Source organism: Ovis canadensis, chromosome 9 (assembly GCF_042477335.2).
Source record: "Ovis canadensis isolate MfBH-ARS-UI-01 breed Bighorn chromosome 9, ARS-UI_OviCan_v2, whole genome shotgun sequence".
NCBI classification, from domain to species: domain Eukaryota; kingdom Metazoa; phylum Chordata; class Mammalia; order Artiodactyla; family Bovidae; genus Ovis; species Ovis canadensis.
The window spans coordinates 96,530,109-96,664,880 of record NC_091253.1 but is presented as its reverse complement, the minus strand read 5'-3'; the positions used below and the strand labels follow the sequence as shown (position 1 = coordinate 96,664,880).

Below are 134,772 nucleotides of genomic sequence, written 5' to 3'. Positions count from 1 at the left end.
GGTAGGAAAAGTTTCTACCCATCCCGAGAACGTATATGCCATGACCAGCAGGTAACGGTAGTTTCGGTGAGGTTTCATTTCAGTGAAGTCCGCTTCCAGGTTCAAAGGGTAGTGTGCCTTTCAGCTGAATCCCCGGAGGTTTCCGTCTGTGCCAAGAGGTAGCATTGACCTGTGAGCAGGAGGTGCAGTTCTGAGATTCTGTGCTGCATAGGGAAGGGAGGCGGGGAACCAAGAAATATTTTCAAATTAGCTCTTCCAGTTTATCATGGCCTAGGTGGGTCACATGGTGTGTTTGGTTTACAGAGTGGGTGCCAGCTCCTCCGGTGCCAATAATTTGCCACTTGGCAACTCCGACCATCCCTTTTCAGTCTCAATGGCCCCTTCTGCATTGGCTAGTTGGTTTTGGGCTTCAGCATATTTTGGAGAGTCTGGTGTTAGCTCAGGCAGCTCTGCCAATATGAGAGCTCTAATAGGGGCTTCACATGTCACCCCCAAGCCCTCAGCTGCTGGTTTAGTGGTCTTATCTGCCAGTCTGTTTCCCCGAGCCTGGGAGGCATCTTCTTTTTTATGTCCTCGGCAGTGTATGACTGTTACCCTTCCTGATTCCCAGACAGCATCTAATAGGGTCAGCATTTCTTCCTTATTTTTAATATCTTTTTCACTAACTGTCAAAAAGCCTCTCTCCTTATACAGAGCCCTGTGTACTTGTAGTGTGGCAAAAGCATACCTGGAGTCTGTGTAAACGTTTGTCTTCTTACCTTTTGACAGCTGGAGGGCCCGGATTAGAGCGTATAGTTCAGCCCATTGAGCAGACCAGTGTGATGGCAGAGAGCTAGCCTCAACGATGGTTTCTTCCATGACTACTGCATATCCCAACAGTCATGGTCTTTGTTTCACCAGGCTGGTGCCATTGGTGTCCAGGACCCAATCTGGGTCCGGGATAGGCAGGTCTCTCAAGAAAAGTCTGCTAGCATAAACTTCTTCTAGGATTTCCTTGCAGTCATGTGAAGGCGCACCTTCACCCACAGGAAGGAGAGTGGCTGGATTCAGAGCCTGACAAGGCTCAACAGTAACGGGGTAATAGTCCCTGGTACTGAGTAATCCAGGATGTCAACAGCCGTTTATGGGGGTCCCCTCGCAGGAGAGTGTTGACCTCATGTGGGACTTTTATGATCAAATCTTGGCCCAAAGTCAGCTTGGTTGCCTCCCGGACCAATAAGACAACTGCAGCAACTGCCCATAAGCATCCCAGCCACCCAGTGGCAACATTGTCCAGCCGTTTCAGGAGATAAGCCACTGGTCTGTCCCATGCCCCCATAGTCTGGGTCAACGCTCCCATAGCCACCTTTGTCCTTTTCAGTCACGTGAAGAGTAAACGGCTTATCAAGGTCTGGCAGGCCCAAGGTGAGTGCTGATGTAGTTGTGTCGGGTTTGAGTTCTGTTACCACTGGGACTTGTTGTTTTGCAAGCCTAGGGGGGTTGTCTTCTGCCTAGACCTCAGGGAATTGTTGAGTTATCTCTGTCTCTCTCTCTCTCTCTCTCTACTGTTTAGCCAGTCTAGTTTCCCTTCCAGGAGATGGTGCAACCTCCATTCATCTTGAGGGGTTACTGAGAAGGAGAGTAAATAGGTGGTTGAGCCCACTCAAAGAGTGAGTCTTTCGTGGGGGGTGGGGGGAAGGTCACTTGTGCCCCCAATTAAGACAGTAAGTATCTTCCCAACAAAGGTACTGGGCATTTAGGGGTGTATAAAAATTCATGAGTCACCTGATGCCCATCTGACATTTTCGGGGCAGGCTTGAGGAACAAAGGCTGCATTTATCAGCATCTGAGACCCAGCGGCCTCTGGATCTATTGGCGTAGAAAGTCTATAGGCCTCGCATAGTCATAGAACTCAGAGGGTGATTCAGTTTCCCTTTGAATCACTTCGGAGGGTTTTGCCATACTCATAGGTTTCCGGCCCCGCTCTTGGGGCCTTGTAAAATAGCCGGGATATCTCTCCAGGTGGCCCCTCCCTCCCTCCGTGTTACAGTCCCAATTGGGCCTCTCATCAGGGGTGGCTGGTTCTGCCCACCACCGCGGGTTTGCAGTACCCTCAGGTGCCGTTTCTGTTCACCATTTTCTGGCCTCAGTTAGGACGCTGTGTTGAAAAAGGAGACTAGTAGTTAGTTGGATTATGTCATCCCATGTAGGGCAGTGCGTTGGAAAAATAGTCTCTATTAGCCTAATCATGGATTGTGGCTTCCCCAAGTATAGTGGAGTGTGACTCTGCTAGTTTAATATATCCGTGGAGAAAAATGGCTGGTAATAATGGGGCTTCCCTGGTGGCTTAGAGGTTAAAGCACCTGCCTCCAATGCGAGAGACCCAGGTTTGATCCCTGGGTCGGGAAGATCCCCTGGAGAAGGAAATGGTAAGCCACGCCAGTATTCTTGCCTGGAAAATCCCATGGACGGAAAAGCCTGGTAGGCTACAGTCCATGGGGTCGCAAAGAGTTGGACATGACTGAGCGACTTCACTTCACTTCACTTCAATAATAGGCTACAGGGGGCTGATGGTAGTGCCCACATGCGTCCTGAAACAGAGGCTGTTGTAGCTCTCTGAGGGGCATCTGTAGTGGGGTTCTTTCCCCCTGCTCCTTGGTGGAACGCTGCCTCTGTCTAATTCCTGTGTTTTCTTCCCCCTTTTCATCAGTACTTACGGGAGAGGTGGATACAATCTAGGAGGTCCAGCTGAGGTGGAATCCTGGGGGCGTTGACCAGAGGTCTCCATCGCTGGGATCAGAGCCTACTGAAACGGCTCTATGATCTCCAGGCGAGCTGGCAGCAGAGCAGCAGCTGCTGCAGGAGCTTCACTTGGCCCTGGATCGGGCAGTAAGGTGGCCTCTGGTCCTGATGGGGCACTGGGCGGTGGGCATGTCATCATCCAGTATGGGGGAGGGGGCAAGTCATCCTCGTCCAAATCCTGTAGAACTTCTTTTTTATCATCTTTCAATTTTCATGCCATTAATATTTTTCTCTTTCCCTTCTGGTTACAGAAGCTCGTCCAAGGAGGAGGGTCTTGAGCTAAGCCTAGCCATGAGCCCATATACGGATATGGATCCAGGTGTCCCAGCTCTATACGGATATGGATCCAGGTGTCCCAGCCCTCCTGTGACTACCGTATAGACTGCTTCCAGTATTTTTAAGTTCATGGTGTCCTCTGGTGGCCACCCTACTTCCACGGGGGGGCATTTGACCTCACAGAGTGTGTGGAGGTGGTTAGGCATCATCTTCACCCCATAGCCTCCTCCAAGTCTCTTCCTTAAATTTTAATCATGCACTCCAATGCAGTTGCCTTAGATTAATTTTCTCCCATCTTTCTTACCTTCTTGGACCTTCTTCTACTTTTCCTTTTCGTTCTGTCTACGAAGCTCTTGGTACCCTATGTACTTCTGATATTTCCACTCAATGAAAGGAGTGGAAATATAATTTCCACTTAAATTGCCATTCCACCTCCTTCCTAATTGGGCTAAGAAGAGCCTTACCTCCCAGATCCCAGAGGGAGAAGGGGGACTGGCGTGTCTTCACCTGCCAGTTGGCATGGCCGAACCAGAACACCACATGGCCCAAGACTGTTTCTTCCTTGACCTTTAAAGTCCATCTGCCTTAGTGGGCTTTATCAGGTGCAGATGAAAACACAGCTGTGTTAAATATCCCACGTCCCAGGCCGTCTCCAGAAAAGCCAATTCGTGCTCACTTATGTACCCCCCTTCTTCTAGCCTGACAATTCCGAGGGGGTCAAGAATTTCACAGCAGATGGGACACCTCCTTGGGGAGGGCAGAATACGAGCGCACAAAGACCAAGTTTCTTCTTCTAACAATCCCCTGGCAATTGCTTGGTAATAATTTTCCCCACAAAGGCGTGGACACCACCTCCTATGACCTTCTCACATTTCCTTCGTAAGCCCTAACACACTCATCGACCTGTGTACCAAGCAATCGCCGCCGGCCTATTCCAGGCTCCTGTGGGTCCTGCTCCTTCTAGTCCCTCCCAGGGAGGTGATCAGGCCCCCTCTTCTACCCTGCCAGGTGGGTTCCTCCTCACCTGAGCGCTCAGTTCCCCTGCTGCCATCCACCACCTGCTAACGTGAAAGGTCCGGGCGTTAAGAAACAGAATCCTTCCAGAAGGGCGAGGCGCCTTACCCCCTCTAGAAGATTCAAGCCACAAGGCCTTGGAGTAGTCCCAAATGGGACTTGTCTCCTCAAAGTGAGGAGTTTCCTGGCCAACGCAGCAAATTTTGTAGCCACGCATTCTGGGAAACAAACTCACTCAGAAGGACAACGCAGATGGTGGAGTGCAGTTTATTACCCAAGGCAGAGTCTCCTCTTAGCCGAGGACTCTGACCAGTTTTTGTGAAAACTTTACACAAAGGAACAAAGAAAAAGAAAGATACCATCAAAGTTAACCTGTGATTCATATGCCTTAAGCCTAGGTAGCTAACAGTGGACGATTATCCATAGGCCTGTGGTCATACCCCAATAAGCATAATAGAATTTATGATTCTATTCAGTTACACAGATAATTAGGATATTCTTTTAGGCGACTAGGAGAGTCTAGGTACGAGCCCTGGGGCTTTCCTTCTGGGGGGTCTGGTTTTCCAGTTGGTGTGTCTTTCCATAGATGGTGGGCATAGAGCTCAAAGTCCACAGTCTGGCCCAAGATGGAGTCCTGCTTTCAAGACGGAGCCTGTTCTGTCTGTTTCCTCCTGCATTGGCAGCCAGATTACTTACCACTGCTCCACCTGGGCAGCACTGTCATCTAATCAGGAGTTAAATACTGGGGAGTCTATCCATCCTGTCCAGTTCTACTTGTACCATGCTGGTACAAGCTCTTTTCTTAATACTCCTCGCGTGCCTGCTAAGTTGCTTCAGTCATGTCCAACTCTTTGCAACTCTATGGACTGTAGCCCTCCAGGTGAAAGGTTATTGCTGAGCCACGAAAGACTCCTGGATTCTTGGCCTCCGGAGGAGAACAACTCAAACCGGGGCCAGAGACGAGGCTTGACTGTGCAGGGCTTTTGCGTAATAAAGTTATACTGAAGTATAAAAGAGACAGAAAAGCTCTGACATAGGCATCAGAAGGGGGCAGAAAGAGTGCCCCCCTGCTAGTCTTTAGCCAGATGTTACATAGCTATTGCTGCTGCTGCTAAGTCACTTCAGTCGTGTCTGACTCTGTGAGACCCCAGAGATGGCAGCCCACCAGGCTCCTGCGTCCCTGGGATTCTCCAGGCAAGAACACTGGAGTGGGTTGCCAATTCCTTCTCCAATGCGTGAAAGTGAAAAGTGAAAATGAAGTCACTCAGTCATGTCTGACTTCTAGCGACCCCATAGACTGCAGCCTACCAGGCTCCTCCATCCATGGGATTTGCCAGGCAAGAGTACTGGAGTGGAGTGCCTAGCAGTTGGCTAATTAGAGAAAGGAAACGTGTCAAAACTCAGAGCATGGCACCAGACCCCTCACCCACAACATGCATTTTGAGATAACATTGGCATCCGGTGAGTCATCCCAGGCCATAACACGATTGACATAAATCTTGAAGATAGGCAGATTTCCATACAAATATATAGTTTCATTAACATAGATTAAGAGAACAATGTATAGCATACTGGTTTGTCAAGTTGGTTCTGAGCCTTTAGGCGAACCTACTTGAAGACAGAGTCTAGGGTAAATGCATAGTACATTAATATAGCCTAAAACAAACATTTCCATAAGAAAAATACATTGGTTAGTTCCAGGTTTGAGAAAAGTTAAGTTCAGGTAGAACCAGGTGTCATTATGACAATACAGAATTTTAAGAGAAACTCTTTTTAAATGTGTATGGACTTGAGTATGGGTAAACTCCAGGAGTTGGTGATGGACAGGGAGGCTGCGTGTGCTGCGGTTCATGGGGTCGCAAAGAGTTGGACACGACTGAGCGACTAAACTGAACTGAACTGAGAGAAGGGGGAAAATATAACACTATTTCGTTTCCTCCTGCCGCTTAAGAGAAATTAAAAATGTCTGACACTTGCAGCCTATTTCCTCCGTTTGGAGACTCCCAGCCTTTCTTCCTAACTCTCTCACAGGCTCTTCTATCCATAGGTGTCTCCAAGCAAGAATACTGGAGTGGCTTACCATGCCCACCTCCAGGAGATCTTCCTGACTCTGGGATAGAAACCACATCTCTTGCGTCTTTTGCATTGGCAGGGCTTTTTTTTTTTTTTTAACACTAGTGATAATTTACAGTGGTTGACGTCGAGTTTGTGGTCTCTGAAGGAGAAAATTTCACTCTGGAGGCAAAGACACAGTCTCAGTCTTTTGTGCAGCAAAGTTTCATTAAAGTGAAAAGACAGAAAACTCCTCCAGCAAAAGGCCCTGGAAGTGGCTAGGGCATTATATACTTTTCAACTGGCTGCAGAGAATAGATAAAAAGAACACTTCAAGACTACAAATTCCACTGGACCCTTTCCCAAGCCACACATCCTGAAATAACTTCAGTACAAGATTAGCTAGAAGGAACATGTTCTATGCAACATGATTTTGGGGGAGATATATTGTTGCAGAGGAACAGGCTCCCAAGCAAGATTTTTTACAATTATAATCATTAATATAGTGTCTAAGAAAATCATTTCCTTGAATAAGACTGTCATCATTAGCTCCTAAAGAAAAGCCAGTTCTTGGGCAAGATACATTTTTGCACAAGGCTTAAGGAAAGCTTGAGTGAGAAATTTCACCTACTCCTTAAAGGCCCCTGGACTGCCTAAGTTTTAACTCTCTCACTAGGACCACTTGGGAAGCTCCCTTAATACTCTAGTAGTTGCCTAAGCTACTTTACCAGCAAAAAAACTGCCACTTACATTATACTTAAGGTAAAGTATTTAATGTTTCCCCCTAATATCAAGAATGAAATAAGGACATATTTGCTGATACCACTTGTTTTAAATGTGGCTTTGGATGCTCTAACCAACACAGCAAAAGGGGAAAAGAAAAGGCATATGAATTGGGAAGGAAGAAATGACAGTCATTATTCACAAATGGCACACTCATGTATATTGAAAACCTAAAAGAACTGGAAAGTATGTTTAATAAGGTCACTGAACACAATGTCTAAAAAATTCAGTTGCATACCTTTATTCCAGAAAATAAATAGAAAATGACATTTAAATAGATAATTATGATAGCACCAACAGTCATCAAATACCTCATAAGAAACCAATCAAAAGATGATACAAAACATTACTGACTACAAAAAAATTACTGACAAATTAAAATAAGTCCTAAATAAATGCCAGTTAATATACCATGTTCATGGATTGCTAACGTTAAGTAGTTAGAATAGGAAAATGGAGTCCAGAATGGTGGTGGCTAAAAGACAAGGAAGGGAAAAGCCCGCAAAAATAGAACAAAGGAAGGTCCGAGGACTGGAGTGAGGACCTCAGGTACAACAAACAACACTTCAGGCTAGCCCAGTTTACATAGGGCAGGCCCAGGGGAAGGAGGGGCAACATATAAAAAGAGGAGCCAAAGGGCCTGGGGTCTCTCTCTCCCGCGTGCGCATGCTCTCTCTCTCTCTCCTCTTCGTGTCTTTTGGGTCGGCATGCCCTCACGCCTATATTTTCCTTTTATTTTCTAAATAAAACTGAGCAGTAACACAGAGCTGTAACACTGATCTGTCTGAGAGCTATAACACGGTCTATCTGAGAGCTGTGACATGCCAAGGGCATTAACGTCCATTGCTTCAAGTTTTTGTTGTGATGGGACAGAACCAAGGAAATTACACACTCCCCTGACACTAAGATGCCATTTCTCCCCAAGCTGATCTTTAGATTCAGTGAAATTTAATACAATGTCCCAGGTAATTTTTGAGTGGAAATCAAAAAGCAGTTTCTAAAATCTATATGGAAATTCAAAGGCTGAAATTCAATAGCCAAGGAAATTTTGAAGAAGAATAAAGCTGGAGTACTTACAACTAGCAACTATCAAGATGTATTATAAAGTTGTAGTTACTGTCAACTGTAGTGCTGGAGAAAAAGACTCTTGAGAGTCCCTTGGATGCCAAGGAGATCAAACCAGTCAATCCTAAGGGAAAGCAGCCCTGATCCTGAAGCGCCAATACTTTGGCCATCTGATGCAAAGAGCCAACTCACTGGAAAAGACCCTGATACTCAGAAAGATTGAGGGTAGGAATAGAACATGGCAACAGAGGATGAGATGGATGGATGGCATTGCTGACTCAATGGACATGAGTTTGTGCAAACTCCAGGAGATGGTGAAGGACAGGAAAGGCTGGAGGGCTGCAGTCCATGGGGTTACCAAAAAGTCGGACATGACTCAGTGACTGAACAACAACAACTGAGGACCATCTATGTGAGGATTTTCTTCTTCATCCCAATTCCTGCTGTCATTCTCAAGCAATTGTAAGAAACACCTGGACAATGTGCCAGCTAGGCTCACATTTCTTTGACTTTCAACTCCTGTTACTTTCATTTCTGTTTCATTTCTGTTTCACACATGCTACCTGTTTGATGGTCACAGTTTACATCACCAGAACCTTAATATCTTCCTTTCTGACTGGAACTTATTCCTACTACACCTGCTGTTTGGCTTCTTCTGGATATCCAGCCACTTGAGTCCTCCACTTTATGCAGATTATCAGCATCCTTCTATCCTCATCGTGTGCAGAATAGACATCAGGATCTGTAGCTTGAACGACTTTTATTTTAGCTCATCTCTCAGGGCTAAGACTAGCTCTCAGAATAAATTTTATTTTCAGAGCTTTCAGCTCTCATTTTTAGCTCTATAGCTCACTTTTCTATGAGCCCAACCAACCCTTCAGTCATGAGTGTTATGACTACCTTCTATACTGAGGCTTCTGGATAAAATCTGCCTATCTTTGAAAATATAAAATGAATGCAAGCTCATAAATTCTAGTATCAGTTGAACTACAGAGCACTATTCATCAACGTAATTTCCTCTTAAAAAAAAATCATTCTCTATAAAACGAACGAGTTATTCCACACCTTTGCCAATCTCCTTGGATCTAGTCATCTCCAAACTTCCTTCTAAGAACACAGCATCATATCTTACTGGGGAAATTGATACAAGGACTTCCTTTCAATTTCTGACCCTACTCTACATCTATCCATATCATAAGACACATTTCTTTTCTTTTAAAATCTATACCTATACCTCACTTTTGTCTTCTTTTAAAAAGTTTTGGCTGTGCTGTGTGGCATGTAGAATCTTAGTTTCCTAACCAGGGATCAAACCCATACCCCCTGCATTGAAAGGGTAGAGTCTTAAGCACTGGACCACTAAGGAAGTTCCTTATTCTAGCCTTCTTATATTTGGTTTCATGGTATGATTTGACATTTCGGTTTGGAATCAAATCCTACATTTGTTCTCAAGCCCATCTCCTCTCATTCCCACTAAGGTTTTGCTTTATGAATTACCTCTTTCTCCAATCTATCTTCAATTTCTTTCTTTGTTTCCTTCACCTTACCTTAAGTATTTAAGAGACCATCTTGTCTTCTCCAAATATTCCATTAATCTGCCATTATTTTCTAACTAGTGTTAAGCTAGAGCATAGGTTTAATAGAGCTAGGATTTAACTGTCTCCAGATCACAGACTAACAAAGATAGCCCAGTCTCCTCTGACATATAATAGGGTTTAAATAATAACTATCTTGAGGTATTACTGTTAGCATTAAATGAGATACCATACTATGTATGGTAGGTGTTGAACAAATATTAGTTTCCTTTTTTTTTTTTCCATCCTTTCTAGTTCCTAAGTGTAGGGGCTGTGTCTAAATCATTTTTGTGTCTCTACTGTATAAATCACTTTTATATATCTAATTACCTTATCTAGACCATATCTAATTCCTGAAAATGAGGCAATGAGGGGAGGAACAAACTCTTAAAATTATCTTATTTTAATTTTATTTAGAATTAAGTTCAGTTCAGTTCAATCGCTCAGTAGTGTCCAACTCTTTGTGTCCCATGGACTGCAACATGCCAGGCTTCCCTGTCCATCACCAACTCCCAGAGCTTGCTCAAACTCATGTGCATTGAGTCGGTGATGCCATCCAACCATCTCATCCTCTGTCGTCCCCTTCTCCTCCTGCTCCCAATCCCTCCCAGCATCAGAGTCTTTTCCATTGAGTCTATTCTTCATGTCAGGTGGAAAACGTATTGGAGTTTCAGCTTCAGCATCAGTCCTTCCAATGAACACCCAGGACTGATCTTTAGAATGGACTGGCTGAATCTCCTTGCAGTCCAAGGGACTCTCAAGAGTCTTCTCCAACACCACAGTTCAAAAGCATCAATTCTTCGGTGCTCAGCTTTCTTCACAGTCCAACTCTCACATCCATGCATGACTACTGGAAAAATCATAGCCTTGACTAGATAGACCTTTGTTGGCAAAGTAATATCTCTGCTTTTCAATACACTATCTAGGTTGGTCATAACTTCCCTTCCAAGGAGTAAGCGTCTTTTAATTTCATGGCTGCAGTCACCATCTGCAGTGATTTCGGAGCCCAGAAACATAAAATCTGACACTGTTTCCACTGATTCCCCATCTATTTCCCATGACGTAATGGAACCGGATGCCATGATCTTCGTTTTCTGAATGTTGAGCTTTAAGCCAACTTTTTCACTCTCTACTTTCACTTTCATCAAGAGGCTCTTTAATTCCTCTTCACTTTCTGCCATAAGGGTGGTGTCATCTGCATATCTGAGGTTATCGATATTTCTCCCGGCAGTCTTGATTCCAGCTTGTGTTTCTTCCAGTCCAGCGTTTCTCATGATGTACTCTGCATAGAAGTTAAACAAGCAGGGTGACAATATACAGCCTTGACGTACTCCTTTTCCTATTTGGAACCAGTCTGTTGTTCCATGTCCAGTTCTAACTGTTGCTTCCTGACCTGCATACAGATTTCTCAAGAGGCAGGTCAGATGGTCTGGTATTCCCATTTCTTTCAGAATTTTCCACAGTTCATTGTGATCCACACAGTCAAAGGCTTTGGCATAGTCAAGAAAGCAGAAATAGATGTTTTTCTGGAACTCTCTTGCTTTTTCCATGATCCAGCAGATGTTGGCAATTTGATCTCTGGTTCCTCTGCCTTTTCTAAAAGCAGCTTGAACATCTGGAAGTTCATGGTTCATGTATTACTGAAGCCTGGCTTGGAGAATTTTGAGCATTACTTTACTAGCATGTGAGATGAGTACAATTGTGTGGTAGTTTGAGCATTCTTTGGCATTGCCTTTCTTTGGGATTGGAATGAAAACTGACCTTTTCCAGTCCTGTGGCCACTGCTGAGTATTCCAAATTTGCTGGCATATTGAGTGCAGCACTTTCACAGCATCATCTTTCAGGATTTGAAAGAGCTCAACTGGAATGCCATCACCTCCACTAGCTTTGTTCATAGTGATGCTTTCTAAGGCCCACTTGACTTCACATTCCAGGATGTCTGGCTCTAGGTGAGTGATCACACCATCGAGATTATCTGGGTCATGAAGCTCTCTTTTGTACAGTTCTTCTGTGTATTCTTGCCACCTGTTCTTAATATCTTCTGCTTCTGTTAGGTCCATACCATTCTGTCCTTTATCGAGCCCATCTTTGCATGAATGTTCCCTTGGTATCTCTAATTTTCTTGAAGTGATCTCTAGCCTTTCCCATTCTGTTGTTTTCCTCTATTTCTTTGCATTGATCACTGAGGAAGGCTTTCTTATCTCTCCTTGCTATTCTTTGGAACTCTGCATTCAGATGCTTATATTTTTTCTTTTCTCCTTTGCTTTTCACCTCTCTTCTTTTCACAGCTATTTGTAAGGCCTCCCCAGACAGCCATTGTGCTTTTTTGCGTTTCTTTTCCATGGGGATGGTCTTGATCTCTATCTCCTGTACAATGTCACGAACCTCTGTCCATAGTTTATCAGGCATTCTGTCTATCAGATCCAGTCCCTTAAATATATTTCTCACTTTCACTGTATAATCATAAAGGATTTGATTTAGGTCATACCTGCATGGTGTAGTGGTTTTCCCTACTTTCTTCAATTTAAGTCTGAATTTGGCAATAAGGAGTTCATGGTCTGAGCCACAGTCAGCTCCTGGTCTTGTTTTGGCTGACTGTATAGAGCTTCTCCATCTTTGCCTGCAAAGAATATAATCAATCTGATTTTGGTGTTGACCATCTGGTGATATCCATGTATAGAGTTTTCTCTTGTGTTGTGGAAGAGAGTGTTTGTTATGACCAGTGTGTTCTCTTGACAAAACTCTATTAGTCTTTGCCCTGCTTTCTTCCACATTCCAAGGCCAAATTTGCCTGTTACTCCAGGTGTTTCTTGACTTCCTACTTTTGCATTCCAGCCTTCTATAATGAAAAGGACATCTTGTTTGGGTGTTAATTCTGAAAGGTCTTGTAGGTCTTCATAGAACCATTCAACTTCAGCTTCTTCAGCGGTACTGGTTGGAGCATAGGCTTGGATTACTGTGATATTGAATAGTTTGCCTTGGAAACGAACAGAGATCATTCTGTCATTTTTGAGATTGCATCCAAGTACTGCATTTTGGACTCTTTTGTTGACCATGATGGCTACTCCATTTCTAAGGGATTCCTGCCCACAGTAGTAGATATAATGGTCATCTGAGTTAAATTTACCCATTCCAGTCCATTTTAGTTCGCCGATTCCTAGAATGTTGACGTTCACTCTTGCCATCTCCTGTTAGACCACTTCCAATTTGCCTGACAAATTGGACCAATTCATGGACCTGACATTCCAGGTTCCTATGCAGTATTGCTCTTTACAGCATCGGATCTTGCTTCTATCACCAGTCACATCCACAGCTGGGTATTGTTTTTGCTTTGGCTCTATCCCTTCATTCTTTCTGGAGTTATTTCTCTACTGATCTCCAGTAGCATATTGGGCACCTACCAACCCAGGGACTTCCCCTTTCAGTATACTATCATTTTGCCTTTTCATACTGTTCATGGGGTTCTCAAAGCAAGAATACTGAAGTGGTTGCCATTCTCTTCTCCAGTGAACCACATTCTGTAACCGTTTCTATTGTTTCCCCATCTCTTTGCCAAATGCTATGAACGTAGTTTTCTAAATGTTAAGCTTTAAGCCAACTCTTTCACTCTCCACTTTCACTTACATCAAGAGGCTTACTAACTTACAAATTAGTGAGTTTAATATTGTGATATCTGATTCATGACTAAGTTTAGAAAATGAAGCTAGATCTGTCCCTGTGTCTGTTTGGATATATGTATGCCTCAGTATGTGTCTTTGTCTTTGGATAATGTTACTGGGGGTTGATTTGTAAATGAGCTTTAATCTAATTGGCCTAAAAAAAAGTAAGCACTTACAAATGAAACAATTATAAATACAAGAGAAATTAAGCAATTATGAATTACTGAAGTCATAATTAATGATTTTCAGGTTCACATGAACTGGGAAGTGTTCAGTATTAAATTATACCTGGTATTAATGTTTGTTGATCTAATTATTATAGGCATGTCTAAGAGTCATTAATATTAAGCATAATATTTTCATTCTGCCTAGGTTTAATATAAGCTAAATAAAATCTTGTTGTATCTGTTACAAATTTGTCAGCAAGGAAACTTTCGATGTGAAGAAATGTTTAAGGAAAGAAAATGTAAATGAGATGAGAGTTTTTAGATAAACTCTGTTAAGAATAATTATGTTTTAGCTTCTGCGGCCTTAGTGGTTGGGGTATAGACTTGATTTACTGTGATATTGAATGGTTTGCCTTAGAAATGAACTGAGACCATTCCTTCCTTTTTGAAATTGCAACCAAGTTGCCCCTTCTCGCCTCATTAAAGGTGATCTGTTCTTGTAAAGTGCCGGTCTGGTTCTTTTTTCCGAACCTCGCCTTCTCTAACTCCCTTACCCTACCACCACAGTCCATGGGGATGCCGAAGAGGCAGAGAGGGCTCAGCAGCTAAACTACACGTGTGTCCATGTCATGCATGTCTGCAATCTCCAGACTTTTCTGGCACAGTAAGTCGTGCACTCAGAGGGACAGATGAACCTCCATTAAAGACCGTATGAAAATAACAACAACAATGGGGAAAACAAAGGTAATTAGAGCACGAAAAAGCACAGGAGAGGCCTGGGCTCTGACCCGGGGGGGCGGGGAGCCCCAGCCGCCTAGGCGGGTCGGCTCCCGGGGCAGTCCAGTCCTGCCAACTTGGGGCTCTCTGACCCGCCTCCCTTCGCGCGCGCATTTCCGGCCAGACCTGGGGAGGCCAGACATGGCGGTGCTAAGTCCGCTTCTCTTTTCTTGGGGCCGCGGTCCCCGGCGGGTAAGGCAGCTCCGAAAGTGTTGGGGGCCCTGCGTGTCTCCTGCAAGTGCCCCGTCCAGGGGGCGCGCGGAGCGCAGACCCGGCGTCCCCGGCGCGGGGAGGAGCGCCGTGGGCCCCCCGGTCCCCGAGCGGGGAGCGAGGGGCGGGGGTCCTGCAGACGCCGGGTCGGGGCGGGGGGGCTGCGGCTTCCCCGGACTGGGATGAAGCGGGGCGGTCACGTCCAAGCTGCCCTTGGGAGAAGCCCTGGGGTATCTTTGTGCCCCTGTGGAGGGGCACGTTGAGCGCCTGCGTGGTTCTCACAAGTTGCACATTCTTGTGAGTTTCCAGTGAAAGTCGGGCTTCCCTGTGGATCAGCTGGTGAAGAATCTGCCTGCAATGCGGGAGACCTGGTTTGGATCCCTAGCTTGGGAAGATCCCCTGGAGAAGGGAAAGGCTACCCACTCCAGTATTCTGGCCTGGAGAATTCCATGGACTGTATAGTCCATGAGGTCGCAAAGAGTCCAAGTTGTATGTAAATAGAGAGAATAACCCTGCACACACCTGCCGGCCTGGTGACGAGGGGGAGAGGGAAGGGTGGGGAGCGGGGCCTAGAGGAAACGCTGGCCTTAGCTGGAGTCCTTTTTTTAAACGAAGAAATTCGTTCACCTGTTTGTTGTTCAAAGATTAATACCAACCTGGCGCGCGTGAGTGCTGAGTCAAGTCAATTCTGAACCTGTCTCTTTCAATTCTGGTTTCAAGAGGGAGAAGGTTTAAGAAGGACTACTCATGCCCAATTATTCTCTCAAAATTTTCTGGTCAGATAAACGATTTGTAGGGGGACAGGGTGACTGAAGGGGCAAAAGAAGCCTGGAGTTAAACTAAGACATCTTCCCTCCTGGGGGGAAGTGAAGCATCAGGACTGGGGAAGAAGATGTTCCCACTCACAGTGGGAGAAGTGTACAATCTTAAGGAGTATCGTTTTGGGGTTTTACATTTAAACTAGGACCTGAAGGATCAATGGAAGTTAGCCAGCGGGAAGAGTAACAGTAAGAAAGTTCTAGGCAGCAGAGTGACCTTAGTGAAGGCCCAGACTAGAGTTATAGGTCCCAAATAAGGAGGTGGGTTGTGAGAGACAGACTGGGGAGGCCAGTGAGCCCCAGGAAGGAGTCAGAGCTTTGTCCTGAAGGCCTGAGAGCAGGGTGAGAATGGAGGCAACTTGGGCAAGACTCTCTCTGGATAAGAGACCATGGTGGCCTCAAGCGGGGAATGGCCGTATGTGAGAGGCTTGAAGTCTGGTGATATTCAAGTGGTAAATGGAGAGTCCTTGCTGCTTGGTCCATGGTAGGAGGTGAGAAAGGAAGACGGGACCAGGCTGAGGAGGCAAATGGCACCATCAGAAGTGGAAGCAGGAAAGTAATGCCATCAGGTGGGACTTGAGATAGGGATCCGAGAGTGTAAGTAAAAGTGACAGGGGTCTGAGCTAAGGGCAGTTTTTGTAGCTATTTAGGACTAAAATGAACTCAGTGGATTGGGTGCGTGGTGTGAGATGAAGTCCTGCTTTCTATCGTTGGCCTCTGAGCTAAGGAAAATGTTCCTCTCTGAGAGGATTTACAAGAGGGAGCCAGAGAGAAGAGAGGCGGTAAATGATGTATCTTGAAAATGTTAAATGACCTCTCAGTTCATTTCAGTTCCTCAGTGGTGTTTGACTCTTTACGACCCCATGAACCACAGCACGCCAGGCCTCCCTGTCCATCACCAACTCCTGGAGTTCAGCCAAACCCATGTCCATTGAGTTGGTGATGCCATCCAACCATCTTATCTTCTGTCATCCCCTTCTCCTCCCACCCTCAATCTTTCCCATCATCAGGGTCTTTTCAAATGAGTTAGTGCTTTGTATCAGGTGGCCAGAATATTAGAGTTTCAGCTTCAACATCTGTCCTTCCAATGAACACCCAGGACTGATCTCTTTTAGGATGGACTGGTTGGATCTCCTTGCAGTCCAAGGGACTCTCAAGAGTCTTCTCCAACACCAGTTCAACATCATCAATTCTTTGGCGCTCAGCTTTCTTTATAGTCCACATCCATATATGACCACTGGAAAAGCCATAGCCTTGACTAGACGGACCTTTGTTGGCAAAGTAATATCTCTGCTTTTTAATATGCTGTCTAGTTTGATCATAACTTTCCTTCCAAGGAGAAGCGTCTTTTAATTTCATGGCTGCAATCACCATCTGCAGTGATTTTGGAGCCTAAAAAAGTAAAGTCTGCCACTGTTTCCACTGTTTCCCCATCTATTTCCCATGAACTGATGGGACCGGATGCCATGGTCTTATTTTTCTGAATGTTGAGCTTTAAGCCAACTTTTTCACTCTCCTCTTTCACGTTCATGAAGAGGCTCTTTAGTTCTTCTTCACTTTCTGCCCTAAGGCTGGCCTCTAGGACTTTTAAACTGGCATACAGGTGATTTGACTAAGTTGTAGAGGTGGTGGGGAGAACGATAAGTCTGTCGGGAGTGTTACCGAAGACCTTAGCCTTTGAATGGTGCATGTTGAGTGTTGGTGGAGATCCATTTGTATAAAGATAGGGAGGTGGACACAGTTGGTATTTGGGGAACCCTGAATATTTTGTTTATCTGAGTATAAATTTTAAGGAGGGGAAAGCAAAGGGATCTAGGCTGGATAGATGGAGAAGAGCCAGATCATGATGACTTGCTGTGCTGGGTGAAGCTAAGGAATCTGAACTTTCTGCAGGGAATCCCTGAAGGAGGTCAAAGAGAGAAGTGCTACAGGCAGGTTTGCAGTACTCTGGAGAGCAGTATTGCAGATGTGCTGGGATAAAGGGAGACTGGAGGACAGAGACCACGTAAGAGACGATGTAGCTCAGACCCGCAGTATTTGTGAATGGTGGAAGATGGGAGTCTTTGAAGTCGGACAGTAGGCAGAGAGGAAAGATACTGACTAGGCAGGTAGAATACGGGCAATTTGGACAGGGATGGAATATATTAGGTGCCCATATTAGAAGGCATTTCATTAATGCTTGGCAACCCTTAGTGTTTTGTTTTTTTTCTTTTAGTTGTATTTATTTGTTTATGGCTGCACTGGATCTTCATTGCTGAATGCAGGCTTTCTCTAGTTGCAGAGAGCAGGGGCTACTCCTTGTTAAGGTGCTCAGGCTTCTCCTTGCAGTGGCTTCTCTTGTTACAGAGGACCAGTTCTAGGGTGCATGGCGGCCAGTAGCTGCGGCACATGGACTCAGGAGTCGTGGCTCCTGGGCTCCAGAGCCCAGGCTCAATAGTCGTGGCACATGGGTTTAGCTGCTCCCTGGCATGTGGGCTCTTCCTGGGCCAGGGATCGAAGCTGTGTCTCCTGCATTGGCAGGCAGACTCTTTACCACTGAGCCACCAGGGAAACCCAGCCCTTAGTTTGTAAAGAAAATTCCAGGTGGAAAATAATTGCAAACTTAACTGTCCTATATTCTCTTCCTAAAATGATAACTTACTTTGACAGTAGAAATGCCTGGGTAAGTTAAGTAAGTTAAGAGTAAGGGGACAACTGTACTGTGATCCCTTCCAGAATGGGAAAACTCCCATGCTATCTTGCATCGAAAGCTGTGATAGAACTGTAGGCTTTCACAATTTGTGAAATGATGTTGCCATTCACCTTTAGCCCTGATTTATTTTACTTATGCTTTAAAATTATATTTTTAACTCCAGATTAGATATCTCCAGCTAAATATTCCACAGGCATTCCAGGTGAAACATTTCTGATACAGAACTGATTATTTTCAATTCTCCAACTTGAGTCTTCTCAGATCAACCGAGTCATTTAGGTACTGCTATTTATACTATTTAAACTCTGTCATCCTCAGCTCTCCCCTTCTTGCTTACCATTTCCAGTTGGCTGGCTTCTGAGTTCAGGCTAACCAGCGTGTTAAACGTGTGGAAAGTATTGTCTTGCCTTGATTTCTGCTGTCCTCATTATTTCTCACCCAGACTAATGACTTTTGTCTGACTCATCTCCATTTCCTTCTAGTCCACCGTTAAATCTTATTCTTTCTAAAACACAAAAGCAATGCACAAAGTAGCTTCATACAGAGATGAACGTGAGAGAAGTGGAAAAGTTTCGGTCCACCAAATAGCCTTGATTAAAGAGAGAGACCGCTTTGTCTTCTTTTAGTGATATAGGTCAAGGTGTGCTGAGGTTGGACTTTAAGGCAAGAGGAAATAGTAATTCACTGCATCTTCTTTTTCTGGGGCCTTCTCACCCGCAAGTAATTTTATTTGCCAGCTTCACACTCCTTCTATGGTGGCGTTCAGTCAAGGTCATCATCATCTCTTGCCTGGCCTGCTACAAAACATTATACCTACTCTCCCTGCTTTCAATTTTGCCTGCTACCTTTTCTTCTCAATTTAGTAACCAGAACAAGTCTCTACAAACCTAAGGCAGATCATGACAGTCCTGTGCTCAAAACTTTGGAGAGTTTCCCACACAACTTGAGTAAGAATGTCAGTCCATGTCATGGCTGACTCAGCCTTTGTGATCCCGGCCTCTATGCCTCACTGACTTCGCCTCCGTCCTTCTTTCTGCTTCCTCCGTCTTCTTCAGCCATGCTGGCCCTCTGACTCTTCATGTGCTCGGTAGGCTTCCTTCTCAGGGGCTTTGCCTTTAGCTTTTCCTCTGCCTGAAAGAACCACATGACTCATCCCCTCACTCCCCTTGGGTCTTTGTTCAGATGTCACCTCAGTGAGACCTTTGCTGACCACTCTATTTAAAATAGCAACACTCTACCCATATTCTATGCCTTATTTTCCCTCACAGCAACACATTAGCTTTTACTGTACTATATATTTCACTTAATTCATCTGCCCTCATCCCAAAGATAATCTCTCTGTGGGTGGAATATCGTACCTGTTTTGCTCACCACTATATTGCCATTGGTTGGAAGAGTGTCTTGGGCATAGCGTATGCTCGGTAAAAACTTGCTAAAAATAAAATGAGTTAATAGTATACCTAATTATAATATCATATTTGTCTCTAGTACTTTTTCACAGAAGCAAATTCCCAAATCAAAAAAAAATCTCTCAAGCACAGGGTTTCTATTTCTTGGTTCAAAAGTTAGTCATATTAGTTTTGGCTAATGTGATAGGGACCAAGAGGAGATGACTTGAATGAGAGGCAAGCAGGAGTGAAAACTCCACTTGAAAATTTCAAATTGCCTATTAATTTATCTCTTTGATTTCATCTTCCTTGATTGCATAGTTTTGGTGAAGCATCTATTTAGTCTACATCTAATTGCATACAGATAAGAACTGTAATAAAAATTAGCAAGTACACCCTGTAACACAGAGCAACTATTTTTTCAAAGACTGATGTTCATTGCTATGAAACGTATCATCACTCAAAAATGTAATTTTTGTTTCGTTACTGGTAACAACCACATAATTCAGCCTAGCCATAGAAGCTTGGAGTCAGCTAACTTTCTTTTATATTTGCTTAGCCTTACCTTCATGTTGCTGTGGCAATGAGATCTGTGTTCTGCAGAAGCTTAGAATATCAGAGTCCTCTGTGCAGTGCCTGGTTTAAGTGAAGGAGCAGGTAGAGGTGCTCAGGCAAACCACACAGGTGTGGAGTTTGAGTTTAATAAAGCCTGTGGCAAGAATCGGAGAAGGCGATGGCACCCCACTCCAGTACTCTTGCCTGGAAAATCCCATGGACTGGGGAGCCTGGTAGGCTGCAGTCCATGGGGTCACAAAGAGTCGGACATGACTGAGCGACTTCACTTTCACTTTTCACTTTCATGCACTAGAGAAGGAAATGGCAACCCACTCCAGCGTTCTTGCCTGGAGAATCCCAGGGATGGGGGAGCCTGCTAGGCTGCCGTCTATGGGGTCACACAGAGTTGAGCACGACTGAAGTGACTTAGCAGCAGCAGCAGTGGCAAGAATGGAATGGGTAGAATTTGGGCTCTTCAATTTTGTTAAAGTTTGTAGTATACTGACACTATTGGCATTAGCAGGTGAGATGATCTTTTTATTCTGCAGGGAATAATGTCCTGTCTGCTCCTTATATTCCCAGACACTATGAACCATGTCAGTTATGCGGAAGTGACAGTAGGGTCTGGGCACTGAGAAGAATCCATGCATGTCACAAACTTATGCCTTCTAGCAACTGGATAAAATAAATTGCAAAGTAGTTATCGCAGGCTTACTCTGTTCATGCGCTATATGAATTCCTTTAGAAATGCAAAAGTGTGAACTTTTCAAAGTTTCTTGAAAAATAAGATTGTTTGGTCTTCACCAAATTGACATTTAAAGAATTATTTGTTTTTAATTGCAGGATAATGGCTCTACTGTATTGTGTTGGTTTCTGCCATACATCAACATGAATCTATTTTATGATATGAGTGTTGCTGCACCTGCTTTCTTTTGATTTCTGTTTGCATGAAATATCTTTTTCTAGCCCTTTGCTTTCAGTCTGTATTTGTGCTTAGGTCTAATGTGGATCTCTTGTAGATAGCATATATAGGGGTCTTGCTTTTTGTATCCATTTAGCCAGTCTGTGTCTTTTGGTTGGAGCATTTAGTCCATTTACATTTAAGATAATTATTGTTATGTCTGTGCTCCCCTGGTGAATGAGCAGTAAAGAATCTGCCTGCAGAGCAAAAGATGCAGGAGACATGGGTTTGGTCCCTGGGTCAGGAGGATCCCCTGTAGGAGGGCATGGGGTACCCACTCCAGTATTCTTGCCTGGAGAATCCCACAGATAGAGAAGCCTGGCAGGCTACAGTCCACAGGGTTGCAAAGAGTCAGACATGACTGAAGTGACTGGGCATGCACGTCCATGATCCTATTACCACTTACTGTATTGTGTTATTTGTTTTTGTAGACTTTTTCTTTCTCTTGTATTTCCTGTCTAGAAAAGTTCCTTGAGCAGTTGTTGTTAATGTTGGTTTGGTGGTGCTGTATTTTCTTAACTTTGGCTTGGCTGTAAAGCTTTTGCTTTCTCCTTCAAATCTGAATGAGATCTTTGCTAAAAAGAGTAGTCTTGGTTGTGGGGTTTTTTCCCTTTTATCACTTTAAGTATAGCCTCCCATTCCCTTCTAGCCCGCGGAGTTTCTGTTGAAAAATCAACTGTTAGCCTTAGGAGGATCCCCTTGTAAGTTATTTGTTGCTTCTCCCTTGCTGCTTTTAATACTTGTTCTTTGTATTTAATTTTCGTTAGTTCGATTAATATGTGTCTTGGGTTTAACCTGTATGGACTGCCTGGGCTTCCTGGTCTTGGTAGGCTAGTTCCTTTCCAATGTTAGGGAAGTTTTCAACTCTAATCTAAATATTTTTTTCATGCCTTTTCTTTTCTTTCTTCTTCTTCTTCTTCTTCTGGGACCCCTATAACTCGAATGTTGGTCCACTTAATGTTGTCCCAGATATCTCTGAGATTTCTTTGTTTCTTTTTATTCTTTTCCCTTTATTCTGCTTCGCTTCACCTATTTTTACCATTCTGCTTTCTGGGTCACTTGTCTGTTCTTCTGCCTCTGACTGTTATTCCGCTGTTGGTTCCTGCTAGTATATTTTTCATCTCAGTTATTGTGTTGTTCATTGCTGATTGTCTACTCTTTAATTTTTCTAGGTCCTCGTTAACTTTTTGTTGTATCTGCTTGATCCATGCCTCCAGTCTATTTATCTGTGCTTTCATTTTATTTCCAAGATTTTGGATCATCTTTACTTTCGTTGCTCTGAATTCTTTTTCAGGTAAGCTGTTTATTTCCTCCTCATTTGGCCTCATTTTTCTGGTTTTTTTTTTTTTTTTTTTACCATGGCCCTTAAATCTGCTGCATGTCTCTCTGTCATTTTATTTAACTTACTGAGTTTGGAGTCTCCTTTCTGCCTGGTGGTAGGTCATAGTTCATCTCAATTGTGAAGTCTGCCCCTCATGGGTGGAGTTGGACCAGTGCCTTGTGAAAGTCTGTTGGCTGGGGGAATGTGTGTCTGTGTTCTGGTGCATGGAGCTGGATCTTGTCTCTCTGAAGGGTAGTGCCATTTCCAGTCATGTGTTTTTGGGTGTCTGTGCCTTGGTGAGGCTTTGGGCAGCCTTTCTGCTAATGAACAAAGTTGTGTTCCTGTTTTGCTAAAGTGCTGGCATGACACTGGAACTTGCTGGCTTTTCGGTGGGCTTGGTCTTAGTGTTGAGATGGGAGGCCTTTGGGAGAGCTCTCATCAATTAATGTTCCATGAAGCTGGGAGTTCTCTGGTGGTCCCAAGTCCTAGACTCGGGTCTCCCACCTAGGGGGCTCAGGCTTGACCCCTAACGGTAGCAGCAAGACTTCATAGGCCATGCAGCACAAAAGACAAAGTGAAAAAGTGAAAGTGAAATTGCTCAGTCGTGTCCGACTCTTTGTGACCCCATGGACTACAGCCTACCAGGTTCCACCGTCCGTGGGATTTTCCAGGCAAGAATACTGGAGTGCACTGTCATTTCCTTCTCCAGACAAAGACAAAATTCCAAGACTAATGGTGAAAGCAACACTCAGTAGCCAATAAAACCCAAAGAAACTCACACACACTTATAAAAAGAAGAGAGAAAACAGAGAAAAGGATAAAAACTAGAGTCAAAACAGAAGAGAGCAATCAAGCCAATAAACAAGCCCCTAAGTGAAAATGTATAGTAAAAACATGACTAGCAAAAATGCAAAATGAAAGCATGGGGGAAAATGCAATATAACTACATAGTACCCTAAAAACAGGGAAAAACTGAAATGAATTTTTAAAAAAATAAGATGTTTTAAAACTGGAAAAAGTAGGTTGAAAAGTGAAAGTTAAGGGAATAGTAAAGAAAGGACAACATAAGAACATATGAGAAAAAAGAGAAAAATATAGAGACAGTGGCAGTATGAAGAATATCCTTGTGATTCCTCCATTTTCCTCTCCACGCAGTTTTCTTCAGTCTATCTCCCTGCTCAGAAAGTCATCCAATATTTGTAGCAAGGCCTCTGGACCTGTTGTGGGCAGTGTTGAGTCAACTCAGACTCAGGTGTTACCTTACTCCACCTTTTGTGTGCATGCATGCTAATCAAGGTAAACTGGATGTGGTCAAATAGGAGATGGCAAGAGTGAACATCAGTATTTTAGGAATCAGTGAACAAAATGGACAGGAATGGGAGAATTTAATTCAGGTGACCATTATATCTACTACTATGGGCAAGAATCTTGGAATGGAGTAGCCATCATAGTCAACAAAAGAGTTCAAAATGCAGTACTTGAATGCAATCTCAAAAATGACAGAATGATCTCAGTTTGTTTCCAAGGCAAACCATTCAACATCACAGTAATCCAAGTCTATGCCCCAACCACTAATGCTGAAGAAGCTGAAGTTGAATGGTTCTTTGAAGACCTACAAGATCTCCTAGAACTAACACCAAAAAAAAAAAAAAAAAGTCCTTTTCATCATAGGGGACTGGGATACAAAAGTAGAAAAAGATAGAAAAAAGTAAAGAGATACCTGGAGTAACAGGCAAGTTTGGCCTTGGAGTACAAAATGAAGCAGGGCATAGGCTAACAGAGTTTTGCCAAGAAAACACACTTGTCATAGTAAACACGCTTTTCCAACGACACAAGAGAAGACTCTTCACATAGACATCACCAGATGGTCAATACCGAAATCAGGTTGATTATATTCTTTATAGCCAAAATGGAGAAGCTCTATAGAGTCAGCAAAACAAGACCTGGAGCTGACTGTGGCTCAGATCATCAGCTCCTTATTGTAAAATTCAGACTCAATTTGAAGAAAGTAGGGAAAGCCATTAGGACATTCAAATTGCTTATGATTATACAGTGGAGGTGACGAATAGATTCAGGGGACTAGATCTGGTAGACAGAGTGGCTGAAGAACTATGGACAGAGGTTTGTAACATTGTACAGGAGGTGATGACCAAAACCATCCCCAAGAAAAAGAAATGCAAGAGGGCAAAGTGGTTGTCTGAGGAGGCCTTAACAAATAGCTGAGAAAAAAAGAGAAGCGAGAGGCAAAGGAGAAAGGGGAATATATATCGAAGTGAATGCAGAGTTCCAGAGAATAACAAGGAGAGATAAGAAGTCCTTCAAGGCTTTGTCAACATGAAACTAAAGGGAATATAATGACCAGCTTGGAAGATGGCCAGATCTGCAAATTTTTCTTTATCATTTATACACATTTTCAAATTTTATACTTCAGTAACTTTTCCCCCCTGGTTTAAAAATCAAATCATATTAATATTTATTGAATAAAATTTGAAATTACTCAAAATCAACCAACCTAACAAAAGGAACAAAGAATCTTCTATTATCCCTTCACCTAGTCATACATAATGACTGTGAAAGGTAATGAATGAAGTCAGATCTTAGATTTGAATCTTTACGACTTTCATTATTTGCCTCTAAAGGTTAGTTACTTGACCTACCTGTGTCCTTCAGTTTTCTCATCTATAAAATTGGAGTAACAGTGTTGTTATTGTTTTTGGCCCCTAAGTGGTCTCCAACTCTTTGTGACCCCATGGACTGCAGCATGCCAAGCTTCTCTGTCCTCAATTATCCCTTGAAATTTGCTCAAATTCATGGCCATTGAGTTGGTGATGCTATCTAACCATCTCATCCTCGGTTGCCCACATCTCCTTTTGCCTTCAGTCCTTCCCAGGATCAACATCTTTTCCAATCTCTGTACATCAGGTGGCCAAAGTATTGGACCTTCAGCTTAAGTATCAGTCCTTCCAACAAATATTCATGGTTGATCTCCTTTAGGATTGACGAATTTGATCTCCTTGCAGTCCAAGAGATTCTCAAGAGCCTTCTCTAGGACCACAATTCAAAAACATCAGTTCTTTGACTCTCAGCTTTCTTTATGGTCCAACTGTCACATTCATACATGACTACTGGAAAAACCGTAGCTTTGACTATATGAACCTTTGTCAGCAAAGTAATGTCTCTGCTTTTTAATACACTGTCTAGGTTTGGCATAACTTCCATTCTAAGGAGCAAGTGTCTTTTCATTTCATGGCTGCAGTCACTATCTCTGGTGATTTTGGAGCCCAAGAAAATAAAATCTGTCATTGCGTCCACTTTTTCTCCTTGTATTTGCTGTGAAGTGGTGGGACTGGATGCCATGATCTTAGTTTTTTGAATGTTGAGTTTCAAGCCAGCTTTTTCACTCTCCTCTCTCACCCTTATCAAGAGGCTCTTTAGTTCCTCTTTTTAGAGTGTTATGGTCTGCATATCTCAGATTGTTGTTATTTCTCCTGGAGATCTTGATTGCAGCTTGTGATTCATCCAGCCTGGCATTTCTCATGATGTACTCTGCATAGATTTAAATAAGTAGAGTGACAATATACAGCCTTGTCATACTCCTTTCTGCATTGAACCAGCAGAGAACTCCATGAACCAGTCAGTTGTTTCATGCCCAGTTCTAACTATAGCTTCTTGACCCGCATACAGTTTTCTCATGGGTTAGGTAAGATAGTTGGTATTCCCATCTCTTTAAGAATTTTCTACAGTTTGTTGTGATCCAGTCCGTCCTTTGGCATAGTCAATGAAGCAGAAGTAGATGTTTTTCTGGAATTCCCTTGCTTTCTCCATAATCCAGCAAATATTGTCAATTTGATCTCTGGTTCTTCTGCCTTTCTAAACCAGCTTGTACATCTGGAAGTTCTTGGTTCACGTACTGCTGACGCCTAGCTTGAAGGATTTTGACCTTAACCTTACTAACATGTGAAATTGTACAATAGTTTGAACATTCTTTGGCATTGCCCTTCTTTGGGATTGCAGTGAGAACTGACCTTTTCCAGCTGTGTGGCTACTGCTGAGTTTTCCAAGTTCGCTGACATACTGAATGCAGCACTGTAACTGCATCACCTTTTAGGATAAGGCCGACTTGACTTCACATTCTAGGAGGTATGGCTCTAGGTGAATGACCACACCATCATAGTTATCTGGGTCATTAAGACCTTTTTAGTATAATTCTTTTTTCTGTATTCTTTACACTTCTTAATCTCTTCTGCTTCTGTTAGGTCCCTGCTGTTTCTGTCCTTTATCATGATCATCCATGAAATGTACCTTTGATATCTGCAATTTTCTTGAAGAGATCTCTAGTCTTTCCCATTCTATTGGAACAATACAGTTTACCTTATAGGGTTGTAGAAAGTCCTAAGTAGACCTGGCACTTGGCAAATATCGAATCCACTACTTACTGTTATTTCCTTCTAGTCATTTTTCTAAGCATGTATTTTTATTTATAGTTCAGGACATCCTGTGTATTTTCTCTCTCTCTTTTTTTTACATCATATTATAAGCATTTTCTTGTTCAATTTCTACTTGTGAATAGCCTTATCCTAAGCTATTGACTACATTTCTATTTCCTTACAGTAAATTTCTAGATATCTTAAGGCAAATAATGACAGCCCATTTACTGTATAAGAATGCTCTAGTGGGAAATTATGTATTCTGAAGTTTTAATCTTACAGCCATGACCTGATGGGGAATATCAGATACCCGAATAGTATGATCATTAAACTCAGTAGGATCTCAGTGAATATAGAGAGATAACATGCAAGGTTTTATGATCTTGGTTTTGCAACTTGGGCAACATATTTAACTCCTCTGGGCCCCTCCTGTACAATGGGGTAAAATTAATACCTATTTCATGGGGTGGTGACAATTAGTTTTTAATCCTGATACGTGGTAAACACTTAATGAATATTGTTAGCTCTTTATTTGTTACTGTGTTTAACACTTAAAAGTTTGTTTTCATAATTAAAAATGAGAGAATGGCAGTGTTTTAGATAAGTAATATGAAGGTAAGCAGTAAAGTACAAGATAGGCAGTCCAAATACTTTTTTAGTTGAAAATGGTTTTATTGTTTCCCCCATTTTAATTATAACATTTAATTATTTTTCCCCCGTTCTAAATTTATTATTCAAAGACAACATGAGAAGAGGCATTTGATTTGATAAACCTTATAAAGGACTTTTATAATGTTCTTAAGTGAGTCAAAAGATGGAATGTGATTTTCTTCCAAGTTGTTCTTGTTAAAAGACAAACATGCTTTAAGCTTTTTTAAAGTTAAATTTAAGCTAAACACAGAAACTAACAATGCCAGCATTTATAGAGTGTTTTCTATGTGCTATCCAATTTTCTAAGTTTATTGTTTATATTGTCTCATGAAACCCTTATAATGACCTGTGAGGAAGGTTCTGTCATTATTTCCAACTGCAGAAGAAATTGAGGCAAATAGAGATTAAAGAACTTACTGAAGATTATATGACTAGGGAGAAAGTTCTCTCCTGTGTAGTTTAGCTCCAAAGCCCATGCTTTAAACCATTCTACTGTGTTACTTAACATTCCAACAGAAAAAGTATAAAAATTGATTAAATATAGTGCTAACCTGTTTACAGTGTTTGTGTGAATCCAAGAATTTGACTAATATTAAAGAATAAGTTTAAAAACTCATATCTTTTATGGGGATACAAGTATGCATATTTCAATTCATTTTTCTTCTATTAGTTTTTCAGTTATGGAACAAAAATATTATATCAAAACAATGAAGCTTTGCAGTCTAAATTCTTTCCACCTTTTCCAAAAGTGATGCTACCACCCAATAGTTTTCAAGGAAAAGTAGCATTTATTACCGGGGGAGGCACTGGCCTTGGAAAAGGAATGACAACTTATCTGTCCAGCCTGGGTGCACAGTGTGTGATAGCCAGCCGGTAAGTGAGTCTTAGTACGTTGCCTGGCAAGAGTCTATTGATGGAATAAGTCTGTGCTACAACGTTGAAAACACTTTTTTGCCAGATTTGTTTGATTTGCATCTTAATCTCTATGAAATAGTCTTTAGATTATTTAAAAATAATAATAATAACTTTTCCTTGGAAAAAGTCAGTTATTATTTGTGATGATAGAAGTAATGATTGATGATGGAACTGATAATATACTTAAATTCAATAACATACACAAATTCAGTAACAAAATTTTTTCTGTGTATGAAGTAATAAAGTACTATATTGAGGCTCCTTTGTTTTCAGTATCAGTGATTATAATTACTGATTCAGTAGATAGTTAACCTTGCACCAGGATAATGGATAGAATGCTTCCATTTCCTATAAGATGGGCAAATATTTCAAAACATCTATTGTGATGAATATAGGAAGGGGGAGGCCTTGTGGAAAGAATTTACTTAGGCAAGTCCTGGTATCTTATAGCTATTCAAGTTAGAGGTTTAGAGACTGGCCAAAAAATCTATCCCTTCTTTCAGTTTGGAATACTGTAAAATTTTTAGATAGGATAAGTAATAGTCTGAATGATAAGTCACTATGTAATTTATAAGGGCCCAAAGGACTTTCTTTCAGATGTTTCTTTTAATGCAAATTGGCCAGAACATTTTTTTTACGTTGCAAATGTTTTCAAGTGTGTTAATATATTATTTTCTTTGTAATGCTAGGTGATTTACATTGCTTTTGTGTGTGTGTGTTTTTCTGAAGAGTGTAAGATTCTGAATACATCTAGATTGTCCAAACCCATCAATTTGGTATAAAATCTGGTAACACAGATTTTATATATAACATAGATTTTTAAAAAATAGTTTAACCTAAGCTGACATCATTCCAGGAATGTATTTTCCTTCTAAAGCATGCCTGGGCAAGCAAACACATAGAAAAGAATATAATTAAGGAAATAATTTAAAATTTAACTGGCTTAAAAGTAATTCTATCAATTAATGTCAGATATATGAAAATTGCTTAAATTTAACTTCTGGAAAATAAATGCACTCAAACTAACTTGTTTATAGATTCAGCTTTTCTATTGTCCTCAAAATACATGTTTTTAAGCTGTAAATTCTTTTTTAATGTATGAAATTAAAAAGAAAATTATAACATGAAATTATTTCAGAACTCATGCAAAGTACCATGTGTTTATTTCTAGAAAAATTGATGTTTTGAAAGCAACTGCAGAGCAGATATCTTCTCAAACTGGAAATAAGGTACATTAAAAAGTTATTTAAATCAGATTTAGGAATTATAACATGCTTAAGTAAGTAACTCATGCTTATGGATTAAGAAGTCTGAAAAAATGTAAAATTCTTTTTTTCTTTTTGTTGTTTTGCAGGTCCATGCAATTCAGTGTGATGTGAGGGACCCTGACATGGTACAAAACGCTGTGTCAGAAACGATCAAAGTCTTTGGACATCCTGATGTAAGTGTGATGGTGATGAGGCGACAGTATGAGGTGTTTGATGTTGATAGCACCTACCAAGGTGTATTAATGAAATAAAATATTGATGCTGAGCAAGTGCTGTGTTAAGAAGCCCCTGTTTTCCTTTGCTAGCAAAAAGCCAGCTCTTTTTGCCAGGGAGTAGAGTAGGTAGACTGCTATACTATTTCCTTTCAGGAATACTTTAAAAATACATTTATAATCATATAGAACAAACTTTATTTCACTTTATTTAATAAGAATAAATAAATAAGAGTAAGCTATCCAAGAGCACAATATTTAGTTTAAATGATTCATGCTCTTTGCTTTTCTTTATAATTTTGGATTATCTCTGTCCATGGAGGAAAATAATACAAACAAGGAAACCTACAAAATAGCTCCAGATTTCTCCTTGTAAGACTTGAGATATACATGGATGTTTTGCTTTTGTTTGGTTCACATATTGGAAAGAAGCCATTTCTCCAGTAGTCTCAAAGATAGCACTTTTCTATGTTAAAGATATTTTTGGACAAATCAATATCTACTGTAGAACTAAGGGAATTTTTATTGTTATTGAAGAAGCAGGTCATCAACCAAGAATTTCATTAGCTAAATTAAGCCAAAATGATACCAGAAATTAAAGGCACTTTAATTGAGATTCCTTGAAATAAATAATCACATCCTAGACATGCTTAATTGATATGTATATTTTTAGTAATGGACTCTACCCTAATTTTGAGACAGGGATTAGAATTCCAAAATTTGGTAAACAATAATAGGAAATTTTCGAAGGCTCACAGAAGGTAAAACTGAACCAAATCTCATGGTATTGGTTCATAACAGACTATGAACTTTAGTTTTACTATATTATTTGGATAAGTTTCAGAAATAAAAGCCTTTTAGGAAAAATATTCTTCCTCATCTAAGTTTCTATAACTTGCCTTATTCACTTATTAGATTGTGATAAACAATGCAGCAGGGAATTTTATTTCTCCCTCCGAAAGACTGTCTCCTAATGCTTGGAAGACAATAACTGACATAGTTCTGAACGGCACAGCCTTTGTGACTCTAGCAATTGGGAAGGAACTAATCAAAGCACAGAAAGGTATGTGTATTTATTCTTCACATATTAATTGGCTCCCTACTGTGTACAGGTTCTGTGCTAAGCCCTGGGATACTCAGTGATGCAATGTCTGTACTTGTATAGTCAGTTCAATTCAGTTCAGTCGCTCAGTCGTGTCCAACTCTTTGCGACCCCATGAACCACAGCACGCCAGGCCTCCCTGTTCATCACCAACTCTCAGCCTCACGTTCATCAAGTCAGTGATGCCATCCAGTCATCTCATCCTCGGTCATCCCCTTCTCCTCCTGCCTCCAATCCCTCCCAGCATCAGGGTCTTTTCCAGTGAGTCAGTTCTTCGCCTCAGGTAGCCAGAGTATTGGAATTTCAGCTTCAGCATCAGTCCTTCCAATGAACGTTCAGGACTGATTTCCTTTAGGATGAACTGGTTGGATCTCCTTGCAGTCCAAGGGACTCTCAGGAGCCTTCTCCAACACCACAGTTCAAAAGCATCAATTCTTTGGCGCTCAGCTTTCTTTATAGTCCACCTCTCACATCCATACATGACTACAGGAAAAACCAGTATGTCTAGAATCAGTGTACAGTTATTCACTTAACGCTTACTGATGACTTTTGTGTACCATACCCTGTGCTGCATGCCCAAATGACAGAGGTGAATAAGACACTGTCCCTGATCAGGCTGTGGTTGGGACTTGAAGGGTGCAGGTATTTTCTCAGAGAGGTGATAGAGTATTCTGAACCAGAACAAGGAGAAATTATCCTTGTGTTACTTGAAGGATGTCCTTTGGGGCTTGAGGGGAGTGGCATGGAGCTGATCAGTTTCCTTCCGTTGGTTCAAAGCTTTTGTCTCATTAACTTCAATTTCTTCTTCTGTACAGTGTGGATAATTCTCAAATCAGCTTGAGAAAGGATATAGGAACAGACAGAAGGATTCTAGAGGGGCATTAGCTTTTTTTCTACACATGTGCTAACAATTTCCATCTTTTCCCCATTCTCTTATTGAAGTTGAAGTCCTATGTTTCAATTTCTGTTATAGCAAAGTGAATATGATTGAGATAGGGAATTTGCTTTTTTTAAAAAAGTTTTTAAGAGGGATGAATGAGTGGGGAGACAGAGAAGAGTTGCCTCCCTGTCCATCCCCAGCTCCTGGAGTTCACTCAGACTCATGTCCATCGAGTCAGTGATGCCATCCAACCATCTCATTCTCTGTCACCCCATTCTCCTCCTGCCTTCAATCTTTCCCAGCTTTGGAGTCTTTTCCAATGAGTCAACTCTTTCCATGTGGGCTGACTTCTCTCTCTTCTCTCTCCCAGGATCCTTGTATCTCTTCTGTATCTCTTCTTACTGTATCCTTTTTCAAGTGTATTTGAGAATTATCCACACTGTGTCTGGTTTTCTCTCTTCATACCTCTTACTCATTTCTCTGTTGCTCTCCATATGTCTGTCTCACTCTCACTCTCTATCAACTCTTCTCTTTTGTTTCCCTGTTTATTTCTTCATCTTGGTCTCTCTCATCACTTGGTATTTCCCTGTCTTGTCTGTTTTATTTCATCCCCTGCCCGTCTTTGTTATTCTTGATTTCTATCTGACTCTCCTTCCTTTTCTCATTATTGTCTTCTTTGTAATATAGACTTTGATCTATTTTTACTCATCACATTGGATTAAAATTAAAATTCTATGGACTTCATTAAAATTATATTAGCTCAGGCTTCTTAAAAGATGGAGCCAGTTTTTTTCTGCCAAAATTCCTGTCAGTTATAGATGCTGTAACCTGACAGTTTTCAGTTCAGTTCAGTTCAGTCGCTCAATCGTGTCCTACTCTTTGTGACCCCATGGACTGCAGCACGCCAGGCCTCCCTGTCCATCACCAACTCCTGGAGTTCACTCAAACTCATGTCCATCGAGTCAATGATACCATCCAACCATCTCATCCTCTGTCACCCCATTCTCCTCCTGCCTTCAATCTTTCCCAGCTTTGGAGTCTTTTCCAATGAGTCAACTCTTTGCATGAGGTGGCCAAAGTATTGGAGTTTCAGCTTCAGCTTCAGTCCTTCCGATGAACATCCAGGACTGATCTCCTTTAGGATGGATTGGTTGGATCTCCTTGTAGTCCAAGGGACTCTCAAGAGTCTTCTCCAGCACCACAGTTCAAAAGCATCAATTCTTCTGCACTCAGCTTTCTTTACAGTCCAACTCTCACATCCATACTTGACTACTGGAAGAACCATAGCCTTGACTAGATGGACCTTTGTTGGCAAAGTAATGTCTGCTTTTTTTTTTTTTAACTCTATTTTACTTTACAATACTGTATTGGTTTTGCCATACATCACCATGAATCCGCCATGGGTGTACACGTGTTCCCAATCCTGCTGTCTAGGTTGGTCATAACTTTCCTTCCAAGGAGTAAGCATCTTTTAATTTCATGGCTGCAGTCACCATCTGCAGTGATTTTGGAGCCCAAAATAATAAAGTCTGACACTGTTTCCCCATCTATTTGCCATGAAGTGATGGGACCGGTCCGTCTAGTCAAGGCTATGGTTTTTCCAGTGGTCAAGTATGTATGTGAGAGTTGAACTATAAAGGAAGCTGAGTGCCAAAGGATTGATGCTTTTGAACCGTGGTGTTGGAGAAGACTCTTGAGAGTCCCTTGGACTGCAAGGAGATTCAACCGGTCTATCCTAAAGGAGATCAGCCCTGGGTGTTCTTTGGAAGGAATGATGCTGAAGCTGAAACTCCAGTACTTTGACCACCTCATGCGAAGAGCTGACTCATTGGAAAAGACTCTGATGCTGGGAGGGATTGGGGGCAGGAGGAGAAGGGTACGACAGAGGACGAGATGGCTGGATGGCATCACTGACTCGATGGATGTGAGTCTGAGTGAACTCCGGGAGTTGGTGATGGAGAGGGAGGCCTGGAGTGCTGCATGGGGTTGCAAAGAGTCAGTCAGACATGACTGAGCAACTGAACTGAGCTGAACAGATGGGACTGGATGCCATGATCTTAGTTTTCTGAATGTTGAGCTTTAAGCCAACTTTTTCACTCTCCTCTTTCACTTTCATCAAGAAGCTCTTTAGTTCTTCTTCACTTTCTGCCATAAGGGTGGTGTTATCTGCATATCTGAGGTTATTGGTATTTCTCCTGGCAATCTTGATTCCAGCTTGTGCTTGTTCCAGCCCAGCGTTTCTCATGATGTACTCTGCATAGAAGTTAAATAAGCAGGGTGACAATATACAGCCTTGACGTACTCCTTTTCCTATTTGGAACCAGTCTGTTGTTCCATTTTGTTCTACCTTTTTATTGTTGATTTGTAGAGATTTTTCATAGACTCTGAGCTGAGTGCTTTGTGAGATATAGTGTGTATTTAGAATATCTCCTCCTAGTCTGCTGTCGTTCAGTCACTGAATTGTGTCTGACACTTTGCAACCCCATTAACTGCAGAATGCCAGGCTTCCCTGTCCTTCACTATCTCCTGGAGTTTGCTCAAAGTCATGTCCATTGAGTCAGTGATACCATCCAACCATCTCATCCTCTGTCACCCCCTTCTGCTTTTGCCCTCAATCTTTCTCTGCATCAGGGTCTTTTCCAATGAGTCACTCTTCACATTAGGTGACCAAAGTACTGGAGCTTCAGCTTCAGCATCAGTCCTTCCAATGAATATTCAAGGTTGATCTCCTTTAGGATTGATTGGTTTGATCTCCTTGCAGTCCAAGGGACTCTCAAGAGTCTTCTCCAACACCACAGTTCAAAAACATCAGTTCTGTGGCTCTCAGCCTTCTTTATAGTCCAACTCTTATATTTGTACATGACTCCTGGAAAAACCATAGCTTTGACAATAGGGACCTTTGTTGGCAAAGTAGTGTCTCTGCTTTTTAATATGCTGTCTAGGTTTTTTAATAGCTTTTATTCCAAGCAGCAAGCATCTTTTAATTTTGTTGCTGCAGTCACTGTCCATGGTGATTTTGAAGCTCAAGAAAATAAAATCTTTCACTGTTTCCAATTTTCCCCCATCTATTTGCCATGATGTGAGGGGACCAGATGCCATGGTCTTCATTTTTTAAAAGTTGAGTTTTTAAGCCAGCTTTATCACTCTCCTGTTTCACCTTCATGAAGAAACACTTTAGTTCCTCTTCACTTTCTACCATTAAAGTGGTATCATCTGCTTATCTGAGGTTGTTGCTATTTGGCCCAGCAATCTTGATTCCAGCTTGTGAGTATACAGCCCAGCATTTGGCATGATGAACCCAGCATATAGGTGAAATAAGCAGGGTGACAATATATGGTCTTGATGTACTCCTTTCTCAATTTCAAGCCAGTCCATTGTTCCATGTCTTGTTCTAACTGCTGCTTCTGGCCCCACATACAGGTTTCTCAGGAGACAGTTAAGATGGTCTGGTATTCCTATCTCTTTCAGAATTTTCCAGTTTGTCATGATCCACAGTCAAAGGTGTTAGCATAGTCAGTGAAGCAGAAGTAGATGTTTTTTGGAATTTTCTGGCTTTTTCTATGATCCAAAGGATCATAGACCCTTTCTAGGTAATAACAGAAGTAACAATAAAGGAGTAGGTTATCTGGTCTCTAGCTGCTGCTGCTGCTGCTAAGTTGCTTCAGTCATGTCTGACTCTGTGTGACACCATAGACAGCAGCCTACCAGGCTCCCCCATCCCTGGGATTCTCCAGGCAAGAACACTGGAGTGGGTTGCCATTTCCTTCTCCAATACATGAAAGTGAAAAGTGAAAGTGAAGTCGCTCAGTCGTGTCCAACTCTTAGCGACTTCATGGACTGCAGCCTACCAGGCTCCTCCATCCACGGGATTGTCCAGGCAAGAGTACTGGAGTGGGATGCCATTGCCTTCTCTGTTTGGTCTCTAGAGGTTGTAGTTTTTATCAAATATAGTACATTTGCAGTCTTTATTTCTCCAAATGATTTTTCTGTTCCTTTATTCTGGGACTTCAATTATATATATGTTAACATGCTAGATACTTCCACAGCTTATTGATATTCTGCCTTTTTTCCCCCCTCAATTTTTATCCCTTCTTTGTCCTTTATTTTCCATGCTTGATATTTGTGATGTCTTCAAGAGTGTGGATCTTTTCTTCTGCAACTAAGACCATTTATTTGATTTTTCATTTCAGATGTTTTTTAGCATTAGAAGTTCTATTTGGTTCTACTTTTATATTTCTAATTATACTCATGTTTTCCTTGAAATATTTTAGAATACTTACAATATCTTTTTTCTTCCATCTTTTGTTTTTATAAACAAAGATGATATTTTTAGTGATAAAAGGTACAATTCATAAAGGAGATAGACATCATAAACCATTACACACCTAACAACAGAGAAACAAAGATACATAAAGCAAAGATGAGAAGAAATGTAAGGGAAAAGGAAAAAATATATAATCATAGTGAGACATATTAATATTTTTCTAAGAATATTTTTTCAGTTGCAGAAAAAATAAGAATAGATGTGTCTTGAATGATGTCATTAATAATTTAAATATAATAGTTTTATATTTATGTTAATCTTATATCCTACAGAGCTATATTTAAAATTTTGTAACTCATTTGTTATTTGGTTTCCATAAGACATTTAGAAAAACTGACAAAAAGGTAAACATTACTAAATTTCAAGAAGTAGAATTCTTTTCTTGTGTGATTCAGTTATACATATACACATATATTATTTTAGAAATTATTTTCCATTACAGGTTATAATAAGATATTGACTTTGTTCCCTGTGCTACATAGTAAACCTTTGTTGCTTGTTGCATATCTATTTTTAAAGTTAGAAATCTAGCGTTCTATTCATACTAAGTCAATCAGGTGAAATCAAAATGTCATAAATTTTTTAGTTAGGCAAAAATTGATAAATCTTCAAATATATATATTATCCATAGTATTTATATGTGAAAGTGAAAAGTCACTCAGTTGTGTCTGACTCTGCTACCCCATGGACTATATAATCCGTGGAGTTCTCCAGGCCAGAATACTGGAGTGGGTAGCCTTTCCCTTCTCCAGGGGATCTTCCCGACCCAGGAATTGAACCAGGGTCTCCTGCATTGCAGGTGGATTCTTTACCAACTGAGCTATCAGGGAAGCCCTATATTATTTATATATATGTATACAAAAGATTTTCTACTATGCTTGTTAAAGGCTTGAGAAAGAACATTAGAAAAAAAAAGAGAAGGTGGAGAAACTGGAAAACATCAACTAAATGAAATGGGAGCACCGAATGTAAAATAGAAAATGTGAATCAAGCCGGATGAAAGTAAAAGATCCTCATAGAGTCCAGTTGTTTTTAAACATGGCTGCTCATTAGCAACATATCTGAAACTCTGACCTATAAAAAACAAGTAACACCTGGACATCTGTATTTTTCAAAGAATTCCAAGGTACTACTGATATGCATCTGGATTTTTAAAAATGATTACAGGTTTTTCTATTAAATGCTACTTTTGGTGATACAGATTTCTATTTTCTGTTGACCAGTCATGATACCACCGTACTAAGTGAGTAATGGTTACAGAGTCACAGTAGTAAAAGATGTTGATCAGTTTTCACAATCAATAGCCAGACGAAAAATGAAAGATAATTACTGTTGCAAGCCATAATGGGAACATGATTAACCTAACAATATAAAATAATTACATACAATTTGGGGGATCAAGCCGAGTGATGTGGTAAGTGGAAGTGCATACATGCACATGTTTTCATCTGCTCAGCCAGTCTGTGTCTTTTGGTTGACACATTTAATCCATTTACATTTAAGTTAATTATCAATATATATGATCCTATTACTGTTTTCTTGTTTTGGGTTTATTTTCTATAAGTAGATATTTTCTTTCTCTTGTTTTCTGCCTAGACAAGTTCCTTTAGCATTTGTTGTAAAGTTGGTTTGGTGATGCTGAGTTCTCTTAACTTTTGCTTTTCTGGAAAGCTTCTGATTTCTCCGTCAAACCCAAAGGAAAGTTTTGCTTGGTAGAGTATTCCTGATTGTAGTTGCTTCCCTTTCATCAGTTTAAATATATCATGCCACTCTCTTCTGATTTACAGGTTTAGTTAAGAAATCAGCTGATAGCCTAATGGGAGTTCCCTTGTAAGTTACTTGTCATTTCCCCCTTGTTGCTTTTAACATTTTATCTCTGTCTTTAATTTTTGTCAGTTTGATTACTATGTGTCTTGGTGTGTTTCTCCTGGGGTTTATCCTGCCTGGGATTTTCTGTGCTTCCTGGACTTGGTTGACTGTTTCTTTTCCCATGTTAGAGAAGTTTTCAGCTATTAGCTCTTCAAATATTTTCTTAGATCCTTTTTCTCTCTCGTCTTCTGGGACTCCTGTAATGCAAATGTTGATGTGTTTAATGTTGTCCTAAAGGTCTCTTTTTTTGGTCTTGAAGATCTTTTTTGTACAGTTCTTCTGTGTATTCTTGCCACCTCTTCTTAATATCTTCTGCTTCTGTTAGGTCCATACCATTTCTGTCCTTTTTTGAGCCCATCTTTGCATGAAGTATTCCCATGGTATCTGTTAGGTCCATACCATTTCTGTCCTTTTTTGAGCCCATCTTTGCCTGAAATGTTCCCTTGAAGAGATCTCTAGTCTTTCCCATTCTGTTGTTTTCCTCTATTTCTTTGCATTGATTGCTGAGGAAGGCTTTCTTATCATGCTATTCTTTGGAACTCTGCATTCAGATGCTTATATCTTTCCTTTTCTCCATCTTCAAGACCAAGATAATCACGATGGTGTGATCACTCACCTAAAGCCAAACATCCTGGGATGTGAAGTCAAGTGGGCCTTGGAAAGCATCACTATGAACAAAGCTAGTGGAGGTGATGGCATTCCAGTTGAACTATTTCAAATCCTGAAAGATGATGCTGTGAAAGTGCTGCATTCAACATGCCAGCAAATTTGGAAAACTCAGCAGTGGCCACAGGACTGGAAAAGGTCAGTTTTCATTCCAATCCCAAAGAAAGGCAATGCCAAATAATGCTCAAACTACCACACATTTGCACTCATCTCACATGCTAGTAAAGTAATGCTCAAATTCTCCAAGCCAGGCTTCAGCACTACATGAACCATGAACTTCCAGATGTTCAAGCTGGTTTTAGAAAAGGCAGAGGAACCAGAGATCAAATTACCAACATCTGCTGCATCATCAAAAAAGCAAGAGAGTTCCAGAAAAAACATCTATTTCTGCTTTATTGCCTATGCCAAAGCCTTTGACTGTGTGGATCACAATAAGCTGTGGAAAATTCTGAAAGAGATGGGAACACCAGACCACCTGACCTTCCTCTTGAGAAACCTATATGCAGGTCAGGAAGCAACAGTTAGAACTGGACATGGAGCAACAGACTGGTTCCAAATAGGAAAAGGAGTATGTCAAGGCTGTATACTGTCACCCTGCTTATTTAACTTCTATGCAGAGTACATCCTGAGAAACGCTGGGCTGGAAGAAACACAAGCTAGAATCAAGATTGCCGGGAGAAATATCAATAACCTCAGATATGCAGATGACACCACCCTTATGGCAGAAAGTGAAGAGGAACTAAAAAGCCTCTTGATGAAGGTGAAAGAGGACAGTGAAAAAGTTGGCTTAAAACTCAACATTCAGAAAACGAAGATCATGGCATCTGGTCCCATCACTTCATGGGAAATAGATGGGGAATCAGTGGAAACAGTGTCCTACTTTATTATTTTGGGCTCCAAAATCACTGCAGATGGTGAATGCAGCCATGAAATTAAAAGATGCTTACTCCTTGGAAGAAAAGTTAGACCAACCTAGATAGCATATTCAAAAGCAGAGACATTACTTTGCCAACAAAGGTCCGCCCAGTCAAGGCTATGGTTTTTCCAGTGGTCATGTATGGATGTGAGAGTTGGACTGTGAAGAGGGCTGAGCGCCGAAGAATTGATGCTTTTGAACTGTGGTGTTGGAGAAGACTCTTGAGAATCCCTTGGACTGCCAGGAGATCCAACCAGTCCATTCTGAAGGAGATCAGCCCTGGAATTTCTTTGGAAGGAATGATGCTAAAGCTGAAACTCCAGTACTTTGACTACCTCATGCGAAGAGTTGACTCATTGGAAAAGATTCTGGTGCTGGGAGGGGTTGGGGGCAGGAGGAGAAGGGGACGACAGAGGATGAGATGGCTGGATGGCATCACCGACTCGATGGACATGAATTTGCGTGAACTCCGGGAGATGGTGATGGACAGGGAGGCCTGGCGTGCTGCGACTCATGGGGTTGCAAAGAGTCAGACACGACTGAGTGTCTGAACTGAACTTTTGGGTCTATGGGCTCTTGGTCTGGTTACTGGTGAGCTTCAAGAGGGTTTACGTCAAGGGGGACCTTCTGAGGCTGCCGCTGCCTCTCCCCCGCCTCCTGTAGAGAGCTTCTGCTGGCCCACACCTACACAGGAGACCCGCCGACACTAGTGGGTAGTTTTGCTTCAGTCTCCTGTGGTTGGGGGTGTGGGGGTTACTGCTGCTTTCCTCTGAGTCTTGGTTGACACAAGATTTTGTTTGTGACCTTCAAGACTGGAGGCTCCATTTCTCCCAGTCCTGTGGAAGTCTTGTCATCAGATCCCACTGGCCTTCAAGGTCAGATTCCCTGGGGATTCCCAGTCCCTTTGTTGGACCCCCAGGTTGGAAGCCTGACATGGGGTTTAGAACCGTCACTACAGTGGGAGAACTTCTTTGGTATTATTTTTCTCCAGTTTCTGGGTTGCCCATCCAGTGGGATTGTGATTTGATTTTATCATGATTGTGCCCCTCCTACCATCTCCCTGCAGCTTCTTCTTTGTCCAAAGACAAAGAAGATACTTTGGAGTATCTTTCTCTGGTGGGTTCCGTTGTTCTTCTGTTGGTGGTTGTGCAATAGCTAGTTGTGATTATGGTGGTCTCGCAGGAGGAGATGAGCGCACATACTTCTATTCTGACGTCTTGAACAGAAGTCTTTTCTATTATCTTTTTTAAAAAATTGTGAAGGATAGTTGATTTAAAATATTATGTTAGCTTCAGGTGTATAACATAGTGATTCAATGTTTATATGGGTTATACTCCATTTAAAGTTACTACAAAATAGTGGCTGTGTTTTCCTGTGCATTACAGTGTATCCTCATCGCTTATTTTATACACAGCAGTTTGTGTCTCAATCCTGTATTCCTGTCTCACCACTCCCTTCTTTTTTTGCCTCACTGGTGACCACTAGTTTGGTCTCTATATCCATGGGCCTGCTTCTGTTTTAGATTTATTTTAGATTTTGGAGAGGGAAATGGCAACCCACTCTAGGATTCTTGCCTGGAAAATTCCATGGACAGGGGAGCCTGGTGGGTGTCAGTCCATGGGGTTGCAGAGAATCAGACATGACTGAGCACAGAGTACGGTACATTTTAGATTTTAGGTTCCAAATATATGCGATAACCTATAGCGTTTGCCTTTCTCTGACTTATTTCCTTAAGCACGATACTCTTTTGGACCATTTTGTTGCAAATGTCACAATTTCATCTTTTTTATGGCTGAGTGATATTCCATTGTGTATGTATAAATCGCATTTTCTTTATTCATTCATCTGTTGATGGATGCTTAAGATTGCATCCATATCTTGGCAATTGTAAATAATGCCACTATGAACATTGGGGTGCTGGTATCTTTTCTAATTAGTATATTTCTTTTCTTCATTCATTTCTTTCCAGCAATGGAATTACTGGATCGTGTGGTAAGTCTACTTTTAATTTTTGAGGACTCCATACTGTTTTCAATAATGGCTGCCCCAATTTACAGTTCCATCAACAACATATTAGGATTTCCTTTTCTCTACATCCTCGCCAACATTTGTTATTTGTAGACTTTTGGTGATAGCCATTCTTACAGGTGTGAGGTGATATCTCATTGTGATTTTGATTTATATCAAGCTGGAATCAAGATTGCCGGAAGAAATATCAATAACCTCAGATAAGCAGATGACACCACCCTTATGGCAGAAAGTGAAGAGGAGCTAAAAAGCCTCTTGATGAAAGTGAAAGAGGAAAGCGAAAAAGTTGGCTTAAAGCTCAACATTCAGAAAATGAAGATCATGGCATCTGGTCCCATCACTTCATGGGAAATTGCTGGGGTCCAGCCCCGGTGGATCCAGGGTGATTCAAAGGGGGAGACAGATAGGCGAGGAAAACTTATTTATTTAGAGATATAAGATTAGATTAGGAAGAAATAGTATAGTAGGGAATTTAGGTGGAGAAAAAATGCTGAATAACTTGGTTTATGGGGAAAACCAATAAAACCTCAAGACAAGAGGTTTGCCCCATCTATGTTAGACCACCAGTGTCCACTTGAATATCGAAGGGTGCCCCACCTTAGGCTCCCTTTTGCGTGGATCTTAGCAGCCAGGGCAAGTAAGTAGACGTGGTGAGCCTCCGCGCTCCAGATGGGAATTCAGCCGAGAAAGGGGAGAAAAGAACAACTTGGGGAAGCCCAGCATCGGTGCAAGACTCCAAAAACTATTTTTCAAAATCAGCTTATATACCCCAAGTTGTACATAAAGAAATAATGGAATATGCAGAGTTATGCAGGGGCAGCAGTCCTGACCCTAATTGAGACCAGGCTTTCTGTTTGCATACCCTCCCGTACACAAAAAGTCTCAGGTGGTTTACATTATCTTCTGGCCAAGAGGCCTGTTAACATTTTTATGGCTCTCTTCCTGGATAATTGTTTATCAACCAGAAAACTCCTTTTCCCTAGAAGTGTTTTTTCTTTACTCTGCATCACCTTCAAAGTAATAAATAAAGTTACATTCCTGTAGAACAAAGGTGCAGTGGGTTATAACAAAGAAAGTACTTAACTCAAAGATCTAATGTTGCTAATACCAGGTCTACTGCCTGTTTTTCTATATATCAACTATCTCTACAAATAAAAGATATGAAAATTTGGCAGCAGTATTGGCTCAACAAATGAAACCTTTAATCAGTCCTATTCTAATGATTTTGACTCCTCGGAAGCCCCTACATTCCTAGGATGTTTTAAGCTTCCTGTGCCTCCCGCGGTCAGAGGCCTCAAACAATCACATGCGCAGCTGTATGAGTCCGGCAGGCAGGCTAGAAAGCCATCAGAGCTCTAATTTTTTCCAGAAAAAGGTGGTGGGGGCTCAGCCCCCTGTTAATGACAGAAGAGTAGGTGGAAAGCATAACACAGTAAAGCAGGCAGACTGTGGTCTTGGGGGTGTGGATGCTCAGGGGGAACCCCAGAAGCCTGATCACGTCCTTGCATTTTGTCAGGCTTCCTTCTGCATGACCTTGTCACAGGCAGGATTCCTTACCCTGGCCCCAGGCAGGAAATAGATGGGGAAACAGTGGAAACAGTGTCAGATTTTATTTTTGGGGGCTCCAAAATCACTGCAGATGGTGACTGCAGCCATGAAATTAAAAGACGCTTACTCCTTGGAAGGAAAGTTATGACCAACCTAGGTAGTATATTCAAAAGTAGAGACATTACTTTGCCAACTAAGCTCCATCTCATCAAGGCTATGGTTTTTCCAGTAGTCATGAATGGATGTGAGAGTTGGACTATGAAGAAGGCTGAGCACTGAAGAATTGATGCTTTTGAACTGTGGTGTTGGAGAAGACTCTTGAGAGTCCCTTGGACTGCAAGGAGATCCAACCAGTCCATTCTGAAGGAGATCAGCCCTGGGATTTCTTTGGAAGGAATGATGCTAAAGCTGAAACTCCAGTACTTTGGCCACCTCATGAGAAGAGTTGACTCACTGAAAAAGACTCTGATGTTGGGAGGGATTGGGGGCAGGAGGAGAAGGGGACGACAGAGGATGAGATGGCTGGATGGCACCACGGACTCGATGAACGTGAGTCTGAGTGAACTCTGGGAGTTGGTAATGGACAGGGAAGCCTGGTGTGCTGCGATTCATGGGGTCGCAAAGAGTCGGACACGACTGAGCGACTAAACTGAACTGAACTGATGATTAGTAATGTTGAGCATTTTTCTTATGCTTGCTGGACGTATATCTTCTTTGGAAACAGATTATTCAGGCCTTTTGCTCATTCTTTAATTGAGCTGTTTGGTTTATTTAATATTGTGTTGTATGTGTTATTTATATATTTTGGTTATTAGCCCCTTATTGCTTATCTTATTTGTCAGTATTTTTTCCCATTTAGTAGGCTTTTTTTTTTTCATTTTGTTCATGGTTTTCTCTGTTGTATAAAAGCTTTTAAGTTAAATTATGTCCCATTTGCTAATTTTTGCCTTTATTCTTTTGTCTAAGGAAACAGATCTACAAAAATATTGCTATGATTTATGTCAGAGAGTGTTCTGCCTTATTCTCTTCTAGGACTGTTATAGTTTTAGGTCTTACATTTAGGCCTTTAATTCATTTTTGGTTTATTTTTGTATACAATATGAGGATATGTTCTAATCTTTTTTTGCATGTAGCTGTCCAGTGTACAATATCATCTGAAAGGTCTTCATCTGCTGATTCTGTCTTTTGTGTCATTTCTGAGAGACTTTCTATTATCTGATTTTTTTCCTGGTTGTTTCTGTGTCTTTTCATGAGTAGTAATTTTTGGTTGCCTGCTATAAATTTTATGTCATTGAGGTGTGTGCATGTGTGTGTATGTATGTGGTATGTCCCCATATGTGTATGCATTTTCATTTCCTTTTGAATTAAAAGCTTGTGGATCAGGTCCATTAGTTCAGGTTCACTTTTAGGCTTTATTTGGGTGAGTCTAGAGTGGACTTTACTTTGGGCTAATTAAATCCTCCTACTTTGGCCACCTGATATGAAGAGGCAACTCATTGGAAAAGATCCTGATGGTGGGAAGAACTGCAGGCAGGAGAAGGGGGCAACAGAGAATGAGATGGTTGGATGGTGTCACTGCCTCAATGGACATGAATTTGAGCAGACTCTAGGAGTTGGTAAAGGACAGGGAAGCCTGGGGTGCTGTAGTCCATGGGGTTGCAAAGAATTGGACACAACTTAGCAGCTGAACAACAAACACCCTCTTACTGATGCACAGCCCTTCTGAACTTTCCACTGAAAGCCCCGATACTCAACAAGCCTACCTGAACAAACTTATCTCCCAGCCCTATGTGTACTATGGGAATTGTTCAGCTTATGACTCCCAGGAAGCTACTCTTTGCCTGGCTTTATGGACTCTTATTCCTAACAAGTACATTTTGGTGTCTGACCAGACTCAAAGATAGACTATGCAGATTTATGAGGCTCTATCTTTACAAACTTTTCTCTTTGACATAAATCTCCTCACAAATTCAAACTTCCTTATTCTCCCCAAATCCCATCTGTCTCCTAAACACAGTGATAATGCTATATTTTACTGTTTTCCCACTCCTTATGCCACAGTCTGGAGAAGGCAGTGGCACCTCACTCCAGTACTCTTGCCTGGCTAATCCCATGGATGGAGGAGCCTGGTGGGCTGCAGTCCATGGGGTCAGGAAGAGTTGGACACAACTAAGAGACTTCACTTTCACTTTTCACTTTCATGCACTGGAGAAGGAAATGACAACCCACTCCAGTGTTCTTGCCTGGAGGATCCCAGGGACAGGGGAGCCTGGTGGGCTGCTGTCTATGGGGTCGCACAGAGTCGGACACGACTGAAGCGACTTAGCAGCAGCAGCATGCCAGTCTATATGACATATATATATAGGATATATACTATATAGACTGTAATATACACTATAATATGTATATATATATATGGAGTACATACTGTAGTATATGCGTAGTACCTTTATGTAAAATGTGATCTTAGGGCTCATTTCATTTGTTTTTCTTCTCTCAGAAATTGCTGTCTTCCCTCCCTGCTAAACAGTATCTGGAAATAGTTGTATCATATATTTCTGCAGTTTCTTTATGTTTATAGGAGGAAGGCAAGTCCATGGTGCTGAAGGCAGAAGTCCCTGCTAATTTAGTTTTAGTTCTGATTTATTCTTGTTTAAATGGGTGGATAGCTAATGGAAATTCTATCCAGCTGATTATGCAGGGCCTCTGAGATTTGAGCCTAGGTATTGACTCACCTAGTATAGAGTTTTGATTAAGATTGGGCCATCCTGAATGACAGCAAGATTACTAGCAAAGAAAGATGAGGCACTTTTATTAGGTTACTGTTTCATTAATTTAGCTTTAGTAAAGGTTTTAAAAAAAATTCTTCAGTTTTTGTTATACTCTTTTGAATCAGATCCCGTTATTTTAAATGTTTTCCTGATGTGAATTACTGTTAATTACTGTTAATTACTGTATCATTTTAAAATATTAGGAGCATCATTTCTTGCTATTACAACCATCTATGCTGAGACTGGATCAGGTTTTGTGGTACCAAGTGCTTCTGCCAAGGCAGGAGTGGAGGCCTTGAACAAGTGAGTACTATCTCGTTAATCTTATATTACTGTGTATATAATAATCTAATAAGTACTCTCAGTTACTCTTGTCCCTGAAGATGATGTGCTTTGAAAGCCTGTGTAACTAAATTCCTGCTTTCTTGTTTCTTTCCAGAGAAAACGAAACAATGACTAATTTGGATTTCCCAGGAGACATCATGTCTCGTGAATAGGTCTTATTTTTCTATAGCTGCACTGTCCATTAGAATTCTCTGTAGTGATTAAACTATTCTGCAGATCTGTACTATCCAGTAGCTACAAGTGGCCATTGAACCCTTGCATTGTGGTTACTGCGACTGAGAAACTAATTATTACTTAATTTTAATCACTTATCTAGTACGACTGTATTATAAAGTTTGAGGAAAGGGCAGATAGGAACTTAGACTGGAGTGTCCATGTGTCTCTACTAGTACCCCCTCTGACCTCCCTTAAATACGCTTTCATCCTTTTATTGTACTTGCTATACTATTATACAGCATTAGTAGAACTAGCATAGACAGTGACCACTTATCAGGTCTTTTGGCTTTTTCTCAGCAGTATATGATTGCTTTTTGAGTTTATTCCCCATTGGACTTCCCCAGTGTCTTTGTTTTAATGTAAGTTCTTATTGCTTTTCTTTCTTATTACAATAGCCCCATAATATGCTTCTCTGCTGCCAGTTTATTTTTTATTCACGTTCCCACCAGACTTGTCTTTCTAACAATGTATGCCTGCTTGTTATGATTCCCTAGGTAAAAACCTTATATCATTTTCTATTCATCTTTGGGATAAAAGCCAAAACTCAGTATAATATTCTAAACGGACTTGCCTGTGGCCTTTCTGTACTCACTGGCTTGTTAGATCAATATTTATTGTGTACCTTTTGTGTATGTGGCACTTCTACAAGGTGGAGGGATATGGTAGTGATGGAAACAGAACAATCCTCATTCTCACCTGAGCTTGTATTCTTTTACCATTTTTCCTCTGCTTTAATCACTGATATTTCTGTGCTCTATACTTACTTAAACACATCATGCACTTTCACATAGCTATGTCTAGATTGTGCTGTTGTTAGAATTTGTTATAATATATTTCACCTCCCTTCAGGGCTCTCATATCACCTCTTCTGGGATAGTTTTTCTCATTTCTTGCAGTAACAGGCAAGCTTGGCCTTGGAGTACAAAAGGAAGCAGGGCAAAGGCTAACATAATTTTTGTCAAGAGAACGCACTGGTCACAGCAAACACCCTCTTCCAATAACACAAGAGATCACTCTACACATGGATGCTACCAAATGGTCAATACCAAAATCAGATTATATTCTTTGCAGCCAAAGATGGAGAAGCTCTATGCAGTTAGCAAAAACAAGACCTGGAGCTGACTGTAGCTCAGATCATCAGCTCCTTATTGCAAAATTCAAACTTAAATTGAAGAAAGTAGGGAAAACCACTAGGCCATTCAGGTATGACTTAAATCATTTATGATTATACAGTGGAGGTGATGAATGGATTGGAGGGACTAGATCTGGTAGACAGAGTGTCTGAAGAACTATGAACAGTGGTTTGTAACATTGTACATGATGAAGTGACCAAAACCATCCCCCAAGAAAAGAATGCAAGAAGGCAAAATGGTTGTCTGAGGAGGGCTTATAAATAGCTGAGGAAAGAAGAGAAGCAAAAAGCAAGGGAGAAGAGGAAGGATACACCCAACTGAATACCGAGTTTTAGAGAAGAGCAAGGAGGAATAAGAAGGCCTTCTTAAATGAACAATGCAAAGAAGTAGATGAGGAAAACAATGGAATGGAAGTGACTAGAGATCTCTTCAAGAAAATTGGAGATATCAAGGGAACATTTCGTGTTAGGTTGGGCACGACAAATGATGGAAACAGTAAGGACCTAACAGTAGCAGGAGAGATAAGAGGGAGAAAGAATACATAGAAGAACTATACAAAAAGGTCTTAATGGCCGGGATAACCATGATGGTGTCACTCACGTAGAGCTCGACATCCTGCAGTGTGAAGTCAAATGGGCCTTAGGAAGTATTCCTATGAACAAAGCTGGTGGAAGCAATGGAATTCCAGCTGAACTATTTCAAATCCTTGAGTTGATGTTGTTAAAGTAGCATGCTCAATATATCAGCAAATATGGAAAACTTAGCAGTGGCCACAGGACAGGAAAATGTCAGTTTTCATTCCAAACCCAAAGAAGGGTGATGCCAATGAGTGCTCAAACTACCGCACAATTGCACTCATTTCACATGGTAGTAAGTGATGCTCAAAATTCTCCAAGCTAGGCTTCAGCAGTACATGAACTGAGAACTTCCAGATGTACAGCTGGGTTTAGAAAAGGCAGAGCAACCAGAGATCAAATTGACAGCATTTGATGGATCATAGAGAAAACAAGGGAATTCCAGAAAAACATCTACTTCTGCTTCATTGTCTGTGTTAAAGCCTTTGACTGTGTGGATCACAACAAACTGTGGAAAATTCTTAAAGAGATGGGGATACTAGACCGCCTTACTTGTCTCCTGAGAAACCTGTATGAGGGTCAAGAACCAACAGTTAGAATCTTACATGGAACAAGTAACTGGTTTACAATTGGAAAAGGAGTACGACAAGGCTATATATTGTCACCCTGTTTATTTAACTTCGATGCAGAGTACTCATGCAAAATGTCAGACTGGATGAATCAGGAGCTGGAATCAAGATCGCTGGAAGAAATAACAAGAGCCTCAGATATGCAGATGATACCACTCTAATGGTAGAAAGTGAAAAGGATCTAAAGAGCCTCTTGATGAAGGTGAAAGAGGAGAATGAAAAAGCTGTCTTGAAATTCAACATTCAGTAAACAAAGATCATGGCATCCAGTCCCATCACTTCATGACAAATAGGGAAAATTGGAAGCTGTGACAGACTTTATTTTCTTGGGCTCCAAAATCATTGCAGACAGTGACTGCAGGCACAAAATTAAAAGACCCTTGCTCCTTGGAAGGAAAGCTATGACAGACCTAGACAGTGTATTAAAAAGCAAAGACATCACTTTGCTGACTTAGGTCCATACAGAAAAGCTATGGTTTTTCCAGTAGTCATGTACAGATGTGAGAGTTGGACCATAAAGAAGGCTGAGCACTAAAGAATTGTTGCTTTCAAACCGTGGTGCTGGAGAAGACTCATGAGAGTCCCTTGGACTGTGTGGAGATCAAACCAGTAAGTCCTGAAGATAATCACCTATTCATTGGGAGGACTGATTTTGAAGCTGAAACTCCAATACTTTGGTCACCTGATGGGAAGAGCTGGCTCATTGGAAGAGACTCTGATGCAGGGGAAGATTGAAGGCAAAAGGAGAAGAGGGTGGCAGAGGATGAGATAGTTGGATGGCATCACCGACTCAATGGACATAAATTTGAGCAAACTCTGAGAGAGAGTGAAGGACAGGAAAGCCTGGCATTCTGCAGTCCATGGGGTCACAAAGAGTCAGACAGGACTTAGTGACTGAACTATTGTTTTAAACCCTTTGCAGCTTTAAAATGTTGTTTATTTGAATCTAATGAGAAGAGTAACACAGTAATAAATGCCATCTTGTGTTGTAGATTCTAAAATGAAGGTGCACAGAGAAGGGCATGGTAGACAGTTTTTAATTTATTATTAAAGTTATGTAACTTCCCCACTAGGATCTGTGTACTGTGAGAGAAGAAAGCAGATCTTATTCATCTTGCTCATTGCTCAGCAAGATCTGGTACATAACCAATGCTCAGTTCCTGCTGAACTACACAGTTCTCTCTTTTGAGTAGTTTTAAGGTACTTTTTAACATGTAAACTAATAATACACATTTCTTTGGGAGACAAAATTTTACTTTGCTCAGCAGTTTAAACTTAGTCTGAATAGAGATAATTACCATTTTTAAGGTCAAATGATATTGGAAATAAGAGCTTAGAATGTGACTATTTTGACACCATTTGTACAATATCTATATTTGTTTTGTCGCAATCTTATTAGATATTTCAATTTCATGTTCTCTAAGGGCCATGATCCTGTGCTGCTTTTTTGATATTATATTACTTCACGGTGAATTGCACATAGTAGCTGCTCAGTAACTGTGTATGTTCTTCCCCAGCCTGAGTTCCCATCAGCCCTCTTCCATACCTTGTAGCACACAGTCATACCACATAAGGTCTTTTAGGTCCTGGAGACTGCGTGTTGTTATACCTTTGTCCTTTATACCCACTGACCCATGTTCCTGGACAGTCTTCTCTTCTCCACCCTCCCTTCCAATATCTTCTATCCTCTTCTCTTTCCCCCTTACTCCCACAAAATCCTCCTAATCCTTCTTCAAGTGTCAGCTCACTTATTACCTCCTGAAGGAAGCCTTCCCTCTTACTCCTGGTAGAGACGGGCACTTCTTCCTCTGAGTAATATTGGCGCGTATTACACAGTTTCCATCTTTTACTCGATGAAAGCGCTTGTAATGTTGCAGACACTGGGATCTAATGTACTATAAGTAAAGTTGCATTGAACTTTATAAGTGCAGGACTGAACTCCAGACAATGAGAGGAAGAGACATGATTCTCTCAGTTCTTTGTGCTAAATAATGGTAGCCTCTTTAAATATGTATACTGATACTGGTCTTCATACTAAAATGTGAATGGTAGGTAGTCTAGCATAGTGCTTAGGACACTGAAATGTAAATATTATATAGTACAGAAGACTGTGATTAAGGGCACATATTCTTGTGCTGGACTGCTAGAAGTTGACTCACTAGCTGTATGACCCAGAGAAAATGATTTATTTTCTCTGTGCCTCAGTTTCCTTGTCTGTAACAGAGGGAATAATAGCAGTACTTACCTACTGGAGTTGCAGTCTCTGGCATGTAGTAAGCATGTCGTAAGTCTTGGTTAATAGTATTTGTAATTTATAGTATAGTATTTTAGAAATCTGTACTGTTTTAATTTTTAGGTCTCTTGCAGCTGAATGGGGTAAATATGGAATGAGATTCAATGTGATTCAACCGGGGCCTATAAAAACCAAAGTAAGTTTTGGTTTGCTTATGATCACATTTTGAATGATTAAGAAGTGGACGATTAATAGGTACATTCTGAAATATGCAGCATTCTCCAAGGATACCAGAGTTTGGAGCCCTGGTAGAAGGGCAGAGGGTTTTGGTATTATCCAACATAAGAAATCGGAGAAGGTGATGGCACCCCACTCCAGTACTCTTACCTGGAAAATCCCATGAATGGAGGAGCCTGGTGGGCTGCAGTCCATGGGGTGGTGAAGAGTCAGACATGACTGAGTGACTTCACTTTCACTTTTCACTTTCATGCATTGGAGAAGGAAATGGCAACCCACTCCAGTGTTCTTGCCTGGAGAATCCCAGGGACGGGGGAGCCTGGTGGGCTGCCGTCTATGGGGTCGCACAGAGTCGGACATGACTGAAGCAACTTAGCAGTAGCAGCAGTAGCAGTAACATAAGAAATAAGGAGCTGGGAAAGAAAATAGTAGTTACACAACTCCTTCATAAGGTCTATTTTAGTGTCTTAATATAATATTTCTGGGATCTTCTATGCCTTGAATTTTGGCATTTTGTCTGATTTGCTTTAATGATCTGTTATTATATTTCTTATTTTTTACTATATTTTACAGGTTCTTACTTTGACGTCCTTTTTTTAAAAAAACCATGGAAATTTAACTATATTTTAAATTTAAGAGATGCTTTCTAAATTTATCATATAAGCTTGGTCTTATATGTAGAAAATAGGTAGCATTTTCTTTGAGTCATATCTGTGCCTTTTCACTTTAAACACTCATGTCATCTAATTCCTGTGTCTCTGGGATTAAAAGTTCTTCTGATGGCATTCTACCTGTAATCAGATATTCATTGAAATTCATATTATCACTTATGCTATTACAGACATTGCTCAAAAAGTTCACAGGTTCTCTGTTCTCTCACATTATCCCAAATAACTTCATTCTCATATCTTTTTGTTTTCATGTAAAGCAGGAATTTTTAATCCCACTTGGAATGTTGCTTTGAAGGCCCAGGTGAAATTTGCTAACTTTAACTTAATAAACTGAGAGGGCTTCCTTGGTGCCTCAAACAGTAAAGAATCCACCTGCGATGCAGGAGACCTGGGTTTGATCCCTGGATCAGGAAGATCCCCTGGAGAACGGAGTGGCTACACACTCCAGTATTGTTATATAAATGGAAAATAATGCTAAGGAACATTTGCCTTATGGTGGTTCTGGGTTGTTAAATATTAACATGAAGATGGTTGTATTAATTAAGTAGTTTGAAGGGTGGAACATAGAAAAACTGCCTAAGTGAAACTTGACTGAATATCTTATTTGTTTGGCACTTAAATTATAAAATATGATAAAATTAATGGAAAAATAATTCAAATGCACATATTAAAATACTTGATTCAGAGTATCACTGTGTTAAGCACTGTCTGAAAAGGACTAAACAGTCATCAAAACTTCATTCTAGGACCTCAATATCTAGGAAAGGTCATCTGCATTTTATTATTTATTTAATGTATATTTACTGAGTGCCTTCTGTGTGCAAAGGTGCTGAGAAAGATATAAAAACAGTTATGACAAAATGCTTGCCGTCAAGGAGCTTTAGTCTAGCTAGCAATCTAGGTATGAGTTTTATGCAAATGACAAGCATATAATTTTAAAGAAATTAAAAGAAAATTAAAGTATGGAAACTCTGTAGCCAGCACTGATAGAACCAGGTTTGAGACCTTTGTCTGTGATTTTCTTCATACCTGTCTAGGGAAAGCTGAAGGACGCACAAGGAGCCTGTGTGTGCTTGCTCTGTCTCATGTCTGTGTTACTGAAAAGAATTGTCACCCAGACTTCCAGGCACTAGTGGAGGAAAAGTCAATGATTTTTATTAATCAATGTGCATGCATACTTTGGGCTTCCCAGCTGGCACCACTGGTGAAAAATAAAAACCCACCTGCCAATGCAGGATACATAAGAGGTGAGGGTTCGATCCCTAGGTTGGGCAGATCCCCTGGAGGAGGCATGGCACCCCACTCCAGCATTCTTTCCTGGAGAATCCTCATGGACAGAGGAGCTAGGCAGGCAACAGTCCATGGGGTCACAGAGAGTCAGACACGAATGAGCAAACTGTCACACACTCACGAGCACACGCGTGCAAACTTTATCTTGGTCTGCTCCTTTTCGTCATTAACAGAAGGCAGAAATCGTTCCGCAGATTTAGTTATGGTTTTTCTCTCTCTGGGACCTACTTGAATTTGATATTACTACATACTGATTTTCTTCCTTTCCTATGATTTTGAGAAAAAAAGGAGGAGAAGGAATTTCCTCTTAAATATTTTCTACTTGGCTCATTTTTCTGTGTTAAATCAAATGACAGTAGCCCCCTTGCTTCCGTCACACTAAACTTGTACATATTTCAGAGTATTTGTGTATACATTTTCTCATTTCCCAGGCAACAATTTTGTGAGATAGCTCAGACAGGCACCCTCATTTTACTTATGAAGAAACTAATGTAGAAAGGTTATATGTTCTAGTGGTTTTTTAAGGGTCAATATTAGGCAAAATGAATGTGGAAGAATTTGGCAAAACTTTTGCTTATAGGCAGTAAGATATGAACAGGCTGCCTTAGTAATATTCCATTTATTGCAAATTTAGTTCTTAAATAGGATTTTTTGTTTTTGTTTTTAAAAGCAACCTAACTATTTTCTTAACTTCTAAGGGTGCCTTTAGCCGTCTTGACCCAACCGGAGCATTTGAAAAAGAAATGATTGACAGAATTCCCTGTGGTCGTCTGGGAACTGTGGAAGAACTCGCAAATCTTGCTGCTTTCCTTTGTAGTGATTATGCTTCTTGGATTAATGGAGCTGTAAGCATAGTTTTTTCTCTCAACACTTTTGGGAGGTGGATTTGGGGTGGGGAGGTGGATTTGGGGTGTGGAGGTGGATTGTAGAACCAACCCTGATGATGTTGAATGTAAATATGATTTAAATTATTTAATTAGCTGTATTTAGTATGTTATTTATAATATAGAAATACTAATATAGTTTAAGCTTATGGAGTTGATTCATTTATAAATTAATTTTATTAAATGCAAATAACTCTGGTAGACATGCCTTTAAGCTGATCTGTAAAACTGGGTAGAATTTGAAATCATAGAAATGATGGAAAGAGGATTTTTAAGAGAGTAAATCAATTTAGATTTAATTGTCAGTTTTGTCTTTAAAACTTGTGCTTGGATTGAAAGTGTCAAAGAGATATTCCAATCAGTTAGGAGGGAGAAGTGGCTAATGGTTTAGAAAACTTTTTAAAAGAAGTTAATTTCACAGCTTTTATTATCATTTTTTAGGTAATTAGATTTGATGGTGGAGAGGAAGTACTTATTTCAGGGGAATTCAACAGTCTGAGGAAGGTAATGCCATTTTGTGAATATAATACAATATTAACAGTGAGGATACTAAGCTTTAAAAACACTCAAGAACCTCATTAAATTGACTTTTTTCTTTTTGTGGTAGGTCAGCAAGGATCAGTGGGACATAATAGAAGGACTTATCAGGAAGACCAAAGGCTCCTAAAACTACTCTGGCCTCATCTTGGTTATAATGGAAATTATGCAGACTATCTATAATGATTTGAATATTTTCAGGTCTAATAAATTGTTAATTAGCACACATTCCTAGAATGTGTATTATATGCTAGGCCAATGGTAGGTAGATCTTGTACATTAAAAGATGAATAAGATGGGATATTGTCTCTTCAAAGAATTTTTAAACAATAAAAACAGGAAAGTGAAAGGCTATAAATAGAACTGAAAGGTGCTTAGAAATGCAGAGAAAGGGACAGATATTTGTAACTGGAGAAAATCAGGAGAAACTTAATGGTGGAAGTAGCATTTAAGTTACATGTTAAAACTATGTCTTTGGTGAGGGTGTCTAAAAGAAAACAGAGGATTTACAATAAATCTAATAATGGACTCTGTCTTTTCAGTGTATTTCCTTTTCATTGTACTTATGAATTGTCTTCTTTAACTCAGTATTAATTCAGTTTTAACTCAGTATTAACTCAGTTAACTTAGTATTAATTCAAACAAGTTTTTTCCAGGACCTATTTTGTAACCAGAAATTTTATTTGGCAGTAAGAACAAAACATGAGTAATCTACAGCATTTGTACTCTTAAAACTCATTATCTAACAGGATAGATAAACTTGTAAATAATTATTTATGATTCATTGTGATAAATATTCGAGCAGGGTTATGGAGGGGGAAGTAATTCATTCTGTTTCTAGAGTTTAGAGAAAGTGACGCCTAGTAGATAGCATTTCATCTCAGCATTTAAAGGATATATTCTCTATGACTTACAATTACCAGAAGGAAAGGATGAGGTGGGGAGGAATAGACTGGGAGTTTGAGATTGACATGTATACACTGCAATATTTAGGATGGATAGCACAGGGAACTCTGCTCAATATTCTATAATAACCTAGATGGGAAAAGAATTTGGAAAAGAATAGAGAAAAAAACTTTTTTAATAAAATGGTTCTTGTTTGGGAATGCATGTAAGAATTAAAGATTTTAAAATTTAAAAAATAAAAAACTAAAATAAAAAAATAAAGATAAGAGAAAAAAAAAAAATAAAAAATAAAATGCTTGTTTTGAAAAAAATAAAATTACTAGAATAGGAAATGCTAAAAAAATTAAGTGTGTATTCTCTATGTAGAAAAGATGAACAAAGCTTATAAAATCTTTTTGTGTATGATTTCATTTTATTCCATATTTAATTTGACTAATTTGTCATCCTAAGAATCAAATAACAAAAAATCCACAGTTTCAAGTTGATATAGATATAATTTTGAGTTTATATTTTAAAAAAGTATTTTGCTTTCATTATTGTTGTTTAGTCATTAAGTCATGACTAACTCTTTCGTGACTCCATGGACTGTATAGCCCTCCAGGCTCCCCATCCATGAGATTTCCCAGGCAAGAATACTGGAGTGGCTTGCCATTTAGGAATCATTCATTATATGCTCGGCAGACTGACTTTCCCTATTGCCTAAGTTACTAAGAGAGGGCACCAGCAGCTTCCATCTTACCTCCTGCAAAAGAATCTAGGTTTTCAGTTTGAACTTATATACTATAAACCTGATATACAAATCCTTATTACATTGATGTTAATTATATGCATTAATTACATTAAATTGTGTACATAAATGGCTTCGAATTTGTATCCTTTACATGTATGATAATTTTGCCTTTTACCTTTTACCTATCTCCATTTACCTTTAAAAATAACCATTTCCTCTCTTCTATCCACATCTTTCTTCTTTATTTTTAAATTATCAATATTTATTATGGTGTAGGGAAAAAAAGTGACAGTAGTTGCATAAATGACTTTTGTAAGTTTCATCACTCTTATTTTCTTCATGATAAAATTCAAAATTGCAATATCTGCTTCACAGGGTTGTTATGAGGATTAGGTGAGAGAACTGAAAACACCATGTTAAGTGTCAAGCACGCAAATGAAAGAAAAGGCCCTTCTGTTTTTCTACTTTTTGATTTTTAAGAAGTTATTATCAGAAAATGTGAGAATACGAAAGAATAAAAAAATTGAAAGTTAACTTTCTAAAGCAAACTTCTGTTAACATTTTGGTATGTTTATTTTCAACTTTTTGCCTTTTTTCATTTAATCTTTATTTTTTTTATGAAAGTAATTTGTTTATATAATTTATATAGGAAAGAGTACACTGAAATCCCCACTCCAAAGCTGTCTTCCCATGTAACTATCTTCAGTTCTTCTAATTTTTTTTTCTGGAATTACATGAGATTGCAAAGGGTTGGACATGACTGAATGACTAACATGTTTTGGGCTTCCCTTGTGGCTCAGCTGCTAAAGAATCCACCTGCAGTGCAGGAGACCCCAGTTCAATTCCTGGTTTGGGAACATCCCCTGGAGAAGGGAAAGGCTACCCACTCCAGTATTCTAGCCTGGAGAATTCCATGGATTGTATAGTCCATGGGGACACAAAAAGTCGGACATGACTGAGCGAATTTCACTTCTGCTTCATTGACTATGCTAAAGCCTTTCAATGTGGGGATCACAACAAACTGGAAAATTCTTCGGGAGATGGCAATACCAGACCACCGTACATGCCTGCTGAGAAACCTGTGTGCAGGTCAAGAAGCAACAGTTAGAACTGGCCATAGGACAACAGACTGGTTCCAGATTGGGAAAGGAGTATGTCAAGGCTGTATATTGTCAGTATTTTTAACTTATACGCAGAGTACATCATGCAAAATGCTAGACTAGATGAATCACAAGCTGGAATCACGATTCTCAGGAGAAATATCAACAACCTCAGATATGCAGACGATACCACTTTAATGGCAGAAAGGGAAGAGGAACATCACCTCTTGATGAAGGTGAAAGGGGAGAGTAAAAAAGCTGGCTTGAAACTCTATATTAAAAAAACAACAACATGGAAAATAGAAGGGAAAAAAGTGGGAACAGTGACAGATTTTATTTTCTTGGACTCCAAAATCACTGTGGACAGGGACTGGAGCCATGAAACCAAAAGATGCTTGCTTCTTGGAAGGAAGTCTATGACAAACCTAGACTGTGTATTAAAAAGCAGACACATCAATTTGCCAACAAAAGTCTGCATAGTCAAAGCTATGGTTTTCCCAGTAGTCATGTATGGATGTGAGAGTGGGACCATAAAGAAGGCTGGGTGCAGATGAATTGATACTTTCAAATTATGATGCTGGTGTGTCTTCGTGTCTTCTTGGATTGCAGTACCTTGGACAGCAAGGAGATCAAACCAGTAAATTAATCCTAAAGGAAATCAATCCTAAGTTTTCATTGGAAGGACTGATACTGAAGCTGAAGCTCCAATACTTTGGCCACCTGCTGCAAACAGCTGACTCGCTGGAAAAACCCTGATGCTGGGAAAGATGGAAGGCAAAAGGAGAAGCGGGGGCGGAGGATGAGATAGATAGCATCACCAACTCAATGGACATGAATCTGAACAAACTACGGGAGACAGTAGAAGACAGAGAAGCCTTGTGTCCTGCCGTCCACGGGGTCACAAGGACTTGGACGCGACTTAGCAACTGCACAAAGACTCCAGCTTTCTTTTAATTTCCACTTGCGTGGAATAGCGTTTTCCATCACTATACTTTCAGTCTGTATGTGTCCCTAGGTCTGATGCGGGTCTCTTTTAGGCAGCATATACACAGATCTTGTTTTTTAATCCATTCAGCCAGTGTGTCTCTTTTGGTTGGAGCATTTAATCTGTTTACATATAAGGTAATTATTAATATGTGCTTACTTCCATTTTGTTAATTGTTTTGTTTACATGATTCTTTTTCTTCTTTTGTGTTTCCTACCTAGAGAAGTTCCTTTAGTCAGTCAGTCAGTTCAGTCAGTTCATTCGCTCAGTCGTGTCCAGCTTTTTGCGACCCCATGAATCACAGCACACCAGGCTTCCCTGTCCATCATCAACTCCCAGAGTTCACTCAGACTCGCGTCCATTGAGTCGGCGGTGATGCCATCCAGCCATCTCATCCTCAGTCGTCCCCTTCTCCTCCTGCCCCCAACCCCTCCCAGCCTCAAAGTCTTCTCGAATGAGTCAACTCTTCACATGAGGTGGCCAGAGTACTGGAGTTTCAGCTTTAGCATCATTCCTTCCAAAGAAATCCCAGGGCTGATCTCCTTCAGAATGGACTGGTTGGATCTCCTTGCAGTCCAAGGGACTCTCAAGAGTCTTCTCCAACACCACAGTTCAAAAGCATCAATTCTTCAGCGCTCAGCCTTCTTCACAGTCCAACTCTCACATCCATATATGACTACTGGAAAAACCATAGCCTTGACTAGACGGACCTTAGTCAGCAAAGTAATGTCTCTCCTAAGTTCCTTTAGCATTGTTTTTTCAGGCTGATTTGCTTGGGTTGAATTCTCTTAGCTTTTGCTTATCTGTAAAGCTTTCAATTTCCCTATCAAATCGGAATGAGATCCTTGCTGGGTAGAGTAATCTTGGTTGTATGTTTTTCCTTTTCATCACTTTAAATATAGCCTGCTACCCCCTTCTCTCCTGCAGAGCTTCTAAAGAAGCTTATGGGGATTTCCTTGTATATTATTTTTGCTTTTCCCTTGCTGCATTTTTTCTTCGAATTTAATTTTGAATTAATTTTTGTTAGTTTGATTATGTCTTGATGTGATTCTCCTAGGGTTTATCCTTTATGGGATTCATTGGTCTTCCTGGGCTTGGGTTGCTATTTTCTTTCCCATGCTAGGAAATTTTTTTCTATAATATCTTCAAATAGTTTCTCATATCCTTTCCTTTTCTCTTCTGGGATTCCTCTAATTCTAATGTTAGTGCATTTAGTGTTGCCCCAGAGTTCTCTAAGACAGTCTTCAATTTTTTTCCCTCTTTTTTTTTTTTTTTTATTCCACTCCTTGGGAGTTATTTCCACCATTCTATTTTCCAACTCATTTATCTGTTCCTCTTTCTCATTTATTCTGCTATTAATTCCTTCTATGTCAGGGAATGTTTAACAAGAGGATTCCTACGTGCTATTTCTCATAAATCCTCTATTCCTTATCAGTTTCTATTGTCAGAAACTAGTGGAACGGCAAGCCGCTCCCAGGACTGAGATCATAGGATGAGACAGGCTTGAATCTCCTTCAGTAAACATTCTCCTTATGACAAAACTGCTTAGTCTCGATCCTCTTTCTTGAGATGTGGATTGTCTCCTGACCTTGTGGCCATTATTGATCCCTTGTTCACTAGGTAACAGTTGCCATACGTTTGGTTTTCTTATCTTTATCATTGTCGAAAGAAATTTCTTGTACCACAGCCTATATATAATCACAGAAAGATCATTAAAGCACCTTTGCTCCATCAGAGCTTGGGTCCCCATGTCTTTCTTTCTCTCTCTCTCTCTCCCTCCCTCTGGCTCTCTCTTTCACTTTCTTATCGTCGACTCCAGACCACCAGGTTCCGATCCATTAAAGGACCCCAACACTTCTACTGTATTTTTCATTCCATTTGCTGTTCATCTCTGTTTGTTCTTTAGTTCTTCTAGGTCTTTGTTAAACATTTCTTGTATTTTCTCAATCTATGCCTCCATTCTATTTCTAAGATTTTCAATCATTACAAGTATCAGTCTAAATTCTTTTTCAGGCAGATTGCCTATTTCCTCTTCATGTATTTAGTCATATAGATTTTTACCTTGGTCTTTCATCTGTAACATATTTTTTTGTCATGTCTTTTTTTTTTTTTTAAATAGATTCCTGTCTTCTGGTTGTTTGGCCTGAAGTTTCTAGCACTGGAAATTGCAGGCAGTTGGGTAGAGCTGGGTCTTAGTGTGAAATGTGGACCTCCAGGAGACCTTACTTTGATTAATATCCCCTGGGTTCTGATGTTTTCTGTTAGTCCAGTAGTTTGGACTTGGCACTCCCAGTACAGGAACTCAGGCCTGACCTCTGGCCTAAGAACCAAGATCCTGCAGGTTGTGCAGTGTGGCAAAAAGAAAAAAAATAATAAATAAATAAGAGTAACAAAGAATACCAAATAAATTCAGAATATTAACATATGTTAGAGAATATGTATATGAAACAACTGGAAGGTAAAACAGAACCCCGATAACAAAAACAAAAAAGTGCTTCTGTCCTTCACAGGCTGCTCTGGGCTGAATGCTTGGGGGACTGCCAGTAACTTCTCCTGATATCTATTCCCTGAAGGTCCCTCCCCATCTAGCTTGTCTCTTCCTCCTCTGTGAGCAGAAGGAGCCTTGGAAGGTGGTGGATCAGGTGCAGGGCCTCAGCAGGTCCCCCAGGCCGAGTTGGTGCGGGGATGTGAGCCACATTCCCCTCTGATCCTCCAATGCCCAGGTCCCTTCCTGCCCCCACTGGCCCCTCAAGGTAAGTGTGCCTCTTCAGGTGTATGGATACCTCCCCTCCTCCAGCTTCCCCCAGGGGCCCTGACCGCCTTCAGCCTCCCCTTATTCCCCCTCCTTCCCCCCAAAGTCCTGTCCTGTTGCTCCAGGATTTATCCCATCCACCTGGGTGTTGAAGTCCCCACAAGTGTCTGGCAGTGTCTTGGCTTTGCAGAGATGTGGGCTCCATGTGCTCCCTCTCCTCCATCTGGACACTACCCCTTCCACCCCTTCATTTTATAAAGAGAGCTGAAGCTCAAGGAAGTTAGGACTTGACCAAGGTCGTACGATTAAGCTAAGCTTATGTTTCCTGCTCAACTGGACCAGATTCTTAGGATCATCATTTTAACCAGGAGACAACAATAAGGTCTTTATGAGATACAGTTCTATTACAAAAGCCTGAAAAGAAAAAGACCCATTAATTTTTTGGCATGGGGGGATTGGTTCTTGATCAATTTTATTTTGTTGTAACTGAACATAAAATATTTGTTGTATTTTCATAAATTCATTCACAGCCTCAATCCCTTTAACTTCAATTTCCTTCCAAGGTCTTGCAGTTCTCAAGTGTACAGTAATATAACCCTTGGTTCTGGAGACAGAAAACATGGTGCTTAATACAAAATCTCAACTCCTTACGCTGGTAGAGGTGATCTTGCCTGCTTTATCTTATACATCCTCTCCCCCAACCCAGGCTCACAGCAGCTTTCTTTCTATTCCTCAGAATTATTCGGCCTAGGGCCTTTGCACTAGCAGTTTATTCATCCTATGAATGTGCTTTACCTTATCTTTATAAAGCTGGCTTTTTTAGGGATGCTTTGGACACCATTAATTTTTCAAAAATAATTTTAACTGACCTATGATTGCTAAAAATACTCAAATCATGAATTTTCACAAAGAGAATTTGGTTGTATAACCACTAAGCAGGTAAGAAACAAAATATCACCAGGCGTTCAGAAGCCTTCCTTATGTTCCCCGCTGTGACTCCATTTTTCTCCCTAAAACTAACCGATATTTCGACTTCTAACATCTAAGTTAAGCTGCTTTTGAAGTTTCTATTTAGAATTATAAAACATGTATTCTTATATTTTTGGATTTTATCTACATAGCAATTGCTTTGTCTTTGTTCAGTTGCCAAGTTGTGCCCAATTCTCTGCAACCCCATCAACTATAGCACACCAGTTTCCCCTACCTTTCACCATCTCCCTGAGTTTGCTCAAACTCATGTCCATTGAGTCAGTGATGCCATCCAACCATCTCATCCTCCGTCACCTTTTTTTCATCTTGCCCTCAGTCTTTCCCAGCATCAGAGTCTTTTCCAATGAGTCAGCTCTTCCCATCAGTTGGCCAAAGTACTGGAGCTTCAGCTTCAGCATTAGTCCTAGTGAATATTCAGGACTGATTTCCTTTAGGATGGACTAGTTGGATCTCCTTGCAGTCCAAGGGATTCTCAAGAGCCTTCTCCTACACCACACAGTTCAAAAGCATCAATTCTTCAGTGCTCAGCTTTCTTTATAGTCCAACTCCCACATCCATACATGACTACTGGAAAAACCATAGCTTTGACTAGATGGATTTTGTTGGTAAAGTAATGTCTCTGCTTTTTAATATGCTTTCTAGGTTTGTCATAACTTTTCTTCCAAGGAGCAAGTGTCTTTTAATTTCACAGCTGCAGTCACCATCTGAAGTGACTTTGGAGCACAAGAAAATAAAGTCTGTCACTGTTTCCACTGTTTCCCCATCTCTTTGCCATGAAGTGATGGGATTGGATGCCATGATCTTCATTTTTTGAATGTTGAGTTTTGAGCCAGCTTTTTCACTCTCCTCTTTCACTTTCATCAAGAGACTCTTCAGTTCTTCTTCCTTTCTGCCATAAGGGTGGTGTCATCTGCATGTCTGAGGTTATTGATATTTCTCCCGGCAATCTTGATTCTAGCTTGTGCTTCATCCAGCCCAGCATTTCTCATGATGTACTCTACATATAAGTTAAATAAACAGGGTGACAATATACAGCCTTGATATTCTTTTCCTAATTTGAAACCAGTCTGTTGTCCCATGTCCAGTTCTAACTGTTGCTTCCTGACCTGCAAACAAATTTCTCATGAGGCAGGTAAGGTGGTCTGATATTCCTATCTCTTTTAAGAATTTTCCACAGTTTGTTGTGATCCACACAGTCAAAAGCTTTGGCATAGCCAATGAAGCAGAAATAGATGTTTTTCTGGAACTCTCTTGCTTTTTCTATAATCCAGTGGATATTGACAATTTGATCTCTGGTTCCTCTGCCTTTTCTAAAGCCAGCTTGAACATCTAGAGGTTCTTGGTTCATGTATTGTTGAAGCCTCACTTGGAGAATTTTAAGCATTACTTTACTAGCGTGTGAGATGAGTGCAATTGTGCAGTGGTTTGAACATTCTGTGGCATTGCCTTTCTTTGGGAAGGAAACTGACTTTTCCAGTCCTGTGGCCACTGCTGAGTTTTCCAAATTTGCTGACATATTGAGTGCAGCACTCCAACAGCATCATCTTTTAGGATTCAAAATAGCTCAGCTGGAATTCCATCACCTCCACTAGCTTTGTTCGTAGTGATGCTTCCTGAGGCCCACTTGACTTTGCACCCCAGGATGTCTGACTCTAGGGGAGTGATTGAACCATCATGGTTATCTGGGTCATGAAGATCTATTTTGTATAGTTCTGTGTATTCGTGCCACCTTTTCTTAATATCTTTTGCTTCTGTTAAGTCCATACCATTTCTGTCCTTTATTGAGCCCCTCTTTGCATGAAATGTTCCCTTGGTATGTCTAATTTTCTTGAAGAGATCTCTAGTCTTTCCAATTCTATTGTTTTCCTCTCTTTCTTTGTACTGATCACTGAGGAAGGCTTCCTTATCTCTCCTTGCTATTATCTAGAACACTGCATTCATATGGCTATATCTTTCCTTTTCTTCTTTGCCTTTCATTTCTCGTCTTTTCTCAGCTATTTGTAAGGCCTCCTCAGACAACCACTTTGGCTTCTTATATTTCTTTTTTTTTGAGAATGGTTTTGGACACCACCTCCTGTATAATGTTGTGAACCTCTGTCCATAGTTCTTCAGGCATTCTGTCTGTCAGATCTAATCCCTTGAATCTATTTCCCACTTCCCCTGTATAGTCATGAGGGATTTGATTTAGGTCATACCTGAATGGCCTAGTGGTTTTCCCTACTTTCTTCAATTTGAGCCTGAATTTTGCAATAATGAGCTGATGCGGGAGCCACAGTCAGTTCTCGGTATTGTTTTTGTTGACTCTATAGAGCTTCTTCATCTTTGGCTGCAAATAGTATAATCAGTTTGATTTTGTTATTGACCATCTGGTGGTGTCCACGTGTAGGCTTGTCTCCTGTGTTCATTCTCATAGTTATGTAACATTTCACCATACGAATATACCAGTTTAATGCTCAGCTATTGGTAGACATTGGATTATTTCTAGTTTGGGTTATGTCAAATACAATGCTGCTTGCTTTAAGCATCCTTTTTTTTTTTTTTGGAAGATACATACACCTTCCTCTGTTAGGTTGCTAAGCCTAAAAGTGAAATTTCTGGATTGTGAAGCATGTGTGTGTGTGCTTTGTCACTCAGTCGTGTCTCTTTGCAACCCAATAAACTGTAACCTGCCAGGCTCTGTTTGTGGAATTTTCCAGGCAAGAATACTGGAGCTGGAGCATGTTGCCATTTCCTACTCCAGCGGGTCTTCCTGACCCAGGGATCGAACATGCATTTCTTGCGTCATCAGGCACATTCTTTACCACTGAGCCACCTGGGAAGCCCATGAACTGTACATGCATTCAAATTCAGTAGATGCTGCCAAATGGCTTTTCAAGGTCTTCACAACTTAACTTCCCACCAAGCAGTGTGTAAACATGTTCACTGTGCCACAACCTTACCAATGCTTGGCATTCAAAAATCTCTTTAACTTTAGCGTCTCTGGTGAGGGCATGATAGTATCCCACTCATTCTAATTTGATTTCTCCTGATTACTAATAACACTGATTATTTTATTTGTATTTTGGTTAGATATCCTTTTATTTGTGAAATGCCCGTTCAGCCTTCGTACACATTTTTATGTTGTGTTAAATATAAACATTGTTTTCAGAAACAATGTTTATATATTTGTACCCTTGTCAGTGTTAACAAATCACTGAAGGAGGTCATCAAGTGCACTTGAATGCATGTTGACCCAAGAGCTGAGTCCAGGCTCCTCACTCTCTCCTTCCTGGAATGTCCATGTGACCTACCCTTCCTACACCAGAGCTATTTCAGCCACGAGCAGGTAAGGTACTGTGAGACCACCTGGATTGAATGTGTAACTGAACCCAGGGTCAAGGCTCTATAGAAACTCTCAGATTCAGGTGGGTGAGTGTGGAGGTCTACTCACTTAACACCCAAGCCAAACCTTGTATGTCAATTTCCTTACTAAAACAGCCACCTGCCAGTCTGGAGTGGCCTGCCTCTTTCCTAGGTTGCTCCATGCCCTCCGTGTACTGGGGCCAGTTTCAGGTCTCACCTGGGAAACTCTCAAGATTGTGAGCCAACACAAACACCTGTTCACACGCTGGTGTTTGGTTTTCAAGCTACAAGCAACTTTGTTCTCTTAATAGCATATTTTTGAGAACAGAGTTCCTAATTTTAACAGAGTCCAAATTTTCAGTCTGCTTTTTCATAACTGGTTAAGGAATTTTTCCATGCTTGAAGTATTAGAGATATTCCCTTGCTGTCTGTGTACACTTCCCATTTAGACTAGTAGCATAGTTGGAATGGATTTCATGTTCTGAGGAAGGTGTTATACAAGCTACCTTACATTTGTTCTTTCAGATTCATTTTCCATTCTTCTGTTCTCTGCTCCAGGAGGCTGGCCTGTCACCTATATGTAATTGTGACTAATTTAGCTGGGTTGTAAGAATTTTCCCCGGGAGTGCTTAGGAGTTAAAGTCCACCCTGATAAGCCAGGTGCTCAATTTGTGGCCCTTATAACTGTCAGCACTCTAGGAAATTCCCTCGGGCATCCTCCTATCAGAATTTTTGCTGTTGCTTTTCTTTCTTTTTCCTTGCTATTATTGTAAGAGCACCAAACCTGGTCTAGTTATGGTGTATACTTCGTAATAAACAGCTGTTCACCCACAGATGAAATGTAGGGAAATTCTGTATATTATTCCTATGCCTCTGGAGAACATCTTTCACAAAGAAATATTTGATTATGTTTGCTGAGATTTCTTTGTAAATCTTAATGTCAGAGACACCTATTAATTCAATGAGGCATCCCACAATTTGATGATAATGAGTTAAACAGGTTTACATTTATTTAAATGTCTTGTGCTGTGCTTAGTCACTCAGTCGTGTCCAACTCTTTGCACCCCCATGGACTGTATCCCACCAGGCTCCTCTGTCCATGGGGATTCTCCAGGCAAGAATACTGGAGTGGGTTGCCATTCTTCTCCAGGGGATCTTCCCAACCCAGGGGTCAAACCCAGGTCTCCCCCACTGCAGGCAGATTTTTTACCATCTGAGCCACCAGGGAAGCCCATTAGATGTCTTAGGGTGTAATAATTTTGGTAACCTACATTTCCCATGGATTGATCATGGGTTGCGTGTTCACTGACTTGAGGAAGAAAAGAAAAATACAAGAAATTATTAAAGTTATTTCTGTTTTTATTTATTCTTAGTAGTTAAATTCAGCCTAAGACCAGTGCTTCCATTTACACACTAAGAGCAAAGCCAGTCTACCACTGAAATCACATGACAAATTTTATGTTTTGGCAATCTCTTTTCTGTTCATTCTTGAGGGAAAGAAATTCCTATCTTTTTGTTATTTATATGAATTGAGGAGATCAGTGCTGAATTTATAGAATGGCAACATTCAAAGTGACCCAGAACCATTAACTCTTTGGTAGTAATTATAAATTTCAGAGACACATCTCTCATAGTTCCCTGCTTCACAATCAAAAACTGAGAAATCACAAAGCATTACATGTCAACTATAACCAGTATAGTATATTCTAGCTACAAATATATGAAACTGTGGCTTGAATGTGTGTCAAGAGAATGTTTTAGAATTACCCTTCTAAATAAGATAAATGGCTGCATTAGCATTTCTTTTCAGATGTTCTTTTTAACTCATTTGAAACTATCTGCAGATAGAAATAGAACTAGTTTGAATGCTGATCTCAATATGAAATACAGAATTCACAGAATAGACAAAATTGTTGATGTAGCATTCAATAATCAGGGTGCTATGTATTTTACATTAAAATTCACTTATGTAGTAAAAATAGAGCTGTCATAGCTAGAAAAATTATTTTCAGAGACAGCAGTTACCCTGGGTGGAAAAGAACAGTTCTACATAGAAAGAAAATCCAAGAAGTATGCAAAGTGAACACCAGGATACTTGATATATATAATTTAATCAGATAGTACATAGACTATGACATAAAACAGCAGTTTCCTAGAATAATTATAGGCTGCAAGACATGAAACCAGTTAGAAAACGGGTTGAGGTCCTACTCTTTGACAGTAGACTTATAAATACAAATGTAGAATTAGGTAGATCTATGCATTGTCTGCTTTTCCTTGTCATCAAATCAACGTGAACCAGTAGACGGATAAGAATTCAAGCAGTAGATGTATTGCTGATTCACTATATCTTGCCCAGGGAAGTGAGACTATTAACCTCACAGAGCCGCGATTAACTATGGATTGATAGTTTGGTATTTTAGATGCAAAAGCACATTTCTTCTAATTGGAAATACAGCTTAGAACTATTTTGTTGGGCAGACTTCAGATTGTCTGAAATAAGAATGCTTAGCTTGTTATGTATAATCCTTCTATTCAATAGTGACATACATCAGAGACTAGGATTTTAGAGACTAATCCTGGTGGATTTTTCAGGGAAATCTTGTCCAATGACATGTATGGAAGGAAGAATATGTTAGGTTATTTTTTTCTTTTAATTGGGTGTATTGACTGGCCTAAGCATAGACATCCTCCTTTATAGTCATATGGTTACAAAAACTGTACATTACAAAGAGTATAGAAACAAACTGAAAAGAGTGTGCCACAGATCCTGGATAATTACCTACATGCAGTTAAATTTACAGATAGAAAAGAAAATACAGCCTACATCCTTATGGTGCACAATTACTTTTTAGATACAACGTATCACTAATAAGTATCATGGTCATCAACCCTAGTTGTCACCAGCAGAGAGAATGAGAGCAAGATCCGTTCGGTATAGCTTCCCTCCATCCGATAAAGCCATTATACTTTTCTTGTATGTTGGAATATTATTAATATCCAGATCCTAAATAGGACATAGATGGTATTACAATCCAGTTAAACATCGAAGTGAATTAACCACTGTCAAGTAATAAAATATGAGACAAAACTGCTTGTTATACCAATCCATTAAGAAGAGTTGGATTAAATTCTTACACAAATGTGAATAAATCACAAGGTTGTTTTAAAATCTATTTATCACAGTTAAACACTGATTCAGACCAGTATGAAATCAAGTTAAGAACTGAAATCTACTTCTCCTCTATAAAGTTTTAAAGTAGATTCTCCAGAGTAGATGTGTGGTTGCATTTGGATGGATCCATCAAGTCTGCTTAAGAAGGAAATGGCAAGGTAACTAGATTACCTGTTTATTTTTCTCACACAGATCCTTCAGTAAAGCATCCAGTTCATTTTCATCTATGTATCCATTGCCATCCTACAAGAGGGTTAATAAAACAATATATAAGCAACCTCATCCACAAAAAATGCAAAGGTAGTAAAATGGAAATAATTGAAATCCTCAGAAAATCTACCTACTGCAAATTTGGCAGATATACTAACCTTGTAGGTCAGACCCTCAAATTTTGAACTGCTCCAAAGTTCCAAAACAGATACGAATTTCCTCTCATTCAGCACCTTACATTTGTAAAATGCTTCGAAATTTTCAAAGCGGTTTTACATTTACTATTTCCCTGTATGTTAACAATACCACTACTTCTCGTTGAAGTAAGAAATTAATCACAAATGTTTTGCTGGAGGGAAGACATAGGCATGGGGGAAGTATATTCCCGGCCTGTAATAGAGGCGGGCTGTTATCACATCAGCTGTACTAGGGCCTCCAGAGGACTGGCTTGGTCCAGGAGGAAAGAAATGAGAAGAGATAGAGCATGTTAACTACTGACGTCATACACAACCTTTCCTCACACATGTGATCTCACTATCCCCTACATGGGAGAATCCCCTCTGGATATTTTCATCTAGCCACCCTGCAGAGTGACTATTATTATCTCTTGGTTACAAATGAGGAAATTAAGGGTCAGAGGAGTTTGGTATCTTATTCACAGTTCACAGGAGATAAAATGTAGCATGGCATTTGAATCAAATTCGTCTAATTTGGGATATAACGTAATTCATTTCCTATGACAAGAATAAATTGGCTGAGTAATTTTAATAGCTCATGTTTCTTTAAATATAACCTTGAGTTTGAGGCTTTTTTTCCCTTTCTGAGCATTTTCCAAATTTTTCTAAAAAATTAAATTACAGATAAGAAACACTTTTTTTTTTTACCTGATCATATAACTCAAAAGCTTTATTGAACTCTTTCCCACACATTTTGACTCCCTAGATGATAGAGAAGAGGGCAAAGATTAAAATGCTACAATTACATTTCATTGTGCTTCCCTTGGCAGATATCCCACATTTTAACCTTTTGAGAAATATTATGTACAGTAGAGAAAAAGAGAAATACCTGAAATTTAAGAAGAAAGTTCTCCTGCACGGGTAGTAATCTTTTGAGAGAAAAACATTATATAACTGCATTAGATTTTTGACAAAGGTCAGCTTATAATGGTTTTATTTGCATAGCTCCTAAACTCACCTGGCCATCTCAGTTAATTCCAGCTTTCCATCATTATTTGAATCAAACAATTTCAGCTGAAAGACAGAAGGCATTATTTTGTATTGAAAAAAAAATACCTGTTGCATAGAGAAGGAAATTCAAAATAAAGAAGTTTGAGTAATCAATTACCTATATAGATGGCAAAATTCTAGAAACTAGCATTTATTAAAATTTCGGTGAAAAATTTCAGTTCTGTGACTTGTCAATTACCAAAGTTTACGACAACAATAGAAAATAGAGTAAGAGTGATCTTACGCTAGACTTCTGGAACATCATTGTTCATTTTTCTTGCAATACATGTATGTATTATATTTGCAATATCTTGCAAATATGTATATGTTTATATTTGCATATAAACCTGCAAATATGTATGTTTATATGTATCAAGATGTGGGAGATATGGTGTCTGGCAGTACACATCCTGAAACTTTCCAAATAATAGTAGAAAAATAAATATTTAACTTGTTTTCCTCTTTTAGAGCATCAGAGAGTAAAGCAGATAATATGGATAAATCCTTACAGAATAAATTTTTGAGTAAGTGACCTTTTGATAGCTGAAAATTACCTAACTCTACAAAAAAGGAAATGTTCATACACGGTGCCTTGAAGCTAGCCTTACAAGGCAGAAGCTTTGTAGGCATTTCAAAGTGAAATGATACATGTGTGCATATGATGCCCACACCATGGTTTATTCATTTCATCCTGTCTAGTCTTGGGAATTAGCCAGAACACGGTAATATTTCATAGGCTCTTGGCTATAATCTTTTCAAGATCAGTCCTACCATTAGGTCTGTATATTCAGCTAGTTTTGTATCATCAACAGTCTTGTTTGCTTTTTCCAGCAAGTCCTTTAGAAAGTTCTGTTAAGACAAAAAACAGATAAATTTCATCAATAACAATCTGCTTTCTTTACAGCCTGCCTTGAAATGGAACACCTCAGGAATACAAAGAAAGTTTCTTTTTGAGACTAGGACTGGATAAAAGGAGGACATTAGAAGAGAGGTCCTCTTGGCATTCCAGCAGGGGTGCTGCCTTTGACAGGCGTGATATCTGCCTTTTACTGAGAACTGATCTGTCAGACCATGCTATGGTATGCTACGCTTTTATGATTTCAATTAAAAGAGAAGTTAGATTGTGCACCATGTAGGAATCAGAGTAAAAACTTATAAAGCCAGCCAGCCCAATGGATGCATTTCTTCCTAATGATATCTTCACAGATATTCATGCAATTCTTCTCCAAGAAATAAGAAACACTGTGCATGTGTGTGTGCTAAGTCATTTCAGTCGTGTCCGACTCTTTTGCAAGCCCATGGACTGTAGCCCGCCAGGCTCCTCTGTCCATGGGATTGATTCTCCAGGCAAGAATACTGGAGTGGGTTGCCATGCCCTCCTCCAGGGATTGATCCTGCGTCTCTCATGTCTCCTGCACTGGCAGGCAGGTTCTTTGCTTATGAGCCACTTGGGAAGTCCAAGAAACAGAATGGACCCCCTTGTACCTTTTTGAAGTATGTGAACGATTATTAGTATACAAAGTGGAGATCTACCCTTAATCCCAAGTGCATTTTCTGCCCTTGCAATCTGTATTTCCTTATCAGTGTATAGCCAGTATGAAGCACATTTCACTAGAGGCTGGATTAGCTTTAAGGTTTGATGCAGTCCAAAGCACCTTGGTTAGTGTTTCACCTGACTGTTCAAACTAAAATAGTTGGCTGCAGGTGTTACCTAATTCTTGAAGGATATGAATCACACCAAAGTAGAAATTAATATGGGAAAGATGCAAAAAAAGATGATTATTAATTTGACAGTTGACATTTAGGAGTGATTTTAATTTTTTTACCAGAGAAATAAATCAAATAAAAGCTTTCAAAAGCTTGCCATATAAATGACAATGTAACTACTTAAGAAAATAATAGTTTTTCACTTTGTCTAGTGCTGTTCATTTGCAATTTCTTTATTTTTCAGAAAAATGAATTATGCAATTATGGAAAACTGAGCTGATATGTTAAGACAATACCAAAGGATCCGGTTTCTTCAGGTTTGCTGTCATATATCTCCCTCCCAAATTTTCTAGTTCTGCTGGGATGATTTAACTTCATTATTTTCAATGAAGGAGACTTTTTCCTTATTATATTTCATAATTTTATTTTCACTTCAAACATTCCACTTAAAATTCAAAGTGAAGCATGGAAAATTCAAAGTTATCTGTTGGGGATGAATTTTATTTTTGAACCATATGAAGCTTTTGTCAGAGACTAATTGGGTTAAAAATCCTCATCAGAGACTAAAATGGTGGTCACAAAAATAGCCTGGGAGAAACTTCAGGACGCTGAGATTCAAAGTCATGTCTGAGAGCAAGCAATGTTTTACTCCATTATGGAATCTTAAAATTAGCTTTCTTGAAAGATCCATTAAAAAAGAATGCCAACTTATCTTCAAAATTCCCCAGAGAGAAGTACTTCTATTTAGAATCTCTTCTGAGAATAAAATTTAGAACAAAGAAGGTCAGTATTGGAAATGAGCTAAAGTTTCTTTATAAACTTGAAATGATTTTTAAAATAATTTTTTTGGTCCAGTAGAATAAAAACACAATAATTTAACTGTCACCTTGTGGGTTGCTGAATTACAAATTTGTGAAAAATATAGTTTTTGGTGATTTCATGTGAAAAATGTTTACATTTCTAAGTGTTGTTAGTCCCACATGCTTTAACGATTTTGCAATTATACATGTGTGCTTAGTAGCTTCAGTCTTTGTGACCCTGTGGACTGTCACCTGCCAGGCTCCTCTGTCCATGGGATTCTCCAGGCAAGAATACTGGAGTGGGCTGCTGTGGCCTCCTCCAGGGGTCTTCCCGACCCAGGTATTGAACCCACATCTGAGTCTCCTGCATTGGCAGGCAGGTTCCTTACCACTAGTGCCACCTGGGAAGCCCTCGATTATACAAATACGTGTAACTCAAACAATGTTCAACTATGACCGGGAAACCATGTTTGATATTCCTGTTTCCCTACAGAAGAGGTAACTCTTGGTGACTAAAGCTGGAAACTTTTGATATTGTGGGAAAGAAAATTATTGCTATTATCAGATATTCTGTGGCCAAAGCCAGGTTCTTTTCCCAAGCAGCTGAGTACTCTTGAAAAATTATCTAATTTCTCTGAATTTCAGTTTGTTTGTTTGTATAATGGGAATTATAATACCTCCTCTGCAAATTTTCTTTGAGGATTAAATGTTAAAATACATGTTAAGCCTAGTATTATGCCTGCCACATAACAGGTGCTCAATAATTATTAATTTGTTTCCCTTCTAGTTACTCTATATCCTAAAGATAGAGAAAATAGAGACTTTCAGACTGAGAAGTGTTGAGGTCAATTTAAAAAAATGAGGGAAAGATGGTTTTGTATTTCTGAAAGGCTAGTAAATTACTGAGTTCATGAATAATATAATTTATATTATACCTGTATTTCACAAAACCTCTCAGATGCAACATCTTACTTGAGCCGCACAATAAATTGAAAGGTAAGTGTTATTACCCTCATATAAAGGAAGAAAAAGTGAGGCAGAATGATAAAGACATTTGTCCAGAGACAAGACTTGGTTTCAGATCTCTTTACCTTTTCCTTCCTATCTTCCTCCTCTCCTACCAGTTCCTATGTATGTTTCTGAGATACGAATTGATAAATTCATTTCCAAAGTTACAGTTTTTCAGAAGTTTGATTATAGTGGGACTTTGTAAGCCCGGGGCCTTGGAAGCAAACTAGTTCAGAGATCACAGCTCTATGTCCTGTTTCTGTGTAGATTTCAGTTCATCACTTAACTTCTCTTCACTTTTTTCCTTACTGTGGTAACATTAATCCCACAGTACTCACATAAAGATTAAATAAGACGTGTATAAAGTGCCTGGCATACAACTGGTGTCCAACAGTTGCTTCGTTATCTTTAAAGGGAAATCTATATCGTTGTTTAATCTATAAGATAAAATGTCAAATTTTAATGAAAATAACCTGACTTATTTGGCTTAGTATGCCATTATAAATCTATCTCTCTATCATCTATCTATCCCTTATTAACAATTAGTACACACCACAGAAAATGTCAACTGCTGAACAGAATTTCAAAAGGTACTTGAAGTCTCTTTTTTGATGGGGTACTTTATTAACCATGCGGAAGAGTGGATGAAAATGTGCCATTGCTTAACGTTAGTTTCTTTTGTGGGAAGTTTTTTTTAAAAAACCACGAAATTCATAATTGTATTTGAAAGGGGAAAATGTACACATTTTTCTTTGCTTACCTTAAGCTCCTCAGTTTCTATGAAGCCACTGTGATCAGTATCATATTTTCTCCATGTCTGTAAATAATTTTGGATAAGGAAGACCAAACACATTAGAAAAGGTCATAATTCCCCTACTTTCAGATATCTGAAGATATCACTCAGTGACAGGTTTCCTATACCTTCATGAATTCCTCACAGGACTTTAGCTGCTGGCATCGGAAAAGCAGCAGGAAGTTCTCTTCCGTGGGTAACACATGAGCCAACTGGAAAAGATTGAAGAAGCTGGTGTGAGGAGCTCGAAAGCAAGTCTCTCTCATTTTCTGCTCTTAGTTGTGCTTGGCCACGATTTTATTACCCAGAAAACTAGGAGAGGAGAAACACAGCAATCGATTTTCCCTTTCGGATACTTTGTCCCTACAAAGTGCCATCGTGTTTTGCAGCGCTTGCTGCCATTTGAGGGACCGGTTCTCAGGTCAGGGAGGAGGCTGCAGCAAGCATGCCTGGGGAGCGCAGGGAAGGGTGACTGACACTTCTCGTCTGCTAGACACACAGGCAGACTCATGCCGGTGGCTCGACTCCTGCATCTTTCCTGTGCCCCAGATCAGGTCTTTTCCTGTGAGGGCCCAGAAGATGGCACACGTGGGGCCATGCATTTCATAAAAGAAGAAGCTGAGATATATGAATGTAGCAGGGAGCACAGAAGGCAAAAAATGAATTCTGAAAGTCGGAGGAGAAAGCTTATTAAGAGATGCAATGGAATATAAACTCAGGACAATTGTAATACAAGAGAAAGAGAGATGGAAAAAGACACTTTACAGTGAACAGTGGAAACTGAATGGTGATAGGGAATATCAGTTCTCAAATGTTTGGTGTCTGCTAAAAGGACATCTGTTGCTTGAGTCCAGGTCTTAAATTTTATTTGATGATCTCCCTTGAGTGACCTGCTGACATTTCTCCTAAGATCTCATTTTGTAACTTCAATGCTCCTTTTTTTTTTTTTTTGGGTGGAAAGGACTTCAGATCCCATTTTATGATGAATACAATCTATCTATTGTGCGCAGGGAGGGCGGGAGCTGGACTGATGGCCTAATGAAGGTGTGTGCTCTATTCCTGGGCAGCTGCTAATTAGCTGTGGTCCGCAGCAACTCCCTCAGCCGTTTCTGGAACTTAGCATGCTCATCACTTAAAATGAGGAGTGGAAATAGAAACCAGTGTCTCTTAAATGTATTGGGTTCAAAATGACTTTGAGAAGCTGTTAGAATTACTGCATCTTCACCATTAAAGAATGAACCTACAATACTATATTTTATCTAATTCCCAGAAGTTGATGAATCCCCTGAAGTACAGGCATGGACCCTCATCTGTGAATTTTAAACTAAAAAACCCATGGTCTAGATTAACCTCTAGGTCAGCATAAATCCCAAAAGTCTACCAAATTATAGAACAGACTCTCACACCTTAAAAAAAAAATATTGTCCTTTAGGTCCATTAAAAAATTTTAAATATAAAATGTATCATTCTATCTTATATGCAGGTAACCTCAGCTTCTTTATGCTGTATATGTCCTTTAACTTATCTTGTTTTTAGATCTTTGAAATAATATTTCAAATTAGAATCATTCAGGCACTAATAATGGGATGAAACGAAGGGGCAGAGCCAGGTATCTTATTAGGATGTTTAGTATGACTATCAGAAAACATTTTCTTATTTCCAAAGGTCAATAGTATGGTTATGCGTTAATGCAAGCATTAATTTAGGAAACAGGAAATAGCCAATGCCAACTGTTTCTTTATTGGTATGTAAATTGTCAGATACCCCTTTGTAAGCTTTTGGTAGACCTACCCATAGCCCACCCATTTCAGGAGGGCAAAAACTATTCTTTGTCTGCATCCCCTGAATACTTAGTGTGGTACTCAACATGTTAGGTGCTTGACATAAATGTTTGGATTTGGTTAATAATTTTACTTCATTAAAAGTACCTACTTAACATGATTTGTAATGAGCATATTTTTTATCTTTGTTGTGATTTTCTATATTGCTTGGATTTTCAAGATTACTGTACATTGTTTTGAACAAAATAATAATTTTTCTTTAAAAATCTACTTATCAAAACCCACCAAATAGACAAAAACAGAAAAACTAAATTACTGAACTAGCAAGCAATGACCACTTGTAAAATTAAGGAAATTTTAACCTCTTTTGTTTCAAAAATTAAACTTTACATAACTTGCATGAAGTTCACAGGTTTCTAAGAATGTCAAATATAAAGATGGTAAAATTGCTCTTCATGTTTAGTATAAATGCATATTTCTTCACCCCTGCTATTTTGCTCCTACTTGGTTTAATTATAATAAAATACATATTATATCTACATGCAACACAGTCAATCTTTTAATTTAATTGAACTGTTAATGTTAAATTCAATACAGTACCATCATATTTTATAGACATTAGCAATGAGTCTTAAACACAGAAAACACTGTCATAAGACAAACCAGCCACTAAGAAAGAAGTAAGTATGTGTGAATAGGATGTGGCTATGTGTTCAGTTGCTACGTTGTGTCTGACGCTCTGCAATCCCATGGACTGTTGCCCTCCAGGCTCTTCATGGGAGTCTCCAGGCAAGAATACTGGAGTGGGTTGCCATTTCCTTCTTCAGGGGATCTTCCCAACCCAGGGATCGAACCCTGGTCTCCCCTATTGCAGGCAGACTCTTTACTGACTGAGCTATGAGGGAAGCCCCTTCACAACAAACAAATAACACAACAAATCATCTTTTTTTTTACATATTTTTTGCCACATCATGTGGTTTGTGGGATCTTAGTTCCTGGACCAGGGATTGAACCCAGACCCTTGGCAGTGAAAGCACCTAGTCCTAATCAATGGACCACTAGGGAAAGCATATGAATCAATATTAAAATTTCAGAGCTGAGTGCCGAAACTCTCCAGCTGTTGATTCTAAGACCATATCTACAATGTGACTGAGGTCTTTTATAGAAGCTGTTAAGTAGGGCTGTTGTTGCCTCTCTTTTGCTAAGTCACTCTTGTCAACAGGAGTAGCCTGTATTACTTGTTCCAAGATTATTGGTGATTTCTTAATTTTCAGTCCACCAGCCTGCTTTTTTATAAACTCTCAAAACTTTATTATGAGTTGGAGAAGAGAGTTAAGAAAAGCAGAGAAATGAATGGAAGTCAGATAAGTGTGGCTACTAGGAGAATCTTTCAAAGCTTCATTTATGAAAATCGCTTGCTTGTCCCTGAGAGTGGGGAGGCAAAGATTTCTCTCTACTTGCCTCGCTTCCGTTTCAGTCTCTGTACATCTTGAGGAAAGGGTCTGTGACTTAATTAATGTTTTTCTGCCTGGCACCTGCAAGAATTTCCATAGATATTTTACTCAACCAATGAATGAAGGCAGTTGACTATCCAGGGTCAGCGTAGACTGCAAGAATTCAAATAGCTTGCTACTAAGCTGTGGACAGGGGTTGGAGTGGCCGCTGTGACTGCCATCCACAGTTCTCTTTAGGTGCTAGGAGTGTTGTCGTGGTCTCAGCTGTCAGGTCTCTTTGGGAGATTACCTGGGCTGACGAGAGCTATGTTCCCAAGATGCACATAGGGATATAAAACCTAGCTCTCTCACTCAAAACTTGGAACATCTCCCAAGGTTTGTCCCAGTTCAGAGCTCACTGTAGGGTCAGCTAAAGTTGAGACTGTTTCATAGCCCAACGTCTTGCTCTGCCCAGCTTTGTTCTTTTATTTCCCTCGGATAGGCACTGATTCCAAGAGCACTTCTTAATAAACTTCCTCATTGCTTCTCTTCAACTCAGATATGGTCCCCAAAGGAACCAACCTATCCCAGGACAGGGATCTTTACCACCTCTCTTCTATTACTAGCCATAATATGGAGCTCTTGATTATGTTTTGGATCAGGTTGAAATCCCTTGCTGTGGCTCACGTGGCCGTGATTCAGAACCTATGAGGCACTGGACTGCATGCTGGGGATTCATAGTCACTGACAGTAAGAACTTTACAGGGAGGCAGATAATTGAAAATTTTGTTTCAGACAATTTCAAAGCAAGAGATAACTACAGTGGTAAAGCTACATGCTCGGTGCTGGGAGAAGACATGTGAAGGACAACTTTACAAGAAATATAAATGACTGAGGTATATCTTTCAAAGCATACACACAAAGCTTAATTTTTGAAGACAATTTTGGTGCATGTTAGATTCTTTCAACACATATTAGTAAAACATTCACTTTCTTGGTTTGGAAGCCAAAGAAATATTTTTCTAGCCAATGAGAGGTGAGTCCAGGAAATTAGGAAATTTAAAAGGCAAATAATCTTCTCACACAAATTAAAGGCTAGTTGAATTTAATAATTTGAATTTGACAAGTTATAAGAATGGGAAAAAGACTGACATTAAGAAAAATGGCATAGATTTTCTAATGAAATATTTTTATTTTTAATAATAATAGCAAGTACATTTACTTAGTTTTTATAGTGTACCAGGGCTTACCTATTTTTAACATGTGTTATCTGATGTTGATATTCATATGTCATCTGTGTTCACAACCAAGGAAACAGAGGCTCAGAGAAGGGAAATGACCTGCTATCACATAGCTTACAGTTGGAGCCAGATTTGAAATCAGTCTGACGTTTTGATTTTGAAACTCTTGTCCTTTAACTATCACCCTCCATTAAAATCTTCAGTCTTAATAAACTATTTAAAAAATCTATCAAGAATGGAGTTCTAAATCAGATTTTATTGTCAGTCATTTCCCCAAACTCTGAGGTAGAAACTGTATATGCTTAGTCGCTCAGGCATGTCCAATTCTTCACAACCCCATGGACTGTAGCCCTCCAGGCTCCTCTGTCCTTGGAATTTTCCAGGCAAGAATACTGGAGTGGGTTGCCATTTCCTCCTCCAGGGTATATTCCTGACCCAGGGATTGAACCCTCATCTCCTGCAAGCTTCCTGCATTGCAGGGGAATTTTTTACCACTGAATCACCAGGAAAGCCTGAGGTAGAAAACTAGTTTACTATTTTAAAAATTACATTTATTATGGTTAAATTTATATGCTCAAATCCCACTATCAAGAAAAGAAGGAAAGTCTAGAAAAATGCCTGCTTCCCTGGGAGAGTTATTACAATTTTACAACTGAAATAGCTTTCAGATCTATTTTTTCCAGTGGATGCACTGACCTGGACAAATAGACACAGTAAAACTCGAGAGGACGCTATTTTCTCACACAGTGCTCAAGCAATCAGGTGAAAAGTTTGCAGATTTGACATCCAGCTAAGGGAAACATCTATACTTAATGTGAGCACCAGAGAAGGAATTTCTATTATCTGCTAAATCATTCAGTCTCCCTCTTTGACTATTTTAATCAATCTTCTCTGCAATAGAGCTATTAGTCTGAATAAATTTAGAACATTTGACTGCCATAGTATTTGTTAAATTATCTCAGAATTTCAGAGTTCCTGTTTTGAGTTTGTATCAACAATCTCTTTATTATCAAGCTGTATTTGTGTGAATTTGAAAATCTATTTAAAAGACATGAAACCTAAAAGTTCACAAGAAAGCATATTTGTACGTTGCCCTTCTTGTTACATGTTTTCACATGTCTAGGTAGTAACAGCATGTTGTTGGAAAGTGTCAGTCAACTTCGTTAAAACAGAAGTTTGAAAGTTAACCACTATATTTTCTGATTTTTTGAACAACACATTTCAATTAGAGCCAAGTCAGTTTGACCTGGAAAGCAGACTACCACATAAATACCATTTGGATGGTATTTGGATTAGATTTTGAGGAGCCCCTGAATAACACCTACTAAGTGGGCAATACATAAGCAAATCAAATCTCTTTTCCCTTTGAACATGAAAGTTACGTATACTTGATGTGAGCTGATGGGAATCTGTAAACTATTATAAATTTTGGAAAACCGGTTTTTTTTTAATTCCCTCAAAGCTGGCTGAAATTCGTGTATTTATGTTCCATGTTATACATAGGATTTCTTAGCAAGTGATATATGTCAGATTGGAAAACAGAAAGGATGAACTTGATTTAATACAACTTACTGGTGACACTAGAGGGCACATTATAAATTCAGGCGTTCCCCACTCTCCTCCATTTTGTACATGTAATCTGTAGCTTTCAGTTCCTTTTTTCCAATGATTTTTCGAAATCTCTCCTTTTTTCTTATCCCTCCTCCTTAACCAGGTTAAGTACAATCAACCTGCACGTGAACAACAGCAGCAATCTCTTCCCTGTTCCCTCATTCTCTCCTCGTTTCTCCAAGTACGGACCCTCCTCACTTCCTTCTGTGTCTTGGCTGATAACTCTGATTAACAAAAAGAATTCTGGAATCAGAGTCAGATCTAGACCTGTATAAATGTTCTGTCACTCCTTGCCAGTGGGACCTTAGACACATCATTCAACCTTTCTGAGCTTCAGTTTCTTTACCCTTAAAGTGAGAAACCTTGGCTAGCTTTTCTTCTGGGTCCCATGCAACAAAAAGTTCCATGTCCTGGAAAAATTAAATTTTCTAATTAAGTCTTACGTGTTTCACTTCTCTTCTTTTAAACTCTTTCTGCTTTCACTGATTGAATGAGTGAGTGAGTGAAGTCTCTCAGTCGTGTCTGACTCTTTGTAGCCTCCTGGACTGTAGCCTACCAGGATCCTCCATCCGTGGGATTTTCCAGGCAAGAGAACTGGAGTGGGTTGCCATTTCCTTCTCCAGGGGATCTTCCCAACCCAGGGGTCAAACCCAGGTCTCCTGCATTGCAGGCAGATGCTTTACCCTCTAAGCCACCAGGGAAGTCCTTTCACTGATTGAAAGTTCTTCCCAAATCATGTTTCAAGTGATTGGGTCAAATAACTTCTCTTTACTTTGTGCATCCCTGTTCAACCAGGCTAAATTTAAGCCTTGCCATAAGTAACCAATGAACTGAAGCTTGAAAATATTTTCTTTTAATGCAGAAAACATGTGACTTATTAATTGCAAAAAAAAAAAAAAAAGGCTGAGTGGTTTAGAGGAAAGTGGCTGAAATTCTACTTAAGTTACAGCTTTCCTCAACTATAAATTTATTTTATTTTGTTATTATGAGGATCAAATGAGATCACATGTTTGAAAACACTCCATAATTGTGTGCGTGTTCAGTCCCCTCAGTCGTGTCCAACCCTTAGCCCTGGACTGTAGCCCTCCAGAGTCCTCTGTCCATGGGATTCTCCAGGCAAGAATACTGGAGTGGGTTCCATGATTGTGTAATGTCATACAAATAAATGAAAATTCTCTTTCTTACTGTTATTGCTATAAAAGCTCCTCAAGTCTTCATTTCAGTCTTCATTAACTTCTTCATTCTCTTCTGTTAACTATTTCTATCTTTCCTCACACAGAAATCCTTTTCTTTAATGTAACAGTTTCTTTCCCAAACTTCTGTGGAAATTCCTTACATCAAATCTCTAGGAAAATGTATCTGGTAATAACTCCTAGCTTCTCATTCAAATTAGACCTCAAATAATACTTCATCAATGACCATCCCATATAATATACAGTTAAATATAGATTCAAAATAGCTTTTTTCATCTTATCCTTTTAAAAATATAGAATCTATGTGAATCAGATCCATGCTTTTTGTGCTATTGTTAACAACCTAGGGTCACAGAAGAAATTAAAAATAGCTGAGCCCATTGGAGTCCTTAAGGTTAAATACATTAAATACAAGATGACAGTCTTTCCTGTACTAGAATTATAAAGTATGCCAAACTCTCAAATAGCCACATCTATAATTTCACTGATTTCAGAATTTCTGACTAGTTTTGAATAACTAGATTTATGTCATGTCATTTATGTTCATTTCAATGTTATTTCTTATCCTTGATGATTCACATTTTGATTAGTTGGCTTCTATGTCAATCTATAAGTCCCATTACTATTAATTTATCTATTTATATAGTAATGAGTTATGCATAGGCAAAGGGAAAAGTGTATACTCCAGGGAAATATTTTAATTACAAAGATAATAATAGTATGTCCTTCTTTAACTCTATTTGTAGTAGCTGTTTAAAAATAAGTATATTTCACATTGACATCACTGGTGTCCTATAACATCAATTTTTGAAAACCGGGTTAGTTCTCTGAATCAAAGGTAAATTATGACTAAGAATACTTCACAATCTAATACACTAAGAACATTATATAAAGAACATAATTATGTCTATTATTTGATATATTTTAAACTATGACCTTATTAATTTTTCTGGACAAAGTTATCCACTCAATTTCTCTAATTGGTTGCAGAGATAAAGAAAGTAGCTAAGACATTAGATTTTATAAAAGTAAAAGTACTGTTTCACATATCTGAAGAATGCAAAAGAGTTAATGTATAGTCAAAGTTTTGCTTCCTTGATTCATAGACAAAAAAGTTGTCCTCACTAGGAAAAGATAAGATTTGACACTGAAGTTTCAGCTTTTAAAGAGTCAAAAGAAACACCTACACATCATAAAATACTCACTTTAAGTTCTTGTGTTTTTACATGGCCAACTGGCAATTTAAAATGGAACTTCAGAAAACAAGATCCAACTTTTTGCCATGATATCATCTTTAGGGCCTGCAAATAGTTCATTTTATTTTCTAATAGAAAAGTCTACACTATTAGTAAGAAATTCCAGTGAACCATGTTCTTAGTTAGCGTTTTATTGAACTGAGGCTGGTAAGGTAATGGGATGAGTACTCATCCAGAAGTTGCGAACTTGAGTCTCTAACTGCACCAAAGCCAGCAGACAGTTGCATAGCCAGAGACGAATCATTTGACTTCTTTAGGTCTTAGTTTCGTAATATATTAAATTTTGGCTTGGATTATGAAAATTCTTAGGTCTGTTGCACTTCTGAGCAGTTTTTGATTTTATATCTCTGAACAAAAGATAGCATGTTACTTAAGTAAAATAAGCCTCTTAGAACAGGTTTTGCGTATCATGTTTGAGTTGAATACAACTCCAAAAAGCTCACTTATTAAAACCATATGAGAACAATGCATAAAGTCCTTACCTCTACAATTCCTATTTTTCCATCATCTCTTTGTCCATACTGATCCACAAAAGTTTTCATCTCAGGTGATAACTCCTAAAATTATAACAAGCCAGGTAAGAAGAAGGTTTTTTTAAAAAACATACAAACAGTATGCTTGTTATCATGTTAATAACTTATTACAAAGAAAAACTGGAATTAGAACCATTTAGAATTATGCATATTGATTAACTTTTTCATGAAAATTAGGATATAACTGATGTACCAGTTTTACTCATTTGAAATGAAAGACATAATTTCTGAATCAATCATTATGATTTAGCTTCTATTATTAGTTTTGAGAATATGTTATCCTTTAAAAATGTAGTCAGAATTATTCTGTTCATAACCTTTAGTGAATTTAAATATAGTGATCCTCATGAATGCACCTTAACACTACTTGCTTCAGGGAAGATTATTTTATATTGCTGCACTAATTATTCTATAACATTTTCCTTATTATAACATGCTTTATCCATGGAAGTTAATATTGTGTTTTCAATTTGGACAAGCAAATGTGAATGTTCAAAAGCAACTCATTTCTAAACAAAAAAAGTTTCCAGTGTGGGTGAAGCTGGAAATGTTCTTACAAATTAAAAATCAGAAAAATTTGTGTCAAATTAACAAAAATGACTTGACGAATTTGTACTTTCATTAAAAATACGCAATACTGATGACCTTAGTTTGGATTACTGATTGTATATACTAAAGATCTTTGTTTCCCAGAGTAATTTAGGGAGTAGTTCTCCAGTGTTTCCTTGTTTCCATTTTCTACCAAGAGGATGTTCTCATTCCCGTTTAGTTACATACAGAAGATATATTGAAGAGGGACAAAGTGAAAGCTTTCATCTCGTTTGACTTATCTTTTTCAATCTATTTTATTGCTTACATAACCTCTTCACATATTGACAGAATAGATAGCTCTGAACTGTAAACTAATGACCTGAACATAGATAGAACTAGTATTCAGGAAGTTGGATTTTATACCCTTGGGTCTTTGACATAGCCCATTTAAAATAGCCCTATTGCATTAACTGAAGCTGATGTAAAATAGGTCAGCCTTTATGAATGTCCTATTCTGTGTCCTTGGAGAAGTAAATTAAGGTTTCAGTTTTTATCATAACTAAGAAGATGGTGATAGTGTCTATCACACACATTTGCTCTAGGGATAAATAGCTTAATAGAGTTTGAGGACTGTACTAAGGCTGAATATTATTATTACTACTGTTAAAAAATCCTACTTTGGTTAAAGGTAAATTTCTTTAATAGAAGGTAACAAATAGTAATTAAACAGCTTAAAATAGCCTTAAAAAACCTCTTCCAATATGGATTAATTTCAACTTACCTTTATTACCTTAAACAGTGTAAAACATAATTACAATGATAATGATATAAGTTAAAGCTTTATAAAAAATAAATGTAAATTTAAAGACTATTTAGTGGAAAATGCTAGTTCTGAAAGTATATTAAGTTATGATATTTCATTAATGTTATATTCACCTACAGTTAATATTAGTGAAACTTTGAAATTTCACATTATTAATATGCTAAACCAAATAAGTTTTCCATTAATACAGTAAAATCTGTTATCCTATTGCTAGAAATGCAAAGAAACCTGGTTTATAAGTTCAACCTTTAAGTTCTAAAAAAAAAAGAGAAGAAAAAATAGATAAAAATTGATTTAATACAGTGAGGCCAGTAGTGAAATATTTGTCTAGTACATGAATGTTTCAATTCATATCTTGATTTAGATTTTAACTATTCAAACCTATATTACAATAATCAAGCTGTTAAGCAACTTGATATAATCCTGAACCTGTGCTCAGATTTGGTGTTATTGGATTATAATCCAACAATAACATCTTCCAATATTCTAAGATTGGAAATATAGCAGTAGAAAAAACTAATTAAGATCTAAAATTTAAAAAAGACTAAGATGAGGTCATTGTTTACAAAAAGTATATATATTAAAATGAGAAGAGGAAAAGAAATATCTGATATCATGTATAGAGTTTCTAAATATCTGAATTTCTAAGCTGAAAATAAATATTAAAATTACTTCTAAGAAAATTAAAATATAATCATTTAGCTGCTGGAAACATCTTTAAAGGTTTTAATTAGAAGTTTTATGGTAAGATTTCCCAACCAGATATTTTAAATATATATATTTTAACTGTAGAAGAAAATGTTTTGTATTATTAGTCAAAGATACACAGATCTATAATGATAGTATTGTGTGAATTTATGTACGTGGTAATGTATAAGATGGTATGGAGAGAGTATATAAAACATTTTCAATTTTATTTGATCCCATCCTATTACATTTTCAAATTTATGTAATTTCAAATCTGGATAAAACAATTCCCAGAGTGTCCTGTGCCTGCTCAGTTGTGTCTGACTCTTTGTGACCCTATGGACTGTAGCCCGCCAGGCTCCTCTGTCCATGGGATTCTCCAGGCAAGAATACTGGAGTGGGTTGCTATTTCCTTCTCCAGGGTATATTCCTGACCCAGGGTCCCAGAGTGCTCTCTGATTTTAAATCAATTTGACTTAAATCATTGAATTTTAGCAACTGATAGCTTTTAATGCATTATAAATCATTTTAGTGTCCTCTGGCATTCTTTTGGAGCTTCCCTGATAGCTCAGCTGGTAAAGAATCCACCTGCAGCAGTGCAGAAGACCCCTGTTCAAATTCCTGGGTTGGGAAGATCCCCTGGAGAAGGGATAGGCTATCCACTCCAGTATTCTTGGGCTTCCCTTGTGGCTCAGATGGTAAAGAATCTGACTGCAATGCACGAAACCTGGGTTCAATCCCTGGGTCAGGAAGATCCCCTGGAGGAGGGCACAGCAACCCATTCCAGTATTCTTGCCTGGAGAATCCCATGGACAAAAGAGCCTGGAGGGGGCTAGGCGTCCTTTTGATATGTTGTACAGAGATATGTGCCACACAATTTTCAATTTAGATAGAACAAAAAGGTGATTATTAGTGAATTATACATATAGATATATATATGTATGGCCATACTTCTCAGGCTTGTCCAATTTTTTGTGATCCTGTGGACCACAGCCCGCCAGGCTCCTCTGTCCAAGGGTTTCTCCAGGCAAGAATACTGGAGTGGGTTGCCATCCCCTTCTCCAGGGGATTTTTCTGACCCAGGGATCGAAACCAGGTCTCCTGCATTGCAGGCAGATTCTTTACCATCTGAGCCACCAGAGAAGCCCATTTATGTATACTATTATGTGTATAGCTCAGTGCTGGAGGTGGTGATTTGCTAAAAGCTCACACAATTGTATTTTCCTCTAAAGATATATCTTTGTATCTTCATATATATATATGTATATATACAATGTAAAATCTCTATGCTGACAATATATATTCTTAACAGGCTAATTTATGCCAAAAGGAAGCTATTCATAATTAGTAAAAATTAACTGATAGCTTAAATTACAAATATAGCTAATTTTCAAAATGCCACTAATTGCATCCCATTAGAGAATCACTTTGCTTGTTTAAAATGTGTGAAGTTCTTAAAATTACTTTTTACATCTCTAACTTTTCATTTTCTTCCTCACAACAGAAATGAACCCCCTTTTGGCTAAATTTCCTGCTCATTATTATGTTGCAAAGTTGTACAAATTTCCCCCAGTGAGGAAGGACATTTTCTCCTCAGTCCAACCACATCAACATTACAAGAATAATAATTGGCAATAATTGGCAATAGAATGAGAGATCAATAATCTACAGATTGGTTTCCTGACCTCCAAGGGGTAGAAATGTATTTCTACTCGTTTACTTTTCAGGCTATTAAAGAGAGGTTAAAAATTACCTAACTGAACTCAATAGAAGAGGTGGTGATCTGCTAACAGGTCTCACCCACACTTTCCTTTTAAGTACTATTAAAATACAAGTATACAATCTTTTAAAAGCTCTGATTTCATATTGTAAGGCTTTTTCCCTTTAAGGAATTTCTCTTTCTCTCTCTCTCCTTTGTCTCTGCGTCTCCCCCTCCTTCTCCCTCTCTTTATCCCTACGCAATTTCAAAAGGCACTCTTTCTCCCCTTCTCAGTAAATAAATGTTTACGTTCCCGGAAACCATTTGATTTCGCTAGCTCTTTATGAGAACGCTAGAATATTTATTCAAAGACAAAGGTCTCTTTCCTCCCTTGCAAACTTCAACCTACCAAACCAGCCTTCTTCCGCGCCTGCTGGAGCTCCTGAATCAAGTTCTGAAGCTCCTTTCCTTCCAGGTAACCACTTCCTGTAAAGACAAAGAAGCACCCAGTTGTCAGACATTTCACTCAAGTTTTCTTCCCCGTTCAATGTCCACAATGGCTATTTTCCGGCCACTGGAGAGGTCCCATCTTGGCCTTAATATTGATTATTGATTAACCCGCAAAAGATACACGACAGGGCAGTGGTCCCCTCCTGGGAGAGACCCACTAAGGGCAAAGGAGGATGGTTGGGTTGATGAGTGTAGCCATAGAAACTTTGCAGGGTAGGGTCTCTCTCGCTGTCGCTACCCTTCACCCCAACCCCCCACCTTCTATTTGTATCATCCTTGGAGAGAGAGAGAGAAAAAAAAATTTTTTTTTTCAAGGTTTTGGGATAACATAGAAACAACACATAAACTTTAAAGTTCATGGTTGGCAGCCAACTGGGGAGAGATTAGGGAGATGGGGAAAGAAGCAAAGAAAAGAAATGAAGGATAATCGGATCAGGAGGCTCAAGGAAGGGAAAGGGTGGGACAAGGTTCTTCAAGCAGTTAAAAAGATAAAAGATAATCACCGTCAGCGTCGAAATGAAGCCAGATCTCAAAAAACTGTGAGGCTGTGATCAGAGATGATTGCAGGTGGGATTCTGCCATCGTAGAGCGGAGTGGGTGGTCTGCGTGGAGTATGCGCGTGTCAGCGCTGAAGTGGGGTGAGAACCTCAGGGTATAGATGCGCGTGTGTCTGTGCACGTGCGCGAGTGTGGACGTCTGTGTGTGTGTGTAAGAAGAAATCCCGGGCTGCAGGAGAAGGAAACGCAGGGCGCCGGCGCCGCCAGTCGCTGTCCTCGGTGCTGCTCGGCTCAGGCGTCCCAGGGAGTCCTGTGAGCCAGGGCTCCCGCTCTCCGTATTTATCTCGCCGTCGAGCCGGGCCACGCCTGCCCCGGCCTCCCATCCCTCAATCCCGCCTCTTGCTCGCAGCAACCTTCCACCCCTCCCTTCCCGTCTCCTCCTCTCCTCCCAGGAAAGCGAGCTGGAGCACTAGTTGTGAAGTGCAGAAAGCAGCAGGTGGTGGGAAATCCTTAGCTTAGAGACAGGTTGCGGAAAACATTCATTTCCCTCCACATTCTCATGTCCGAAAGGGATCTTATTTCTGAAGAGTATAGTGAAATATCGTGTGTGAAGGGGTTTTGATTTGCAGATAGAGGAGGAAAGTTAATGAAGGGTAGAACCACATAACAGATGCTTATATTGTGCGTGTGTCTCTGTGTGGGTGTGATTTCTCCAAGACATTTGAGTATTTGTTTGAACAAAGTCAAGTGAAACTTTAGCAAATATTAGATTAGTGTGATGAACATATGCAATGAACTATTGATATCAATAGCTACTCTATTTTGTGCTTGCTGAGGACCATCACATGAGTATTTGTTCAGTTCAGTTCAGTAGCTCAGTTGTGTCCGACTCTTTGGAACCCCATGAATCGCAGCACGCCAGGCCTCCCTGTCCATCACCAACTCCCGGAGTTCACTCAAACTCATGTCCATCGAGTCGGTGATGCCATCCAGCCATCTCATCCTCTGTCGTCCCCTTCTCCTCCTGCTCCCAATCCCTCCCAGCATCAGAGTCTTTTCCAATGAGTCAACTCTTCGCATGTGGTGGCCAAAGTACTGGAGTTTCAGCTTTAGCATCAGTCCTTTCAAAGAACACCCAGTGCTGATCTCCTTTAGAATGGACTGGTTGGATCTCCTTGCAGTCCATGGGACTCTCAAGAGTCTTCTCCAACACCACAGTTCAAAAGCATCAATTCTTCGGCGCTCCGCTTTCTTCACGTCCAACTTTCGAATCCATACGTGACCACTGGAAAAACCATAGCCTTGACTAGATGGACCTTTGTTGGCAAAGTAATGTCTCTGCTTTTGAATATGCTACCTAATTTGGTCATAACTTTCCTTCCAAGGAGTAAGCGTCTTTTAATTTCATGGCTGCAATCACCATCTCATCATTTATATAAACAAGCCTTGCCAACATGAGAAAGCAGGATGATTTTTTTTTTCAACTTGAAGTAGAATTATAATTGAAAAGTGACAGAATTTAAACTATAAAATCATAAAATGTAAAGAGAAGGGAGTTATCTTTAGAGATACTATGGTTTACCTTCTTTGGGTATAGAAAGATTTAGCATACTAAAGAAAGAGAAACCATACGTAGGTGAGCTAAAGAGCCAAGGCCCTGCCTGCTCAGTGGCTGGAACACCATATCTCTCCTTTTTGCTATGCCAAGCAAGTTCTGTTAAAGAAATTTTCAAACATTTTTGGAAGTTACCATGAGAATTGGGGGGAAAAAAATCTAACTGAACATGTTATGTATTTTAATATAATAAATGATGATTTATTATTTACTTACAGACTGTATGCAGGTCAAAAGCAACAGTTAGAACTGGATATGGAACAACAGACTGCTTCCAAATAGGAAAAGGAGTCCATCAAGGCTGTATATTGTCACCCTGCTTATTTAACTTATATGCAGAGTACATCATGAGAAATGCTGGGCTGGAAGAAGCACAAGCTGGAATCAAGATTGTGGGGAGAAATATCAATAACCTCAGATATGCAGATTACACCACCCTTATGGCAGAAAGTGAAGAGGCACTAAAAAGCCTCTTGATAAAAGTGAAAGAGGAGAATGAAAAAGCTGGCTTAAAACTCAGCATTCAGAATACTACAATCATGGCATCTGGTCCCATCACTTCATGACAAAAAGATGGGGAAACAATGGAAACAGTGACAGACTTTATTTCAGGGGGATCCAAAATTAAATTAAACTAAATTAAAATTAAATTAAATTAAAAACCACTTGCTCCTTGGAAGAAAAGTTATGACTAACCTAGACAGCTTATTAAAGAGCAGAGACACCACTTTGCCAAGAAAGGTCCATCTAGTCAAAGCTATGGTTTTTCCAGTAGTCATATATCAATGTGAGAGTTGGACTATAAAGAAAGCTGAGTGTTTTAGAATTGATGTTTTTGAACTGTGGTGTTTTAGAAGTCTCTTGAAGGGTCCCTTGGACTGCAAGGAGATCCAACCAGTCCATCCTGAAGGAAATCAGTCCTGAACATTCATTGGAAGGAGTGATGTGAAAGCTGAAACTCCAATACTTTGGCCACCTGATGCAAAGAACTGACTCTTTTGAAAAGACCCTGATGCTGGGAAAGATTGAAGGTGGGAGGAGAAGGGGATGACAGAGGATGAGAAGGTTGGATGGCATCACCAACTCAATGGACATGAGTTTGGGTGAACTCCGGGAATTGGTGATGACAGGGAGGCCTGGCGTACTGCAGTCCATGGGGTCTCAAAGAGTTGGACACAGCTGAGAGACTGAACTGAACTGAAAGACTTCTAAAGTATTTGGTTTTGAATATTTTAAAAGTTGAGATCCACTGAAGATGTATCTTAAGTGTCTGATTCAGTTCAGTTCAGTTCAGTCACTCAGTCATGTCCGACTCTTTGCAACCCCATGGACTATACAGTCCATGGAATTCTCCAGGCCACAATACTGGAGTGGGTAGCCTTTCCCTTCTCCAGGGGATCTTCCAAACCCAGGGATCGAATCCAGGTCTCCAACATTGCAGGTGGATTCTTTACCAGCTGATCCACAAAGGAAGCTCAAGAATACTGAAATGGGTAGCCTATCCCTTCTCCAGCAGATCTGCCCAACCAAGCAACTGAACTGGGGTCTCCTGCTTTGCAGGCAGATTCTTTACCAACTGAGCTATCAGTATTCTTAGACTAAGTAGGCAATCATTAAATGTTCATTTGTTTATACTTTTATGTATCCAGTGAACATTTATTAGTACTTATGTCAAGCACTCTGCTAGACACTGGAAAAAGATGAAATAAAAGACGTGATCCCTGACTTATTGACGCTTACATTTATGGGGATACAGTCACATGCACACACACATGATATAATAGATATATTGGGGTTATTCACAAGATATTATGTATGCATAATCTTCCCAATTTGCTTGCATGAGAGTTGAAGCTTAAATTTTGTAACTTTTCTTAGATAGTAGGCACAGAGAAAACTTTGTTCCATGGTGGGCACTTTGGTTGTAAGGAGAAATGGTCATGGAAATGAAAGACCAATAGCTTGGGCAAATTCATAATTTCTGGAAGACTAATCCTAAATCTAGTTTGCCACTATATTAGCAACAGGTACTTTATATGAAAAAGTATAGTATGTGAATTTGGAAACCAATGCTGGAGGATAAACTTCAAAGAGAATGTGAAAAAGAATTGACTATAGAATGATTTGAGGAAGAACTTTGACCCTTTCTAGTCCTAACAGCTAAGAATGTCTAGACTTTGGGTACAGTTCAGAGAGAAGGAAAACAAATACTGGGGGAAAAAACGAAGGAACATGAACAAACCAATTAAAAGACCACTAACATTTCTATTACTTTTGGTAATTAACAACTGAACACTCCTCCTGAACACTGAACAGTTTACTCCTGAACACTGAATAGTTTCCTCCTGAGCACTCCTTCCCCGCTTCCCCTGCTCAACACACAGTGATATAAATTCCTAATTAGTTTCACCACAACATTTTTAGAATATCATTTTAAGTTTTGAAAATATTACATGGTAACTTAATTTTTTTAAAACAAAAAAAGGTGTATATGAAAAAACTGTCTCTTTTCCATTTCACTTTGTAGAAGCTAAGAAGACTTCAGAATTTCCATGCAGCATTGTTTAGGTGTAGTGATTTCATTAGGTTCAGAAATTACATAACAAAAGGACTAATTTTCTTCAAGTCACACAGATTTGGAGAAGGCAATGGCACCCCACTCCAGTACTCTTGCCTGGGAAATCCCATGGATGGAGGAGCCCGGTAGGCTGCAGTCCATGGGGTCGCTTAGAGTCGGACACGACTGAGCGACTTAACAGTAGCAGCAGAAAAGAACAGGTGACTTTTCTTGGAGCTGTGTGCAAATACCAGGAACACACTGTTTAGCTCTTTTTCTTTTTAAAATACATTAATTTTTTTTTTTTTTTTTGGACTGTGCTGGGTCTTCCTTGCTTTACAGGCTGCCCTCTCCTTGCTGTGTGTGGGGTTCTCCTTGCAGTGGCTTCTCTATTGAAGAGCATGGCCTCTAGGGCGCTGGGCTTCAGTAGTTGCAGCCCGTGGTGTCAGTAGTTGTGGCTATGCAGTCGTGGTGCACAGGCTTTGCTGCTCCTCAGCACGTGGGATCTTCCTGAATCAGGGTTGGAACCCATGACTCCTGCATTGGCAGGCAGATTATTTACCACTGAACTAACAGGGAAGCACTTTCCTTTTTTTTTATGTATATGTAGAGCGGCTTTTGAGGAAGTAATGTAGATTATGGAGCTCTAAAGCTCCCTTTTAAATCACCTGTTAGTACTGCCACTACCTTGGGCAATCAATATTAAAAGCTCCATGCTTCTATAAACACACAAATATGCACATATGGTTTTTATTTAAAAATTGGTTTCACAGAAAAGAGACTATATTCTTCATATTACTCCATAACTTTTAATTATTAAATCAAAGCATCCCTCCAGTATTAAGTCAAAACCTAACATAATTTTTTATAGTCAAATATTTTTTTGATTAACTATAATTATAGACATTCAATTTATTTCTAGGTTTTTTTCCTTTTTTCTTTTCTTTTGCAGCATCAAACAGTGCTATAACAATGTAACATACACCTTTATCCATTTATCTTAGGTACATGTATTTTTGTTGTTGTTGTTTTGTTTGTATTTTGGCCCTCAGCTTGCAGGTGGCTTAAACGGTAAAAAAAAAAAAAAAAATCTGTCTGCAGTGTGGGATACCTGGGTTTAATTCTTGGGTCAGGAAGATCCCCTGGAGAAGGGAATGGCTACCCACTCCAGTATTCTTGCCTGGAGAATTCCATGGACAGAGGAGCCTGGCTGGCTACAGTCCACAGGGGTCACAAAGAGTTGGACACCACTGAGCAACTGACATTTTTCACTTTGTGGGATCTTAGTTTCGCAACCAGGGTACCAGGATTTGAACTTGGTTTCCCACAGTGAAAGCTCCAAGGCCTAACCACTGGACTGCCAGAGAATTTCCAATACATGTATTTTTTGTTACAGCAGGACAGAGTCCCAAAAACTAGTACTGCTAGTTCAGAAGTGTACATACTTTAAATTTTAATACATATTTCCAGATTATTTTTCTCTACTTGTAGCAACTCATACTTAGCCTCATTAGCTACTGCATTGCCTTTAAATGCAAATGCATTGCCTTAAAATTTTGTGCTAATCTAATTGCAAAACTAAGTTATTAGTCTTCCCTTAATTTGCATTCACTATTCTTAAATTTTACCTTTTCATTTTCTAAGGTGAGATTTTTTTAAAATCATATATATGTATTTAATGGGCTTCCCTGGTGGCTCAGACAGTAAATCATCTGCCTATAATGCGGGAGACAGAGGTTCAATCTCTGGGTTGGGAAGATCCCCTGGAGAAGGAAATGGCAACCCACTCCAGTACTCTTGCCTGAAAGATTCCATGGACTGAGGAGCCTGGTAGGCTACAGTCCATGGGGTTGCAAAGAGTCAGACATGACTGAGTGATTTCATGTATATATATATTTAATGGAAGAAATATCATTCAATAGAAAATATTTTTCCTTGAAATTATTATTGGTCTATTGTCTCAGACTGTTACCTCATTGTACATACAGTGTCTTTTTTCAGACTATTTTCAGCCATTTCCAGATTCTACTTTATGGTACCAGCAAAAAAAAAAATGTATAGTTTATATAGATTTGAAGTAAATTTATAAATAATTCTTACCTCTGTCTTCAAATACTTCAATTCCTTAATTAAGGTATGAAGGATGTTCTTAAGTTCATGGGAATCCTTTCATTTCCAGGATTCTTAAATGACTAAAAAGCTTTCAATAATGAGATGATTTTTCCATAAGACAGGAGTTTCTAAAAACAGCACTGCAAACAAAGCATTTTTATTACTTGCTTTATAGGCCTTATTAACCACCGTTAAGGTGAATGGATTCATGATCTCATATTGTCATAAAAACAGAAGCAATTCGTTTGCAAAAAGAAAATGCCTGGGGTAATTAAAATGCATTTCCCATTTCATGGTACTAAATTACCCTATCTCCTTTCATATTCAGCTACAGTGACTCCAGTTCACTATGCAAATGGGAAGACTCTGAACTTCCCACTTTTAATGAAAGCTTGCATGCTTGCTAAATTGCTTCAGTAGTGTCCATCTCTTTGAGATTCTATGGAGTATAGCCCACCAGGTTCCTCTGTCCATGAGATTCTCCAGGCAAAAATGCTAAAGTGGGTTGCCATTCCCTTCTCCAGGGGTCCTTCCCAACCCAGGGATCGAACTCATGTCTCTTATGTCTCCTGCATTGCCAGGCAGATTCTTTTCTACTAGCGCCACTACTGGATATAGCTGGCACAATCTCCCCCACAAGAATACCCATTTGCTTGCTCAAAAATATTTACTGACCACATATTATTCAGGGGGCTATGATGGTGAAAAAGACAGTCTCTGTCCTCATGGGGGTTACAGTTTAGCAGGAAAGAATGTAGAAGTCCAATAGCAGGCTGTGAGAACTGGGGGCATTTTGATTTGATCATTTCTGTGACCCTTCCCAACTCTTCAATTCTGTAATTTTGTGACTCTGCTTGGTCTGGTGTTTTTGTGATAGATAGTATACATTGCTAAATAGACGTCTAGTGTACGAGTACAGACTATGGCCTTGAGCAAAAATGATTTTCTTGGTGACTATCTGACCTACTTAAGATAATTCTGAAGTCCTTGACCTCACTAAATGCTCCATCTAACCTGAGTTACAAACACCAGTAAATGCTGCAACAAATATTTGCATTAACTGTGATTTCATTTTTTAAAGACATAGAGTCCCTTTATTAGGTAGTTAGAATAGAGAAGAGTCCACAAAAGGAAGGGAAAAGCCCACAAAAAGGGAATAAAGGATGTATCTGAGGACCAAAGCAAGAACCTCAGGTGAAAAATAAACATGCCCCCTTCCTGGCTAGCCCTAATTTGCGTAGGGCAGGCTCAGGGTTGGGGGGGGAGAGGCGGGGTGGGGGGTGATGTGGAGACAAAGTGTATAAAAAGAGGGACGCATGATGGGTTGAGGCCTCTTCTTTGGGGTCAGCCCACCCTCATGCCTTGAGGGTGTACTGTCCTCTGTTTACCAAATAAAATTCTGAGCTGTAACCAAGCTGTAACACTGGTCCACCATTTCAAATCTTTGTTGTGGAGAGACAGAACCGAGGAAATTACACACTCTCCCGACATAGCTGGTGCTGTGACTCAGGTCTAACTTGGCTGAAGTTACCTCAGCTTGGCCCCAGTGAGGCAGAGGCCAAGCACAGCAGAAGCCCAACTCAGCAAAATCTGTCAAGGTGGAAGGAGAACACGACAGAAACCCAGTGCATGGAAGTGACAAGAAGCCCAGCGTGCTGGAAACTGGCACAGCAAAACAAACGTGGCAGAAAGCTTACACGGCTCAGTCTCAGAATCCAGAAAACTTCTGTTTAAGGTAGGAGGTCTTCGCCCCTATGGCTGGAAGGACATATGGCTAACAAAATGTTAATTCCATTACAATCTCTCTTTTCTTGTTTCCTTGAACAAACTGCAAGTGGGCATGTTGTGGTTGAGGGGCCTGGTGCCATTCTCTGAATTCTGAAACATTTCCTTTCTCTAATTAGTCGACTGCTAGTAGCTATATAGCATCTGGCTAAAGGCTAGCAGAGAGGCACTCTTTCTGCCCCCTTCTTATGTCTATGTCAGAAGCTTTCTCTATCTCTTCTATACTTTAATAAAACTATTACACAAAAGCTCTGAGCGATCAAGCCTCACCACTGGCCCCGGATTGAATTCTTCTTCTCTGAAGGCCAAGAATCCTGGCATCTTTCACGGCTCTGTAACAACCTTTCAGGGACTCGAATACAGCCAAAACCCTTGGTACCTGGTTTCAGGGTCTAATGAAACTTAGGTTCTTGATGTCTCATTGCAAAGAGAATTCAGTGAGAGACAAAGTAATAGGTAAGAAGTGGATTTGTTCAGATTCAGAGAGAAGCACACTCCACAGAGTGTGGGCTATTGCAAAGGGTGAGTGATGTGGCTATGAAACGTGGCATGGTTAGTTTTTATGGGCTGGGTAATTTTATATGCTGGAATCTGTATGTAGGTCAGGAAGCAACAGTTAGAACTGGACATGGAACAACAGACTGGTTCCAAATAGGAAAAGGAGTACGTCAAGGCTGTATATTGTCACCCTGCTTATTTAACTTATATGCAGAGTACATCATGAGAAATGCTGGACTGGAAGAAACACAAGCTGGAATCAAGATTGCCGGGAGAAATATCAATAACCTCAGATATGAAGATGACACCACCCTTATGGCAGAAAGTGAAGAGGAACTAAAAAGCCTCTTGATGAAAGTGAAAGTGAAGAGTGAAAAATTTGGCTTAAAGCTCAACATTCAGAAAATGAAGATCATGGCATCTGGTCCCATCACTTGATGGGAAATAGATGGGGAAACAGTGGAAACTGTGTCAGACATTATTTTTGGGGGCTCCAAAATCACTGCAGATGGTGACTGCAGCCATGAAATTAAAAGATGCTTACTCCTTGGAAGAAAAGTTATGAACAACCTAGATAGCATATTCAAAAGCAGAGACATTACTTTGCTGACATTACTTTGCTGACATTACTTTGCTATGGTTTTTCCTGTGGGCATGTATGGATGTGAGAGTTGGACTGTAAAGAAGGCTGAGAGCCAAAGAATTGATGCTTTTGAACTGTGGTGTTGGAGAAGACTCTTGAGAGTCCCTTGGACTGCCAGGAGATCCAACCAGTCCATTCTGAAGATCAGCCCTGGGATTTCTTTGGAAGGAATGATGCTAACGCTGAAACTTCAGTACTTTGGCCACCTCATGCGAAGAGTTGACTCATTGGAAAAGACTGATGCTGGTAGGGATTGGGGGCAGGAGGAGAAGGGGACGACCGAGGATGAGATGGCTGGATGGCATCACTGACTCGATGGACATGAGTCTGAATGAACTCCGGGAGTTGCTGATGGACAGGGAGGCCTGGCATGCTGTGATTCATGGGGTTGCAAAGAGTCAGACACGACTGAGCGACTGAACTGAATGAGTGGGAGGGTCATTCCAACTATTTTGGGGAAAGCGTAGAAATTTCCTGAAATTGGGCCACTGCCCACTCCTTGGTCTTTTGACAGTGCTTTGAAACTGTCATGGAGCCTCTGGGTATGTCATTTAGCTTGCTGATTGCAGATCAAGGTCTAGTCAAAGTTTACTTGTCTGCCATCTTCAACACATTTAATTCTAATTGGTTTGTGTTATGTCCTTGGGCTATGTCATTCTTTCAAAAGTTGTGCCCTGCCCCTTTCCCTCCTGTTACACCACTATCCACTGTGTTCTGGTAGCTGTTGCCCAAGTGGGTGAGGGTTCTGTCCTTAATCTCCCTTGTGTCAAGGATCAGGCCAATTAAAACTGTGGGCACAGGTCAGGCATTTATGAAGGGGATTGATTCTTTAGTACGTTCTTCCCGTTGCTTTTTTCTCCTGTCCTTCAGCTCCTCCCTCCATCTATGCCATTGTTTGCAAAGTATTGGGTAGGTCATCAGCTTTCTATTTCAAGAAAGGATGCTCTTTTCGTGAGCCCTGTCTGGGCACACAGTGTTGCCTCTGCAATTTTCTGGTGGGAAAACTAGAAAATGACTTGACCTTGGGAAGGAAATACTGTATAGTTTCCAATCCCTGTAGAGATTCAGGCCTTTATAGTCTATGTTTCCTACATGTGTGACAACAGCACCTCTCCGTTGACCCACTAGGGTGGGTGACAGGCACACAATGCCTGCGAGAAGTCCATCAGTTGGTGGCAAACCTTCAAGGGTGATTGGGCATCCAGGTACAATGTTTGCCACTTTGGGGGTTAGCCCTGCAGACCATTTGAGCTCAAACCCTTACCATCCTTCTCCTAAAGCTGCAAACGTATCCCCTGGATCAAATCTCCACTCCACTTATGGAACCTCTGGTCTGTTGCCTCTTACCGTTTTGTCCCTAAGCCACTATGCCTCAACTCCTACAACCACAAGCCTGCCCCAGCCTCAACTCCTACAACCACAAGCCTGCCCCCTCTGTGAAAGTGAAAGTGAAGTTACTCAGTCTTGTCCGACTCTTTGTGCCCCCATGGACCTTAACCTACCAGGCTCTTCTGTCCATGGGATTTTCCAGGCAAGGGTACTGGAGTGGGTTGCCATTTCCTTCTCCAGGGGATCCTCCCGACCCAGCGATTGAACCCAGGTCTCCTGCATTGCAGGCAGATGCTTTCCTGTCTGAGCCACTAGGGAAGCCCCCTCTGTAGGCAACATCATTCCACTCAGCCCATTATTTTAATACTCTTAGCAGGACCGGATAACCTACTCCTGTATCATTACTTCCGTTATTACCTAGAATGGGTCTGTGACGATGAAATGCTTACCACTGGAGGCACGCTATAATGCTGTTATGGAAGGCTAGGGAAGGAAGGCAGTGACTTAACGTTCCCTCACAGCAATAAGAGGATTAGGCTTGTGGCTACTTCACCACGTTCACAGTTTCAGGGCGCAGGCTTGGATTGCTTTACATCATGTTATCTATTTCCTTCTGGGGTGGGCAAACCAGCAACGAGTTATGATTACAACCCCTTAATCCTACCCAGCACTAGTCAAGCTGGAGACCTTGGGGACACCCAACTCCAGCCTGGGGATCCCTGGAGGTTGACCTGCCTTGACCTATCCAGGGATCTGGTCCTCGGGAGGTTGACATGCCTCAGCCTGCTTGGGGATCAGCCAGTCCAGGGGTCCCAAGAGGTCAAAATGCCTCAACCTGCCCAGGGACCCAATTCCAGGGAAGCAACCAGCCTTGACCTGCCTGGGGATTCGATCTTCAGGAGGATCACCTGCCTTAACCTGCCTGGGGATCTGCACCCTGACCTGGGGACACCTGGCTCTCAGGTTGCAATAGTACTGGGTAGGATAAGCTTCACAAAGACTCACCCCTAAGGAAGCCCACCCATGGAAATAGGAGGAAGCCTATTAGTTGTGGTGCTGTGCCCAGTCTCAGCAGTAACTCAGGAGTCCAACACGAACCCCATTGCCTTTCTCAAAAGGCTAAGAGAGGCCCTCCAAAAGTTTACCAATCTGGACTTAGACTCTTACAAGGGACAGGTGATTTAAAGGACTAATTTCTGTCCCAGTGTACATCAGACATAATGATAGAGTTACAACAGCTACAGCAGCAGGACCCTGCTGCCTCCAGATGAGACAGTCCAGACAGTCACCAATACCTTTTATAACAGAGAACAGGAGAGGGAGGCCAGGGCCCAGGAAAGGGAGAAAAGGAAAGAGACAAGGCATGACGAGATGCTGCCTGACCTCCAGGGAAGCCCTGTGGCAAACCCTGAGTCCTTGAAGGACAAGGCACGAGACAAATGCCTGATCTGTAGACAGAAGGGGCATTGCATCAGAGTGTCCAAATCATGGCAAGTCTCCTAAAATGGCTTACTACAAAGGCCATCATTTGGGAAATGGGCGGCCCTCTGTCCTCAGGACCCAAGAGCCTCAAGGACAAGTGCCAAGCCTTCCCTCATGATGGTTCCACAGGACTGAAGCGGCCTGCTCCAGCCAGGCCACCTGTCACAGATAACCATCAGGGGGCTAGAGACAAGGGTGCAACTGGATGTGGCAGGGAGTTCCGAGAATCTCTTGGTTGACACAGAGGCTTCCTACTGTGTCCTGACCTCCTACTCTGGAAACTTCTCCCCTCAGACCTGTAGCATTTGGGTGCTACAGGAAAAGCAACTACAAAAAAAGCAGCTGAACACTTCTTTGTCACCGGGATGGACAGATATTTTCCCACCAGTTTCTGGTGGTCTCTGAGAGTCTTACTCCTTTATTGGGAAAGACATACTCACTAAGCTGGGGACCACCCTTGTGATGGGAAGCTTCTCAGCCCCTAGCACCCTACAGCTCCTGGTAACTACTGAGAAGCCCATTATGGTCTCTCCAATAAGGAGGGACCAAAAACTCCAGGAGAAAAACACCAACAGATGACTCGGACAGTATTACCTCAGGGGTTCAGAGATAGCCCCCACCTCTTTGGACAGGCTTTTAGTTGGGATCTTCTAGATCTGGACCTGGGACCTAATGGGAAAATATTGCAATATGTAGATGACCTACTAATCTGCTTCTCAGATGAGGAAAATGCTCATCAACATGTGATTCAGATTCTAAACTTTTTGGCTGAGAGGGGATATAAAGTCTCGTGCTAAGGCACAGATGGTCCAGTCAAAGACCTGGGAGTTCAGATTACACATGGATCCAGGAGGCTGTCCTTCGACCGAGTACAAGGAACCCTCCAGTTGCCCTCCCCCATGACTCAAAAGCAATTGCGAGCTTTCCTGGTGCTAATCAGGTATTGTAGAATAAAGTGAAGTGAAGTCGCTCAGTCATGTCCGACTCTTCGCGACCCCATGGACTATATCCTACCAGGCTCTTCTGTCCATGGAATTTTCCAGGCAAGAGTACTGGAGTGGGTTGCCATTTCCTTCTCCAGGGGATCTTCCCGATTGAACCCGGGTCTTCCTCACTGCAGGCAGACGCTTTACCCTCTGGGCCACCAGGGAAGCCACGACTGTAGAATCTGGATACTCAACTATGGCCTAATCGTCCAACCCTTATATGAATGCTTAAAGGGACAAGACGATTCCGCAAAAGGAGGCAGAGGCTACACTAAAACAGGCCTTAATCCAAGCACCCGCCTTGATGTTGCCAGACCCAGAGAAAGCAATCCATCTATATGTCCATGAAAAAGAAAGAATAGCCTTGGGAATGTTTACTCAAAGGTTGGGGCCTGAGCCCCAACCAGTAGCTTCCTTATTCGAGAGGCTCAACCCAACCACCCAAGGCTGGCCTCCCTGCCTTCAAAAACTTGCAGCTACTGCAGTCCTGATAGAAGATGCTTTAAAACTTTCTCTTCAGTTCAGTTCAGTTGCTCAGTCGTGTCCAACTCTTTGCAAACTATTTTTACCAGCCACCAAATGAAACAACTCCTGAATGGGAGAGGCCATTTATAGATGTCTGATCAAAGGATCCTCAGATACCAAGTAGTGTTGATGGAAAATCCAGGCCTGACTATACCCCCTTGTGAGGTTCTTAACCCAATCGCCCTCCTGCCTACCTTTGAGAGCTCTCTCCCCTTTCACTCTTGCCTAGAAACTTTGGACCATTGGACAAAATCCTGAGAGGGATTGTCAGAAGATCCTCTGACCAATCCTGAGGAAATTTGGTACACTGATGGAAGCAGCTTTGTCTTGGATGGAAAAAGGAGAGGAAGATATGCAATAGTCTCCAATTTTGAGACCATAGAGGCTAAACCTTTGCCACCAGCTACTTCTGCCCAATTAGCTGAGCTCATAGCCCTGACTTGAGATTTAGAGCTGGAAAAAGGAAAAAGAGTAGCCATTTACACTGACTCCAAGTATGCCTTTCTGGTGCCTCACACACATGCTGCTATTTGGAAGGAAAGAGGCCACTTGACCACCTGAGGCTCCCCAATCAAGTATGGTGATCAAATCCTTAGACTCTTGGAGGCAGTCCATCTGCCCACTGAGGTTTCAGTCTCCCATTGTAAAGGACACCAAAAAGGGAGCACGGAAGTGGCACGAGGGAACCAAGCAGCTGATCAGGCAGCTAAGAGAGCAGCATTACAGAACCATGACCTAATAGGGGTTGCCACCCTAGTTCCACAGACTAATTTGCCAGAAACTCCTTCATATACTGAAGGTGAGACTCTTAAAGCTAAGAGGGAGGGTTTTCAAGAAGATCATATGGGGTGGTTCCAAAAGGAGGGACTCCTTTTTCTGCCTGGGAACATCCAGTGGAAGTTCATTTACTCCTTACATGCCACCACTCATTTAGGGGACAAGGCCCTCCAAAGATTACTAGAAAGGTCCTTCAGAGGATCAAACCTCCAAAAGACTATAAGGCAAGTATTCTCCTCATGTCCCACTTGCCAATTAAATAATCCCCAGGAAATTCAAAGACCCCAGCTGGCCCAGCCCATCCAACAACAGTGAGGGACCTACCTAGGACTGGCAGATAGACTTTACACAGATGCCAATTTCTCAAGGATATAAATACCTACTAGGCTTGATAGATATATTCACGAGATGGATTGAATGTAGACTGAAAAGGCTGAGGAGGCTGTAAAAAAGCTGCTCTATGAAATCATTCCAAGATTTGGCCTGCCCAGGTCCCTACAAAGTGACGATGGGACATCATTTACTTCTAAAGTCTACCTAAGGGGGGTCTCTAAAGCATTGGGCATTATTTATTACCTCCATTGTACCTGGAGGCCTCAGTCTTCAGGAAAAGTAGAAAGAGCCAACCAATTCTTAAAATCAGTGATAAAAACCCTAATTGCCCCTACAGGTCAGTCTTAGCCCTTATGAGATGCTATATGGGAGTACACGTGTCTCTTCCAATTCTGGTTTCCTTGGTGTGTATGCCCAGCAGTGGGATTCCTGGGTTATACGGCAGTTCTATTTCCAGTTTCTAAAAGAATTTCCATACTTTTCTCCATAGTGGTTCTACCAGTTTGCATTCCCACCAACAGTGTAAGAGGGTTACCTTTTCTCCTCATCCTTTCCAGCATTTATTGTTTTGTAGACATTTTGATGGCGGCCATTCTGATCATGTGAGATGATACCTCATTGAGGTTTTGACTTGCATATCTCTAATAATGAGTGATATTGAGCATCTTTCATGTATTTATTAGCCATCTGTATCTCTTCTTTGGAGAAATGTCTGTTTAGTTCTTTGGCCTACTTCTTGATTGAGTTGTTTGCTTTTCTGGTATTGAGCTGCATGAGCTGCTTGTATATTTTGGAGATTAATTCTTTGTCAGTTATTTCATTTGCTATTATTTTTTCCCATTCTGAAGGCTGCCTTTTCACCTTGCTTATAGTTTCCTTCACTGTGCAAAAGCTTTTAAGTTTAATTAGGTCCCATTTGTTTATTTTTGTTAATTTCCATTATTCTGGGAGGTGGGCCATAGAGGATCTTTCTGTGATTTATGTCAGATAGTGTTCTGCCTATGTTTTCCTCTAAGAGTTTCATAGTTTCTTATCTTACATTTATATTTTTAATCCATTTTGAATTTATTTTTGTGTATGCTGTTAGCAAGTGTTTAGTTTCATTATTTTACATGTGGTTGACCAGTTTGCCCAGCACCAATTGTTAAAGAGATTTTTCCATTGTATATTTTTGCCCCTTTTGTCAAAGATAAGGTGCCCATAGGTGTGTGGATTTATTTCTGGACTTTCTGTTTTGTTCCATTGGTCTATATGTCTGTCTTTGTGCATACCATACTGTCTTGATGACTGTAGCTTTGTAGTATGGTCTGAAGTCAGGAAGGTTGAGTCCTCCAGTTCCCTTCTTCTTTCTCAAGATTGCTTTGGCTATTCGAGGTTTTTTTGTGTTTCCATACAAATTGTGAAATTATTTGTTCTAGTTCTGTGAGAAATTTATCATTGGTAGCTTGATTGGGATTGCATTGAATCTACAGATTGTGAAGACTAGAATTAAAATCTCTCAGACTAGAAATCAGAGACCTGTGACCCATGCAATATGTTTTAAGTCTTATTTACAACACATTCCCATAATTTCTAACTTTCCAACCTCACACACATACATACACCCCACTTGCATATTTGCAGAAAATCTTTGCTCCTGTTATTTTCCTTTTTCTAGGAGTTTTTTTTTTTCCTTCTTCAATAGTTCCCTGTTGGAGTACTACCCAATCAGCAGCTTCCTACAGGTTTAGATATTGCCAGGTTTTTCTCTCTCAGTCTCTCACCAAGAAATAATACTTCTTGCTGTTGAGTAACTTTGAGTAGATTACTGTGTCGTATTTTCTCTGTCTGGTCTCTCAGCTTTATTATACAGTTATTTGTAAAGTAGCTTTAAAGGCCCAGATAAAGGGAAGTATCTTGGCTAACAACAGGGCAGGAAATTTGTCACATTTGATTTTAATCTGAGTTAATACCTAACTAGAAGAAACCCATTATATGTTAATATCTTTGGATTTATAATTGTGCTTTCCCTCCCCGTTCCCCATAGATGTAACACTTGAAAGTATGAAAATTCTCATCAATACATGCAATGAATTTTAAAAAAATCAGCCATTAAAAAATGGAATAGGGTATTGAAAATGGATAGCTAGTCAATCAGTGAAACAGGTATGTATTGTTTAAGAATTTAAAAGTTATTAATAAAGTCTGATGTTTCACTTTTTAGAATCATCTCTTTCCAGCACACTTGCCTTAATGTGGATTGGGCTTTCCTGGTGGCTCAGGTGGTAAAGAATCTGCCTGCAGTGCAGGAAACCTGAGTTTGATCCCTGGAGAAGGAAATGGCAACCCACTCTAGTATTCTTGCCTGGAGAATTCCATGGACAGAGGAGCCTGGCTGGCTACAGTCTATGGGGTCGCCAAGAGTTGGACACTACTGGGCGACTTTCACTTTCTGCCTTATTGTATTCTGTATGAATCTTTCAGTTGTTCAAAATTTTCTTTTTTCTTTTCTCCAGGGTATTTGCATATTTACTTCCTGCTTCCTGGAGCATTTTCACACACTCTTTTTGTGCATGAGTCAACATGGCCAGGAGGAATATCAATCACCTCAGATATGCAGATGACACTACCCTTATGGCAGAAAGTGAAGAGGAGCTAAAAAGTCTCTTGATGAAAGTGAAAGAGGAGAGTGAAAAAGTTGGCTTAAAGCTCAACATTCAGAAAATGAAGATCATGGCATCTGGTCCCATCACTTCATGGGAAATAGATGGGGAAATAGTGGAAACAGTGTCAGACTTTATTATTTTGGGCTCCAAAATCACTGGAGATGGTGACTACAGCCATGAATTTAAAAGATGTTTGCCCCTTGGAAGAAAAGTTATGACCAACCTAGATAGCATATTCAAAAGCAGAGACATTAGTTTGCCGACTAAGGTCCATCTAGTCAAGGCCGTGGTTTTTCCTGTGGTCATGTATGGATGTGAGAGTTGGACTGTGAAGAAAGCTGAGCACTGAAGAATTGATGCTTTTGAACTGTGGTGTTGGAGAAGACTCTTGAGAATCCCTTGGACTGCAAGGAGATCCAACCAGTCCATTCTTAAGGAGATCGGTCCTGGGCTCCAGGCATGAGTACATCTTAAAACAACCCCAGTGATTCAAATGTGCAGCCAAGGTTGAAGAACCTTTCTCATTTAATATTTATCATAATTTTATTGGGGCTTCCCTGGTGACTCAGACAGTAAAGAATCTGCCTGTAGTGTGGGAGACCCAGTTCAATCTCCGGGTCAGGAAGATCCCCTGGAGAAGAAAATGGCAACCCACTCCAGTATTCTTGCCTAGAGAACTCCATGGACAGACAGAGAAGTCTAGCCAGCTATAGTCCATGGGGTCACAAAGAGTTGGACCTGACTGAGCAACTAACATTTTCACTTTCAGATTAATAGCTTTATTGAAATATACCATAGAGTTCACCAACTGTTAGTGTACAATTCAGTGATTTTTAATGAATTTATAGAGTGTAAAGCTATCACCTCAATACTTAAACTTTCTCCTGACCTCCTGAATTTATCTTAAGTAAAAGTTTAAGTCACTCAGTTGTGTCCAGCTCTTTGTGATTCTATGGACTAGCCTGCTAAGTTCCTCTGTCCATGTAATTCTTCAGGCAAGAGGACTGGAGTGGGTTGCCATTCCCTCCCCTGGGGATGTTCCCCATCTAGGGATTGAACCCTGGTCTCCTCCTCTGCAGGCAGATTCTTTGCAGTTATAGCCAACAGTTCCGTTTAGTTCATTTCAGTCACTTAGTCATGTCCAACTCCTTGAGACCCCATGAATCGCAGCGCCCCAGGCCTCCCTGTCCATCACCAACTCCCAGAGTTTACTCAAACTCATGTGCATTGAGTCGGTGATGCCATCCAGCCATCTCATCCTCTGTCATCCCCTTCTCCTCCTGCCTCCAATCCCTCCCAGCATCAGGGTCTTTTCCAATGAGTCAACTATTCACACGAGGCGGCCAAAGTACTGGAGTTTCAGCTTTAGCATCATTCCTTCCAAAGAAATCCCAGGGCTGATCTCCTTTAGGATGGACTGGTTGGATCTCCTTGCAGTCCAAGGGACTCTCAAGAGTCTTCTCCAACACCACAGTTCAAAAGCATCAATTCTTCGGCGCTCAGCTTTCTACACAGTCCAACTCTCACATCCATACATGACCACAGGAAAAACCATAGCCTTGACTAGATGGACCTTAGTCGGCAAAGTAATGTCTCTGCTTTTGAATATGCTATCTAGGTTGGTCATAAATTTTCTTCCAAGGAGTAAGCATCTTTTAATTTCATGGCTGCAGTCACCATCTCCAGTGATTTTGGAGCCCCCCAAAAATAAAGTCTGACACTGTTTCCACTGTTTCCCCATCTATTTCCCATGAAGTGATGGGACAAGATGCCATGATCTTCATTTTCTGAATGTTGAGCTTTAAGCCAAATTTTTTACTCTCTACTTTCACTTTCATCAAGAGGCTTTTTAGTTCCTCTTCACTTTCTGCCATAAGGGTAGTGTCATCTGCATATCTGAGGTTATTGATATTTCTCCCGGCAATCTTGATTCCAGCTTGTGCTTCTTCCAGTCCAGCGTTTCTCATGATGTACTCTGCATAGAAGTTAAATAAGCATGGTGACAATATACAGCCTTGTCATACTCCTTTTCCTATTTGGAACCAGTCTGTTGTTCCATGTCCAGTTCTAACTGTTGCTTCCTTACCTGCATACAGATTTCTCAAGAGGCAGGTCAGGTGGTCTGGTATTCCCATCTCTCTCAGAATTTTCCACAGCTTATTGTGTTCCACACAGTCAAAGGCTTTGGCATAGTCAATAAAGCAGAAATAGATGTTTTTCTGGAGCTCTCTTGCTTTTTCCATGATCCAGTGGATATTGGAAGTTTGATCTCTGGTTCCTCTGCCTTTTCTAAAACCAGCTTGAACATCTGGAAGTTCACAGTTCACGTAGTGCTGAAGCCTGGCTTGGAGAATTTTGCGCATTACTAGTATGTGAGATGAGCGCAGCTGTGTGGTAGTTTGAGCATTCTTTGGCATTGCCTTTCTTTGGGATTGGAATGAAAACTGACCTTTTCCAGTCCTGTGGCCACTGCTGAGTTTTCCAAATTTGCTGGCATGTTGAGTGCAGCACTTTCACAGTGTCATCTTTCAGGATTTGAAATAGCTCAACTGAAATTCCATCACCTCCACTAGCTTTGTTCATAGTGATGCTTTCTAAGGCCCACTTGACTTCACATTCTAGGATGTCTGGCTCTAGATGAGTGACCACACCACCGTGATTATCTGGGTTGTGAAGATCTTTTTTGTACAGATCTTCTGTGCATTCTTGCCACCTCTTCTTCATATCTTCTGCTTCTGTTAGGTCCAGACCATTTCTGTCCTTTATTGAGCCCATCTTTGCATGAAATGTTCCCTTGGTATCTCTAATTTTCTTGAAGAGATCTCTAGTCTTTCCCATTCTGTTCTTTTCCTCTATTTCTTTGCATTGATTGCTGAAGAAGGCTTTCTTATCTCTTCTTGCTATTCTTTGGAACTCTGCATTCAGATGCCTGTATCTTTCCTTTTCCCCTTTGTTTTTCGCTTCTCTTCTTTTCACAGCTATTTGTAAGGCCTCCCCAGACAGCCATTTTGCTTTTTTGCATTTCTTTTCCATGGGGATGGTCTTGATCTCTGTCTCCTGTACAATGTCATGAACCTCATTCCATAGCTCATCAGGCACTCTATCTATCAGTTCTTTTTTAGACAGCATATTATTGGGTTTTGCTTTTTTAATTCAGTATGACAAGCTTTTTTGTGTGTTTATGGGGAGTTTTTTGAATATCAACATCTTATGCTAGTATTCTGTATTCATTAAATGAAAACAGGTATCACTGATTAAGAACCAGATGTAAATAGGAAAAGCACAGAGTTTACAGCTAGGAAGACCTGTTTAAAATAATGACTTCACTATTTATTAATTTTGTGACTTTGGTTAAGAGGAGTTCTGAAATGGTAAAATGGTGATATCTGTCTCATGGTACTGTAAAATGAAAAAAGAAACCTGAGGCAAAGTGCCTGGTAGGTTACTAGCCGGGTCAAGTAGTTAGTGATTAATATAGTAATATTAGAGCACTCAATTAGATTCAAGATTCTTATCTTAAAACTCTCTAATCCTGATTCATTATAATTGACTGGGGAAAGTATTCCCATGCCCTTTATGTAGCAAAATTCCAAGTTAATTTTTGTTGCTGTGTAATTATTGGATGGTTATTGTTAATTTTCATTCAGAGATCACAGTTCATTAACTAGACATAATATTTTGAATGACCTTTTGACTTATTCATTGCAAGCAATGCCAATATGAATTAAGATATAAAGATGAGGTATATTTGGCTCCCCAGACGGTGCAGTGGTATAGAATCTGCCTGCCAATACAGGAGATTCAGGAGATATCTGTTCCATCTCTGGGTCAGGAAGATCCCCTGGGATAGGAAATGGCAACCCACTCTAGTATTCTTCTGTCCATGGAAAATTCCATTGACAGAAGAGTCTGGCGGGTTATAGCCCATGGGGTTGCAAAGAGTTGGACACAACTCAGTGACTTTCACTTTCTGTCTTATTGTATTCTGTATGAATCTTTTTTAGTTCTCCAAAATTCCCTTTAGAAAGTCAAGGTCTCACCTGAGCTAGTTGGCAGCCATTGGCTGAACAAAGCTGCAAGGTCGGGCTCTCCTCGTCACATTCATACTGGAACAAGGACACAAGGCTTAGTGCTCAGAGGTGGCACACACCTCCACATCAAAGAGGAAGAAGACGTCAGGTTGGACATGATGTGAGCAACTTAGCTTGCATACACGCACGAAGTCTGTTTATCACAGTGTTTTTTAAATATTTCGTGACAATTAAAGCAGAGCACAGTCTCAGTAAACGAATCTTAGGAAATCCATTTCCAATCAGCCATGACATGAAATTACAAAACTCTCCTGGGAAAAATGCTTTCACGAAAGGTGAAAGAAAGGAGCTTCCCTGGTGGCTCAGCAGTAGAGAATCCACTTGTGAAGCAGGAGATGGGGGTTCACTCCCTAGGTCAGGACGATCCTCTAGAGAAGGAAATGGCAACCCAATCCAGCATTCTTGCCTGGGAAATCCCATGGACAGAGGAGCCTGGTGGGCTACAGTCCATGGACTTGCAAAGAGTCACACATTACTTAGCAACTAACAGGAGCAGCAAGGCCACCATAAAAATGAGGGTAAAAGAAGATAATCAGTAACACAACAAAAAGAAAGCAAACAAGGAGAACAAGTTCACACAAACCAAATTTTATTCCAGGACATTTGTGAGTGTCTTTTGCAAATAAAATTGAAGAATGTTCTCAGGGTGCTTCCCTGGTGGCTCAGTGATAAAGAGTCCACCTGCCAATGCGAGAAACATGGGTTTGATCCCTGATGCAGGAAGATCCCACAGGCTGTGACAACTACTGAAGCCCATGCACCCCAGAGCCCCTGCTCTGCAGCAAGAGAAGCGCTGTAATCAGAAGCCCGTGCCCCACAACCAGAGAGCAGCCCCTGCTTGGCACAACGAGAGAAAAGAAAGACCTCGCACAGCCAAAGATAAACAATAAAATGAAAAGGATGCTCTTGGACACCAGGAAAAATCTAAAAGTTGATTTCTTTTATAATTTTTTCCTTAGAATAATAGCACTTTGGAATGGTTAGGAATAAATCAGACTGAGAGCTTTTACGTTATACATTTAATGTCCTCTAGGAAAATGCTAGTAACATATATTTTTATCTTAAAAATCATGTATGTGCCCAGGAAGAGCAGTGATGAGCAGTAAAGAAGTATTTTAACAGACAGATGAACAATGATTAGAATATTCTCAGAGGTACTGCATCCAGCACTATGGTGTTTGGTGCCAGGGAAATGCAAAATAACTAAAGTGCTAATAATCATAATGTTAATTATGATGAACAAGGTTTAAAATTTATTTGAAGATGAATAGACAGAGCTTTATTTATAAATATGTACTAAGGACGTGACTGAAGAGACTTAGCACGCACGCATGCAAGGAAACATATGTATATATACATACACACACACAAGCATATGTAATGTCAACTAAAGATACTTACAACCTAAAAGTTGATAGTTATGTATTATTTGGTGGGAATTTTTAGGACATTAAGCCTGAGAGGCAGCATCTCAAGCAACCCCAAGATAACTACTCCAAGGATGTGAGTGGGGAGCTAGGATATATAGGAGTTTTGCAACAAAGGACAAGTAGTCTAGAACATCAAAAGATTATGCTTAAAGAAAACCAGATATCCCAAGTGAAGGAATTTAGCACTTTTCTATGCATGGGAAGATGCAGGAGTCTGGGCTCACTGAAATCTTTCCTTTGATATGCACCTCACTCTCTGGGGCCACACTATCCTCTTTTCACATATGGAGTTTCCTTTCCTCGGGGCACACTGCCGGGAGTCACTGCAGTCGGATGGCTGCTGAAAGTGAAAGTCGCTCAGTCATATCTGACCCTTTGCGACCCCATGGACTTTATAGTCCATGGAATTCTCCAGGCCGGAATACTGGAGTGGGTAGCCTTCCAGGGGATCTTCCCAACCCAGGGATAGAACCCAGGTCTCCCGCATTGCAGGTGGATTCTTTACCAGCTGAGCCACCTGGAAATCCCAAGAATACTGGAGTAGGTAGCCTATCCCTTCTCCAGGGAATCTTCCAGACCCAGAAATTGAACCGGGGTCTCCTGCATTGCAGGCGAATTCTTTACCGGCTGAGCTACCGGGGAAGCGACGATGGCTGCTAGATGGCAGGTATCCTTTTCTTCCTGAGATCCCTCAGGGCTCACCAGGTCTCTGTGGGGTGGTGGCTGCAACCACTGATGACCGTGACATCCTTTGTTTATTGATATGGCAGGTACGTTCCATTTATCAGCAGTTGATGAGCCATATCTCACCTATGAAATGGATTTGTGCTAATGAAATTGAATTTAAAGTGAGTTTCCATGTAGCAAATCCTATTTTCCAACCTATCCCAGTCATATAATTGGGAACATTTACCATGGGATATGTTGGAACTGAGAAGCAAATACTGGTCTGAAATGTGTGTAAAGTTTTAACTCAAAAATAATTTTTCAACAATCCCTATGTGCCTTCTACTGCAAACAAGCTGAGGATGCAGTGTTGAATCACAAGCTCTGTGTCTCTAATTCCAAGGAATTTATCCTCTAGTTAGAGGTGCAGAGAAGTAAACAAGGAATTTCAACACAATGTAAAGTGATATAAAAAGATGATGCTGAGTAGTATGGGAGAAAACAGACCATACTTAACACAATCAGCTGAAGCTGGGTAAGTCTCCTGGAGTCAGTAAAATCTAATCACAAGAAATTATTATCTAGGGAAAATGGAGTGGAGTGCGGCTATAGTGGGCCCAGTGATGATGGTAGATGCTCAATTAGGATGGTTGTGTTTGTGATGGTAGAGGGCGTTCTAGGCAGAGAAGCAGGAGGGAGCATGGAATGTTTGCAGTTCTGCATATTTTAAGCATTGTTTAATGTGGGGGAATGGAAAGAAGTCGACGGTGAGCGATGAGGCTGGCAGTATATGAATACATTTCTAGCCTACAGAAGGAGAATTGCTGTTCTGTGGTGTGCCAGTAAACAGTTCTCCGAATAAAATCCTCTGTTGTTTTAATATTTGCCCATTTCTGTGCTGTAAATCCTCCCACCATAGTCACTTTTATGCTGCCAATGGTTTAACAACTGTCATGCAAAATCCCTCAGCATTTAACAATTGACTCTTAAAAAAATTTTTTTTAATTGGAGGAAAATTGCTTTACAGTGTTGTATTGATTTCTGCCCATATAATAATGCAAATCAGTCATAACTATATGTATGTCACCTCCCTCCTGAACCTCCTTCCCCTCTCCTCATTTCACCCCTCTAAGACATCACAGAGCACCAGGCTGGGCTCCCTGTGTCATACGGCAACATCGCACCAGCTATCTGTTCTACACAGATGGTGTATGCATGTTGGATGATGGTGGATGTATGTTGATGCTACTTTCTCCATTCGTTTCATTCTCGCCTTCCTTCGCTGTGCCCACACGTCTATTCTCTACATCTGCATCTCCATTCCTTCCCTGCAAAGAGTTTCATCAATACCATTTTTATAGGTTCCATATAGATGCATTAATATATATTTGTTGTTCTCTTTCTGACTTACTTCACTCTGTGTAACAGGTTCTAAGTTTATCTACTTCACTAGAACTGACTCAAATTTGTTCTTTTTATGGCTGTGTAATATTCCATTCAGAGAAGGCATATATATATATATATATATATATATATGCCACATTTGTATCCATTCATCTGTAGATGAACATCTACACTGTTTCCATGCCCTGACTTTTGTAAATAGTGCTGCAGTGAAGAATGGGGTACATGTGTCTTTTAGAATTATGGTTTTGCCAGGATATGTGCCCAGTAGTGGGATTGCTGGATCATACAGTAGATTCATTCCTAGATTTTTTTTTTAAACAAATCTCCATACTGTTCTCCATAATGGCTATATTAGTTTTCATTCCCACCAACAGTGTAGGAGGGTTCTCATTTCTCTACACCCACTCCAACATTTAAACAATTGACTCTTGAGAGCCAGTTCATCTAGCACACTATTGCTAGAGACTAGATCATGATTGATAAATTAATATTAGGAAAGAACATGTGGAGATGGAAGGAGGCAGATGCATTCATTATTGTGATTCATCACTAGTTTAAATCAGTCAGTTCAGTTCAGTCACTCAGTCATGTCTGACTCTTTGCGAACCCATGGACTGCAGCACACCAGGCTTCCCTGTCTATCACCAACACCCAGAACTTCCTCAAACTCATGTCCATCGAGTTGGTGATGCCATCAACCATCTCATCCTCTTTCGTCCCCTTCTCCTCCTGCTTTCAATCTTTCCCACCATCAGGGTCCTTTCTAATGAGTCAGTTCTTCGTATCATGTGGCCAAAGCATTGGAGCTTCAGCTTCAGCATCAGTCCTTCCAATGAATATTCAAGGTTGATTTCCTTTAGGATTGACTGGTTGGAATTCCTTGTAGTCCAAGGGACTCTCAAGAGTCTTCTCCAAAAAAAGTCCAAAAACATAAATTCTTTAGCACCTAGGTTTCTTTATGGTCCAACTCTCATATCCATACATGACTGTTGGAAAAACCATAGCTTTGACTAGATGGATTTTGTTGGCAAAGTAACGTCTCTGCTTTTTAATTTGCTGTTTAGGTTGGTCATGGCTTTTCTTCCAAGGAGCTAATGTCTTTTAATTTCATGGCTGCAGTCACCATCTGAATTGGTTTTGGAACCCAAGAAAATAAAGTCTGTCACTGTTTCCATTGTTTCCCCATCTATTTGCCATGAAGTGATGGGACTGGATGCCATGATCTTCGTTTTTTAAATGTTGAGTTTTAAGCCAGCTTTTTCCACTTTCTTCTTTCACCTTCATCAGGAGTCTCTATAGTTCCTCTTCACTTTCTGCCATAAGGGTGGTGTCATCTGCATATCTGAGGTTATTGCTACTTCTCCCAGCAATCTTGATTCCATCTTGTGCTTCAACCAACCCAGCGTTTCTCATGATGTACTCTGCATATAAGCTAAATAAGCAGGGTGACAATATACAGCCTTGATGTACTCCTTTCACAATTTGGAACCAGTCCATTGTTCCATGTCTGGGTCTAACTGTTGCTTCTTGACCTGCACACAGATTTCTCAAGATGTTTAAATAGTTTAAATAATCTTTTCTTTTTCAGGTTGTAACTGAACCTACCTTCTCAACCACTGTGCATAGCTATATACTCACAAAATCAGCAGTTCATTTTACTATGTAACGCTTTCCATTCTCTGGGGGACAAAACTTAGAATCTTAGAATTTTAAAGGGTCTTTGAAATGGTTCAACATAGCTGTTTTAGAGTTCAGGAAACTGAATCTCAGGTTACAACTAATAGTTGCATGCGTAAAGCTTGTATGTCTTCTTCAGCCGTTTTCAGATCAGCCATTAGTCCTCTTCAGCATTCTGTGTGGCTCAGAGGTTAAAGCGTCTGCCTCTATTATGGGAGACCTGGGTTCGATCCCTGGGTCAGGAAGATCCCCAGGAGAAGGAAATGGCAACCCACTCCAGTATTCTTGCCTGGAGAATCCCATGGACGGAGGAGCCTGGTGGGCTACAGTCCATGGAGTCGCAAAGAGTCGGACACGACTGAGTGACTTAAGAACAACAGTTTCTTTACACTGTTAGTCACTAAATTTTAACTCTTTACTCCTTTTCTAAATATTTATGCTTCAGCTGAACTGCAATACTATGCTTCATGGCTCTCAGATTTAGAGTTCTCTTACTTCAACATTTTAGTTCTTTGAATTTTTTTTTAAATTGGATTTCTGTGTGTGCAGATTTTCAATAAATATGCATGTTCAGTTCAATGAGTAATTCTTAATGTTAAATGTGTTGAATTGTCAAATACAATTTAGAAAACTCGGAAGAAAACTCTACAGACCCCAAGTCTTACTGTTACCTTTCTTCTGTCTTCCTTCCTGATATTCCAAGATCCCTTCATCACTTCCCTTCTATTTCAAAACCTTCATTTAGTTATTCATTGTAGTAGGTATTTAGGTGACAAATTCTCTTAGCTTCCTTTCATTTGGGAATGTTATGATTTTGCCTTCATTTCTTAAGAATACTTTCAGTGAACACAGAATTTGGGATTGATAGTTCTTTTCTTTCAGGGCTGGTATCTGGTGAGAAACGACCTGTTGTTCCAATAGCTTTTCCACTAAAGATATGGTGTTCTCTCTGTTTTCCAGTTTTTGTTTGTTTGTTTTTTTATCCTTAGCTGTAAGAAATTTGAAATGCATCCTTGCTGTGTCTTGGCACAGATTACTTTGAGTTTATCTTGTTTGTGGTTTCTTTAGTTTATTGAATCTGCCGGCTTATGTTTTTTGTCAAATTTGGGCCTCATTATTTTCTTTCATTATTTTTCTAGGCCTTCCCTCTTCCTCCTCTACTTTTGAGACTCCCATGATGTAAATATTAGATATTTTGTTACAATCTCACAGGACTTTGAAGCTCCATTTAAACCCTGTTTAATGTTGATCAGTCTATTTTCTACCCATTACTCAGTTCAGGTAGTTTTTATTATTCTGTTTTCAAGTTCACAGATTCTTTCCTCTGTCCTCTACATTCTGATGTTAAAGCCATCACTGAATTTTAAAAAAGTTTCTTAATATTGGTTTTCCACTTTAAAAGTTCATGTGGTTTTAATTTTATACCTCTGTTTTCTTTGCTAAAACTCTATTTTTTCACCTAAGAAGAGTGTGATGGCTAACTTAAACATATTTATGATGACTACTTAAAAACCCTTGTCAGATAATTCCGCCATGTGTGTCATCTCAGTGTTGATGTCTGTTGAATGTCTTTTCTTGTTCATGTTGGCATTTCTCTGACTCTTGATAGGATGAGAGATTTTAAATTGTACCCTGTACATCTTGGGTATCATCTAGTGAGACTATGGATCTTTTGAAAATCTTAAGATGTAACTAGTCTCCTCTGACATGTCTGTGGACAAAGAAAGATGAAGTCCTGTTGTCACGTGGAGGTGGAAATGCAGGTTCTCTAGTCAGCTTCCACCGACAGCCCAGAGTAGGGATAGAATTCCTTGTCATTGCTGAACATGCAGGAATTCAAGCTCCCTGCTAAACCTGCACTGACACCACTCTGACTGGAAAGAGACGGGAGACTGGTATTACTCTCCATAAGGCCTCTGCTGACACCGTGAGGGACGCTCGTTACTTCCGAGCAGGGATGAAAGTCCTGCCTCCACATTCATAAAACTCTACAGAAAAGGTTTTGAGTGATTAAGCCTGGTTCCTGGTCTCAGAGAAGGTGTTGGCACCCCACTCCAGTACTCTTGCCTGGAAAATCCCATGGACAGAGGAGCCTGGTGGGCTGCAGTCCATGGGGTTGCGAAGAGTCGGACATGACTGAGTGACTTCACTTTCACTTTTCACTTTCATGCATGGGAGAAGGAAATGGCAACCCACTCCAGTGTTCTTGCCTGGAGAATCCCAGGGACGGGGGAGCCTGGTGGGCTGCCATCTATGGGGTCGCACAGAGTTGGTCATGACTGAAGCGACTTAGCAGCAGTAGTCAGGAAGCGTGGAAGTCAGTGTTCTTCACTTGGCTTTTGCTGACAGAGGTAAGGTATAGCCATGGTTTTCTCTATGATACTTGGTTGGAGTAGAGAGGTTATTGTCTACTATCATTGTTTAATGTTTTTGATAGACAGCCCCTTTTTTATCCTTTGACTAGAGAGAGCTGGCCTTGGTACTTTTTCTGCTCTCATCGACATTTCTGGGTTGTCAGTCTTACTCAGCACTTAAAATTTCCTACACCATCTGCCTTTTTCTTGCCTTTTATTAAAAAGTTTCCTCAGAAGGCCAATGGATAAGAGACGTAGGGATTTTAATTTCAAAATTTGAGAAAAAACCGCAAGTCAAACTATCCAGAAATGGAATCTTGGTAGGCGAGATATTCTGTATCTTGGGCTGTTGAAGATGAAAATCGAGAACCAGAAAGGAATCAGACTAACTGACACTTAAGATCTCCTCCAACTCTGAAGTTCTATGAGAGTCTAAGAAAGAGGCTTTAGAAAATCTTCCCCAGTGAAGAGGACTGTGACACTGAGGTACCCCGGCTTGAACATTTGTACCGTGACTCTCCAATATGGAGATTTCTTGTCTGCATAGTCCCTATAAGACTAGCAGAGTGAGGACGGAGAGTTAGGAGGAGGATGGGAAGAGAACATTCATCATAGACAAAGAATGAATATTTTAAGTTGCTTTTAAAAGCTGAATTGGTAGTTCATGAAGTCTTCCTATAGAAGAGAGAAGGCAGGATTGAAAACAATGTGGCATCAGACTGCAAGAACTGTGTAACTTTGGAGAGTCTTTTAAGTGTTCTGAGCCTTCATTCCTTACCTTTAAAATGAGGATAATTAGTGTACTTACTTCATAAGGTTGTTATGACAATTAAATAATTCATATAAGCTGAAACTCCAGTACTTTGGCCACCTCATGCGAAGAGTTGACTCATTGGAAAAGACTTTGCTGCTGGGAGGGATTGAGGGCAGGAGGAGAAGGGGACGACAGAGGATGAGATGGCTGGATGGCATCACTGACTCGATGAACGTGAATCTGGGTGAACTCCCGGAGTTGGTGATGGACAGGGAGGCCTGGCGTGCTGCGATTCATGGGGTAGCAAAGAGCGACTGAGCGACTGAACTGAACTGAACTGAACTGATAAAGTAATCAGAACATTTTAAGCTCTCAGCAAATGTTATTATTCTTTTTTACTTCCTGATTTACAGTGTTAATTATTTAGGATGCATAGAGTTTTTATTAAATTTGTTCCTGAATATTAAAAAAAATTTGTCACTACTGTGAAAAAATAAAATAAAATAAAAGCTGAAAGACTTGCATATGTTTTTATAATGTTTATATTTTTATCAGCATGTTGAAAACACCACCAGCTGTAAATAAAAATGTTAATACTTAGCCAAAATAAATGTTTTATATACCAGATAATTCTCAGGAAAAAAGACATTGGGTTTATGTGAAATAAATGTTTATTAATTTAAACCAAAAGCATTTAGAGTTAAGAACATTTGGATCTCAATTAATGAAATTCAACGTTTTGCTTACCTGTATTTAATATAATTCCATTATGGACTTCTTGGTATCTGAGAGGTCATAATTATCCCTTGAGAAAATGTTATGTTAGTGACATGTTGGAGCTAGAGTGATCCTTTATAGGTAGTGATACCCCTGAAATAAATACTAAAACTTCTGGATTGTGTAATTTCAAATCTTACTATGGAGATATGTCAACAGAATGTGATTCAAAAGCAAATACGTTACATAACGGCATCTCAATAAACTGTTCTATGGAAAAAAACAGTAACTAAAGTACACAACCCGAAAACGTTAACTAGTTCACCTGACTCCCATGATTTTGAAATAGGTCTGTATCACCATAGGGGGTGATAAGGAAGCTAGTTAGTATAATTAGAATTTTCTGGTGCAAATCAGCTACTCAGCTGCGGAATTATCCCAATGAGATTCATTTACTGTGTCATCATCTATGCATATTTTCAGCTAGCCACTTTGAGGGTTTCAGCAACACTATAGGCAATTTTGGCGTTTGTTTCCTGAGTGCCATTTTCATTAACATTAGTGGATGTGAACTGTGAATAGTGAAAGAATAATCATTTCCTCTTGCGGATATCAAAAATTTTAAAATGAGAGACATTGCAAAACATCTGAAATATGCTTCTGTCCTTTTTTTGCTGAGCAATAACCCTAGAGGTTGTTTTTTCGGTGTGTGTGTGTAATGTGACCAGTCATATTCTGATTAGAAACTTTGCTGGTTATTAAGCATGTCTTACAGAGAAAGCAATGGCAACCCACTCCAGTACTCATGCCTGGAAAATCCCATGGATGGAGGAACCTGGTGGGCTGCAGTCCATGGGGTCGCGAAGAGTCAGACATGACTGAGTGACTTCACTTTCACTTTTCACTTTCATGCACTGGAGAAGGCAATGGCAACCCACTCCAGTACTCTTGCCTGGAGAATCCCAGGGATGGTGGAGCCTGGTATTAAAGAAAGTTAAGATTCAACGAGAGAGAATTGACACAAGAATTATACTGAACAATTTACCTACCCAGGAAATCAGTCCTGAATATTCATTGGAAGGACTGATGCTGAAGCGGAAACTTCAATACTTTGGCCACTTGATACAAAGAACTGATTCATTTGAAAAGACCCTGATGCTGGGAAAGATTGAGGGCAGGAGGAGAAGCAGATGACAGAGGATGAGATGGTTGGATGGCATCACCGACTCAATGGACATAGGTTTGGGTGGACTCTGGGAGTTGGTGATGGACAGGGAGGCCTGGCGTGCTGTGCTTCATGGGGTCGCAATGAGTCAGACACAACTGAGAGACTGAACTGAACTGAATCTGTATACACACACACACACACACACACACACACAATATGTATTTATGTATACATACTGTTGACTTAAAAAATAGTCATAACCTAAAAGTTTAGAATTATATTTTTTAAATTATGAAAGTATGACAACACATTTACAGGAGACTTGGAAAATAGAGAACAAAGTGACATATAGTTCCACTGTATATTACAATTATTTTTTCAGTAGATAAATTAAGATGTTCAGTTGGAGCTTCAATATCAACTCTCAAAAATTAATAGAACGAGTCTGGTCCAAGATGGCAGAGTAGATGGATGCACACATACGTCCTCCTGTGAGAGCACCAAAATCACAACTAGCTGTTGAACAACCACCAACAGGAGGACCCTGGAACCTACCAAAAAAAGATACCCCACGTTCAAGACAAAGAAGAAGCCGCAGTGAGACAGGAGGAGGGGCAAAATCACAATAATCAAATCCCATATCCACTTGGTGGGTGACTCACAAATTGAAGAACAATAATACCAAAGAAGTTCTCCCACTGTTGTGAAGGTTCTGAACCCCACACCAGGCTTCCCAGCCTGGGGACCTGACAAAGGGACTTGGAATCCCAGGGAATCTGACCTTGAAGGCCAGAGGGATTTGACTACAAGACTTCCACTGGGGGAAACAGGGACTCCAGGCTTGGAGGGCACACGCAAAACCTTGTACACACCAAGACTCAGAGGAAAGGGGCAAAGACCCCATGGGAGACTGAGATGAAACTACCTACACGTGTTGGAGGGTGTCCTGTGGAGGCGTGGGTCAGAAGGGGCTCACCACAGGGACGGGGGGAACTGGAAGCAGTTTTGGAAAGTCCTTTTTGGTGTAAACCCTCTTGGAGATCACCATTAACCAGACCATGAACTCCCATCAGGCTATCAGATTTCTCAACAGAAACTCTACAAGCCACAAGGGAATGGCATGATATATTTAAAGTGATGAGAGCGAAGAACCTATAACCAAGAATACTCTACCCAGCAAGACTCTCATTCAGATTTGATAGAAATCAAAAGCATGCAATCAAAAGAATGCATCTAAATGCTAAACTAATATCAAAGTGAGAAATAAATATCAAGGATACTTTAAAAATTCCATGGATTTGAAAATTTAATATCCACTTTTAAATGATGGGTGTATCTAAGAAGCCATAGCAAAGAAAGGTAGAAAATATTTCTAAATATGAATAAAAATGAATAAAACAATGAAAAGATAATTTATCAGAACTTGTTGCATTCAGCTGAAGCAGCTCAATGCAACTAAATACAATGTGGAATCTTTAGTAAGGTATATAAACAAATAATGGATACTAGCATTAAATTTTGTGAAATTTGAACAAACCTATACTTTTGTTAATAATACTATATCATAAAACATAGTGTTTGTTTATATTTTTAGAATTGTATTAGAAGTTGAAGCCTCATTCAAAATTTTTTTAAGTCACTAAAGTAATAAACTTTCTAAACTTTTAGCAATAATGCTAGATACCAGAATAAATGGAAATATATCAGTTTTGAGTGAATATAGGTTAGAAATCCAGCATTCTAGTCATCCTTAGTCAAACAAGTGGAACCAAAATTTCAAACAAATTTTAGCTAAAATTTAGCAAAAATTCACGTTTTCTAAAATATATATACTTACTACATATATACTATATATATGTACACAAAAGCTTTTCTACTACACTTGATAAAGTCTTGAGAAAGAACAACAACAACAAAAGAGACAGAGAAATTGGAAAATAAAAACTAAATGAAATGGGAGCACTGAATAGGAAATAGAAAAAGTGAAACAAACTAGTGAAGAGATCATCATATAGTCTAGTTGTTTTTAAACATAGCTGTTCATTAGAATTACCTCTAGAGCTCTGGGCAAAAAACCAATACCTTGGCATTTGTGTTTTTCAAAAATTCCAGGATAATTCTGATATGCATCTGGATTTTAAAAAATGATTACACTTTTTCTATTAAATGGTAGTTTTAGTGATATATACTTCTATTATGTTCTGTTCACCAATCATGATACGATGATATGAGGTGAATAATAGTTACATAATTACAATAGTAAGTGATGTCTATCAGTTCTCACAATTAATAGCCAAACAAGAAACAAAAGATAATTACAATTGCAAGTCATAATGGAAACACAATTAACCTAACAATATAAAATAATTACATACAATATCGAGTGTTAAGTAGTGATGTGGTAAGTGGACATGTATAAATGCACATGTTTTCATCTGCTCAGTCAGTCTATGTTTTTTGGTTGGTGCTTTTAATCCATTTACATTTTAATTGATTATCAATATGTACGATCCTATTACCATTTTGTTAATCGTTTTGGGTTTATTTTCTTTAGGTAGCATTTTTGCTTCTCTAGTTTCCTGCCTAGAGAAGTTTCTTTAGCATTTGTTGTAAAGCTGGTTTGGTGGTACTGAATTCTCTTAACTTTTGCTTGTCTGGAAAGGTATGGATTTCTCTATCAAATCTGAATGAGAGTCTTGCTGGATAGAGTATTCTTGGCTGTAGTTTCTTCCCTTTTCTCACTTTAAATATATCAGCCATTCCTTTCTGGCTTGTAGAGTTTCTATTGATAAATCAGTTGATAACATTATGGGAGTTCCCTTATAGGTGGTCATCTTCCCTTGCTGATTTTAATATTTTATCTTTGTCTTTAATTTTTGTCAGTTTGATTACTGTGAGTCTCTGTGTGTTCCTCCTTGGGTTTATCCTGCCTGGGACTCTCTGTGCTTCCAGGACTTGACTATTTCCTTTCCCATGTTAAGGAATTTTTCAGCTATTATCTCTTCAAATATTTCCTCAGGTTCTTTATCTTTCTCTTCTTCGAGTGAGTGAGTGAAGTTGCTCAGTTGTGTCCAACTCTTTGTGACCCCATGGACTGTAGCCTACTAGGCTCCTCTGTCCATGGGATTCTCCAGGCAAGAATACTGGAATGGGTTGCCATTTCCTTCTCCAGGGGATCTTCCCGACCCAGGGATCGAACCCGGGTCTTCCGCATCACAGGCAGATGCTTTACCCTCTGAGCCACCAGGGGAGCCCTCTTCTTCTTTAGGGACCCGTATAATGCAAATGTTGGTACATTTGCTTTTGTCTCAGAGGTCTCTAGGGCTGTCTTCATTTTTGTTTTTCCATTCTTTTTTTCTCTATTCTGTTTTGCACCATTTCCACCATTCTGTGTTCCAGGTCACTTACCGCCTTTCTACTTCAGTTATTCTACTATTGATCGTTCATCTCTGTTTTTTTTGCTCTTTAGTTCTCCTAGGTCTCTGGTAAACATTTCTTGCATAGTCTCCATTCTTTTTCCAAGAACCTGGATCATCTGCACTATCATTATTCTGAATTACTTTTCTGGAAGGCTGCCTCTCCCCACTTCATAGAGTTGTTTTTCTGGTGGTTTATCTTGTTCTTTCATCTAGGAGCTAGTCCTCTGCCTTTTCATTTCATTTAACTTTCTGTGGTTGGAGTTTCTGTTCTGGAGGCTGTGGGGCTGTGGTTCTTATCACTTCTTCTGTCTGGCCTGTGGTGGGTGAGGCTGACAGGAGGGACTTGTAGTTGGAAACACTGCTTCTTGTTCTGGTGTGCAGTGTGTGTTCAGTAAAGCTTTAATCCAGTTATCTGATGAGTGGGGCTGCACTCTCTCCTGTGAGTTGGTTGGCTTGAGTTGATCCAGCCTTGGAGTCTTCAGGCTCTATGGTAGTGTCAATGGTGACTTCCAAGAGGGCTCACTTGCCAAGGGACACCTCCTAGGCCTGCTATTGCCATTGCTTAGGAGACCCTCCAACACTAGCAGGTAAGTCTGGCTCAGTGTCCTGTGGGGTTGTCGCTCATTTCCCTTGGTCCTGGTGCACTCAAGATTTTCTTTGGGCCCTCCAAGAGGAGAGTCTATGTTTCCCCTGGTCCGCTGGAAGTCCTATAATCAAATCCCACTGGCTTTCAAAGTCAGATTTCCTGGGGGTTCCTAGTCCCTGTGCCAGGCCCCCAAGCTGGGAAGCCTAATGTAGGGCTCAGAGCATTCACAACAGTGGTAGAACTTCTTTGGTATTACTGTTCTCCAATTTGTGGTTGCCCACCCAGCAGTTATGGGATTTGATTTTATCATGATTGCACCCCTCTCACCATCTTGTTGTGGCTTCTCCTTTGGCTTTGGATGTGCGATGCCTTTTAGTTTGGTGGGTTCCAGTGTCCTCCTGTTATGGCTGTTCAATAAGTAGCTGTGATTTCAGTGCTGTTGCAGGAGGAGATGAGTGCATGTCCTTCTACACCAGCATCTTGATTTGATCAAGAGTTATGTTTTATTCAGTAGGAATTCTTAGGACTTCAAGCCCAGGAGACAGCATCTCAAGTAACCATGAGAGAACTGCTCTGAGGAGTCAAAGGGAGGAGCCAGGTTATATAGAAGTTTTGTAACAGAAGTCAGGTAGCCTGGACATCAAAAATTTATTGGTAATTAAAGAAAACCAGATATCTCAATTTAAGGAATCCAGAGTTTTTCTTTGGTTCCCTGGTAGGAAATGTGAACAGTGATTGCAGCCACAAAATTAAAAGACACTTGCTCCTTGGAAGAAAAGCAATGACAAACCTAGACAGCATATTAAAAAGCAGAGACATTACTTTGCCTACAAAGCTCTGAATAGTCAAAGCATGGATTCTCCAGTAGTCATGTATGAATGTGAGAGGTAGACAATAAAAAAGGCTGAGCACTGAAGTATTGATGCCTTTGAATTGTGGTGCTGGAGAAGACTCTTGAGAGTCCCTTGGACTGCAAGGAGACCAAACCAGTCAATCCTAAAAGAAATCAACCCTGAATATTCATTGGAAGGACTGATGAAGCTGAAGTTCCAACAATTTGGCCACCTGATGCAAAGAGCCTACTCTCTGGAAAAGACCCTGATGTTAGGAAAGACTGAAGGCAGGAGGAGAAGGGAACAACAGAGGATGAGATGGTTGGATGGCATCACCGACTCAACGGATGTGAGTTTGAGGAAGCTCCAGAAAGGACAGGGAAGCCTGGGGTGCTGCAGTCCATGGGGTCACAAAGAGTCAGACACAGCTGAGTGACTGAACAACGATTGCTGGTTGAGTTACTGTTACTGCACTGTTGCTTTCATTTAGTTTGGAGTGTTTAACTGTCAATCACCACAACATCCTCTCCTTTACTCTCCTCATTTTCCTAGGGTTTCCACCTCTTAGCATCCCAATCAGGCTTTGTCACAAGCACTTGGACAGTAATTCACAGCAGGTTTTCCCTACTTAGCTTTGCAAAATGGAGTGCTAGAGTCCTCAGCTTATTATCCCGGTCTCCCACCTTGTTGGCCGGCCCTGAATGTAGCAGAGACAGGTACACATCCTTCTCTAACCTAAAGTCTTTTTCCAGTTTTCTAACGTGAGAGTCAGCCTCTTATTAAGCATCAGTGGCCACCACAGACCTGTTCATAGTAAGAGCCACACACAGTGTAACCATTCATTCCCCCACTTTGCAGAAGTTCCTCAAACAAACACATCAAACCAGCTGGCTTTTTGGAGTTGTCCCACACTCATTCAGTGGTCCACCCTCCCCACACAGGGATTGATGACCAATTTGGGATTACTTCCCACCCCATTTGGTCTCCTGGCTGGATTATGAATTGTTGATTTGAAACCTTGGGATCTTCCTGGGTGAAATCTGAAACTGACCTCCCTACATGGAAGGCAGGGACAGACTGAAGAAAGAGGCAGATGATTTCTGATAGGTAGGTAAATATTTAATAAGCAAGGGAATTTACATAGAAAGATGTTTTGGTGTCTGTAAGGTAAGTAAATCTTTGCCCTCACTCACTGGAATCTTAAAAGTTTACATAGAGGCCTTAACTGGGCTCAGTTAAGAACACTGCCTAGATGATCTCAACAACGTATTAGCTCTCAAGATTGTATCCTTGAAAAAGGTCCCCATTTTGGGAATGATGGGCCAAAAATACATTCTAAGGAAAAAGAAAGAGTTGAGGAATCTCCCATCGCCTAGGTCAATCTCTGGGGTCATCAGAAGTCATGTTTTCTTGATGGTCTGGTCTCCTCTGACAGCCTGTTAACCTGAATTTGGAAAGGAAGAGACAAAATATAATCTTCCTTTCTTGACCAAGCACCTGTTGACTGAAAAAGATGCCCAACATGAGAGTTGTGGGTTAAATTTTATTTGGGGCCATATGAGGACTGCAGCCCAGGAGACAGCACTGCAGACAGCTCTGAGAAACTGTTCCAAAGAGGCAGGGGGAAAGGAGCGAATATATGTGATTTTGGTAAAGGGGGAGTATCTGCAATCAACAACACTTTTTTTTTTTTTTTTTTTGGTAGAAAGTTTTTGCTGGTCTCATGAAGCTTCTGCAATTGTCACCAGGAAGGATTTTAGTGCTTTTCGAGATAGGAGGAGATACAAGAAATGGCTCATAAAACCAGCTCCTGAAAATATCTAGCTCTCTGAAGACCTGTCCTGCTGGTTTCCCAGAGCACAGAATGCCTCATTTCTGCTCTCCACCTTGAACTCATTCAGGCGGTGTTGAAGGTCAGCAGCTAAAGCAGCACATAATTCAATCCTTGCAGAAAGAGATGGCAAGCACTCACGGCAAGTGCCGATTTGTGGTCGACACACCACAGAGAGAAACCTGGGAAAACTTTAGTATGAACTCTCACTCTTTGCCAGTTTCTGCCAGTCTTCCCACCGTCTACAGGCTCTGGTATTATTGGGGTGTCCTGGTGTGTGTCATTTTCACCACCATAAACTGGAGAGAAAAAATCATTTTCCCTCCATACTTTGTGGTGAGTGCTTTACTGAGACCCCATTTTCTCTAGTGGTGCTGGTTCAGTTGCTAGGTCGTGTCCAGCTCTTTGTGACCCCATGGACTGTAGCCCACCAGGCTCCTCTGTCCATGGGAGTTTCCAGGCAAGAACACTGTTGTGGGTTGAACTCCTATCTCCTGGATTGCCCACGAATTCTTTATTTTCTCTAGGGCATCTCATAAATGGGTAAGCTTATCTAGGTTAAAATTTCTCCACTGTGGCTATTGTAATTCAAGATTATCATTGGTAATTATCTTAAGGTTAATTTGCTTGCTCAGCCTTAAAACAAATTTTTATTTGCCCAAGGCCTTACACCAGATCTGGCCCAGCTTAAGCTGTACCTAGTCTGGCTTCTAAGTCAAACACAGTTCATCTCTGGCTGATTTCTGGATCCAGTGCAGAGAAAGAAACACTCAAACTTTTAAGCTCCTAATGCAAAATCTATGGACCTAGGATCTGAGAGGGACTTATCGCCTCCAGAAAGAAGTAAACTCAAGGGGCTCAACAAGTAGCTGCATCTAGTTATTTGTCACTCCTGGGGACTGTCAGGGTCGTCTGTGGTTCCCTCTTCTGACATCAGAGCTGTTACAAGATAAATGGAAGCATGTTAAAGCTTCTGAGTTTATCTGAGCAAAAATTCATTAGAATCTGGCAGCACGTAGTCTAGCACATAGAAAGGAGCTCTGAGGAGCTGTACAAATGAAAGAATTTTACAGGCAGAAAGGAGCAGAAACAAGGAACTTGCATTAGTCAAGAAGGCAGCTTGGTTATTGGAAGGTTACTTTCCTTTATGGCATGGTGGCAGACCACCTAACTAGTCCTGATCAGGCCATTCCTGATTGACTGCTTCAATATATCATTTTTGCAAAACTAGAGCCTGTAATTAAGTCTTAGTTTGGTGATATAGGGTTTAGCATAAGGTACTCCATTTGAGGCCTGTTTTCTCATTTTTAACAGTAAACATGTATAACTTTATGTATGTTAAAACTTTGATCCAAATATTTCTTCCTATCAGTTTCTCACTTTTGTAGTGAAAACACCACTTTCTTATCTTGTTATTGTTATTATTATTATTTCACTCTTACGAAGATCCCCTGGAGTAGGAAATAGCAAACCACTTCAGTATTCTTGCCCAGAAAATTCCATCATCAGAGGAGACTAGTGGGCTATAGTCCACAGGGTCACAAAGAGTCGGACACAATTGAGCACAACAGTAACAGACAACACGTTTTAAATGTATAGGAACTGACAGTCCTTGGGCCATAACTGAAATTTTCCAGGAGATAGAAAGTCTATTCTCTACTTAAAATTTATCTTTTCCTATTTTGAGCTTTCCCCATCCTTATTTCCCCATCCTCATCCTTCATTTAAAATGAATTTTCTTATAAGCAGAACTTAAATCTTTTTTTCCTGTTCTTGCTTTATTGGAGAAAATAAATATACAATGTCTCATCCCATTGCTAAAAAGAGAAATGAGTGTCTCATTCCATTGCTTAGAAAAGACTTAATGATTCAAAGTGCTGCTAAAACTTGGTCATATTTCACTTTCATGGTACAGTTAGAGCAAAGGATGTTTATGTAAATAATTTGAAGTAGGAAATTGCCCTGAAAAAAATATATTTAGTGGGTTTTAATTGTTTGTCCATACCTTTTAATCTATAAAATGCAATTTTCAATAGTCCCTAAGACCACTAGTGCAAGTGAGTTTCTCCACCCTGTGATCTCTTATTGATATGAAAATGTTGAGATTACTTTGCTTATTTGAAAATTGGCAGAGCACTGCAACAAATGTAAACCTTGAATAATATAGGATACAACTTTTATTCAAGGAGTTCAAAACAAACCAATGTACTAGGAGTAATAACTGTGACATCACTTTGCCAACAAAGGTCCGTCTAGTCAAAGCCATGGTTTTTCCATAGTCATGTATGGATGTGAGAGTTGGACTATAAAGAAAGCTGAGTGCCAAAGAATTGATGCTTTTGAACTGTGGTGTTGCAGAAGACTCTTGAGAGTCCCTTGGACTGCAAGGAGATCCAACCAGTCCATCCTAAAGGAAATCAGGTCTGAATATTCATTGGAACGACTGATGCTGAAGCTGAAGCCCTAATACTTTGGTCACCTGATGTGAAGAGCTGACTCATTTGAAAACACCCTGATGCTATGAAAGATTGAGGGCAGGAGGAGAAGGGGACGGCAGAGGATGAGATGGTTGGATGGCTTCACCGACTTCATGGGCATGAGTTTGCACAAGCTCTGGGAGTTGATGATGGACCTGGAGGCCTGGCATGCTGCAGTCCATGGGGTTGCAAAAAGCCGGACACGACTGAGTGACTGAACTGAAATGAATCACAATGACAGAAAAATTGTTTCCTCTAAGAAGGTGCAATAACTCCTTTATGTGCTATCATGCCTGGAATGAAGTAACTGACTGGGATCCCAGAAGAGTTGTTGAGCCCAGGAGAGAATCAGACAACTTAAAATTACTTTCTCTCCTTTCTTTTTATCAAATTATAGTGACTTTGGGGCAAAAAATTCTTGAGAGGGAGAGATTTTATTTAGGATGTCATAATTTCTCTCAGTTTCTAAGGAGATCTCCTATTTCTTTATAAAAAAAAAAGAGATAGCAATAAAACACTCAATATCTAGCATCATTTCTTGCTGAGGAAACTGAGTCTGAGACAGACAAAGCAATTTCTCCCAAGCTGCCCTGAGGTTAAATCAACCATCTTATACTGGGGATAGGAAGTTTCAGTCTCTTAAAAAAACCTTTTTGTCACTATGGAGAATTCGAATCGTTTATTAGTCAAGTGTATGGAAGAGGTGGGTTGTTGTTTCCAGATCCAGTCCTTAGATTCCAGTCTGAACTCTGTTTCTTGTTAACCAATGCTCCACCTATGAATACTAGTTGCTTAAAGTGATTCATGTGTAACATCAAAATAGACCTAGAGATACAATAAATCCATACTGTTGAAAATGTCTGCCCTGTACTGACTGGTTTGAGCCTGATGGAAGTAACATGATAAAGAGGAAAAAACCCTAGTTTGGGGTCAGATATTTGGGTTTAAAACTTGAATTCAACATTTATCACCTTTGTGACTTTGGAAAAATTATTGCCCTTCTCTCATGCCTGTTTCCTTGTTTGTAACACAGGGATAAAAATATTTGCCTAAGCTGTTGAAATATTTCAATGAGAAGGTACAAGAGTTTCTGCTCGTGTTCTCTTGCTTCTCCTCCCATCTTCTGTCACACTCAACTAAACGAACATTTACTGCGTGCTTCTGTTACTCCACAGACTCTCAATAATCCAATCTAACTAATAACTCTATTCTAAGAGAATTATACACATCTGACAGTGGCAATTTAAGAACACTATTATATGGTTTTTAAAGTCAAGTAAGTGTTTGGCTACATTTTAAAAATAAAATTAGCTGCTAGTTCCTTTATTTAATTAAAATGAAAGATGGGCACTTTGGTTATTGGGTAGACTCAAGTGTTAGGAATACTGCTTTTGAAAATTAAACTGTAACTTTGGGTTACATCTAGAAATTCATTTACTAAATAGAAATCATCAACCAAAACTTTATTTAAATGGAGTTGTTTAGACAAAGTGAATTCATACACAGTTCCATATCTTCTGGATAAAAATATTTCACTTAATATTTCTGCTATTGGAGAAACTGTTATGAATATACAGCTTTAGATATTCATTATATTTTTCACACAAATTGCTTTTGTTAGCCTACTAAGATGAAGCTTGAGATTTCATTATATTTTTCACACAAATTGCTTTTGTTAGCCTACTAAGATGAAGCTTGAGGTTGATTTCAAGGATAATCAAATAACTATGAACTTTCAAAGACTGTATACTCTACTTCCAAAGCAGACAGTCTTGCATTTGAGAGAGTAAATGTATGTTTGGAATGTAAAAGGCTTTTACACTGCTAGACTTAGAAAATTTATTTGAAAGATTCACTTGGCCAGTTGATATCATTTCATATAATTATACTGTATATAGGCTAATATACACTGTCAGATGTACTTCTTTGTGTATGAAAAAAAATGTGCATATCTTTTTGGTGTTTTAGTAAAATTTAATATAAGTGAAAATGTTCCAGTACTTTCATAATGTTCATTTGTTTGAGTAAACTAACAGAAAATATATTTGCTTGGCATAGATACGTTCTTTCCACTAAAGCTAATGGGTATCTTTGAAAGAAAGATCAATCTAATGAAAATTCATTTCCCTTTAATCTTATAAATGACTTCCTTGAGTAGCTAGAAAATGTAAATGAACAAGTGAATTGCTATGCCTAAACTAGTTGAGAAGCCTAACATTAAAATCAGTCATTCTGTTACTTATAATATAGTAAGTCACCAATTATATTTTATCTTTCACTGATTTTTGTTCAACAGTAACCTTCAGAAATGAAAGCAATAATGATTATTTTTTCCTCCTTTTACGCAGAGTCTCTTTGGTAAAAATTTCATATATTTTGGAGTTCTAGATGTTTCCTTGTTAGTAGAAGCCTTTTCTCAAAACTATTAAAACTTAGTTTTATTTTCAATTCAATATCAAAAATTTGCTTTGCTTTAAATTATAACTTTATTCACAAACTCTAAAAAATAAATCACCTATTTTACTGATGCTCATGGATGATGTAAATATTTATTTAGAACAATGAATTCATTTAAAAAGCATTTAGGGATAAAAATGTGAGTCAAAATGACTCTCTTCCAAAGATTAAAATTTAATATTTCTTATTCATTTTTGTTTCAAAATGGAAGATACTTTCCTGATAATACAAATCATGGTAAAATTTAGGGAACAGAAAAATTCAAAGTTCCCTTCTAATCTCACTTTGTAAACCTGTTTACTATTAGTGTTTCAGTGTGCTTCCTTCCATCCTTTAATATTATACACATATATGTGTATGTAGAATCCCTTGAACTACTAGGAGATCCAACCAGTCCATCCTAAAGGAGATCAGCCCTGGGTGTTCTTTGGAAGGACTGATGCTAAAGCTGAAACTCCAGTACTTTGGCCACCTCATGCGAAGAGTTGACTCATTGGAAAAGACTCTGATGCTGGGAGGGATTGGGGGCAGGAGGAGAAGGGGGTGACAGAGGATGAGATGGCTGGATGGCATCACTGACTCGATGGACGTGAGTTTGAGCAAACTCTGGGAGTTGGTGATGGACAGGGAGGCCTGGCGTGCTGCGATTCATGGGGTTGCAAAGAGTCGGACACGACTGAGCGACTGAACTGAACTGATATACATAATATATATTTGAGAATATAAAATGCTTGACTTAAATGAATTTCATGGACTTCTTTCTAAGTTAATACAAAAGTGATCTTTATGAAAACTTATTTAATATAATTTATGCTGAAAACATTACATTTGTTCTTTACTATTAACCCACTCCAGTATTCTTGCCTGGAAAATCCCATGGACTGAGGAGACTGGTAGGCTACAGTCCATGGGGTTGCAAAGAGTTGGACACGACTTAGCGACTTCACTTCACTTTGCTTCATTGTAATGTTTCAATAAATATCTTTGTACATATGCCTTTGTCCTATTATTTCTTTGAGTATATTCACAGAAAATAAATTGCTGAATCAAATAGTATTTAAGTTTGAAAAGTACTGGGATGGTTCTCCTGGAAGATACTTTCAAACTACATTTTCCTCCAAACCCTGTCTATTGTCGCACATCCTTGTTAGCACTATGCTGCTTATAGTTTTAAACTTCGCCAATCTGATAAGTTAAAAGACAATATAGTCTTATTGTTTTTATTTGAATTTTAAAAATCATTAACTGAAATGAGCAGTTTTTCAAATTGCTATTTTTTTCTTTTTTAAGTGTGAAAGTTGCTCAGTTGTGTCGGACTCTTTGTGACACCATGGACTATACAGCCCATGGAATTCTCCAGGCCAGAATACTGGAGAGGTTAGCCTTTCCCTTCTCCAGGGGATCTTCCCAACCCAGGGATCAAAACCAGGTCTCCCACATTGCAGGTGGATTCTTTATCAGCTGAGCCACAAGGGAAACCCAAGAATAGTGGAGGGGGTAGCCTATCCCTTCTTCAGCAGATCTTCCCAACCCAGTAATCAAACTGGGGTCTCCTACATTGCAGGCAGATTATTTTCCAACTGAGCCATTTGGGAAAAACTGAAATGTAATTAACATATGTGTGTGCTCCCTTGCTTAGTTGTGTCCAACTCTTTGTGACCCCATGGACTATAGTACAAATTTGGCTCTCTATACAGAATGGACAGGGAACAACGGACCAGTTCCAAATTGGGAAAGGAGTACATCAAGGCTGTATATTGTCACCCTGCTTATTTAACTTATATGCAGAACACATCATGTGAAATGCCAGGCTGGATGAAGCACAAGTTGGAATCAAGATTCCCAGGAGAAGTATCAATAACCTCAGATATGCAGATGACATCACCCTTATGGCAGAAACTGAAGAGAAATTAAAGAGCCTCTTGATGAAGGTGAAAGAGGAGAGTGAAAAAGTTGGCTTAAAACTCAGCATTTAAAGAACTAAGATCATGGCATCTGGTTCCATCACTTCATGGCAAATAGATGTGGAAACAATGGAAACAATGACACTTTGTTTTCTTGGGCTCCAAAATCACTGCAGATGGTGACTGCAGCCATGAAGTTAAGAGATGCTTGCTCCTTGAAAGAAAAGCTATGACCAACCTAGAGGCATATTAAAAAGCAGAGACATTACTTTGCTGACAAAAGTACGTCTAGTCAGAGCTAAGGTTTTTCCAGTAGTCAGGTATGGATGTGAGAGTTGGACTATAACGAAAACTGAGAGCCAAAGAATTGATGCTTTAGAACTGCGGTGTTGGAGAAAACTCTTGAGAGTCCCTTGCACTGCAAGGAGATCCAACCAGTCATCCTAAAGGAAATCAGTCCTGAATATTCATTGGAAGGACTGATGCTGAAGCTGGGAAGCTCCAATACTTTGGTCACCTGATGCGAAGAACTGATTCATTTGAAAAGACCCTGCTGCTGGGAAAGATTGAAGGCAGGAGGAGAAGCAGATGACAGGATGAGATGGTTGGATGGCATCACCAACTCCATGACATGAGTTCGAGCAAGCTCCTGGAGTTGGTGATGGACAGGGAAGCCTGGCGTGCTGCAGTCCATGGGGTCGCAGAGTAGGGCATGACTGAGCAACTGAACTGAACAGATAATCTAGGGACTTTACAAGAGTGGATATAATCTGATATATATATCAGAACATATGAATGAACTGAGACAATTCAAGAAGCTGTTGCTCAATCACAGTGATATCTCAGCTAAGACCAGAATGGATCATAATACAATGGATTACACAGCGGTTTTCTTCAGTCATGCTAAGATGCCATAGCTTTTGTTACATTTCAGGGCAAAAAGTCCTGATGATACTGGAATGCTTGTGTAGATCCACTGAAGTGGTTGATCATGGAAGATACATAAAATCAAAGTCATGTAAATGAAATCAGAAGGGGTTCATGGACTGGGAGAATAAGAAATGAGGCTGCAAAGGCAATGAGAGTAAAGAGCAGGCATGGAAGAAGTGAAGCTACTCAGAGGTGAAAGACTTGGAGCCATGGTAGCAAAGAAAGCACAAGGTTTTAACTCCTAAGTTTAGAATATTTCATATGAATAAGAATATCCCAAGCATAACTTTAAAGATCACTGATTAACATGGAGTATGTCAGAGATTATCTTAAGCACTTGTTTAACTAAACACATATTATTTGAAAAGAAGTTTAAAAAAATTGTGTGTGTGTGTTTATGTCTATGTTTCCAAAAGAATCAAAATAATTAGGATGAAAATGAAGGTTCTTAGAAAAATGATAGTGAAAAAATTCTAATAAAGCACATCAGTATAAAGTGTAAGTAGTTATTTTTATCTCTCAAAAGGAAATTTTCCAGTAGTGTTACATATGTGATAGATCTATTTCCAGAACATCAATAAATTGTTTTAAAAAGAGACAAGACATATGCCTGGTTAATGATTACTAGTAAGGGAAAAGTGTTTCTGCATAACTAATAAATATTCAGAAGATTAAAAAATAAGATATTTAAATAAATGGACAATCTAAGGGCTTATATAGTAGTCCACCTACCTGTAATCCATTAAATGGATTAATTTATAAAGTGAATACTGTTTGGGTTATCTAATTGTATATAATAAGTTACTCCAAAACATAGCAGCTTACAACTACAACAATTATTTCTT

At 40.0% G+C, this 134,772-nt stretch overlaps 2 protein-coding genes and 2 long non-coding RNA genes across 4 annotated transcripts; 3 read left to right on the top strand and 1 right to left on the bottom strand.

The window, feature by feature from the left end:
• The first annotated feature begins 14,162 nt into the window (after positions 1 to 14,162).
• On the top strand, positions 14,163 to 54,948 carry DECR1 (2,4-dienoyl-CoA reductase 1). Its single transcript, XM_069600655.1, has 10 exons — positions 14,163 to 14,340; positions 27,842 to 28,044; positions 29,258 to 29,315; positions 29,441 to 29,527; positions 30,482 to 30,629; positions 45,874 to 45,973; positions 50,925 to 50,997; positions 53,698 to 53,844; positions 54,325 to 54,387; positions 54,491 to 54,948. Exons 1-10 carry the CDS (start codon positions 14,290 to 14,292, stop codon positions 54,548 to 54,550), a joined length of 990 nt encoding a protein of 329 aa, XP_069456756.1. The 5' UTR covers positions 14,163 to 14,289; the 3' UTR covers positions 54,551 to 54,948.
• On the top strand, positions 18,032 to 22,066 carry LOC138445992 (uncharacterized). The gene is made up of 3 exons (XR_011259078.1): positions 18,032 to 18,147; positions 21,422 to 21,473; positions 21,945 to 22,066. It is a non-coding gene; the product is annotated as an uncharacterized lncRNA (long non-coding RNA).
• An 11,282-nt stretch (positions 54,949 to 66,230) lies between the features above and the next one.
• On the top strand, positions 66,231 to 73,062 carry LOC138445991 (uncharacterized). The gene is made up of 3 exons (XR_011259077.1): positions 66,231 to 68,558; positions 70,741 to 70,915; positions 71,788 to 73,062. It is a non-coding gene; the product is annotated as an uncharacterized lncRNA (long non-coding RNA).
• On the bottom strand, positions 66,567 to 88,679 carry CALB1 (calbindin 1). Its single transcript, XM_069600659.1, has 11 exons — positions 87,946 to 88,679; positions 87,342 to 87,418; positions 83,142 to 83,216; positions 74,273 to 74,356; positions 74,112 to 74,168; positions 70,608 to 70,685; positions 69,805 to 69,860; positions 69,676 to 69,715; positions 69,495 to 69,548; positions 68,572 to 68,643; positions 66,567 to 68,232 (listed from the first exon to the last, which is right to left on the bottom strand). Exons 1-11 carry the CDS (start codon positions 88,022 to 88,024, stop codon positions 68,119 to 68,121), a joined length of 786 nt encoding a protein of 261 aa, XP_069456760.1. The 5' UTR covers positions 88,025 to 88,679; the 3' UTR covers positions 66,567 to 68,118.
• Between the last annotated feature and the right edge of the window lie 46,093 nt (positions 88,680 to 134,772).

Excerpts from the sequence above, each read along its gene's own strand:
- DECR1 (XM_069600655.1), top strand. The coding sequence starts at position 14,290 with ATGGCGGTGCTAAGTCCGCTTCTCTTTTCTTGGGGCCGCGGTCCCCGG. Across the intron at positions 14,341-27,841 it reads GGGGCCGCGGTCCCCGGCGG|TTTTTCAGTTATGGAACAAA; the intron begins GTAAGGCAGCTC and ends TTCTTCTATTAG. Across the intron at positions 53,845-54,324 it reads CTTCTTGGATTAATGGAGCT|GTAATTAGATTTGATGGTGG; the intron begins GTAAGCATAGTT and ends ATCATTTTTTAG.
- CALB1 (XM_069600659.1), bottom strand. The coding sequence starts at position 88,024 with ATGGCAGAATCCCACCTGCAATCATCTCTGATCACAGCCTCACAGTTT. Across the intron at positions 69,549-69,675 it reads ACTTTCTTCTTAAATTTCAG|GGAGTCAAAATGTGTGGGAA; the intron begins GTATTTCTCTTT and ends TCTATCATCTAG. Across the intron at positions 68,644-69,494 it reads CTTTTGAGTTATATGATCAG|GATGGCAATGGATACATAGA; the intron begins GTAAAAAAAAAA and ends ACCCTCTTGTAG.